The sequence below is a fragment of the Notamacropus eugenii genome, chromosome 5 (assembly GCF_028372415.1).
Source record: "Notamacropus eugenii isolate mMacEug1 chromosome 5, mMacEug1.pri_v2, whole genome shotgun sequence".
Lineage (NCBI taxonomy): Eukaryota > Metazoa > Chordata > Mammalia > Diprotodontia > Macropodidae > Notamacropus > Notamacropus eugenii.
The window spans coordinates 31119139-31241384 of NC_092876.1; the positions used below are offsets into that span (position 1 = coordinate 31119139).

Genomic DNA, 122246 nt, shown 5'->3' on the forward strand with positions numbered 1-122246 from the left:
GCAAGTGAGTGTATATTCTTGGTGTTCTGGAGAACTGGTTGTTAAACATTTACCATCACTGCCCTGCCTCCACCCCACTGACCCCTGGCAAACTTAGGCCCTCAGAATTCGAGCTTGATAAAAGTCTGGCATTATAGGATCCATAATTGGAAGACAGTACATATTCCTAGCTCCCCCTCATTTTACAGAGAAGGAAACTGAGGCCTATAAGCAGAAGGACATGTCCAAGACCACAAGTTAATAATAATAAAATTCTATAGTATATTAAGGTCTGCAAAGGTCTTTACACATAGTAAAGGCAGCACAGTGTTATGAACAGTTAGCCTTAAAGTCAGGGAGTAAGGAGAGGGAAGGGAATAAACATTTACTAAGCACTCAACTGATTGACAAATATTTGTTTCTCACAACCCTAGGAAGTAAGTGCTATTACTATCTGCATTTGACAGTTGAATAAACTGAGGCAGACAGGGGTTAAGTGATCTGACCTGGGTCACACCACTAGTTAAGTGACTGAGGCTAGATATGAACTCAGGTCTTCCTGACTCCAGGTCCAGTGTCTCCTATCCACTACAGTATCACCTTGTTGCCTCAGGAAGACTTGTGTTCAAATCCTGTCTCTGAATGGGTGACCCTGGCAAGTCACTGCCTCTCTGTGCTCTAGGTAGGCAAGTCTTTAAGACTATGGGTGCCAGAGATGGAATTTCCTCCTTTGGGACTTACATTACCAATGAACTCACAAGTGCAGACTTTCCCATTCCACCGTGGCAGACGGTGTTATTCCCATTATACAGATGAGGAAACTGAGGCTCAGATTCTTACTATACATGCCCAGGGTCACACAGCTAGTAAGTTTATGAGGAAGGATTCAAACTCATCTTCTTAATCCAGGTCCACCAAGTTCCCCAGCTAACAGTGCCCAAACTCAAACACAGGACTTCTGAAGCCAAGCCCAGAGCCTTTTGTAGCAGCCTTCCCTTGCAAAGAGTAGAGAGATAGAAGGCTAGACATGGGGGTGGGGGGTTGAGCAGGGGGCAGGGAAATCCACCCCTCCCCCATCCCCAGCCCTCTGGTGACATCTGCCAATGAGCTGAGTCTTCCCACCATCCCCACCCCCTGCCCTCCCAGCCGAGTTCCTTATCCCCCTGGCCTGTGCAGTGCAGGCAGGGCATCCAGAGCCAGCCATCGGTCCAGGCGGACGGTAAGAGAGCTCCTCTATTTGTACAGCTGTGGGGCCAGGATACCTGAATCCTAGAGAAGAGCTCCAGGGCTCAGGATGCCTAGGCCATGGGAAGAGAGGCTTGAGAGGCTCTTGGGACCTGGGGGGAGAGGAGATGGAGGCTAGAGGCCAAGATGCCTAAATTCTGGAAGAGAAACTTGGGGACAGAATGCCTGAGACTTTGGAGGAAAAGACCAAAGGCAAGACACCTGTATTCTGGGGAAGGCTGGGGACTAGAAGCCAGGAGGGCAGAGTCCTAGAAAGATAAGTGGGGGGGTCAGGGATGAGGTTGTCTTAAGTCCTAGGATGGGACAAAAGGGTGACGGGTGGCTAAGTGGAAGCAGCCAGGGTGGGGACAAGGGGAAGGGAGTGAAGCCTTGGCCACTGGGCTGGGTCCCTTGTTGGCATCCCTGATTTCCCCAAATCCCCACCTTAGAACCTCCAGTGGGGCAGCCCTTCCACTGTCCCCCTTGCCCACTGCTGCCTCTTGGGTCACCAGTGACTCCTGAAGGAAGATTGCTAACCTTAACCAGGGTGGGACCAAGTTGAACCCAGCAGCCCCCAGGCAATTAAATGCCTGAAGAGACCTTAGCCATTTGGCCAGTCTGACCCCAAGAGACCCCCAGAGACCAAGTGACTTTTGTAAAGAGCAGAACAAGGACTTGAACTGGGGTCTTCGGACCTGAAATCAGCATTCTTCCCATTACCCTAGACTTCAAAGCATCTTTCCCACTTTGCTTAGGTAGCATCAGAGCAGGGATACCAAGTTTTTTAGATGAGATCTTCCATGTCAGCTAATTCAGAGCCCTGCTTTACAGATGAGGAAAAGGAGACCTAGGGGTGGTCTTTTGCCTAAGGTCAAACAGCCTCCATTCCAATCCAGGTCTGACTCCAAGTTGGCAGCTTTTACCATTGAACCACATTGCCACACATTAGGGATCGGGGAGAGATGGGCTTCTGCCCCATTCATCCTCTTCTGCAGAGTCAGAGAGTCTCAGGGATCTAAGTTTTACAACTCATCCCTAGGGCACCATCTGAGCATGGCAGAGGTGTATGATCTTGTGTTTGAGGCAGCCCTACTGAGAACACTGGGACCCTGGGCTGGGCCAGGGAACCTGGGTTTGGGCCAGGCAGCATGATACTGTGGAAAGGCTGCTGGGACTGGAGGCAGAGAACCTGGGTTCAAATTCAAATTCTGCTTCCGATACTTACTGCCTGTGGACGAATCACTTAACTTTCTGGGCCTCAGTTTCCCCACCCCTGTAAACTGAGGGTGTTTGAACTGGGTCATCTCTAAGGTTCCTTCCAGCTCTAGAGTTTTGGTCCTAAATCACTTAGCCTCCTAAGGCAGAGTTGGAGGTCCCCTTCCAAGTGTAGACAGTGAGTCTATTGACTGTGTGACCCCAACAATTCCTCTATATGCCTTTATAAGGGAGAGGGATAGACTCCATGACCTCAAATGTCCCTCCCACCTCTGTTACTCTAGGATTCTTTAAAGCAATTCATATTACTTATGCTCAGAATTAAAAATAATATGAATAATTAAAATAAGCACAGTTATAGCTATGACTGGCTTGCTCTGGGACTTTAGGTGAGTCCAAGGGTCCCAGGACCTGAGTTCAATTTCTGGGCAGTGTGGGCACCCACCTGACTTTGCCTCTTATTTGCTGTGGGAGCCATTCCACCTCTCTGGATGTCAGTCTCTTCTGTGAAGGAAAGGGCTGAATTCAAGCAAGAATCTTAACCTATGTTGTGTCCTGGCCCTGTTGCTAGCTGGGCTGGTGATGCCTATGGATTACTTCTCAGAATCATGGTTTTAAATGCATAAGAAAAAAAACCATGGAATTACCATGGAAACCAATTCTATTGCAATGTAATTACCAATTAAAAAAATTAACCAATGGCCCCAGGTTGAGAATCCCTGGATTACAAAGACTTTTCCAGTTCTAAGGCCCATAATCTTATGATTCTTTCCTGCTCCTGGCCTCAGTTTCCCTATAAGTACAAGTAGAAGTACTGAGCTGGATCTGGGCTAAGTCAAAGGCAGGGAGAGACAGGATTTGGGGCCAAGGTGAGCTTCCGGTCCCCTAAATTTTCTCTTTGTAAGAACTAAACACAGGGACACAGAGAGGGTGTGGCCAGGCTAAGTGGGAGGGGAAGGCCAGAAGAAAAGGGGATGTCCTGTCCCACCCACCTATGCTAAGGAAAGAGCTCATTTTCTGCTCTCCACCCTGCCCCGCCTAGGCCCTGCTGGCCTTCCAGTCCCAGCTCCCAGATCCTGCCTGATGAGGACCCTCCCAATCAGCCCAGGGTCCGCAAACTCCCAAGGCTCCCAGGAGATGTCCTAGCTCTCACTCTGGGGAGGGAGCACTGGGACCTGCGGGGAAACAGGTGGGGAGAGAAGCAGATAAGCTCAGAGTGACATAAGGGAGAGAGGGAGAGAGATTGAGGTATGTGGGGACAGATGGACAGACATAACTAGAGAGAGATGGAGAGTAATGCTTGGGGAGGGCAGGTCCCAGCATTGGGTCTCTTGAAAGATCAGATATCAGAGTGGAGAGATGCTAAGTGAACTTAGCCTCCCCTAGGCCTGGCTTCACTTACAAGCTCTGTGACCCATGACCATTACTTCCTCTATGCCTCAGTTTCCTTATCTGTAAAACAGGGATAATCACAATCTCCTTTGGTTGCTGAGGTTACAGAGAGGGGAGGGAGCTCATCAGGTCCTAGGATAACAGATCTGCAGCTAGAAGAGCCTTCAGAGCAATCTAGCCCAACTCCATTGTTTTACATATGAGGAAACCGAGGCCCACGAAGGTGAAGTAACTTCCACCCCTCTAGGAAGAGACAAAGAAAGGCAGGACTGACTCCCAAGTCTGCCTACCCCCGGGTCAATGCTCTTTCCACTGTACCAGTGAGCAAATTTTACAAATGGGGAAACTGAGACCCAGAGAGGAGCAAACACTTGCTGTAGATCCCATTTCTAGTCAAAGGCAGAGTCAAGACTTGAGACTAGGTCTCCTGCGGCCCAGGCAACTGGTTTCTTGGTTGATTCTTGAGTTTGGAAGGAAGGGAAGGGGAGGGGAGGTTGGACCTGAGCCTCTGTGCTGGCAGAGAGGCCCTCGGCGGGGGAGGAGGGTCCTGGGTCACCTCAATGCTCCCAGGGATCCATCTGCCTGCTGGGGGTGGGTTCTTAAGGGGCTTTGTGTAGTTGGGAGGGGGAGAGGGGGCAGGGGGTGGGAATGTAACCAACAGGGAGGGATGGGGATGGGCCCTATTGTTCCTGAAAATGTGCCTTGTGAAAGCTGACCTTTCAGCCAGAGTGGGGGCGAAGTCAAGATGCCAACCCCACTGAGGGATGGACTTGCCAGGGAGAAGGGGTGGACCTCAGGTGGGGGGCAAGGGAGTGGCTAGAGAAGCCAAGTCATAGAGGAGAGCAGATGGTTCCTGGATGGCATCTCGGGGCCCTGATGGGGTGAGTCACCCAGCTTTGCAGGGTTTGCAGGGGAGATAAACTCATAGGATCTGGAGCAAGAAGGGCCTTCAGACACCATGTAGTCCACTTCACTTTACAGATAAGGAAACTGAGGCTGGGAGGTTGAAGTCTTTTCCAAGATCCCACAGGCAAGCAGGATGAAATTTACCCTTCTCCTAAATACAAATCAGCTTAAATAACCACACAAACAAGAAATCAACCACTTTCTCCTTGAATATCCCCAGGGATGGGGACGTCACTACTTTTAGAACAACCCCATTTGATTTTGGGGCTGCTCTAATTTTTCAGAAATCTATTCCTTGACTTAAATCTTCCCACCTCTGATGCTTCCTACCTGTGTGACCTTGGGCAAGGCACTTTAACTTCCCAGCCTCAGTTTCTCCTTTCATAAAATGAAGAGGGTTGTACTCTATGAATATTGAGAGCCTTTTCAGCTCTGGATCTATGATCCTATGTCATCTAACCTCCCTGTGCCTCAGTTTTCTCACCCACAAAAGGGGGTTGAACTACCTGGCCTCTGAGGTTCCTTCTGGCCCAGATCCCTCATATTCTTTGCCCCTTCTACTTATTGTTCCTAGTCTTGTCCTCTGGGGTCAAGCAGAGCTAGACCTCAACCACTATTTGGTGGGTGTCAGGTGGCCTCTACATTCTTGATCTCTCTACCCAGTCCCCAGCACCTTTCCCTGTTTCTTCCCCACTCTCAGTCTTTGCCTGCCTCCCTATCCATGTGTCTCAATTTCTATCTCATCCAGGGGGCCATCAGTTGGAAAATGGGAAAAGCCCCCTTGTCTGCCCCCATGAGCAGCTGTGTGACTCTGGGCAAACATCCTTCCCTCTCTGACTCCTCTATCCAATGAGGACTTGACGGAGCTCCCACCGGATAGTATTCAAGGATCTTGCAGGCCCAGGCCAGCCAGGAGACCTCCTCATCCTCCTCTCTCTTTCCAGGGTCCCCCAGGCAGTCTCAGACCAAGAACATTTCCAGGGTAGGAGTTGGCACTGAGGTGAGTAGTGGAGGACCCAAGACATGGCTCAGCCAATTGGATGGAAACTCCCTGAGAGCAGGCACTGCTTCTTTGTGGTTTTAATCTATTGCTCCCTCCTCTTCCTCAGTCCCTGGCTTCTTCCCCACAGGTAGGTGCCCAAGAAGAGAAGGGGAAAGCGGCAGAGAACCCCCAGGCACCCTGGGCTCAGCGCCCCCCAGGAGCTGGACACTGTGCGGAGAGGACGGTGAGGATTGCCCTAGATTCCCATCCCTCAGTGCTCTGGCCCCCACTGGAGGCAGAGCCCTGGGCAGATTACTTCCTTTCCCTGTGCCTCAGTTTCTTCATCTGTAATAACCCTGTGAGGGAGATAGGACAAATGTTAGCCCTGTTTTACAGATGACTCAGAAAGCTCAAGTGACTTTTCCAACATCACAGTTTTAAAACTGGCATGGGGAAGGAGGAAAGCATCACAGTCCAGGTTAAACACCTAGAAGCCACCGGGTCAGGAGGGGCTTATCCCCTCCCAATGGGCTTGCAGTCAGAAGGCTGGGTTTTATTTTCTCCTGTGCCCAGGGCTGCGTGATCTTGGGCACGTCCCTGGACTCCTCCAGCCCCTGCATTCCCTGCTGTGCTAAAGGAAAAGCTGATCTTGGATAATGTCTAAGGTCTCATCCTGCTCTGAGTCCTGTAGCCTTAGGCACTAGTGTGATGGTGCCTGGCTCAGCTCCTGTTCTCTAGGACCCTTCTTTCTTAGCAGCTGCATCCTCCTCTTCCTCAATCCACCTCTTTCTCCTACCTACTGCAGGCCCAGAAGCTCCTGCTCCATGCAGAGCTGAAGCAAGTTTTGCAGAAGAAAGGAGAGAAGCAGGCTGCATCCGAGTCTTCAGCCTCAGCCTCTGGACGCACCATGGAGGCCAGAAGTAGGAGTGCTGAGGTATGGCTATGTGGCTGTAGAGTTGAGGCAGGGGAGCAGCATGTCAGGTAGAGGATCCTCTAGGGGCTCAGGCCTGGCTCCCGGGAAGCCAAGATAGCCAAGGACCCTGGACTAGCCTGCCTTCTCCAATGGCTGTGGGCCCCTGAGAGTTCATGGATAGAGCCTTAGATGGGGAGTGTGAGCTTCTGCTGTGTCTCTCCCCTTCTTCCTCTGTGAGATGAGAAGATGGCATGGCCTCCCAGCCCCCCTACACCCCCACAAACGTCCTCCTCTGCCCCCAGGAGCTCAGAAAGGCAGAGTTGGTGGAAATCATCGTGGAGACCGAGGCTGAGACAGGGGTCAGTGGCATCAATGTGGCGGGTGGGGGCAAGGAAGGAATCTTCATCAAGGAATTGCTCAAAGATTCGCCAGCAGCCAAGACCCTCAGTTTGCAGGAAGGTACGTGGGGCCTGGGGGTGGGGTGGGTCAGGGGATGGTCTGTTAAGCCTTAGCAGGTAAAACTTTCATACAGAAGAACCATGTGGTGGCAATGCAGCTAAACTGTAGAGATGTGAAGTCAGAGATCTTGGGTTTCACCTCCACCTGGGGCCAGCTACTTGACCTCTCTTGCCTCAGTTTCCCCATCTGTAAAAGGAGGGAGTTGGACTAACTGGCCTCTGAAGGCCTTTCTTGCTCTAGATTCTATGAGACAACGTGCAGGGCGGCACAGACCAAGACAGATAAGATGGAGTCAAACTAAGAATATTAATCCAGATCTCAGGACAGCTGGGGCATTGATGGGCGCAGGAAGAGGGGAGGGGGGCAGTAGGTCACGTTGTTGCCATGGTTTAGTCCTTTTCCAGTCATGTCTGACTTTTCATGACCCATTTGGGGTTTTCTTGGCAAAGATCCTGGAGGGGTTTCCCATTTCCTTCTCCAGCATTTTACAGATAAGGAAATGACTTGCCCAGGGCCACACAGCTGGGAAGTGTCTGAGGTCAGCAGGTCATAGGCTAACCAATTTAGAGCTGAAATGGACCTTAAAGGACAGATGGGTCCAACTCTCTCATTTTACAGATGGAGAAACTGAGGCATGAAAGGTGGTATGACCTGTCTAGGCACACACAGCTAGTATCAGAGACAGGATTGCATTTATCCTGTACCATTACTGGTTTCCTTTAAGTCTCAACTGAACACCCATATCCTGCTGGAAGCCTTTCTGGACCCTTCTTAATTCTAGAGTGGTTGATCATTTTCAGTTCCCTGGGCCTACAGCTTATCTGTAGATGGTTGTTCATATGTTATCTCCCTGTTAAGCTAGAAATTCCTTAAGAATCTGGCCCATTTAGTGTCGGGTGCTAAACATCTAATAAACACTTATTGACTGAGTGGGGAGCATGGGGGTGGGAGGGTGGGGGGAGGGTGGGAGAGGTGGAGACTCACCCCATAAGTTGGGGTCCCAGGGGCAAAACAACCACCCCTCAGACCTTGTTACTCCTTAGAGGAGCTTACAGCTTAATGGGAGACATGTCCTGAAAGAGTTAGGCTAAGTGAGGGCAAAGGACAGGATTCAGGAGAAATCCGAATGAGATCTTTGGCTGGGGGGGAGGCGATGTGTGGGCATAGAACAGAAACTTCTTGAGGACAAGGGGTGTCTCCCCTCAGTGCTGGCAGGGTGCCTGGCAGCACATGGTAAGAAGGGGGAATGGGCCTGCAGTTTTGGTGGTATAAGGCAGCAGTTTGGGGACCCTGGGAGCCTCGGAGACCCTTTCAGGAGTCCTCAAAGTCAAAGCTACTTTCATAACAATACTGAGATACTTTCATTTCTAATACGATAAATACCAACAGATCTAACCCTTATCAATAAAAGCTCTTGGGGGAGATCCTCAGTAATTAAGAGTTCTAAGGCCAAAGACTGAGAACTGCCCCACCCCGATTAATAGTCTTAGAGAGTTACCTAGAACAGATTGATTTGCCTAGAGTCCCACATTCAGTATAATAACTACCATGTAGAACCTACTATGTGCCAGGCACTGTGCTAAGTGACTTACAAATATTATCTCATTTTATCCTTACAATAACCCTGGGAGGTAGGTGCTATTATTATCTCCATTTTACAGATGAGGAAAACTGAGGCAAATGGGTGAAATGACTTGCCCAGGGTCACACAGCTAGGAAGTGTCCAAGGCTAGATTTGAACTCAGTACTTCCTGACTGGGCCCCCTTATGTATGTGTTTCAGAGGCAGAAGGTGAACCCAGGTCTTTATGGTTTTGAGGATGGCCCTCAACATGTAGTTGGGGCTTAATAATTGCTGATTAAAGGTTCCTCGAAAGTCAGGCATAATGAAGGCTCTGGGTCGCCTTGTTGTTGTCCTCTGCACTCCCAACAGTGCCTTGAACTTAGGCATTGAAGGTTGCATTGAATGAGAGGACTTCAGCAGCCAGAAAGGGGAGATGAGAAGGTGGCTGGGGGCACAGCCGGAATGGATGGCTGGGGCTGGTGAGGTCTACCTGTCTCATTTAGCTGGAGAAGAATGGAAGGAAGGGTAAATACGGTTGTCAGCATAGCCTGGATTATGACTGGAGCCACGACTTGGGTTGGAATTCTGGCTGTTACTTCCTAGTTTATGACCGTGGAGAAAAGCATCATGGGGAAGAGACCAGGGGGCTGCGCTTAGAGCCAAGAAGCTCTAGGTTCAGGATCCAGGAAAAGTTACTTGGTCTCTCTGTGCCTCAGTTCCTTCACCTGTAAAATAAGGGGGATGGGACTCGATTGCCTCAAAATTCCCTTTCAGTTCTGAATCTGTATGCCACCTAAGCCCTTAGTGCCTCAGTTTCCTCAACTGTAAAAGGAGGATGTTGGTTGAGCTAGAGGGTACCAACTGTCCCATCCACAGCAGGCAATCATGTTCTCAGGACACTATTAAAATAATTTAGCCAGCACTGAGCTTAGCAAAACATCAAGCTTAGAACCAGAAGTTATGTGAAAGTAAGAGTTCAATCATCTTGAGTCATCAGAAGGGTATCCAGGACAAAGTGGGGGAGGCTGCCAGCGCCCTGGGATTCCCAACCACCCTGCTAGGCCAAAGCCCCTACCTATCCCTTAGTGGGATCTTAATTTACATTGGAAAAGAAAGTGCCCGGAGCAACTGGGTGGCACAACGCATAGAACCTTGACCCTGGAGTCAGGAGACCCAAGTTCAAATGTGACCTCAGACAGTTACTAGCTGTGTGACCCTGGACAAGTCACTTAACCCCAGTTGTCTAAAAAGAAAAGAAAAAAGAAAATGCCCAGAACCAAGGAGGGGGACAGTCTATCTTCTGCCCTGGTCAGATAACATTTGAATCCTTGTGCTAGCCATAGACACCACCATCTTTTAGGATGAAAAGAGAGGCTGAAACCCAGAGTCAGGAAACCTGGGTGGTAGGGGGATTGGGGAAAGAACAGGAGATGTCTAACCCAGAGAAAACAAGACTTTGGCCAGGTAGCATGGTGGCTATCTTTCAAGAATTTGCAAGGCTGCTGTGTGGGGGAAGAAGTCGGCCTCGTACTGTTGGTCGCCATAGGGTGCCACCAGAAACAATGTGTGTGGGCATGTGTAGGGGTGCGGTGCAGGGAGGAGGAACTGGGGAGAATTCCAGGTCCCTGTAATGAAACGTATTCTGATAATGGGAGCTGTCCCTCGTGGGGCAGGACACCTTGGGAGGGAGGGAGGGAGTGCCACCTCACTGGAGTTCTCCAAGTGGACTATACTCGCTGACCTGTCAGTAATACTGTGGAGGAGTTTTCTGCTCAGGGAGGAATCAGGCAAAAGAACCTCTGAGGTCCTGGTGTCTAAAATTTAGTTCCACTAGGCTCATATTGATTGTAAGAGGAGCCCTGGGAGGAGGAAAGCTGGCCTTGAATCCAGAAAGACCTGAGTTCAAATCTCACCTTCAACACATATGGGCAACTTCTCTGTTCTAGGAGACTCTGAGGTGACAGGATTCAGAGAAGGTGGACTGATGGCATGGATAGAGGGAGTGCTCTTATCCAGAACTTTCTGTATTAGTCTTGTCCCCTAAAATCCTATGTAGAGCACACAGGGCACCTGGAATTGGGGGAGGCAGATTTCAGCTTGAAAAGTTACAGGGAAACTTCCTATCCATCAGAGCCTCAACAGGTAGTGTGTTCCCTACCACTGGAAGTATTCAAGCAGAAGCTGAATGATCATTTTAGGGGATTACTATATACATTAGGGCTGGACCCTGCCCGTCCCTTCCAGCTCTGAGATTCTGTGACTCCCACAGGAGACCAGCTGCTCAGTGCCCGGGTCTTTTTCGACAACTTCAAGTATGAAGATGCACTGCGCCTGCTGCAGTGTGCAGAACCCTATAAGGTCTCCTTCTGCCTCAAGCGGACAGTGCCCACCGGGGACCTGGCGCTGCGCCCAGGCACCGCAGCCGGCTACGAGGTCAAGGGCCCCCGGGCCAAGGTGGCCAAGCTGGTACGAGTGCTGCTCCCTGGCCCTGCCATGGAGGGCCCAGGAGCCCCAAATTCGGCCCCAGGTACCCTGCGGGGAGCTTCCCACGCTGCTCCTGTTGCCCCAGGCTCTGCCTCCTGAGCCTCCCCAGCTGTCTGGCCAGATGAGGACTAACCGAGCTGTTAACCTTCCTGAGGCCCCTCCTACTGTCCCTGCCCCAGGCCTGCCTAACCCAGCATCAGCCCCAAACTTCTTCAAATCCTCCCATGGCCCACAAGTCCTGATGGCAGGTCCTGGGCACAGCTCCGCCTCTTGGCCTTTCCTGCCCTTAGTCTACCCCCTCTATACCTCCTGAATGTCTGTCCATTCAGGATTCACAAGCCGATTCAAACTCTTATCTCCTCAAAGCAGTGGTTCTCAAACTTTTTTGGTCTCAAGGCCTCTTTGTACTCTTAAAAATTAGAGAGGACTCCCCAAACAGCTTTTATTGAGAGGAGAGTTATATCTATCAATATTTACTGCGTTAGAAATTAAAACATGCTAGTGCTCTGACAATCGTTTGGACATGGGGACCCTCCAGGGTTCCTGGAACCTCTTTGAGAACCACAGCCTTAAGGTACTGGCACTTGGAGACTGTAAATGAGGGACAGTCCTTTAGAACCCAGAGGAATGATACTCGTAGGAGGAAAGCCCGACGGGACAGGCCTTCTTCAGCCTCCCCCCAAGCTGCTGGCCCTCCCTATTATTCCACCGCCTCCCGCCTCTCTCCTCTCTCCCCAGAACATCCAGAGCCTGTCCCCAGTGAAGAAGAAGAAGGTCCTAGCTGTGTCGGGGGCCCCGGGAATCCCCTCAGACCTCGCCCCTGTTGATGTTGAGTTCTCCTTCCCCAAGTTTTCCAGGCTGCGACGGGCAAAGGCTGAGGTGGCCCCGGGGCCCACGCTGCCTGCCCCTGTCCGCCGACGCTTACGTCTCCCCCGGCTGCGGGTGAGGGAAGTGGCCGGTCCCGTTCCAACCACTGAGCCAGTGGTCCAGATGTCTCACCTGGCCACCATCCCTTTCCTTGGGAGCAGGAAGGCTAAGGTGGAGGGTGCCCTGGCTGCAGAGGAGCCATCCTTTGGGGCCCACTTTGTGACCCCACAGTTAGAGCTGGTTGGGCCTCAGAGGGCAGGTGCTGAGGTGGTGGCTGAAGTTTCAGAGCCTGTGGGCACTGGATTTAGCCTCCATCTGCCCACCTTTGGCCTTACAACCCCAGCAGCACCTGTGCCTGAGGTAGCTGCAGCAGGGATCCAGGTGCCCCAGGTGGAGCTGCCTTCTCTCACCAAATTGCCTTGCCTAGAAGCCAGAGAAGGTGGGGCCGTGGCAGTGCCCGCCCTAGATGTGTCTGTGCCATCCATGGAGGTGGACCTGGCTCTGCCTGGAGCCGAGGCTGAAGTCCAGGAGGAAGTCCGAAGAGAAGGGCCTGAGGTCGCTTTAAAGGTGCCCTGGCTCACATTTCCCCGTTTTGGGGCACGGGGGAAGGGAGGAGTAGGGCTTGAGGGTGAGGGGAAAGCTGGCAAAGGAATAAGGGCCAGCCCTGAGACCAGGGCCAAGGGGCCCAAGCTGCGGATGCCCACCTTTGGGCTTTCCCTGCTGGAGTCCCGGCCAGCTGCACCAGAACCCACTGTGGAAGGCAAGCTAAAACTTCCCACAATCAAGATGCCTTCTTTTGGCATTGGGGTGTCTGGTGCTGACGTGAAGCTGCCCAAGGCACCAGAGGTGAAGCTGCCCAAAGGGCCCGAAGTTTCCATCCCAGAGGTGCGTCTTCCAGATGTGCAGCTCCCAAAGGTGCCAGAGATGAAGCTGCCCAAGGCCCCAGACATGTCTATCCCAGATGTGCATCTTCCAGATGTGCAGCTCCCAAAGGTGCCAGAGGTGAAGCTGCCCAAAGGGCCCGAAGTTTCCATCCCAGAAGTGCATCTTCCAGATGTGCAGCTCCCAAAGGTGCCAGAGATGAAGCTGCCCAAGGTCCCAGACATGTCTATCCCAGATGTGCATCTTCCAGATGTGCAGCTCCCAAAGGTGCCAGAGATGAAGCTTCCAGAGATGAAGCTGCCCAAGGTTCCAGACATGTCTATCCCAGATGTGCACCTTCCAGATGTGCAGCTTCCAAAAGTACCAGAGATGAAGCTTCCAGAGATGAAGCTGCCCAAGGTTCCAGATATGTCTATCCCAGATGTGCACCTTCCAGATGTGCAGCTCCCAAAGGTGCCAGAGATGAAGCTTCCAGAGATGAAGCTGCCCAAGGTTCCAGACATGTCTATCCCAGATGTGCACCTTCCAGATGTGCAGCTCCCAAAGGTGCCGGAGATGAAGATGCCCAAGGGACCTGAGGTGTCCATTCCAGGTGTGCACCTTCCAGATGTGCAGCTCCCAAAGGTGCCGGAGATGAAGATGCCCAAGGGACCTGAGGTGTCCATTCCAGGTGTGCACCTTCCAGATGTGCAGCTCCCAAAGGTGCCGGAGATGAAGATGCCCAAGGGACCTGAGGTGTCCATTCCAGGTGTGCACCTTCCAGATGTGCAGCTCCCAAAGGTGCCGGAGATGAAGATGCCCAAGGGACCTGAGGTGTCCATCCCAGATGTGCACCTTCCAGATGTACAGCTCCCAAAGGTGCCAGAGATGAAGCTGCCAGAGATGAAGATGCCCAAGGGACCTGAGGTGTCCATCCCAGAGGTACATATTCCAGAGGTGCAGCTCCCAAAGGTGCCAGAGATGAAGATGCCCAAAGTTCCAAGTGTGCGGCTTCCTCAAGAACCCATGGCAACCCGTGGGATTGAGAGGGGGGAGGGACTGGAGTTTGGTTTCAAATTGCCCAAGATGTCCATACCCAAGTTGGGACGGGTGGGATCTCCTCCACAGGCCAAAGCTGAGGTGGTGAGCCCTGAGGTCTCTGGGCGTGGGGAACCGCTGCCTGTTCTTGAGCCAGTGACCAAGGGGCCTGAGGCCCGGCTCAGCTTCCCATCGGTTACACTGCCCTCAGTGGAGCTGGAGCTGCCTAGGGCTGGGCTCCCAGGACCCACTACGAGTGAGGCAGGCCCCCCAAAGGGAGCTGCCCCCACCTCTAAGCTTCCTACAGAGCATTCTGGGATCTCTCTTGGTACAGTGGAGGTAGGCGAGGCAGGGTTCAAGATGCCCAGCCTGGTGCTACCTGCTGTTGAGATAGTGACCCCCAAGCTTCCTGAAGGAGAGGCAGAGGGGAAGCTGGAAGTGTCTGAGCCCAAACTCAAATCTCCCAAGTTTTCCCTGCCTAAGTTTGGGCTTTCAGGTCCCAAGGTGGGAAAGGGGGAAGGGGACAGTGGGGCCAAGATGAAAACATCCAAGTTTGGCATCGCCTTCCCCAAGGTCCGGACAGGTGTTGAGACTGAAACCAAGGAATCTGGGGAGGCCCCTCTGCTGTCTGCCCTGGGTGTGTCTGTTCCCCAACTCAGCCTGGATGTCCAGTTGCCCACAGGGAAGGTGGAGGTACCTGGTGAGCTGCCTGACATCAAACTCAAGGGCTCCAAGTTTGCTTTGCCCAGGTTTGGGGCCAAGGGCAAGGATATGGAAGCTGGAGAGGTGGTGCTGGGAGAGGGGGAAGTAGAAAGCAAAGGCCGGGGGTGGGAGGCTAAAGTAAAGATGCCCAAGTTTAAGATGCCCTCATTTGGGTTGGCAAGGGGAAGGGAAGTGGAAGATGGGGACCAGGGCAGCCATGAGGACAAGCTACACATGGAGCACACTGCCTTAAAATTACCCCAAGTGGAGCTGCCTCCTTTGGTGGCACAGGGAGAGGAGAGAGGGGAGGTGGAGGTGGTGAGGGCAGAGGTCAAGCTGCCAGTGCTACAGATCTCAGTACCTAGGCTGGCAGGTGGGACAGAGCAGCGGGACATGGAGGCCTCTGAGAAGGATGTCAGGGGCTACAAGGGAGAGGTGACAGTGCCCACACTGGGACTCACAGTGCCCCAGGTAGAACTAACTGGTTTTGGTGGAGTTGGCGAAGGGACAGGGTCTGATGTAAAAGATTCCCAAAGGCAGCAGGAAGGGATGGCCACAACAGAGGGGGGAGTGGGGGTTGCAGGCTTCCGGGTACAGCTGCCCCAAGTGGATCTTTCTCTCCCTGGGGCCCAATTAGAGGGAGGGGAGCTGCTTGTGGGAGAGGGGGTGTTCAAGATGCCTGGTGTGACTGTACCCCAGCTGGAGTTGGACATGGAGCTCAGGCACAAGGCAGAGGGGACCAAGGATGCTCTGGTGGGGGGTGAGGGGCAGGCAGAAGCTGAAGGCACAGCAGAGGGGAGATTCCGGTTGAAGATGCCCACCTTCAAGGGCAGTGGGGAAGGAGACAGTCAGCATCCGGGCACACCTGGGGCTGCCCCTGACCATATCTTCCACCTCTCCCTTCCAGATGTGGGCTTCACAGTGGAGCCAGGAGCTGCACAGGTGGGCACACCCCCAGAAGGGGGCAAGCAACGCTCCTGGATGCCCGAGGTGGAACTCTCCCCACCCCCCATGGGCAGCCATGCTGAATACCAGGTGTCTGGGGAGGGGCTGGAAGGTGAGGTTGGGCGCAGGCCCAAAATCAAACTGCCCCGGTTTGGGCTCTTGCTAGGGAAAGAAGAGGGAGATGATGGGGAAAAGGCCAAGGGAAAGAAATTGGCAAAGGTGGTAGGCAAGGAGGATGCTGGCATCTCTGGGGAGGGAGGGACAAAAATCTCCCCAGGGTCAGGGAAATCTACCCTCCTGTTGTCTTGGGGTGGTTCTGGAGAGGGGGCTGGGGAGGCTGGCAGCCGAGTCCGGAGTCCTAAGCTAAGACTGCCTAAAGTAGGTTTTGCCAAGGGCGAAGTGCCCAGCACTAATGGGACCAGCTCCCCAGGGGAGGAGGCAGGAGCTGCTGTAACCCTGCACAATGGGGCATCCACAGGCCGCCTTGGTCGTGTGTGTCTGCCACAAGTGGAACTCGCCTCCCCCTACAAAGGCCCAGAACAGGAGCCTGAGCTGAGCCGGGGCCTGGTGGGGGTGGACAGAGGCCCATTCGCTGCCTTGCGGGCGACCCGTTTCCGCTCCCCCTTCTCCAGCCACTCTAAAGAAGAAGGGGAGTCTGGTGGAACTGAGGGATCCCAGAGGTCCCCCGGAGACAAGTCCCCCAAATTCCACTTCCCCAAGGTGTCACTGAGCCCCAAGGCACAGGTCAAGGGAGCCCCAAGTGAGGAGGAGGGAACATTCAGGGTACGGCTGCCTAAGGTGGGCTTCTCTGAAACAGAAACTGATGGTGAGCCAACCCTGGTGGGCACTGCCAAGATGGAGGGGGCCCAAACAGCAGCCATCTAAGTTCTTTTCGAGAGGTAGTGGCCTTCCCTGTTCTCCCTTTACAACCCTGTGTGTTAGATACTAGCACTAACCCAATGAGGCCTGACAGGTGGGGGCAACCCAGGAATGACTGGCTGCCAGCTACTACTCAGGCTACACACTACTCGGAGGAGACATCTGTGTAATGACCAAGAGCCGATTGGTGTGAATAAAGTAACCCTAAGTCTGCCACTTTGTCTGGTCACATACAGAAAGATGCCCTGAGGTTTCGGTTTGGAGCTCACTGGGCCCCTGGTCTTTACTCTTGGGTAGAAAGGTATCAGGAGAAACCAGAGATTGGGTGAGAGCTCTATGGTTGTCCTTCATGGGGGTTGGATGGCATATGAGCACCCCTCTACCTGGGGGCATCCCTGACTTGAGGTGAGATACATGGTCCCTGGCCTTGGGGAGCCCCAGTAGAGAGCGATATGTGATGGGGAAACATGGTGCCTGCTCTTGAGAGAGTGACATGGAGTCCCTGCCCTCTTGCAGTACCCTGTGGCCCAAAGCCCTTGGGAGCTCATTCTCCTAGAGGTGGGAGGGATCATGTCATCTGCTGTTAGGGGGAGACCCCTTGGTCTACAGTGGGAGGGAGGAGAACTGCAGTCCCTCCAGAGAAGGGAGTCCTGCCCTTTCTACGAACAGAGCTAGAGTTGGGGGCAACATAGGGGTTTGTTTTGGGAAGCCACCAATCTGTGGCCTCAGAATCGCAGGCCAGAGGAACGAGTGGCATGATCCCAACTCTGGTCACCAACATGGCTAAGAGGGGGTGGAGGGCACCAAGTAGAATATGGGGAGAGGTATGTGGGTGAGCCCATAATGGCTCTTTGTTGACTCTTGTATTTATAGCTGGGAGGGAAGAAAGGGGGCATTTGGTTGCTGGGTGTTTGTGCTGAAGCGCATCCATATTCATGTCCAGTGATTGTGGGGCAGGGCAGGGCAGGGCAGGGCAGGGCGGGGCTGAGGCCTTGTAAGCAGGGGCAGCAGGAGCTCAGTTGGTATGGTGGGGTGGGGTGGGGCAGGGCAGGGACCGATGGCAGAGCTGGCTCAGCAGGGACCACCCTCCAGGAGCCTCCTTTCCTGGTGTTCTGGTCCAACTAGTTTGCCCGGGCTGGCAGGGCCTAGAGGGCAGGCAGGAGGCCTAGAGGGCCCATATTCTCGAGCAAGGCCTCAACACTGCTGGCCAAGGGCAGTGCTACTCTAGAAGGGGGTTCAGCTCTTTCTCCCCCAATCCCTCCTCTCAGGCCTAGCTCAGGGTGGACCACATGAATCACAAAATCTCAGAGATGGATGAGCCCTCAGAGGGCAGCGATTCTAACCTGTGTCTGAGGAGTCCCTCAACAGCATCCCTGCCTATAAGAATCACCCCCACGAATAGAGAATTCTAGGCCTGGGTTTAGCACGGACACCTTCCCAATGGTGACTTCTTCAAATGGGGAGGGGAAACGGATTCCCATCACCGGATTCTACCATCCAGAGGAAGGCTAAGTGCCCTGAGCCCTCAGGAGCTGCCCACTGCCCACCCTGGGTTCTGCCATCAATCGGGGGAGGGGAGAGGCCTTTCTTGGAACGTGACAGTCCATTCTGCATCAGGATCCACAGGAGGGTCTCCGACAACAGAACCCATCCCGCTCAGCAACCCCGGAACCGATCAGGGTCCGGGGGGGGGCTCATCCCGAGCCCGGGGTGGGGGGGAGGGGCGAAGGCCCCAGCAGTTTCGCACTCCAGAGAGGGGGGGGGCGGGGCGGCGGAGAGGGCGCTGTCCCTGGGCGGTACGAGTGCGGTTCTCTTTCCCCCGCTCGGGCCCCGGGGCCGGCGGCGGGGCGGACGCCCTCGGCGGAGGAGGGTCGAGGGCAGTGGCCGGGCCATGGCCACCATCCAGTCTGAAACTGACTGCTATGACATCATCGAGGTCCTAGGTAAGGGGACATTTGGTGAGGTGGCCAAGGGCTGGCGAAGGAGCACAGGCGAGATGGTGGCCATCAAGATCCTGAAGAACGATGCGTACCGGAATCGCATCATTAAGAATGAGCTGAAGCTCCTTCGCTGCATGCGGGGCCTGGACCCAGATGAGGCCCACATCATCCGCTTTCTCGAGTTCTTCCATGATGCCCTCAAGTTTTACCTGGTTTTTGAGCTGCTGGAGCAGAACCTTTTTGAGTTCCAAAAGGAGAACAATTTTGCTCCCCTTGCGGCCCGTCACATCCGCACGGTGACGTTGCAGGTGCTTCGGGCCTTGGCCCGGCTCAAGGAACTGGCCATCATCCACGCTGACCTCAAACCGGAGAATATCATGCTGGTCGACCAGACACGTTGTCCCTTCAGGGTCAAGGTTTGGGAACAGGGGTCCAAAAGAGAGGGAGGGGGCGGGAAATCCTCTCTTTCCAGGGCACCCTCACCTTTCTAAAGATACCCCCAAACCTACTCCCACTCTTCTGTTACCCATGGCCTAAACCCCTAGAACATCTAAGGGGGGACCCCTCTGTTTCTTGGCTCCCCCTTCCATACTCATCTACTGTATTCCCCTCATGCTGACTCCCACTGCTGACTTGCACCCCTCCATCCTAACACCCCATTGAAGAGGCTCCTCCCCCACCCTGCCTCCTGACCTTACCCCATTAGAGAGAGGGGTCGGTGGGGGCCTCTGGGCTGGAGGAATCCACCTGGCTAAGGGCGCTGGGGATGTGCTCACAGGTGATTGACTTTGGCTCAGCCAGCATCTTCAGTGAGGTGCGCTATGTCAAAGAACCGTACATCCAGTCCCGTTTTTACCGGGCTCCAGAGATCCTCCTGGGATTGCCCTTTTGTGAGAAGGTGGATGTCTGGTCGCTCGGGTGCGTGATGGCAGAGCTCCACCTGGGCTGGCCACTCTATCCGGGCAACAATGAATATGACCAGATCCGCTACATCTGTGAGACCCAGGGCCTACCGAAGGCCCACCTCCTCCACGCTGCCCGCAAAGCACACCATTTCTTCAAACGGAACCCCCATCCAGAGGCCTCTAACCCTTGGCAGCTTAAGTCTTCAGCCGACTATCTGGCAGAGACCAAGGTAATGGGTGACTTGCTTGGGTCTGGCCACAGTGTCCTCCTCCAGGCTGTTCGGCCTGGGTTCCCATGGGCAGAGCTTGGGGTTGAGCCTTGACTGGTTCCTGACCACCAGGTCCGCCCCCTGGAGAGGCGTAAATACATGCTCAAGTCTCTGGATCAGATTGAGACCGTGAATGGTGGTGGGGCAGCCGGAAAGCTGGCATTTCCAGACCGCGAGACGCTGGCTGAATACGCAGACCTCAAGAGCATGGTGGAGCTTATCAAGCGGATGCTGACCTGGGAATCCCATGAGCGAATCAGCCCCAGTGCTGCTCTCCGTCATCCTTTTGTGTCCATGCAGCAGCTGCGCAGTGCCCATGAGGGCACCCGCTACTACCAGTTGTCCCTGCGTGGCTGCCGCCTTTCACTGCAGCTGGAGGGTCGGGCACCCACAGATGATGGGCCACCCTACTACCGCCTGGCGGAGGAGGAGGAAGGCAGTGGTGGTGGTGGCGGCAGTGGTGGCAGCACCTACTACCGGGAGGAGAAGGCCCCCGGTGTGCAGAGAGCCATTGACCAGCTGGATGACCTGAGCCTGCAAGAGCCAGGAAGGCTGTGGGGAGAAGGCCGGGCTGGGGCCTACGGTGCCAGTGAGCCAACCACCGACACCCTAGTGCTGCCCAAGGGGGTTAGCCGGAGAGGCCGTGAGCCCGGGCCCGAGCCTATCCTAGCCTTCTATGGCAGCCGACTCACTGGGCGTCACAAGTCTCGCAAGCACCCTGCTGGCTCTAAGTCCGACCCTAACTTTGGCAACCTTATCCGGCTGGGCCAGCCCTCACCCGATGAGGGTGGGCCTGGCCGGGGCGGCGGCTGGGAGGAGGGGGGAGCGACGCGGGGCCTCAGCGGATCCCCCAGCTGTCCCGCAGCTAGATGGGGATGGGCCTGATGAGCGGCCTGGGGCCAAGGAGCTGACATTAGCCGCTGAGGTACCAGGGACTGGGGGAGGGCCAACAGCAAAGGGTCAACAAGGGCGAGGGGTGAGGGGTGAGGGCCAAGGATGGGCAGAGGAGGTGATATGGGGCCAACTTGGGAAAAAGTGGGTGGGAGGAGGGAAAGAGAGCACCAGGTAAAGGGCACACCTGCCATTAGCACTGAGTCCCTGGTGGGCAATGACAGGCCTGGTGGTTGGGCCCGCACAAAGGGAGGCAGATGAAAGGATGCTGAGGGACCTGCAGGACTCCCTCCTGTCTCTGCAGAGGGCCGGCCCGGAGCTGTATGACGCAGGCGCACCCCCCTTACCCCCCTGTCCAGGGGAGTGGCTAAGCGACCCTGACTGGAGCTTGGAGGGCGGTGGGGGGGCTCGGGGCCAGGCCCCCCAACCCCGCCACCCCCACCCCCATGGGCCTCCCCGGGTTACTGGCTTCCTCCAGCACGTCGGCGGGCATCACTGAAGGACCCCCCCTTCCCTGGGCCGTGCCAGCCACGACCTGGTGCCTGCTTCATTTGACTCATCCCTCGCCCTGAGATGCGCTTACCTAGAAATCCAGATTATAGTTACAGAAAAAAATAAATACAGAGATTCCCCCATCCTCACTTCCACCCCCCCTCCATCCCCAGCTATTGTGCACCTGAGAGGGCCCTGCCAGGCCAGCCTGCGGGACCCCCCTGTGCCAGGAGGGGAGCCCAGGGAAGGGGTGGCTGCCGGGGCCCGGCTCCATGACCTCTCCCATCCCCTCCAGCTCTGCCTGTTTCCATAAAGGACTGTTCAGCTGCTCTGGCCTCCTGCTTCTTTGACTGGCTAGGGTCTGGACAGTGGAGACAGGACCCTTGAGAAGAACCCTAACTGAGAGCCACACCTGAGATAGGTGAACCTTGCTCCCAAGTACCCCTGCTCATGCTAAAAGACACACATTCGGCTCAAGCTGCCTCCCTCCTTCCTCCCCTCTTTATCTCACCCTCCCCCCATTCATCCTAACATGTTCTAACATGTTTCAACATGCCCTACTCATGTTCATGAGCATACAGACAAACATTGCTACCTCTCTTGGCCTTGGGACAGATGACCTTTGACCTGGCTTATGCTCATGCCCTCCAATACCCCCCAGCTGGCACCAATGTAAAACATACCGTGCCCGTACTGACACATCTTGTTCATGCTAACTCATACTTCACCCCCAGGTGAAAATCTGGAAATCCCCAGCCTGGCGGCCGCATGTCCCCACATACTCATCATCTCTTCTGCCCAAGGGCAGTCTGATGCCATGGCATACTGTCCCCCCAGAACTCTCAGCAGACACAAGGCTTGCCTCATCGACACTTTATTCTTGTTGGGATTCCTGGCTGCAGATGCAGCACGAGTGCTCATGGGGTGCAGGCAGGGGGCAGCCCCCAGGAGGCCCTTGTCCAAAGCCCTGTTTCTTCCCTTCATCATGAGATGAGGATTCCACCCCAGAGAGGGCCCATCTGCCTGCCCCTCGATTCCACAGCCTCAAGGAGAGCCTCTGGCTGCACCTGGCCAGGTTCTGCCAGCTCGGCTCTGCCCAGGCTCATGCCCTTCACTGGCAGGAACAACTGGTCAAACAGCCTGCCTAGATTTCAGAGGCAGAGACAGAGATGGGAGGGAGACACAGGAGAGACACACAGGGGAAAAGATGGAAACCAGAGAAATCCACACAAAGCTGGACAGAAGCCTCAAAAGACAGGAAGCCACAAAGAATAATCAACAGACAGAGTAAGAGACAGGCAGAGACCAAAGTGCAGGGGAAGAGAGAGATGCAGGAGCAAGAGGGCAACAAAGAGACAGCAGGTCGGAAGAGACATCGCATAAGCTGGGCTGGAGGCCCAGAGCCCCAGGGCAACACATGCTGAGGGGCAGGGCTCTCACAACAGGCGGCAGGAGCGTGCCTCGAACGAGCCAGGGCTGTCCAGCTCGTGGCTGTACTGGGAGGCCCAGTCCCGAAGGAAAACAGCTTCGAGCTGCGTGCGGAGGCCGGGGGCCTCGCTCTGATTCACCACCAGGGCCGAGCCTGCGGTCTGTGTGAAGTAGTTGCCAGACCAGTTGGACGTGCCTGAGGGTGGGGAGTGAGAGGGTCAGGAGGCCAGCTCCCAGCCCTGGTGTCCAGGAGGGAGGGGCATGGCATTCACTCACCCACATAGGCTGCTCGGTCCGTCACCATGTACTTGTTGTGGTTGACGCGGGCGTAAGGGATCCGGGCCTGGGCCTCATTGGAGGGGACCACGAAGAGCCTCTAAGGATGGAGAAAGTCCCAGGCTCAGCAAAGCCTGGCTGGGATGGGAAAGGAGGTGAAGATGGGGTCAAGGGATGGCATATGGTGGGGAGGAGGGCCAGGGACACAGAACAGGATCAGAGAAAGGGCAGGGCAGGCCAGAGGAGGAGGAGGTGGCAGCTGACCACAGGTATCAGGAATGGTCTCCTTACCACTTGCACATCATAGTGGGTGTGGTTGTCCTGGAGGGCAGCCAGGGATAGTAGGAAGGGACGCAAGGCGGGATCTGAGTGGCCCCAGCAACTGACCAGAAGTCTCACCCGAACCCCCCGCTCAAAGGCTGCTCGCCGAAGGGCATCGTCAATGGCTGGCCAAAACCTGGGGAGGAAGGGGGGTCCTCATGCTGAGCCTTCCCTCACACCCACACCCCATCCCCAAATGGCCTCTCCATCCTACTCCTTGTGTCCCTGACACAAGCTTCCCCTTCACCCTCAATATGCGGGCCATACACACCTTCGTGGGTGGGAATATTCCATGATGGGGAGGTAGTTCATAACAGCAACATAGACAAAGTCTCGGGCATCATTCACCAGGCTGAGCAGGGCACGCAGGTCTGGGGTGCGGCCCCCTGGACACAATGATGGGGGAGCACTCTGGGGGGCCGGAGAGAGAATATTGCTACATCTCCCTGCCCCAAATCTTAGACTGGGGCATGAAAAGGAGGGCACAGGCACATCTTGGCATAGGAGCAGGGACTATGGCAGGGTGGGCTCCTTACCGAGAGGAAAGCCTGGGAAGGGGTGCCATTGAGATGCAGCTGCATGGGGGTCTCCAGGTTGTAGCGCGTGGTGTAATTGTCTGGCCAGGGGGAGGGGATGCTGCTGTCTGGCCGGCCCAGATACCAGTACATCTCGAACACTTTGGCCAGGTCCTGGGCCAGGCAGCTGCAGTTGTAGGCAACCACTCCCAGCTCCTTCACCTGCAAGGGGGGATACAGAGAGTTCTGGGCCCCATCCTGTGCTCACCCCCTCTCACCCAACCCATCAGGGCTTTAGGCAACCAGGGTCAGCATCAGCCATAGGCTGTGTGCCTACAGGAGTGCCCAGTGAGCAAACAGCCGAGCACAGAGCTGTCTGGCACTGAACCTCAGGCTCCCAGGTGTAAAGTCGGGTGCTATTTGTGGTGCCCACTCCAGAGGGTCCAGAGACTCCTTGGGTCACACATCTGGAGAGAAAAGGGACCACAAAGGTTACTGAGTCCAACCCCCTTATTTTACAGATGAGGAAACTGAGGCCCTGGATCACTGACGCGGTCACATTGAGGCTGAGCCCCTTTCCAGAGGAGAGCCTCAACCCCTTTGCCCCATCACCATGCCAAAACAGAGGGCATTCAACAGTTATCTCTATGTGGGTAGGGCAGAGCACCCCCTTCCCTGGTCCTCACCCCAACTTTTTGTTTTAATCATTTGCACCAGCCAGGGGAGGCCTGAGAGGTGGGGAGTGCCCAGAGCAGGTCTAACGGGTACAGAAATCCTTGTCCATCCTCACTGCCCACAAGGGGCCAAGGCTTCTCTTTGGAGAAGCCAGGATGGAGAGAGGACTGGAAGGGAGGGGGGTGAGGCTGAAGGATGGGTGGCCAGAATGCCAAAGTTGAAGACCTGGCTTCATCTGAACAGCTGAGCAAAAGCAGGATCTGGGCTGGATCATGCCCACCCATTCCTGGTACACTGGGTGAGGAAGGGAGAGCTGGGCTTGGAGTCTCAGACACTGACTGGTTAGATGTGTGACCCTGGGCAAGTCACTTAACCACGATGTGCCTCAGTTTCCTCATCTGTAAAATAGGGATAATAATAACTCCTACTTCCCAGGGTTATTGTGAGGATCAAATGAGATAATGATTGCAAAGCTCTTAACACAGTGCCAGGAACACAGTGATGCCACTTAAATGTTAGCTATTACTAGTAGCTATTATTTTTAAGAGCAGTTTGTGGGCAACACGAGCAGGATGGACCACAGGGAGAGAAAGCTTGGTCTTGTCGGAGAGGTAGGAATGTGTAGTATGTGGTGGGGGGCTGTACATGTATGTGTATGTGTGTGTGTGTGTGGTACGCATGTATATGTATGTGTGTGTATGTGGTATGTGTCTATGGAGTGTGGGGTGTGTGTGTGGGTTAGGTGTGTGAGGGTGTGTATGTGGTGTGTGTGTGGGGGGGATGGGGTGTATGTATGTCTGTGTGAGTGTCTAGAGGGGCTCCTCTAGGGAGAGTTTACCCAAGGCTTCTATTTTCAGCCTGGGAGACAGGTGGTGCCAGGGGCAGAAATCTGCCGACTTGTACCAGGATGGCTGTCCTGGAAACTTCACCATCTCCTGCAATGGTGCTGTGTCTTGGATCCAGAACTCTGATATGCATGCACTTCTCCCAAGTCCTCCTGGGATGCAGCCTGCGCTCCCCGACCTCCATCCTCTAAGAGGTGGCTCAGGGTCTCCCCCTCTAGCATGAGGCCTTCCCTGACCTCCTCAAGCCTTTGCTTCCAAACCACTGGGATTGGTACACGACTGTGCACAGACTGCATTTACCCACTCTGCCTTTCTGGCCTCCATACTCAAATGCCTAACGGCCAGGGTGTGACCTCTTGGCCAGTTATAGCTTTACTCCTTGGACTTGTATCCCCAGAGCCTCGTGTACCCCCTAGCACACAGTAAGGGCTAACTGGTTGTGTTCCAACTTTGAGTAACTGTTTCTCCACTAGGACACTGAGTACTCCAATGACTGCTCCCTACTTGGTCTCTATGCTGGATGAACCACCATTTCCCAGGCTCCCCGGGCCTTTCCAGGCCCTCTTTTCACTCCTTTTCCATACTCTGTGTCTCAGGGATCTCATATCTCAGGGATCTCATTAGTTTCCTATCACCTTCATGTAGAGGATCCAACTTAACAAACCTCAAAGCACCTACTATGTCCTGGTGCTAGGGTAGGCACTAGGTCAGAGGTGGGGAACCTGCGGCCTTGAGGTCACATATGGTCCTCTAGGTCCTCAAGTATGGCACAGATCTGTTCTGTGAAGTTTGAATTCAAAGGACTGTCTGTCCCCCAAGGCCCTGTCCTGGGACCTCTTTACTCTTCCTTTCTCTTTCTGTACTTGGTGACCTCATCAGCTCCCATAGTCTGGTTGTCATTCCCTAGGGAGACAGCCCCAGAGCCAGGCATCTGAAACTCAACACCCCCAAACGGAATCCCTCGACTTTCCCTTCAAACTCACACCCCTTCCACTGTTCACAGTCTGCTTCTCTGCTGGTTACCAAAGCTGGCCACCTCGGGGGCACACTCAACTTCTCACCCTCATTCCATGCGTCCAATACCCTGCCACATCGTGCTGTTTCTATGTTCACAATGCCTCTGTCTACACCCCTTTCTCTCCACTCACGCCCAGCACCCCAGCTTAGGATTTCATCAATTCCCTCTTACCAGAACAACTGCACGTAGAACTAGACATTGTGTCTCCTGTTAGAGCACGTGATCCTTGAGGGCAGAGATCGTTTCCAGATTTTTCTAGCAGTCAGCAAACCCTTACTGATTTCGGATGGATGAACCCAGCCCTCCTCCGAGCTTCCCCATTTCCCATCATCCTCCCAGGCCCCCAGGTTCACAGCCTCTGAGGCCTTCTTGTCTCCTCCCTTGCTCCCAGATCCAATCAAATGCTAAGTCTTAGCTTAGACCAGTGCCTGGCACACAGTAGATGCCTAATAAATGTTTATTGAATAGCAACTGAAGCCTGGTTGACTCTACCTCCATTCCATCTCAAAGCTACCCTGTTCTCTTCACTCACTCAGCCACCATCTTAGTTCAACTGCCTCACCCCTCCATGAGCTCCTCCCCTATGCAGCCTCCACACAGCAGCCAAGACAAAGTCCCTGCACGTTACCCCCTCAAACACCAAGGCAGTAATTCCCCACAGCTTCTGCTAACCTAGGCCTCAAGGGTCTCCACCATGTGGCTCTAATTTAGCTTTCTACACTCATTTCCTAGTTCATAAATTCCCTGCATGAACTCTCCTGTTGTAGCCCCAAAGGTCTAGGAGTCCTTCTTTGAACCTGAGGTATTTTCTCATCCTCATGCATTTATCCAGGTACCTGACCCATGCCAGTGAAACCCACCCTCCCTTCTTCCTCTGTGGCTCTGGGAATCCTTTATACCTCCACCCCAGCCCTAGAAGCCCTGCTGGATCTCAGCAGTGGCTACACTTCTCTCTCCCTCCTCAGACTATCTTGTATTAATCTAGACATAAACGTGGCATCTCCCTCCAGAAGAATGTAAGCCCTCCTACTGTGCTTCTGAACCCAGGTTGCTAGGGCCTTCCTCGTTATGGCACTTAATAAAATGACTGAATTAGGAATAAGGGAACTGGTTGAGAGGGAGTAGGGGGATGGAGGGAGGATACCCTCATGTCCCCTGGTTCCCTGGGGCCTCTCCAGGGGAGGCAGCATTCTTAGCTCCATACCTGGGTCAGAGAGCGCCAGTCCATGTTGGCACTGCCAATGTAGATATGGGTTTGATCCACCACCCAGAACTTGGTATGCAGGACACCATGGGTCAGTTTCTGCATGTCCACCATCCGAACCTGGGCCCCTGGAGGAAAGGGAGGAAAGAGGCTGGGTCTTTGTTCCCTGGCCCACTCCAGCTTCTTCACCCCAGGCTCCCAACACTCACCACTCTTTAGAAGGCTCTGCAGGTCAGCCTGGGGTTGGGGACCCCTAGGCTTGCTGACAGCCACACGCACGGACACACCCCTTGGGGCCAGACCCTGCAACTGCCTGAGAATCTCCTCACCCTAGGAGAGAGGAACAAGCAAAATGCCCAGGTGCCTTCTCTGGGCCGCACCTCTCTGTCTACCCAATAAAGGGGAGGGGGAGATGCCGCCCCAAATCTCCTTCAGCTATAACATTCCTTGATATGAGATGTACCAGAGGGGCTGTCCTGCTGGTCTCAGCTTGTCCCCCCTTTCCTGGTCCCATTCCCCACACCAGCCCCCTTCTCGCCTACTTTCGCCCCCAAGCTGGGTCCAGGCAGAAGTAGGGGGACACCTGTTGAGCAGAAGGCTCCTGGGTCTGGGTGTCATTGTTGGTGAGAGTCCAGTAGAAAGAGGCGATGTCAAGGCTGCGCTGGGCACCAGCCATCAGATCTAGCCAGGCCTGACTGATGGAAGGGTGGACAGGGCCCTTGGGGAAGGTAAGGCCCTCAGGGATGCTCTCTACCAAGACAATCCTGGAGGGAAATAAGAAGGGGAAGGATAAGGCTGTGCAACAACACAGAGTCTCTCTCTTCACAGGCTGAAGTCCTCTGGAAAGGATCCAATGGGGATGGGCGGGAACTCCTGGGTTTTCATTGCTTCCTGCCTAAGTCTCCCTCCTGGTGGACACCATACAGGTACACACGTGTGTGCGTACGCACACATACATGAGTGCACACACAGCATGAGTATATACCCACTCCTGGCACCAAGCTGGAAGCCTCGCCCCTAAGCCCATCCCCTTCCCATGGGGTACTCACTGGCAGGGATCCTCACAGATGGAGTTGGGAGGTAGCTGGGTCCTCTCTTGGGGGGTCCTGAGCCGGGGCCACAGCAGCAGCTGGGTGAGTAGGGCACCCAGGCCCATGGCTGTCAATGTCATGATCAGCAGGACCCATCGGACTTTCTGGAGGAAGGCAAGGAAAGAACAGCTTGGGGAGGCCAAGCCAGGTACGATCTCCTACCCCCCACTTCCCCATGGTGTCTGGGGATATCATCAGTACCCAGGGTGAAAGGGCTTCCCTCACACATCAGAGGACAATGTGCCTAGAACAAGGAGTTGTGTGTGTATGGGGTGGTTCACAAAGAAAGTGGACAGAGGCTGGGGAGGGGTATGGTGGAACTGTTCTACCTTGTCTCCTGGTTTCCAGGACACTGCAGGTGAGGGAAGCTGCTCCTCAGGGCGCGGCTTCAACTATGGGAGAAGAAACAATGAAGGACCTCTTTCCAGACCCCAGGGTGTGTGTGTGGACTGTGGTCTGCTCCCTGGGAGCCCCAGCAACATGTCCTTTGTAACAGAAGCTTGGGCTGGGGGGCTGCCCTCCCCGAGCTCCCTCGGCTCCCCTCAGCCCTCACCTGTTGGTATACCGTGTGCAGTTTCATCTTCCTTGGCAGCACCGTCAGGGCCAGGCAGGGGGATGAAGGACAAGCTCTCTCTCCAAACTGGGAGGAAGATGAGAAGAATTTCAGCCTGGTCCACCCTGGGAAGGACGTTGGTAGCCACGGGGCAGGTCACAGGGTCTGCTGGCAGCATGCCTTTCCCTCTTCCCCTCAAAAGGGGAAACAAGTTGGCCACGAACAGGCCTTATGCAATTCCTGAGGTCTATGGTCTTCCTCCTTGCCTCAAAGGAATGCCCTCTGGGAGCCATGAGGCACTTTTCTCCCACTGTGCCCATTTTACAGATAGCTGAGAGAAGCAGTAATTTCCCCAGTGACCCACAGCTGGCAGGAACCAGATGTGCTGATCCGAGGCTGGGTTTTTGGCCCAGGCACTGCTGGTAAGCACAGTTCTCTAGGGTGCTAGGATCTTCTAGGCAGCCTGATTCCCTGCCCCTGCCCCCAAGGTTGGTACGGTGACCGTCACACACCATTGTTTCCTTAGAGGGACCTCTGATAGAAGATGGGGGGAGGCAGCATGAGTGACAGCAAAGGCCCAGCTCCCCCCCCCAGTGCAGGAATGGGGGGGCAAGTCTGGCGGCAGTGCAGGCTGGCTGAGACTGAGAACCCAGGTGTCTTCCCTGGAAACCATCTACAAAGGCTTTGTTGGAGCTAACCTTACCCTACGTCACTGAGTACAGCTCAGAGAAAGGAAAGGAGGGGTGGATCAGAGGACCCTAGCCCTTGGGCAATGGGGAGTCATAAGGGCTGGGGATGGGGGGTCCAGACTCCCAGGGCCAGCCCCTTTCTATAAGCCAGCTCCAGGTCCCCAGGCAATCCCCAGCTCTCCCCAGAGGCCTGTGTTTGGGCCCATCTCTATCTTACCTGGAAGGAGCGTCCTCCCAAAGGCCCCCGATGCCTTTCTTCTCCCAAATGGGGAGACAGGCCGGGCTGTAGGCTTCAGAGACAGCCAAGGGGCTGGATCAGTCAGTGGCTGGCCCCACCTCCCAGGAGCAGCAGTGGCAGAGGCAGCAGCCACTGAGGGCGGTATCTAGGCCTGGCCACACCTCCCTCTCAACACCACTGCAGACCTCAGCTGGGCCTGCAAAGACGGTGGCGGTGGCGAGCTCAGGGGAGTCCCCACCCCCGAGCCATCTCTGCTCTGGGAACAAAGCAGTCTCCCCCCCACTTAGGCCAGCCAGTCTGGAGATCCCAGACACTGGCTCTCTCCCACTCCTAAGCTGAGTGGGTGGATGGGCACATGGCTGAGTCACTGTGTGTGTGTGTGTGTGTGTGTGTGTGTGTGTGTGTGTGTGTATGTGCATGTGTGTGTATGTGTGTGTGATACAAGGGGCTGGCAGACCAAGTGCTGGGGGATCGTGTGTGTGTGTGTGTGTGTGTGTGATACAAGGGGCTGGCAGACCGAGTGCTGGGGGATCGTGTGTGTGTGTGTATGTGTGTGTGATACAAGGGGCTGGTGACGGGCAGGCAGACCAAGTGCTGGGCTTAGCCAGCTGCCTGTGTTCATGGGAAGGATTTGCAGTCTCATGGATAGATCCCCCTTTCTCCAGAGAACGTTGCCCAAGTCCTCTGCACTCTGGGGCCCTCCATCTCTTCATTTGGTTATCCTGTGCAGATCATGTTGGTACCTATCTGTTTGTTTCTTGTCTCCTTCCCATCAGACTAATAGCTCCCTGAGAGTCTCTCTTTGTATACACAATGCCTGGCACACAGTAGGTGCTTAATCAATACATACTGACTGACTGCCAGACTGCCTGTGTAATCTTAGGCCCTCCCTCCTCTCTGGGCCTCAGTTTCCTCATATGTCAAATGAAGTAGTTGGTCCAGATGATCCCAAAGGCTCTTTTCAGCTGGAAATCTTGTGAAATCTCCTTAGCCTCTGAGCCCCTGGCCTGGGGGTCTCTTCTTCCTTCTGCCTCCCCTGCTCTCCCAGGATCGCCTTTGGGTCGGGCAGTCTGGTGAGGCCTCCTTCACCTTATCTGCCTATCTTCATAATAAGGAAATGCTAAACTCCAATTAGCAGTCAGTGAAAATAGAGATGCCATACCCCCTCCTTGACCCCTACCCCAGATCATGGACCCTGAGAAATCTATCCATGTATGCTCCATTAGCAGATATGCAGGGCTAGGGATGGAGGTTTTCCCAAGGCAAACAGAAGTGGTTTAGCAGGGCTAAGGTGAAAGCTGCCTCTTCCTTCTCTTTGGATCACAAGACCCCAGCTTCAGGGCTGGAAGGACCTTCAAAGTCACTGAATCCATCTCCATCATTTTACCAGTGAGGACACAGAGGTCAAGAGGTGGTGATTTTTCCAAGATCACACAGACAAGAAGAAATACAGCCAAGATTTCACCTCCAGGATCCCCATGTTTGCCACCATGTCCCCTCCTGTTTAATGTCTAGCTGGCTCACTGCACCCTGCTATCGCCTCTTTCCCTGGCTGCCTTTGGCCCCCACAGAACTGCATACACGTAAGTGAGAACTGGGCCAGGAGGGAATGCCCCTTGTGTGGCCAGCCACAGTGCCAGAGGGTTACAAGAATCAAAATGACACAACGTATGTGACAACAAATGCTCTGGAAACCGCAAAGCTTTCTGTCTGCTGCTGTTAATGGAAGGGCAGCTCGAGTGCTAGGTGGCACCATAGTGCACAGCCTGGAGTTAAGACTCACCTTCCCAAGTTCAAATCCAGCCTCAGACACTTACTAGTGACCCTGGGCAAGTCATTTCACCCTTCCTGCCTCAGTGTGTAAAATGAGTTGGAGAAGGAAATGGTAAACCACTCCAGTATCTTTACCAAGAAAATCCCAAATGGAATCACAAGAAAAATGACTGAACAAGCTGTTACAGGAGTAGAGAACATACTTCCCCACATTGTGCACCCTCTGGGCCCTGGGACTCCACCTGAAGAAGCACCAGGACTTGCTACACATCTCCTCTCCCCCATTAGGATATGAACCCTTTGAGTCCTGAGATTGGCCCCTGTTTCTACTTTCTACCCTCAGTCTTTGGCACATAGCAAGTGCTTAATAAATGCTTTCCCCTTCCTTCATGAATCCAGCACGATGTGGCAGCCAGAAGAGCTAGTTCACTTTTGGGTCATGTTAGTTTCTAGGAGAAGGAGGAGGCAGGTCTTACCCCACGATAAGACACACATGGAGTGTGAGCAACATTTTAGGAAGTGATTTGAGAACCTGAAGTTCTATTGACTTGGAGACTTTGTCTATTTGGTTTGGTGGGGGCAAAAGTGGCAAAGGGCAAAGTCAGGCTCGAGGCCCCCGAGCTTTCTGACAGCCAGAGCTAGTGCCACTAATTGCCTTGGCATCACTGGAGGCCTTGGAGCAGAGGTTGGCTGACCATCTGTTGAGTGGGTTTTGGAGGGAATTCTTCCAATAGGGGTTGGGCTAGAAGCACACCTGAAATTTTGGGGTTGTGGCCTTGATTACTCTTGTTCTTAGTTCCCAGGAGAAGTGCTGTGATAGGGATAGCCAGGCCCAGAGCCAGAGCTGCTTCTGCTACTCGCCTGGCCTGTGCCCTGGGAGTCCTTCCTGACTTTTCACTTGCTGTCACATCCAGGTCATTGCCCAATCTTGGCAATCAATCTCTTCAGCCTTCCCACCAGCTCTGCCAGAGCCTCCTAAGTCATGTGACCCAAGTAAAGCCACCAACTCCAGTCTCAGTTAACTTGCGTGCAAAATGAAGGGAAGCAAGACCTGCTCTACCTGATTTTCCAGATGGCTGTGATGCTCATATGAGAAAGAGCAATGGGTAAATGCTGGCCAAGCCTGCGGCCTGTGCCATTGTGGGGTGCCAAAGAGGTTGGGAGGTCTGGCCCTGAGATTTTGGAAAAACGAGATCACCTCCTCAGCCTCTGCTTCCTTCTATGTAAAACAGGGCTAATGATCCCTATCTGGTGGAATGATCAGACAGGGAAAAAGAGGACAGGAAAGATCCCCAGCTGCCTCCTGAGCACCATTCCCTTTGGTTGGGAGTTAGACACCCTCCACAGGGATGTCTGCAGGCAGCTTATATTCCACTCCTCCAAAACAGAACTCATCATCTGTCCCCAAACCCACCTTCCTGCTGACTTCCTTAATTGTCCAGGGCCACCACCATCCTTCCACCCACAGGCTGAGTCCTGGGAAGTTTTCTTCACTTCCCAACATCTCTCATACTCAAAGCATTGCCAAGTCTTGTCAATCCCACCTCCATGGCACTCTGTGCCCCCTTGCCACTGGCCCTGGCACCACCTTGGTTAGTTCAGACATGCATCCCCTCTCCTAGACCTAATGGGTTCCCTGCCTCCAGGCTCTTTCCATTTCACTCCAACTTCACAGCTGCCTTATCTGACCCTGCGCTCCCCAGCCCCCTCCCCTAAAATATGACTCCTGGTTTTTTAAGCCCTTCACCATCCGGGTGTCATCTAGCCTACCAGACTGACTTCACTTGACTGTACCTCTTCCTTCTACTCAGACTGTTCTGCTTATTCCCCCCCACCCAAGTGCTTTAGAACAGGCTTACTCTGCTCCCTGATCCCTTACCCCAGGACTGCAAAGCTCTCTTCTCATCTCTGCTTTTTGGAATCTCTAGATTCTTTCAGGGCAGCTGGGTGGCGCTGTTCACCCTGTTTACCTCAGTTTCCTCATCTATAAAATGAGCTGGAGAAGGAAATGGCAAACCAGACCAGTATCTCTGCCAAGAAATCCAAATGGGGTCACAGAGTCAGACACACCTGAAAATGACTGAACAACGAAAATGGTTTCCACTCCCTTACAACGGGAGCTTCTTGAAGAGGGGCTGTCTTCCTTTTCTGGTTGAATCCCCAGCTCTTAAGTACACATTGCGTGTGTTAAAAATGTTTTCTTCAGTCATTTGTATCTCCAGCAGTGAGCCTAGCACACAGTAGGTACTTGAACTTGAATGAACTTTTGATCAATGTTGTTCAGTTGTTTCGGTCATGTCCAACTCTCTGTGACCCCACTTGGGGCTTTTTTGGCAGAAATACTAGAGGGATTGGACATTTCCTTTTCCAGCACATTTTACAGATGAGGACTAAGGCAGAGAGGGTGGAGTGACTTGCCCAGGGTTACCCAGCTAGGCAATATCTGAGGCAGCATTTGAACTCAGGAACATGAGTCTTCCTGACTCTGAGCCTGGAGCTCTGTGCACTATGGCACCCTCTAGCTGTATTGCTGTACCATGAACCAATAAAAGCAAGCAATTATTATTACCTCTCCTAAAATCTGTAAGTCAGCATAGCTGGGGCCTGTTCTAAACTGGGAGCTGGACACTCTCAGAACCACTACTGGCAGAGGGCACAGCCCACCCCCAAAATCTCTCCTAGACCCCCAAGCCTTAGAGGACAAACACTCATGAGCTGATGTGGCTGAAAAAACTCTCTCTGCGTCTAACTTCCTCCTGAGTGTGTCCAGACTCACACTGCCCTGGCACAGCCTGTGTCACCTGAGGGTTACTTCCATGTCATAATGAGGTGCTAGACAGAGCAGATCTTAGGGGAGAATTGTATACCGGGAGCCTAAGGAGAAGCAGGACAGAACATCCTGACTTGGACAGACCTGGGATGTTAGGAGTCATTTCTACAATGTAGCAGATCAGGATGTAGCAACACCTTTACATACACAAATTGTTACTGTAGAAAAATACAAATATCAGCATTGCTACTCTTCTACTTTGTTTCCAGCTACGTGACCTTGGCACGTCTGCTGGCTTCTTAGGATTCAGAGACCTTACCAATTTTACAGAGGAGGAAACTGAGGTACTGAAAGGTTAAGTGACATGCCCAAGGCCACACAACTAATAAGAGGCAGCAAAGTGGCTCAGTGGATAGAGAGCCCTGGGCCTGGAGTCAGGAGGACCTGAGTTCAAATCTAGCCTCAGACACTTATTAGCTGTGTAACCTTGGGCAAGTCACTTAACCTTTGTTTAACCTCAGCTTCCTCAACTATAAAATGGGCATAATGATAGAACCTAATTTCCAGGGTTGTTGTGAGGATCAAATGAAAGAGTATTTGCAAAGGGTTTAGCACAGTGCCTGACCCATAACAATGTCTGATTGTCAGAGCTTTTTGGACAATCAGAGTTAAATAACTTGCCCAGGGTCACACAGCTAGCAAGTGTCTGAGGCCAGATTTGAATCTGGTCCTCCTGACTCCAGACTGGGCGCCTCCTTGACCTCTTCTCCCTTTTAGAGAAGGTCTAGGTCTTTTCTCATTAGATAGTGAGCTCTCTGAGGGCAGGATTGGCAGTCTTTTTCTGTATTTGTACCCTCCAGCCTCAAGCACACAGAAATCACTTAATAAATGCTTGTTCATTTGATTAGACAAAGTACGCTCTTCACAACTCCCACAAAGGCAAGGTAGGTTTTATTCTCTCTATTTTATAGAAGAGGCAGGTGAAGGTGAGGGACACAATGATCTAGCAGTGGTTATCTGGTAGGATACAGCCAACCCACTGTCCTCTAATCCACAGAATGTCAGAGCTGGAAGGGACTTTAGAGAACATCTAGCCTAGTCAGTCTCCTCTTATCAATTAGGTATCTGGGGCTACAGTGTAGGAGAATACAAGTACTCTGATACCAAATCCAACACCAGTGCCTGGCAAGGGCTTAATGCTGACTCAATGAACTCTCTTCAGAGAGGGAGATCGAGGACCAAAAGGGGGGGGCAGGGTGAGGCAGAGAGGAGGAGGAAAAAAAGATGCTGAACTTGGTCTCATGGGCCAGGATTCCTATCTCAGAGCTTCCACGTGCTACCTTGATGCCTTTGGACAGATGATTTTCTCACTTTAAGGGACTACATGAGTTCTAAGGTCCCTCCCAGCTCTAAATCCAGGGGCAATATGAGTAAGAACACTTGGGTCTGAACGCTGATTCTGTCATTCCAACAACTCATTTATTCCTCAAATGAACATTTATAAATCTATGAGACCCCTGTTACATGTGCAAGACATTTGCTAAGAACTGAGGATCCAAAAGGGAAAAAAAAAAAGAATGGTCCCTGACCTCAAGGAACTTACATTTTACAGGAAAGGAATAGGAGTTCTACCAAGGCAAAATACGGGGCAAGGTCCTAAGGGATGGATCGAAGGAAGGAGGCAGAGGTAGTACATAAGGCAGGATAAGGCAGTACCTAAGCTGACCTCCCCCTCAGGCTTCCTTGGGTTTCCTTCCCATCCCAGCTAACTTTGCCTATTCTAGGAAGCCTTTCCAGACCTGCCCTCGCTGGGCTGATTATCTTCAATTGATCCTGTGGACAGCTTGTGTGCATGTAGTCTTTCCATCATTAGACAGTGAGCCATCAATAACCAATCAATCAATGTTTGTTAAGCACCCACAACATGTCAGACACCGGGATAAGCGCCAGGGATACAAAAAGAGGCAAAGGAGTCTCCGCCCCCGAGGACACTGCCACCTAAAGGGGAGACAACATGCAAACAAATATACACCAAGCAAGCTAGATACAAGATACACAGGAAATGATTAAAAGAGGGAAGGCCCCCGGGGAAGACTTCCTGGAGGTGGGATTTCAATGCGGACTTAAAGAAGCCAGGGAGGCGGCGGAGTCCTCCTCTTGGGAGGACGGGTCCTGCAGGGCAGGGACTGTCTCTGTCCTCTTTTCGTAGCTTAGGCTGGTGCCTGGCACACAGTAGGCGCTATATAAATGCTTATTCCCCCCCCCCCCCCATTTAATTATCTCCCATTTATCTACTGTATAGCTGTGTGCATGCTGGCTCTTAATGGATGTGCACGGGATCGAGGTGGTAATCCCCGCAGGCGCTCCACCTCCGCGCGCGGACCCCGCCGAAGGCCCCGGGCCCCCTGGGCTGCGCCTGGGGGGTCCCTGGGCGAGGAAAGCTCCCGGTCGTCCGCGAGCTCGGGCCATAAGGCCCTTTGCACCTCCGTCACTCTCCGAGCCTCAGACTTACCCGGGGTCGGGAGCCTGGGGCTGGTGACGGAGATCCAGACGGCCTAGTTCCCGGTGCCGCCCCCGGGAGGAGAGGCCGCCTGAGCCCGGCCTACGGAGGGGCGGAGGGATCAGTCGGGGACGCTCAAGGTACGCATGCGCGCTCTTCTCTCTCGCTCAAACTCCGCAACGAAAACTTCCTCTGGAGCGCGTGCGCGCAGCCTCAACTGCCTGGGGGCGGTCTGGGCAGAGCATCTCTGGGCGGGGCCTTACCTCATCCGGGGGCCACAGCCCTGAGGGTGGGAGTGAGGATGGGGGGTGGAGCCTGTTGCTCGGCCGGCGCCCACGCTTTGGATCACGTGGTCTGAGGGACGGTGGGGGCGGAGGGAGCCGGCTTGCTCTATGGTCGCGGTCGCGGCTAGAGCGTCCTCCCCCTCCCCTCCTGGGGAGGGCTTCTTCCGGCGCGCGCCGAGCGGCGTTTCCGGTCCAGACGGGACTGAGGCGGGTGGGGGGGGTCCGTTGGCTCTGGGCAGAGGGCGGGAGCCTGAGACCCGTGACAGGTGAGGGGGGAACGGGCCCCGGCCCGACGAGCTAGAGAAGGCGGGCGGGTGGGCGCCGGAAGTCGCCGCGTGACTCCGGGAATCGTGACCCGGCCCCTCTGGGCCTCAGTTTCCCTCCTCTGTGCAGTGGCAGGGGGCGGAGGACCCCAGCCCCGGAGACGTTTGCTGAGTGTCGGGATGCTTCTGGGCCCCCGAGATCTTGCCCCCGGGGGGCTTCCAGTCTGGAGGGAGGCGGGGTCGGGAGGGCAGGCTCGAGGCTGATCCTGGCCCACGGAGCCCCGTCCTAATCCTCTCCCCTCCCCCAGCCGAGGGGGTGCACCCCTCGGGCACAGTCAGACCGGCAGAGCCTAGAGATCCCCCCAAACCTCGCAGTCATGCCTTTGAAATTCAGAAAATCCGATACACAGGACTGCAGAAGAACCCGAATCCAGACCCAGCCCTTCCGCATGTGGGACGCCCCCCCCAAAGCCGGCGCCTTCCCCTCGGGCTGTGGGAGGGTAGAATGAGGGGACGTCCGGGGAACGCTGTGGAGTATTGCAATGCGGGAGTCCCAGCATCGAGGAAAGCCAGGTTCTGGGAGTCCTGCTGGAACCCGGCCACTTCCCCACTCTGGCCTCCCCCCTCCCGCTGGGGGAGAAATGAGGAGCCGAGGAAGAGGAAGGAGCTTCCCATAAAATAAAACCAGAGCGGGTGGTGGGTGAGCAAGAAAGGGGGAGGTAGCCAGGTGAGGAAGGGGAGAGACCCCGACAGGAGAGCGAGTCAGGAGATGTGAGCAGAATGTTCTAATCTGTGTTCCCCACTTTTGTGTCTTTGTCTTAATAATGATACCTAGCATTCATATAGCTCTCTAAGGTTGTCAAGGGTCAACTCGTTTGACCCTTACAACCACCCTGGGAGGTAGGTGCTATTATTATCATCCCCATCTTACAGTTGAGGAAACTGAGGCAGAAGAAATTAAGCGATTTGCCCAGGAGCACCCAGCTAATAAGTGTCTGGGGTAGGATTTGAATTTAGATTTTCCTGAGGCCAAGTGCAGCCTACCTGCTTTATTTCACTTGTGGGACTCTAAGCTTTTTGAGGACAGATTTTTATTTTATATTTTTATTTTCCTTAGTACCAAGCAAGGGTCTTGGGCATAGTAGAGACTTAGTAAATGTTTGTTAAATTTGCTGGAAAAGGAGTGGAGGTTAGTGAGAGAGGAAGGAAGATGGGATGTCTTGCTCATAATAGAGAATACAATGTCAAATTTGTAGGAAAAGGAGTGGAGGTTAGTGAGAGGAAGATGGGATGATTTTGAATGGGGTAGAGGAGAAGAGGTAAGAGGAAGCAGAAGAAAAGGCAAGGGGAGGAGTAGGAAGTTAAAAGGGGATTGGGGGATAGCCTGAGTGATAGAAATACCACTCACCCCTCTGAGACAATTTCAGGTCATCCTGCACTCTCTTCTGCCCCCTCCCCACCTTAAAAAAAGGGCCTTTCCTGAAAGTGTCTGGGAATCAGAGTGTGTGGGGAATGAGCCCTCTGAATGTCCATTTGGGTCTCAGGGTTGGGGGAGGGGGGGATTATTGCAGTGGCAATGAAGGCCTCTGGGTGACTTCCTGACAGCTGCTCACCAGCTATTCCTGAGCTCTGAACCTTAGCTCAGGAATGCCAGCCCGGGTGAGGCCCTGGCCAGCCTACTCACAAGCCTTTCCTTTCTCCTCCTTGTAGTCTACTTTGGAAAACGCCGACTTGGTCAGTCGTGCCTGGGGAGAAGATGGTGTCTGTGACAATGGGTGAGTCTTTAAGGGCCTCCTTGACCCTTTTCACTTGATGAAGCCAGTGGAGGTTGGGTTAACTGTCCTGGCAGCAAACCTTGTACGTTGTAGTGACAGTGACAGCTGTTGGCGTGTGGAATGCAGGCTGAGGACTCTAACCCAGAAACCATTAGGACTGTGCATAGGGCTCCTTTCCCCCATCTTCCTGCCTTTGTCGCAGCTGCAGCTTTGGTGAGAATATTACACTCTGCTCCCTCTGAGGTTCAGAGGACCAAGGCATACCAGGCTCAGGCATGTTCTGTGGGTCTTACCAGGTAGCCTTGGAAAGTTCCAGCATTGGGGATTGCTTGTCTCTCAGCTTGGCTGTTCTTTCCTGAGAGTTCTCCCCATGGATTCTGATCAGTTTCTTCTTGGGCCTGGCAAGTTCTGTTGAGAATATTAGAAGGGACTGCAGCCTCCTTCCCTGCCTTTTCACTCCTAGCTTTATGTAATGGGGCTCCTGGGTCTGCGTACGCAGGGGGGGAAGTGTGAGGATCACAGCCCCCTCCTCCCACCTCGTGAGCTGGCAACGGGACACTGGTCAGGAACTTGATCAGGGGAGCTTCCTGCTGAACTGTACATCCATATGGCCCTCCTCTAAGTACCCTTCCAGTTCTGACCTGCTCTTCCTTCAACAAGTACTTATTAAGTGCCTGCTGTGTGCCAGGCACCAAAACCAGTGTCCCTACCCTCAAGGGGCTCACATTCAGATGGGGGAAGAGAAATTGTAAATAATGATGTATGTACAGGATTGACACAGAGGTGATGAAAGGAGACATCAGAGATAAGATCCTCTAGCAGATGCCAGGAAGGGGGTGTGTGCGTGTGTGTGTGTGTGTGTGTGTGTGTGTATGTGTACATGTGTACAATAAACATGAATGAAGCACCGACTGTATGCTAGGCATCACACTAGGCAGTAGTCCTGGCCCTCAAGCACTCTTAGAATAAATATGAAGTCAATACAAGGTACTTTGGGGAGGGAAAGGGTAGTAAGAGTTGGAAGATTACCACAGGTTTCCTGTAGGAAATGGTGCTTGAGAGTGAGGGGTCTTAGGACAGGGAGGGGGAGATGGAGGTGAGAGGGAGTAGATTCCAGGCCTGGCGGGGAGATATACAGATTTAGGGAAGGGGAGTGATGTGAGATTAGGCTAGAAAGGTCACTTGGGGGCCAGGCTGGAAAAGGATGAAAAGTCTAACAAAGAAAATTCTATTTGGTCCCAGAGGCAGTAGGGAGACCCTGGAGTTTGTTGATTGGGGAGTCTGACTTGGGCTCTAGGAAAATCACTAGCAATGAGTGAGAACACAGTGGAGAGGGAGACACTTAGAAGTGTCCATGTGTAGCTCTGGGAGTCTTCTGATGGTCTTCTGAGCATTTGGACTTGAAGACAAGCATGTGTACAGTTCCTAGGTGTTGTTGGGAAGCAGTTGTGTGGGCACAAGTCAGTTTGCCCAAACAGGGATGCAGTGGCATCCTCAGCCTGCTTCCTGGGGCTTCTGCTGCAGAAGTAAGCTCTTAAAGCCAGAAGCAAAGAAAGAGACCATTGACTGAAAGGATTTGGCTTGAGATCTACATTCCTCTTTCCTCTAGAGGTTGGGACTTCATTCTCCCTCTTTCTTCTTAACAAAGTAGCCAAACCTTAGCTTTATGGAATCCTCCCCTAACCTGGAACATTTGGCAGTCTAATGGGATGTGTTAGTATCTGTGTCCAATTAGTTAACATAGGTAAAGCATCTTGTAATTGGGGATGGGGAAAGGAATGTGTGTTCATCCTTTGTGCCAAAGAAGACCACGTCATCAGAGAAATAATGACATGACTTGCACTTGACTTGGTCTTCAGTGAGGGAGGGCTGTGCAGGTCACCAGCCTCACTTCTCCTCCAGAGCCATCTGAATCCAGTGACCAGATATTCATCAGGATGACTGGAGATGACCCAGGATGAGGCAGTTGGGGTTAAGTGACTTGCCCAAGGTCACACAGCTAGTGAGTGTCAAGTGTCTGAGGTGAGATTTGAACTCAGGTCCTCCTGGCTGCTACACTGGTACTCTATCCACTGCACCACTTATAGAGCCCCTACTAGGTGCCAGGTGCTGTGTTAAGTGCTTTTTAAAAAGAAATTTTATAGAGATCATCTCATTTGATCTCCCAGCAACCTTGGGAGGTAGGTGCTAGAATTATCCCTATTTTCAAGGATACTGAATTGATACTGAAACAGGCAAAGGTGTAGTGATCAGCCCAGGTTCACACAGCTAGTTAATTGTCTGAGCCTGGATTTGAACTCAAGTCTTCTTGACTTGAGGTCCAATGCTGAATCCACTGTGCTGCCAGCTGCCTCCCTGCGATTCATTCTTGCTAACTGAATGGTAGCTGTTAACTACTATGTGTTATACATGTAGGTATGTCCAATAATTATAGTCTCCTGAGTGCTCTTTAGAATCTCATTTTTATCCTGAACTTAATCAAATAAAGTGAGCATTTATACACATATATGTGTGTCTGTATACCTATATGTATATTCATATATATATATATCATAGAACAGAAAAAGAGGATTGTTCATGAAACTATCACTCATATGTACAGCTTGCTTTTCTTTTTAAATATGGAATAAATTCAACATGTAACTTTCAAAGCTGTGTTTCTTGTCTGATTCTTTCTGGCCTTCCTTTCGTTGTCTTTTTTTTTAAAAATTCTTCCATGATTTTTTCTTTCTTTTCTTTTTCTTGCTACCCTATCCCTAACTCCACCTCCTTCCCCCCCCCCCCCCCCCGAAAAAACAAAACAAATCCAGAACTCTTGTAACAAATAGGCAGAGATGGTTACATGTTTCCTCATCAGTCCTCAGGAATTGTAGCTGGTCTTTGTACTGCTCAGGCGTTCTTGAATCTTTCCTCGTTGATTTCCTCACAGTGTTATTGTTGCACATCAATTGTTTTCCTTCACTGATTTCTCTGAAACCATCTCCTTCATCGTTTCTTAGGGTGAAATAATATTCCATTGCATTTATATATGATAATTTGTTTAGCCATTCCTTAGTAGATTGGCATTTTCCCCCGGATCCTCTTCTGAGGGTCTGCAAAATATTGAAGGACCCCAAGATGGTGACCTGTGAGGGTCAGCTGCAGGGTCTGGGGAAGTTGTGCCTTAGAAGGGAATACTTAAGAGGAAGGTTGGAAGTTTTGCTTGGCTCTCGAACACCCCCCCAACGAGGAGCAATGAGTAGAACTTAGAAAGAGGAAAGTTTAGTATTGGAGTAAGGAAAAACTTACCGATGACTAGATCTGCCCTAAAGTGAAGTGGGTTGTGTCTGGGGGTGCCAGGCTCTGCTCCCAGGAGGGCTTCTCAGATAAACGGGGCCCTTTTGGGGAGGGCATCTTTGCGGAGTTCCACATCAGAGGAGATGGCTTCTGAGGTATTGTCCAACTTGGATGTTCTGTGACATACTCTCAGTGACCCAGGAATGAGGGGTGGGCATTGAGCCTGGATTCAGCTAAACCAGAAGCACTTCTATGACCAGAAGAGTGGGTTTTATTGTGAAGAAGAAGGCTTGGTAGCTTAGGAGCCAGGGTGCAACATTGTTTGGGGTTGACAAGATGTATCATTGGTTCTTTGACTTCCTTCCTGTCTCTCCATAGCTACATCAGAATGGATCCAGTTCTTCAAGGAAGCTGGGATCCCCCCAGGGCCTGCTGTCAACTATGCAGTCATGTTTGTAGATAATCGGTAAGGGTAAGACAGTTCCGGTGGGGAAGGAGGGTAGGTTAGTGCCCAGCATGTGTTCCACTGCTCACTGTCCAGTGTTCCCCACAGGATCCAGAAGAACATGCTACTAGACCTGAATAAGGAGATCATGAATGAACTTGGCGTGACTGTGGTAGGTGACATCATTGCCATCCTCAAGCATGCCAAGGTGGTGTATCGCCAGGTAGGTGAGGCTAGTCGTTCAGTCCAACTTGGGCAGAATGGTTCCCCAAGGGAGAGCAGCCCCCTGACTCAGACCATCCTTGAGGGGGATGGGAACCCCCCCATTAGGTAATCCAAGAGGCTGGTGTATCGTTGGGGCAGAAGTATGCTTGGCCCTGTTCCCTACTTTGTAGCCTTCCAAAGTCAAGGAACTAGAGGAGTGAGTGGGCATTTCCTTTTTACCTGTCATACTAAGAGGCTTCCTTAGACTCTTTGCTGGGGAGACAGGCAGACCCCATGATGCTCTACTTAGTCTCAGCCCTTTTGCTGGATTACATGGTGCCCAACATCAAATGAAATGGCCTTGGATTGAGGCCCTGCCCCCTCCCCCAGCAGCAGCACTGTCTGGGACAGACATTGGAGGTGATGTAATCATCGCCATTGGGAAGCACCTGCTAGGTGCCCTCTGTCTGGGCTTCAGGCTGCCTAATGAGATTAGCGCCCCAGAAGGAAGATCTGCATTTTAGCAGGAGGCCAGGCTGACGAGAGCTTCCTTGAGGCCCACATGCTCACGCAAGCTAGGAAGCAGCAGAGGCCAGAGTCCCACTCAGGTCTTTCTGACCACCTCCATGGTGCCACACTGGTGCATGAGACAACTCCAGGTCCCACACAGCCAGGACCTGAACCTCCATCCCTGAAGGAGCCAGGCTGCCCCAGTTCTGTCACTGTTAGTGACAGAAGCATCCTTTGGATCATTTAGAGCTGGCCAGGCCTCCCGAGCACTAAGAGTTGTCCAGGTCATCAGAGACACTTGTCTTGGCGTTGTTCTTAACCCATCTTGTCTTTGACAGGATGTGTGCAAAGCAGCTGCTGAGTCCTTGGCTTCGAGCCCCAGCCACCTACAAGCAGAGCTCAGGCGCAGTGCTACCAGTGGTGAGTTTGTCTGTCGGGGTTCCCTGCTCAGCTCTTCTCTTGGACACTCAAAAGATGAAAGGTGGACCCCTGGCAGTGACCTACGGTGCACTGCCCGAGAATGCAGTCACTGTGGGCACTAGGGCAGCACTGTGGCATGGTGGGGGGTGCCTGGTTCTGCCACTACAGCAAGGCTCTGGCAGAGCTGCAATTTCTTCACCTGGTAAAAGAGCAATGAATTCTCCCACTACATACTCCAAGAGTATTAGGAGAGTCATAGGAACTAATGCACAGAAACCACATCTGGAAGGGTGCTAGAAATGTCAGTCCTATTTTACTTAAGAACGATAGTGGAGGTGAACTGAAAGCTAAGCCTCAGCCCATTTCCCCTTCCTTTGTGTCTTCTCTGATTTCTCTGTGGCTTGGCCTTAGCTCTTCAGAGCTTTGAGGGGTCGTCTGGGTCACTTCTTCTGATGGGTTAGAACCCAGTGGCGGCCATCCTCCCACCCCACTCTTCAAGCTTTTATGGTCTAAACCCTGCTTGTGAGTCTCGTTTCCCCTTTGTCACTTCTCCAGCTGCCTCTCGGATGATTGCTAATAGCCTGAGTCGGGATTCCCCCCCCAGCACCCCTGCCAGGCGTCCTGACACCAGTGCCTCCAAGATCTCGGTCACTGTCTCCAACAAGATGGCCGCTAAGCATGCCAAAGCTGCTGGTATGGGGAGCACAGTGGTGGGGCACCTGTGACAATGAGGGATGGAGGTAGAGGGGTGACCCAAGTGCCTCTGGGGGGCTTCTACCTCCTTGGGAACCCTCTCACTGATTGCATCTTCCTGGGAAAGCTTTGGTGACAGTTGTTGAAACATTCTCTAGAAAGAAATTCCAAGGCTTTTAGTCCTATGAGTGAAATGAGCTAGAAGGTAGGAAGGGGGCAGTTTTCTGCTTGTGTTCCCCACTGTTTGGAGTTTGGAGTGAGGGAGCCCTTCCTTCCTCCATTCTGGAATGGCCCATTATCCCACATTTGGCCCCTCCTAGCTCTGGACCAGCTTGAAGAGGAGAATGCTGCCGTGCCGGTAAAGCGCAGGCGCAGAGTGACTGCGGAGATGGAAGGGAAATACATCATCACCATGCCCAAGGGGACTACACCTCGGACACGGAAGATCCTGGAGCAGCAGCAGGCAGCCAAAGGTGAGGGCAGGGGGCAGGGCTGCCGCTGCATCTCCAGAGGGAGCCCTTTTTGGGGGGGCCCAGCTCAGGAGGCAGGCAGGAGATCTGGTCCCCATCCTAGTCCTCTCTGTTCTAGACCTGGGAGGCTCCTCATCAGCCACTTCCTGAGCTTTACATGTGTTAGTGTTGAGAGGATCACGTAGTTTGGTTTCTCAGTGACATGTCCCTCCAGCTTAGTTCAGCCATTTCATTATGTCCTGGATCCCATCTCTTTCCTTTGTTTCACATGCCCTTGCCCCATTCCCACCCTTCAAGATCTCCTGAGGATTACCATGGCTCTTCCATCAGCCTAGTTGTTTCTTAGGGCAAGGACTGTGTCTTCTCCTTCCTTGATACCTTCCACAGTACCGAGCATAGGGCTGTGCCCATCAGGAGCACTCAGCACGAGCTGTTTGACTGACTGACTTCCCTCCCAGGTGTCCAGAGAACATCTGTATTTGACCGGCTTGGAGCTGAGACCAAGGCAGATACAACAACTGGGAATAAGGTGAGGTAGGGGGAAGGGAAATGTGTGGAAAACTCTTGTTTGTCCTCTCCCCCTTTTTTGTAACTGACAACCCCTCTCATTCCAATGTAGCCCACGGGTGTCTTCAGCCGATTGGGTGATGCCCTGGAGATGGACGAGGAGCAGGCAGGAGACAGTGATGACGACAGCTCCGTCCTACAGTATGCTGGGGTCCTGAAGAGGATGGGCAAGTCCTTTATCAAGGACAGCAACCCCCTGGGGGTGACCATCAAGGCCAAAGCCACCAGCTCAGAGCCTAAGCCAGTCCCAGCCACCCTTCGGCGTGTAGGGGGCAGCCAGGGCCCCTCTGCTGAGAGAAAGCCAGAAGTGTTGCCCAAAGTCAGCGTCATCCAGAGACTTGGCAAAGCCACTCTTCCACCAGAGGCTCAGGACAGCCAAATCACCAGCACAAAGAGTAAGTCCCCAGCTGAATTCAAGGTTACCATAAAGAGGACCTTGGCAGGCCCAAGGGTGAGCAGCTCAAGTGAGGGCCATAGTGCGCAGATGGACAACACGGGCACTATTAGTGTGTTTAAAAGACTGGGGCGGAAGACCGACTGACATTGCTGCTAGGGCTAGGAGAGCCATCTTGGAGCATCTCTGTACTGTGTTTGCCTTAACTCACACACCTGCCTGGCCTGGCCTGGTCTGGCCTGGTCTGGCCTGGCCCTGCCGCTCCTTGGCCCACCGCTGGCCTTCCTCTGGGGCCCTCCATTGCTCGTGTCTGCTTCCGCTACCTTAGACACCCCTCCTAGCTCCCCTTATTCAAATTGTATCAAGTCCTCTCATGAGAACATGAAATCTGGCCAGTGATGTATGCTGAAGGTGGGGCACAGCAAAGAGATCCTGCTTCAGGCCAGGAATCTGGCACCATCCAGAACTGCTTCTGCCACTGGGGATGTGTGTGTTTGTGTGTGTTATGGGAGGCAGAGTTGACAATGGTGAGTGGAGTGGAATTGGGAGCCCTTGGGGGAACCAGTGGTGTTGAGTTCTGGATAAAGGGTTTGGGAAATTCAGTGCTTTCTCTGCAGGACCCTTGGCTACCCCCTTCTCTCATTTTCCCTCTGTGACATCATTCCCCTTTTCTGCTGTCCTCGGGGTTCCTTCCTTCCAGGGAAGGGGATGCCCCTTCCCCACTGGCTTTTACTTGCCCTCCAGGTAAATGTGAGAGTGCCCTATGGCCCAGATGGACATGCCTTTCCCCTCAGCCCCTGTTCTCCAATACAGCACCTGAACAGACCCTGCTAGAAGACCAGCTCTGGGGTCCTTTGCAGAGATATGTCAATCCAGGCCCCTCATCTCCTTGGTGTGCCCCACAACCAGGAGGGAGGACCTCTTGCTTTTCCTGCTGTCTCCCTCCCTTCCCCTCTCCTGCTTGCTGCAACTAGGTGATTGCTTTCATTAGTTTCCTCCTTCACACTTTTCGTTTCTCTTCTGTTTTCTGCCCCGGTGGGAAGGCCAGACTGCCCGCTGTCCTCTGCCTGAAGTGCGTCTATCCTCGCCCTCCCTGCGCCCTCCCCGCCGCCCATGGCGTCGTGCTGTTAGGAACTCTTAGGAGGCCAGGGCGCTTCCGGGGAGGGCTCTCCACCTTGGTGCCTGCTAGCCAGAGGAGCTTCACCTGGGCGTGTCGACAGATGTGATAATAAGAGGCCGCAAAGGGGAAAGCAAACGGGTTTTCGTATATTTTTTGTGATTTTTTCCCCCCTACTGTTTTGCTCATATGGGCAAAGAGAAGTGTTCTTTACTCTATTTTTAGACTGAAAGTGAAATGCCTGGAGTTAGGTAGAGGGAAGGGGAGGCAGGGACTGGGGAAAACTGGGATTTCTCTGAAGATGACACTGTCTGCCTATGAGCTGGATTCCTTCTGGACTTGTTTCAAGAACAGAGTGGAGGTTCTTGATGTGACCCTTGGTTAATAAAGCTGGGGTCACCTCTGACTTAGAAGCCCTTGAAACCAATACTGCAGTCCCCTCTTGTGCTGAATGTTTTGTTTTCTTGGCTAACACTTGGGGTGGGCATTTCTGGGCAATGCTTTGCTCAGCCCTGGTGATGGCCATGTGGCACCAGGAGACTGAGCTGGAGCCTGGAGAGGGGGTGGTCTTCCTCCACCCTGTTTTGAGAGGGCCAGGGCTAGGGTCAGCTAAGCCTCTTCCTAGTGAGCTCTTTCCTTTTTTCCCCTCTCCTGCACCATTCTGGAGAAGCCAAGGTGCATTCTGAGAAAGCGTGCTAGACTTTGGTCTGTGTTGGACCTCTGCCTGAGGACTGTTGCAGAGAGCCTGAGGAGGGGGCAAGGTGCTAGTCTTGCACCTTCTGGGTGGGCAGTGGAAGCGGCACCCTCCGCAGGATCCAGGGCATGCTGATTGAGCTGAAGGGGACCTCTCCAGACCCCAACCCCTTCAATTTACAGATGGGGAAACCGAGGCCCAGGGACAGGAAAGGACTTTTCCCGAGGTCACACGGATAGTAACTGGCAGATGTCATTGAACCAGGCTGGAGGACCGGATCCAGTGCCCGCCCACCGCCTGGCAAGAGATGGCCTAGGATGGACGAAGGGGCTTTTAGAGAAGGTGCAGTGGCCTCCCGTGGGGCCTGCGCAGTAATGGGTGGGGAGGGTGGCCCGTGGGCCCCCCGCACTGGCGTGCAGACCTGCACGTGGGGGCTTGAGACCCCTGTGACTGCCCCCATGTTTAAAGGGCCCCTGCCGACAAGGGCTGCCAAGTTCCTCATGGCCGCCCCCTCCTAGGCTGTCCTCGCACCCGGCGAGAGACGAGGTCCTGTGGCTGGCCTGCAAGCCAGGGGGCTGCTGGGAGATGGCACTTCGCCGCCCTTTCACTTAAGCGAAGTGACGCTTCCCCCTCCTTTTTTCCAACCTGCGCGCCTGCGCAGTCCCTTCGAGAGACCACACTCTAGGCGTAGGCTCCCACCCGTTTCGTACCTAATCGCCCCCGCTTTCTGGAGCTGCGGCGGCGCAGCAACTCTGACGGCTTCCCAGAGTCCTTCAGCTGGGAGTCTGCGCGCTTGCAGCTTTCCAGATAGCCCCGCCTCCCCTCCCTTCCCCGGCTCCGAGTGCCTCGGTCGTCATCCCTCACGTCAGTTCCTGTTTGTGGCAGGAGGGGGCGGTCCTTCCGGCCAGGGGGCGGGCGGGGGAGGCGAGCCGCGGGCCGGGGAGGGAGGGCCGGGAGGGAGGGAGGGGAGCAGTACGGCGGGAGGGGGCCGCGCGCTCCGGAGCTGCTGCGCGAGCCGTTGGGGCCTGACGCGGAGGACGATCCACGGCCTCCCGGGAACTGCGGAGGGGCCGCAGGGGGCCGTCTTCGGATGGCGATGGGCGGGAGCTGGCGCCCGCCGAGGACCCGCAGCGGCCGCCGGTGACAGGTGAGGGGGGGGCTGCCAGGGGGCGGGGGCGGCAGGGCCCCTCCCCTCGGGGAGCCCGGGCGGGGGCGGGGGAGCCCCCGACCTGGAGGAGGGGGCGCAGGCTGGACCGGGGCAGGGGTCACCAACCAGAGGTGGGGGGGGCGGGCCGACCCTGACCTTGGCCGGGGGTCCTGCTTCCCTCGCGCCCCCGGCCCCGGCCCTCGCGTGTCCCCGCGCCTGGGCTCCGCGGAATCGCAGGCCGGCACGCGCCCCTGCCCGGGGGAGGCATTCCCCGCAAGGGTCTGTTTGGGGGTGAATCCCCCCGATTGTTTCCCCGCCACCGCCGTCAGAGTTTGTTTTCCTCCTTTGGCAGCTCCTCATGGAAGCGGGCTAGGGTGCGGGGGCAGTCAGCTGGGGGGCCATGGGCCCGGGAATCAGCTGGGGGGCAGTGGGGGGACCCCGGAGGATAGCTGGGGCACATGGGTCCCGAGGCAGCTGGGGGGCAGTCGGCTGGGGGGTTACTGACCCCTGGGGAAGCTGGAGGCCGCAGACGGTGGTGAGGGGCAGTCAGCTGAGGGGCCGGCCCGCCTGCCACATAGTGGGTGCTGCCTGGGGTCCCCCCACGCCGGCAGCCTGTGCCCTGCTGTGCTCGCTGGGTGACCGGGCAGCCAGCGTGTTTGAGCTGCCTCTGCGGTCCGAGGGGAAGCGTTGTTTCCTCCAGTGTAAGTGCCCCTTGTCTTGGCAGTGCCTCAGAGCCGCCACTTCCGTGGAGGCTATCTATCTCACTGAGAGATTTCCCCATGTGTCACTGAGCTTGGGAGAGTTTCCCCTGGAGGATGTTGGTGGTGATGAGCTGCCCCACCGAGGCAGGAGGAGGAGGCACTTTCCTCCAGGGAGGGAGGTGGCAAGTGTGCAAACAGCTGGTTCCTCAGTGTGGTCTACTGGAAAGAATCCAGAAGTCTTGGATTCAAATCCTGATTCACTGTTACTGACAACCTTGGTGACCTTGGACAAAAAATAGCCTTAACAACCGACTACATTTATCATTTTGACAATGATCATGATGGTCTCTGGTTTTATGTCACATTTCAAGATTTGCAAAGGTCTTTCCTATTGGAGGCACGCTGCATCCCTCAGGTGAAGGCTACTGGTATTATGATTGCCATTTAACCGTGGTGGAAACTGACTGAGTAACCTGCCCAAGATTTGTGCTGCGTGAGGCACGCGTGAGGCACACGTGAGACAGGAGCTGAACTCAGGGCTTTCTGAACCCATAATTGGCACTTGAGCCACTGAGCCTTGGGTTCCTCATCTGTAAAATGAGGAGGCTGAATAGGATGATCTCCAAAGACCTTTCTAGCCCTAAACCCTACATTAGTCTTGTTTCGAGGTACGTCTGAGTCTCTCTTGACCCTCAAGGGACAACCATCTCACCAGGCCTCTCTGACCCACAGGCAGGCTTATGCAACTGGTAATCAGAGCTAATTCTGGGTCATCAGTCAGGGCTGCTGCTTCTTTCTTCTCCCATGAAGCTGCTTAGGCCTGTTGGTGAGCAGGTCCTTGGTGCTAGGAAACTCCTTGTCACTGAACCATGAAGAAGCCCTTCCAGGGGTCGGAGCACCCGCCTTTTGTTTCTCCATCTTCATTGGTTGTAAAGGAGTCCAACAAGAGTTGTCTTGGGTTTGTCCTTACCCCTAAAAAGGGTCCATTTGGGGCTTGAGCACTGTTGGTGGTCTAAGTTAGCTCGCTCTTAGGAGCCAGCCTATTCATTTCTCTGTCTACTGAGAGACTTCATTAGCTACAGCTTCATCCTCCTTCCTCACCTGGCCCAGTGCTTTGGCTCCCGAGCCCTTTTCTCTTTCCTGCTTTGACTTCCAAGCACTTCTACATCACTAGCTGCTCAGCAGGTCCAGTTCTGTCTGTGTGTGTGTGTGTGTGTGTGTGTGTGTGTGTGTGTGTGTGTGTGTGTGAAGATAGGAGAATAATCCCTATCCCCCATGAGTTTCTAGGCCATTTGAGGAGACACCCCCATCCCCACTCATTCAACAAACATTTCTGGATCACCTGCTTGGCTTGGGGTCCTACGGGGGAGGGACTGTGCCCTCCCTGAACTCCTAGACAATTAAAGGCAATAAGACCTCCCCAAATAAAGACTATCGTAGAGTTTGCTAAGTGTATATGGAGAGGCATAGAGGAAATTCCATGGGGGTCCCAAGGAGGGAGAGCAAAGAGCAACCAACGTTTATGTAGCACTGAAGTTTTCAAAGTGCTCCCCATCCATTCTTTCCTTTGATCCTCACAACGTCCCCAAAGAGGCAGATACTACTGATACTCTCATCCAATCTTGACAGAGAGGAGTCTTGGTTTGCCCACTCTGCCCCTGCTCAGGGACCAAGGTGGGGAGGTGGGAGTGGGCCTCTCCTGACTCCATGCTCAGCTCTCTTGGGCAGTGGCCTGGGTGAGGACCAGAGAAGGTGTTCTTCCTGTCATTACGCCTCTGGTGTAGGCAGGAGAGGGAAAGTAGCAGAGAAAAGCTTCTTTTGGATAATTGTAATTGCTAATATGTGAAGTACTTTCAGGTCTGCGAAGTCCTTTACATGGGTTCGCTCAACTGATCCTGGGAGTGAGGTGTTATTATCCCTGTTTTACAGATGAGGAAACTGAGGAGGACAGATTAAATGACCTACCTAGGGTCACACTTCAAGTTGGGTGACTGAGTTAAGATCTGAACTTGGGTCTTCCTCATTCCAAGTTCAGCGTTCTGTCTGTTGTGCTTTCAGATATTTGAATGGTCTCATGTGGAAGAGGTATTAGCTTGATTGTTCTGGGTCTTAGAGAGTAGAAGGAGGAGCTAGGCTGCCAATGGGAGGCCCTTAGAACTCTTTAAAAGGTCAATGGTTTCCCCAGGGTTGGGGTGAGCTCCACATCTCTGGAGCTCTTTGAGCAGAGCCAGACTGGCCTCTCATTGGAAGTGTTGTGGAGGGTTTGGGGGCGTGCTGTAGCTGACCAAGATGATCTCCACAGTCACTTCTGGGTCTTATGTTCTGGGAGTCTGTTCAAAAAGACCCATGTAGACACATTTGAAGCTGAGCAGTAGGACAGACTGTATGGACGGACTGAGTGAAGTTGGGGTGGGAAGGAAATGAGAAGGGATTAATGATCCACCTGCTGGGGGGCGGTCACAATCTGTCTGGCCCAGGAAGGCCACACAGGACACTGAATCTCTGCCTTGCGGTCCTCTTGAACTTCTGATCTAGGTCCTCCTCACCCAACCTGATGGTGGCTCAGCTTATTTCTTTCCCTCTATGAGTGAGCTCTCTAGGCCTTTGCACAGGCTGGGGAGCCTTCAAACTGGCCAGGGACCCTTTGGGCAGACTAGGGACCCTTTGCACACACCAGAGACTCTTTGGGCTCTGCCTCTCCCTGTCTCTGCCCCAGCCCTGTTCAGCTCTCAGTACTTTGCTGTTTAATATTACATATTAACCTTAGCCTTCTTCTTCAGAAGGAATTTGCCTCTTCCTGAACACCTTCCCTGGAAATTGTACCCAGGAGTTAGCAGAAGCTCCATTTCTCTCTCTCTCCCTCATTCAAAGCCTGTCATGTGGGCTTTTCAGTTAAAAAGGGGTCTCAGCGGCCCAGGCTTCTAGTCCACCTGCCTCTGCTTGACGACCACCCACCCGCCCGGAAACTGATCCCCGCTTCTCTCCAGACCACTCCTCCCTGTTTTGTATTGCTCTCAGTTGGAGGAAGTCCTTCCGTCCCAAAGCCTAACTTGGCCTGCTCTCAGCTGACCCCTCTTGCTCCTGGCTTGGCATCCGTTGTGCCCCTCAGTTCCCAGCCAATGGTGGGGTCCCTGGTGGCATCTTAGCTTTCTGTACTTGTCTTCTTCCTGCCCCCTCTCTCCTCTTCTCCTCACCGTCCCTTGGTCTCTTCTTTGCCCTTCTGCATTGGTCTCTACCCTTCTGGTGTTTCCTTTGTTTTGGACCATGGCTGCTCCTGGGTGTCTCTCCCCTGCCTTTCTGCCTTCTACCACAGATAGCAGCTTTTTATCTTTATCTGCAGTGAAGCCTGGCCAGGCTCAGCTTTCATCTGGAGGACAGTCTGTCACCCAGGCTTGGTGGCCTTTCCCTGCTTGTTTGGCCCAGTTATCGTCACAGAGCCCTTCGGGAGACCCTACCCCTGACCCCCTTTTTTCAGGAAGAGACTTGGAGACAAGCTTCCCAGGGAAAGGACTTGTTCTGGGGCATGGAGAGAGTCATGGGCAGATCCAAGCTGGGCACCTGGAACATGTGTTGGGCACCTGGAACATGTCATGGGCAGAACCAGCTGGGCACCCTAGGCACCTAGAGTAAGTCATGGGCTGAGCCTAGTCTTGCAAACTGGGCACCAGATGAAGCCTCCTTTTGGGTGGGGTTGAGAAGTGAGATGTGTACCCATGGGAATGTAGGCTCTTGTTTTAGCCCTATGACCTCAGATCAAATTGTTTGGAGTTGAAGGACCTGGATTCAGATTCTGGCTCTGTCACCTACTGTGGCAGCATTACTTAATGTCCTTGGACTTCACTTTCCCCACGTGTACAATGCGGGGTTGGCCTGAAGTTCTTTAAGGCCCTTCTCCTTTAACTGCGGGACCAGTCATTATCTTTTGGAGCTGTGTGATTGCCTAGATCATCAGGGATTTGCTAAAGTCCTGCTGGGTGCTGGGAATACAAGAACCAAAGAATCCCCATCCTCAAGGAGCTAGTGTTCTGGTGGGGAGGGAGGGATCTGGTGGTCCTGGAAATAGTCTGTTAGATGTGGAGTTCACAGAAGAGGGGAGTGGGAGCCTGGAGGGCTGGGCAGGCTGGGGAAGTGGATTGGCTTCCAGGAAAGGTACTGGAGGCTCTGTCTCAGCCTCAGACTCTGCGACTGGATTTGGTTGGGGTTTCAGAGCTTCTTGGGGCTCTCCTTGGGAAGGACCCTAGGTGACTGCTGCCTTCGCCAGAGAGGCCGGAGCGGGGGTGGGATTGGCCGTGGAAGCCTCCTCCAGATGAAAGACCAGGGAGGAGGAGGCCCCAATTGGGGGAAGCAGACCCGGGCACAAGCTGGGCCTTTGGGGAAGAGGAGGAAGGGAGCTTGCTGAGGATCGCCTTTCCCATTGTCCCTGGGGAGGGCCCAACAGGAGCCTTGTGCCCCAGCGTGGCAAGGTGGAGGAGAAGTAGCAATCATTAGAGAGGTCACAGGCCGCTGTGGGCTGCAGGTTGTTCCCCCCTCCCCCAGCCTGCCCTTGAAAGCCCCCCCACTGATGGCATTTTGAGGGAAGGGAGATGTCCAGGGGGTTTATTTCCTGCCTTGGGCCTGTTACTTAGACTCAGTGCAGAAGCTGTCCCTCTAGAAGACCAAGCTCCCTGAAATCTTTGGTTCTCTGCCTTCTCTCTTCCCTTCTTGCTCCCCAGGGCCAGGTGCACGGTAGGTGTGTGTGTGTGCACGTGTGTGTGTGGCAATGTGTGTGTGTGTGCACGTGTGTGTGTGGCAATGTGTGTGCATGTGTGCGTGTCGTGTATATCTGTGTGTATGCATGTGTGTGCATGTGCGTGTGGCATGTGTGTGGAGTATGTGGCGTGTGCCTGTGTGCACACATGTGTGCACATGTGTGTGGCATGTGTATGCTTATGTGTATATGGTGTGTGTGTGTGTGTGTGTGTGTGTGTGTGTGTGGCGCATCTCTCCCAGCAGGAATACTGGCTTGACAGAGCCCATCCTGCTGCCGCTCTTTCCTCCCCCTCCCCTAGTCTTGTGCAGCCTGGGATGTGGGGGACCTTCTGGGGTCCTGCCATTCTCTTGCCTCATTTTAAAAAATGTCTCCTATGTATTCTGTTGCCAGGCTCTGTTTTCATGGGCCCTAGCCGCATCCCCACTTCACCCCATAACAAAAGACAGGCCAAGCTGAAGTGGATATGTGGCTTGCAGCCCCCTAGGGCCCTGGCCTGAGGTCCGATGGCCACTCTCTGGGATGGTTCTTGGCCGTCAATTTCTTCCTTTCTTTTGTGTTGTCCAGCCTGTATCAGCCCCCATAAGCCCACATTCCTTTGGATTCCTCCCACGTGCCGTCTCTCCCTACACCTTCTGATGTCACAAGATGTCCAGCCATTCCCTAGTCTATGGGCCCCCACTTTCTTTGAAGTTTTTTGCTAGGGATCCTTTGGTAAATCTGGAAACTTCAGTCCTGCCTTCAATCTCCTGGAAGTATATACCTCAAACATACCCCCCACCCCAGGTTCTAGCTCGAGGTCTGAGAGCTCTGCACGTCAAGCAGAAAGAGAAATGTGCTCCTGGGAGATACATGGGCTGGTGTTCTAGTTGGAGGCCAACAATGGGGATGTCATTTGGGGGCTTTTTGTTCTTGCGAAGTTTCTCAGCATCCCCTGTCCCTCCCAAACCTGGCTCCAAACTGGGTCCCAGCACATCCTGGATGCATGGTCAGGGTGGTAGGGATGGTAGCCTGGGCTCTGCCTGTTTTTGGTTTTCTGAAGGTTAACTTGCATCTCTGGAAAGGTCACTGGTGGCAGGGAGTGGCCAGGTGGGCTGCTGTTTGCTTAGCCCTCCAGGCGATATGCTTTCCAGTGTCTCCTGCCTCCCCAACCCTGCCATAGACTTATCAGAATGCCTTCATGTGGTCTCCAAGATTTGGCTTGCCTCGGGGAGTAAGGTCTGTCCCAAATCTGGGCTCTAGTCACCTGCAGCTCTGCAGAAGGTCCCTTCTGTAGGGCACTGTATTGATGAGGGTCATGGAGTAATTGGAGGGTGGCAAAGGCCCTGATATCTTGGGTCTCATTTGATGCTCCTAAGGCTGAGCATCACAAGAGGAACAGCTGATGCTTACATAGTGCTTCCTCTGTGCCAGGCCCTGGGCTAAGGCTTTTCATTGAATCTCATTGGATCCTCCCAGCAACCCTGGGACAGCTCAATTATGGGACCACAAGCCTAGTCATGACCCATGGTGGGATTTATAGCCAGACCCTCTTTCTTGACTCCCAAATCCAACCCTCTGTGCCCTCTTCAGTGCTGCCACCATCTCTTGCCAGAGTCTCTTTCTGAGCTTTTATTTACTACTGAGTGGCAGCATGGGGGACTTGGAGTAAGGAGAGGGAGGCAGGGAGGAGCCAGTCCAGGGAATGGGCAGTTTAGCTTCAGGGAATCAGGAAGTTAATCCATAAATCCTAAGCACCTGTAATAAATATTGTTGGGCACTAGGACTGCAGATGGAAAGGTGAGACATGGCCAGTGTGTCCACAGATAAGTAAATCTAGGTGATATACCAGATCTGTACACAGTGACCAGAGCAGGGCTGGGAGAGGCACTGAGGGAGCTGGGAATGGCCCCTTGGAGGGGCCTAAAAGGCAGCTGACAGGAGTGGAGCAGTTGTGAGAGGTAGAGACAAGGCAGACAGGGGCTGAGGCCTGAGCAAAGATGTGGAAGCCAGAGATAGAGAATGTTGTGTCTGGAAAGCAGCGTGGAAGCCATCCAGGAAGGTAAAGGAATACCTGGGCACCAAGAGCTCTGTGTCTGGGGGTGTCTGCAGGGCCCAAGACGATTTAGTTTGCCAGTCCTATCTTGAGTTCAGTTCAGCAAACTTCATTGGTGCTAGGCACTCTGCAGGGCACTGAGCATACCAGAATAAGTGAGAGGCCCTGCCCACCCGGGTTTACATTCTACTTGGGGGGTAGACCTCAGAGGCCATCGGTGTATGCCACGAGGCCTGTACCACAGATCATCGGGTGGCCAGTGGTGCTCAGGGTCCTGGTCTGGGCCTTGGAGAGGAGGCCAGGAGACAGGAACAACAGGGAAGTTGTGATAAATGCTTCAGGAGAGACCGGCGTGGAAGGAGGGCTGGGTTCAAGTCCTGCCTTTTTCAGCCTTGTTATACCCATTTCTCCCACGTGTGCACTCTTCTCCAGTCAGTTGATTTTGTGCTGTTCTCCATCCACAGCACTCCCATCTCCCATATCTGGGCCTTCGTAACGGCTGTGCCTTCCACCTCCTGACCCCACCTTCTTCAAATTTCTCATCTTCAAAGTTCAACTGAAATGTCCCTTTCCATGGGGAGGGCTTTGCTGATTCTCCTCAGCTGCACCACCCCCAACGACTTTGTGCCTACTTAACGTCTTCTCGTCAGTGTACGTGTTGTCTCCCTAAAAAGTTCCTTGCAGGGAGGGATTGTTTCATTCTTTGTCTTTGTATCCCCAGTGCCTAGCACATAATAGGTGTTTTTGACATGTTTGTGATTGAGCCCCAGCACTTAACACGTAGTGGGTACCTGCCAAGTGCTTGTTAGCGATGGAGCCCTAGTGCTCAGTGGGGTAATAATGGGGAAGTCCCTTCACTCCTCAGAACTTCAGGTTCTAGATGAGAAATGGGGCTGTTGGTATGGCTTGGAAGGCTGAGCGTGGGAGGCCTGGCAGTGTCTGCTGTTGCTGCACCTTGAGGGCAGGACCTGGCACATAGTAGGCCTCTAAGGAAGATGCTTGTGGCTAGAGTGAGCTGGACCAGAGGGACCTTGGGGGCCTCCCATGCCAGGGTCTTCTTTGGTAGATGAAGCAAGTAGGGATTGAAGAAGCAGGCTTTGGACAGAGCCCATGCTCTGCCCTATGCACTAAGCCCCAGTGGCGCTCAGATCTGGTTAAGGGGACATTGTTGAGGCATCAGCATAGAGCAGAAGGATGTGAGCAAAGGTGGAGAGGTGGGAAAGGTAGCAAAAAGGGACAGAGGCTGAGCAGGGAGCACCCCAGAGGCCCTCAGATTCAGCCCATTTATCTCCTGGATGAAGGAAGGTGATGCGTGTTGTCTGTCACAGACAGGATTCTGACTTGGGTCTGTGACTTCAGAGCCAGGCCCTTTCCACCATACTCTGCTGTCTCCTAAAACTCAGCATCTGCTTAAGGACACAGTGTGGGGTTCAGCTTACTAGACTAGTGGGAGAATGAGACTAGAAGAAAGGTATGTTGAGGCTAGACTGTGCAGGGCCCATGGTTTCTGGCTTAGGTCATTTAAGCCTCTTAGAGACTTCTGAGGGATGTGAGGAGAGCCCTCTTTGAAACCTCGAGGACCACAGAGATTGGAGAGGAGCACCTGAGAGCAGGGAGCCCTGTCAGGAGGCAGGAGTAGTGAGTGGAAGGTGGTGCTCGGATTGGAGCTGAGGGTGACCAGAGGAAGGAATGGGGTGCTATCTGATGGGCAGAGAAGGAGACTCTAGTGTGTACACCTGGGCCTTTGGGCTGGAGCTTTTTCATGGCTGATGGTTGGAGGTGCAGAGGGAGGAGGGCCTATTCCACGTATCAGGATGCCCCTTCAGCCATAGCTGGGTTGAAAAGATTCTTCCCTGTGGGAAGCTGCCTTCTGGCTTGAACTGTCAAGCCTTGGGAGCCTCAGCATTGGCAGGGGGAAGGGATAGGATGGAGAGTTTAGCTGGGGGGGAGTGGGGCTTCATTTATTTCCAGCCACACTTTTCCTAACAGCGAGTCATCTTGTACCAGCACCCCCCACCCCTGGGGGGACCAGGAAGATAGTCCCCAGGAGGCCCCCTGCCTCTGATGGTGGCCCCCCCACCCAGGCCGGAGACACCGTGGTCCTCGTGGTGAAGCCACTGGGCTGATGGCAGGATGTGGTCAGCTCAGTAACTCCTTGGCTCAGCTGTCAACAAGCTGGTTTCTCACCTCTCCATGGAGGGAGCCTGCCTGCAGCAAGCTGGGGGGCCCAGTCTTGTTTGGGGGGGTTGGCTCCCCACAGGACCATGTCAGCGTTCCTCTTGGCTCTAGCTGGGCTGACCAGAGCAGACTCCATTAGTTGGGGCTGACGAGGCAGCACTGCCTGCATCCCTCAGGCTTTGGGAGGGCTTGCTGAAGGCCTGGCCCATACCCTCCTCCCCCCCCAAGCCTAGCACAAATGCCTTCCAGAAGGTGCATGAGGCCAAGGTGAGGGGAACAACGGACTTGTGATTGAGCTGCTGCTAATGTTGGAGGTAGGGGCTACAAGATGGGTTTGAAGCCCAGATCTCTGGGACCTTCAAAGGAGAGGCCTTTGTCAGGGTCACCTTGGCAGACCTCTAACCCGAAGGTCCCCTGACCTTGTCCTCTGACCTTGTCAGCCACTGCCAGGAGTGGCTGGAGTGTGGAGCGAGGGTGAGATCCCTGCGGCTGTGATCCCTGCGGCTGTGTGGCCTTGAACAGAGCATTGCCCATTCTTGGCCTTCAGTTTCCCACTTGATAAAACGAAGGGTGTGGAATTGCTGCCTTCTGAGGATTCTCCCAGCCTTTACCTTGAAGTTACTCTGTTTAAAGGAAGGACTTCATAAGACTCTCCCACTCCTGTGAGCTCCCTGTGGGTTACAGATCACTTTTCTTGTGACCCTAGGAGGGAACAGACTCATTTGTTCTTCTCTCCTTTGTACAGTTGGGTAAACCAAGACCCTGAGCAGTTCAGTGATTTCACCAGGGTATTTAACCAGCTACTAAGTAGCAGAGTTAAGATTTGAACTCAGACCCCTCCAGACTCAGACCCTAGCATACTTCTTCTTCCACTGGCCTGGACCAAGTTACTGAACATTATTGATGTTTCCTGTAACCTAGAGCACTCACTTTGGAGTTGAAGGACTCAGCACTGCCCAGGACATGCCATTTAAACAGACCCTCAGTTTTCTTCTCTGTAAAATGGGAATCACAGTCCTTGTCCTAAGCTCCCTGGATGGGGCTGATAACCAGGAGCTACATCATTCCTCTGACCACCCTCTCCCTTGTATTTAGGGGACTCCCACCAAACGCCCCTTGTGCCCAGGGACTTCAATCAATGAACTTTTAGTAAGCACCTCTTTTATTATGTGCCAGGCCCTGTGCTAAGTGCTGGGGGGTATGCCCTCAAGGAGTTTCCAATCCGATTGTTATTTAGAGCAGTACTCCAGGTGATTGGTCTGGGTTGGCAGGGGCCCGGAGGACCTGAGCCTCTGCAGTTTGTGATCAGCTGAGTCCTTCTTTGTGATAGATTGGTAGGTCGGGGTTAGTTTGAACCTTCATTCCTGACTTACCTCTCCACAGAAACATGGCAGTTTGTTGGGGGTTTTTTGAAGACTTCATCCCAAACCCAGGAGTCTAGAAAGTCTCTTAGTCTCTAAGACAAGTAAACACTCATTTCGGAACTATGACTAATTAAAGGATCGGGCACGTCGAGCAGTGGCTCTTGGGTGTTATGCTGCTGCTCCTGTTGTGGGTGGTTTGTTTTAACCCTGTCATTTCTCCTTGCCTCCCCCATGCTCTTCGGCTACCTGCCTGCCTGCTGTCCTCCGCCCTTTCCAATAGTCATGGCTGATGTTGGGAGCCCTGGCGGCTTGGCCCTTGCAATTTGGTGTCTGTCCAGAGGAGAAGACCCGCCTTCTCACATGACCCCAGGCCTCAGTGAAGCCTCAGGGCTTTCCTGGCTCTCTCGGTTAGAGGGAGGCCTAAGGAGACCCTCTCCTGCCTTGTCATTAGGGAGATGTCAGAGGTAGGGAGGTCATGGGATCTCCTTGGAGTACTTCACTCTGCCAGTTGTATCTTCCCCAGAGTATAAGCTCTGTAAGGGTAGGGACTTTTTCCTTTTCTCTTTGTATCCCTGGCACATGAGACTTAATAAATGCTTGGAGTAGCCACATGGCTCAGCGGATAGAGTACCAGGCCTGGAGTCAGGAAGACTCATCTTCCTGAGTTCAAATGTAGCCTCAGACACTTCCTATCTGTATGACCCTGGGCAAGTCACTTTACCCTGTTTGCCTCCATTTCCTCATCTGTAAAATGAGCTGGAGAAGGAAATGGCAAACCCCTTCAGTATCTCGCCAAAAGAACCCCAAATGGGTTCACAGAGAGTTGGACACAACTCACCACCAATAAATGCTTGCTAGATTGGTTTGGATGTAAAAGTTCAGGCTTGTTCTTGCTGGGCACCTCTCATTAGACCTGGAGGGATATATCTTTTGGTGTCTTTTGAAAGAGGATCCTGGACTGCAGGGGCTCAGTTGTTGGTTTAGCACATAGTAGGCATTCAGAAAGCAGTTAGTGATTAAGTTTGTAAACTTAAAATCAGGTTCCCACACTGGGAGATTGATGGGCTGGTACAGACGGCAGTCCTGTGGTCTCGAGGCCCTCAGAGAGCAGGCACTGACAGCACAGTCTCAGCCTCAATCAGTGAAAACTGGCCTATGGCAGGGCGGAAAACTCCCCAGACTGCAGCCATCTGGCAAGTCTTTAGGGGTGCTTGTGCTGGGGGGGAGCCATTTATGGCCTTCTGAGATTGGGCTGTTGAGGCAGTGCTAGGTATAATGTAACATCTGTTCTCTTCATAGGTAGAAGTAATAGTGTGCTAAGTAACTGTATGTTATGAGGAGGCTTTGTTGGCCTTCTCCTACTCCAGGTGGGCCTTTTGGGGGCCAGCCTCCACTCTCTTACTCAGCTCACTTCTGCTCTAAGAGAGGGATGCCAGGTTAGGGCTGAGGCTGGTACTAGTATTCTTCAGCTGGACAGAAGAGAAGCCTTTCTGATCATCAGAACTGTCCCACCATGGACTCAATTGCTCAGAGAGGTAATGAGTTTCCCATCGCCAGAGGCCCCCAAACAGAGACTGAACTGACCAAGCCCTGAGCATGAGAGCATTTTTGTCTGGAGGTCGGATGCTGGTCTAGGTCATGGGGAAGGGCCTGGGGACTAGAAAGGGACCTAAGGTCATAGAGCCTCAGACATCATGGAGTCACAGCCTTTAGTACTTTAGTAAGTACCTGCTCTGTGGCAGGAAACTGAGACCAGAGAGGTGAGTCCCCTTGTCACATTCTCTCATGCTTTCTATGGGTGCAGTACTGAAGCCCAGACAGTTGAAGTGGTTGTGCCCAGTAACAAATTCAAATCCAGATTCTCTAAGCCTAGATCCAGATTACGCAGCTTTTACTTGGAGCGCCATGAGGCCAAGGATGCTTTGCGTTTTGTCTTCTGACCAGCACTGAGGCATGGGCAGGGTCTCGAAGCCTCCTTTCCTCCCCTGGGAGGCTGGTGGAAGGCCTCATGAGGGTCTGCAACAGATGAAGACTAGCTTGCATCTGGCAGAACCTCTCAACTTAATTTACTCTGTGTGTTGGGTTTTTTCCCCTCTGGCCTTATTTATTTGCTTTTCTAGTAAATGCCCTGATCCCAGACAAAAGACAAGAGCAGGCCTTTTCCAGGAAATTAGATCGACGTTCTCGGGTGGCCTGTTTCACACTCAGTAGAAGCCCGACTGGGAGTTGACGCAGGTGGTGGGGCACAGGTGGGCCTCAGGAACACGATGTGCTGGCGAGAGGGCCCGAGATGCCAGCGGTGCCTGCTTCTTGGTCCCCAATGGGTTCATTTCAGGTGGACAGTCTGAGTTGGGACTCATCGGCCTGCCATCTTTCCTCTGCCTTCTTGTTGCCATCCCCATGGCACCTCTGAGGGATGTGGGCTGGAATGGAGGGAGAGAAGAGGAAAACAGATGAGACCTTGAGAGCGAAGCTCCAGCTAGGCTTGGTTGTGGTGACTCTGCACTGCTGGTTATCTGATTTGGGGAGCTTGGTGTGATGGCATGAGCGATGGACTAAAAGTTAGGAGGCTAGGCTTCCAAGCCCCATCTGGCCCTGACTGGCCATGGGGCTTGTGACAGAGGCTCTGTTCTTCATCAGTATGATGTGAAGAAGCAGTCTGGTGTTTTCTGTTTCCCGAGACATGTTGGGGAGATGGGGGGAGAGGGGGGAGGGGGTCAAAAGTCAGTCACTGGCAGGAAGTGCCTCTAATGTGTTTGATGCTGCCCATGGAGTCTTTACAAGGTCAGAAGCTTCTGTTCCATTGGGGGGATATACAAGATAATCCCAAGGGCCGGTGAAGCATCTTATCTGACTCAAAACATCTTCCTGGCAGTGATAGCAGGTCATGGGAGCCCCCTTTCCTGTTGAGCTTAAGGGTTCACCAAATGCTTCCCTGGCATCCTCATTTGAGCAGGATTCGAACCCAGGTCTTTCCAAGCCCAGGTCCAACACTCTGCCCAACAGTACACTCCTCCCAAAGGAACTAATGCATTGACGATGCTCTGTGTTTCTAAAATACTCTGAATCTGGGATATTGTTCTCCAGGGGTGAGAGTACGGTGTTAAAATGTCAGGCGTGAGGTTGTGCTGGCATTGAGCTAGGCAGCCTTACTGTCCCTTGGGTACAGATTACACCAGCTGTCTCACCAGGTCCTGAGTTGTGGGAGAAGGTAGATGACGATGTGGGGGGAACCAGCCCCCACTGACTCTGGGTAAGGAGAGGCCTGTGTCTGGCAGCCTCACCTCTTCCATCACCATCTGGTGGGAGGAGAGAACTTTCCAGCCAGAAACTTCTGATTGTTGAGGCGAGGCTCTTCCAGCAGAAGCCCCAGTGCAGCCCCTCTTGCCACCCCGTAGCACTTTCGTCCCTCCTTCCCTCCAGCTGTCACCTCCTCTGCTGACCAGCAACCTGCTGGAAAGCAGCCAGAGGTCCCCACCTCGAGCAGAGGTCCCATATCAGGTCCTGGGGGCGGTTCAGAGTGGTCATTATTTTACTGTATTTAGTGTCTTATTGTCTCTCTGCTGGATCACAGAATGTCAAGTGTGAGAGGTCCTCCAGGCCAAGCCATTTATTTGCTTGGGAAGGAAACGGAGGCCCAGATAGGGACAGTGTTCTTTCCACTGCGCCCCAGGTCCCTGTGTGTAGGATGACGGCAGATCCTTGCAAAGGCCAAGCCTGTTAGAGTTTGGGCAATGACTGCCAGGCAGGGGAGTTCAGGTTTCAGAATTTCTCAACTGGGCTGCTGTCCAAGAGGAGTGTGTGTGTTTCATTTCTGAACTGGAAAGAGCAGATCCACCTACCCAGAGTGCATTGCCAGGCTAGGGTGGCAGAAACTTTCTGGGGTCTGGAGAACAAACAAGCTTTGGAGTTTCTCTTAGGACTGTGGGGAGACAGAGCAGCTGAAACCATCCTGGGGGAAAGCCTGCCAATTAAGGGGGAGCCAGACCATTTCTCAAATGTTACATGGGTCCCTCGGGGGAGGGGAGAAGTCTTGAGGTCTGGGGGACTCCAAATATGGATGGAATAAGGATGTCCTTTCCTACTCCCAACCCCGACCGTGACAGGCCCCTGGCGAAGGCATCTGGGTGGGTCATGGGGCAGCATGTCACTGTCGGGCTCTGGCCCCTTGCCCTGGAGTCCCTACATGAACAGGAGAAACATGATGCCCAGAAGGCTTCCAGCCTCTGAGGCTGATCACTGCCTCTCACGGGCCCTCCCTTGGCTCCTGGCTGGCGGACCAGAGAGGCTGTCCTCAGGCGAACTGGGAAAATGCCCTTTCCTTGGCCTGGATAACGGAACGGCTTGTGATAACGCCATTGCTTCCTGCTCCCTAAGCCCTGGAAGAGGGTGCATGTGCATGTGCTTGTGTGCTTGTGTATGTGTGTGCGCGTGCGTGCCTCTGTGTGTGCGCGTGCACGTGCGCATGCACCCGAGGGCACATGTATGTGCTTGAAGGGGATGGGGCCAGTTGAGGGCGGGGGCAGAGGCTGAGGGAAGGGGACAGTAAGACCCACAGCTGTCCCCAGCACCCTGGTGAAGCCCATTCTGAGCTTATGGGAGAGATGGAAGGTGGGAGGCGTTTCTTCTCTGCTCCAGGAATTAGAGAAGAAGCCGATGGCATCAGCTGCTCTTTGAGGAGGGGTGGGAGAGGGAAGGGACCTTGGCTTCTATCTTGAGCCCCTGGCGTGGGTCCCTGGGTTGTGGCCTCCCAGGGGTCCAGGCTGCAGCCTCTCCCAGAACAGCTCCGGGCAGGTGTGGGGAAGGCAGCTGACCCTGACTCGCTTTCTCCCTCCAGAGGCCTGCTAGCTGTATACACAGGAACTACTAAAGGCTAGTCATCTGTGCAGTTACCCTGGCTCCTCCCAGCATGGTCGGGGTGGGGGACATGCTGCTGAAGCCCCCAGCTCAGGCCCAGGGTGGAGGACAGGGAGGGTGTTGGGACCTCATGGTGAAAGCCTCTGTGCTCCAGGGGATGGATGAGGCCTTCGTGAGGGCAGCTGAGAGTGTCCCTAAAGCCAGCCTCTCTAAGGCCCTCTCCAGAGAGGTCCTGCCTGGGTTGGGGCCGCCTGGGGCTGTCTGATTCACCCACTTACCTCAGCCTGTTGGCATGTGAGTGACGCGGAGTCTAGGCCCCATTGGGGGCCGGCCTTCTGCTGGCCACCTTGAGATCCTTCTCTTAGGGCAGCCGAAGCGAAGTGTCTTCCCGCCCCCCAGCCCCTTGTCAGACCAGGGACTCCCCCAGGGCACAAACTGTTTGTTGCCTTCCCATTCAGGCTGATTTTGCCTCCCCATCTACCTGGGGACTCCCTGAAGAGCCCCATTCAGATTTGTTTTCATCCTGTCCCTAGAGTGCTTCTGCCCAGAAAAGTGGCGTTCCCCTCTCAGGGGGCCCAGCTATGTGGGTCTGCGTTTGCCCCCTGCACTCTCACTGCTGAGAAGCTGGCCTCCCAGACGTGACTTATCCTGGCTTTGGGGATGAGAGTTGGCGATCATTGGCACTGAATTACATGGGATGGGGTCCTAAATTTCCTTCCAGAGACCCCCCAGGCAGCCCTAAGGGGGGAAATATTTGAATCTTGGAGCTAATCCAAATTAGCTTTGTATTATGGGTGTGAGTGTGGGTGTAGGTATTCGTGTTTGTCTCGTGGTATGGTATAGGGGGTATGTGTGTGATGTGTGGTGTGTAGATGTGGGTGTGGTATGGTATGGTATACTGAACGTGGGGTGGAGGGGTGCGTGTATTATGGTGTGTTTGGCATGGATATGTATACGGTATAAGTATGTATATAGTCTGATGTAGTGGCATGGGTGTGTGGTACAGTGTGTGTGTGTGTGTGTGTGTGTGTGTGTGTGTGTGTGTGTGTGTGTGTGTGTGTGTGTGTGTGTGTGTTTGCGTGTGTCGTGAAAAATGAAAGAGTGCCCTGGGCAGGCAGAGGGAGGCCTCGCTGGGAACAGTAGTACCTTGGTGGAAATATGCCTCTCTCTCCACAGCAGACCGTGCTCATTAAGGCTCCCCAGGCGCTCTTTCACCTGACCCATCCCTGGCGAGGCGGTGGCAAGGCCAGGAGCTACCATGAACGAGGTGTCCGTCATCAAGGAAGGCTGGCTCCACAAGAGAGGTGAGGAAGAGCCTGGATGGGATCTCCCCAGGATACAAGGGCCAGAGTCAGGCCCAAGTTCAGATCTGTCTCCAGTCCCAGCTATATGACCCTGGACAAGTCACTGAATCTTGCTGAGCACCCGTTTCTTCATCTGGAAAATGAGACATGGGCCTCGGTGACCTTTGAGGGGCCTTCTCCTGCTCCAGCCCTAATTGCTCAGCTCCTGTGTGGTCCCACAGGCAGAGCTGAAAGCTGGATAGCATTGGAAGGCTGGCCAACTACTTGGTCCTCCCAGCACCCTGAGGACTTGGAGGGGCCAGCTGGGTGGCGGGACTCGGTCACCTTTCTGAACCTCAGTTTCCTTATCTGCCAAATGGAAATGCTGTTTGTCCTGGCTCCTTCCTAGGACTGTTGTGGAAAGAGGCCCATGCAAGCATTAGGGTACCAGAGAAACATGGTTGGGAGGCGGTTCTGGGTGGTGCTGTTAGCCCACTCATGCTTCTGGGTGGACACATCTGGCATTGGCTTCCTTGGGCCCCTTGGAGAGCCCTGCTGTGGATCTGGGAGCTCCTGGGAGCTGCGGCTGCCCCAGGCAGGGAGGAGGAGGTGGGTGGGTAGCAGCAGCAGCAGGACCAGTGTCTTCTGCACATGGGTCAGATGGACATCATCTGCCAGAGCCACATGGCCTCTCCTTGGGTGGGGAGCCATTGGGGAATGAGCTGACCAGCTGGGCCATGGGGTACACAGGGACTGAGTAGGGAGATAGGCCTTGGGAAGGCTATTCATTTCCTCAGTGGCTTTCCCAGAGTAGCTGCTGCTTCTGCATTTCATCCTGAGTCCTGGCAGGCCTGTTCTTCTGGGTCCTTAGGGGGCTGGTGAGAGCCCCAGGCTGATGCAGAGTGATGAGGGATCCCATGGAGATAAGAGCTGTGCTTAGACCAGCCAAGAGGGCCTCAGTCCTCAGGGGTCACTGTCCTCACTCCTTACCTGAAGCCTCTGTGCCCTCTTCCTTGTCTTTCCCCCTCCCCAGGGGCCACCTTCTCCAGGTACCAGGAGAGCAGCAGCTGGTGTGTGTTTGGGGGAGGCACTAATTGAGTGCCATTTGGACAGAGCTCCAGGGGCTAGGGCCAGCTTCTCTCCCTCATTCTCTCCAAGGCTGTCCAGCATTTCAGCTCCCACTGTACCTCCTGGGTTTTCTCAGTGGAAAGAGCCTATCCCCCCAAGGGCAGGCTGGCATCAGTGTTTCACAGTAGATCTCTTTGGGGTGAAAGGGACTCTGCCCAGTCCCAGAACATAGCTCTACCTCATCCCCAAGAGACCAGAACAGGAGAAGAGTTGGGGTGAGGAGAGGGGCTGAGCAGCAGGCCCCCAGTTAGGGCCAGAGGCCATGGAGCAGCCGCAGTCAGTTCTGGGGTTGCTGCCCCAGGGGCATTGTAGTAGGGAGCCCGGCAGCCCGCGACCTCTGCCATACTTGGGTCCTACCCAGCTCCTTGCCCTGTCAGCCAGAGGCCCCTTCCCTCCCTCTCTTCCCAGACCTGCCGCCGCCATAGGATTTCTCTCCCAGAAGTGGGCATGTTCTCTTGCCCTTTCTCCTCTCCTCCCCCCCTCCTGCCTTTGCTCTCTCCCTCTCCCCCTTCGCATCTCCTCTCCTTTCTATCCCGCCCCTTCCCCCAGTCTCCCTCCCAGTCCCTGTTGTTGCTGGCTCTCTGATGAGTCACTCCCCAGGCATCTACAGCCTGGAATGTAACTGAGCTGGAGAGGGAGACAGGATCTGCCTGTGGGCTCCACAAAGCCCACCCTCTGGGCCCTGGACCCACCACACTCTATCAGCCCTCTCCTGGGATTAGCTTGGGGATGCAGGGCCCCGATTCACTCTGACCTCTCCTCTCTTCTTTTCAGGTGAATACATCAAGACCTGGAGACCTCGTTACTTCCTATTAAAAAGCGATGGTTCATTCATTGGCTACAAAGAGAGGCCAGAGGTCCCTGACCAGAGTTTGCCCCCTTTAAATAACTTTTCTGTAGCAGGTTTGTTGAATAAAGTTTTGAGGGGAGTTTGATTAAAATAGCCCCTTCTTTGGAGAGCATAGATCCCTTTGTCCAGACCTGGGTCTATCTCCAGGGCAGCCCTTGGGCCCTAACTGTCCTAGGCAGGGAGCCTCACTGTCCTTTGGGTTATCAATACCAGGGTTTAGGTTTATTTCACTTATTTAGCATGTACTTTCCCCACAATGACACGGAAAGGTGGGAGCCCACAGACAAGTGTTAGCTTGCCTCCAGACACACTGACCCTCAGTGGCAGGGCTGTAGCCGCAGCCACGTGGACTGACCAGGTGGAGCACAGGTGCAGCATGGGCTTGCCCAAGGCCAGTGGGTGAGGTGGGTACCTTGGTGAGGTAGTGAAAGGCCTGGGACCTGGGACTCATTTTACAGAAGATGATTCAGGGTAATTCCCTTAACTTACTTCACTGGTCCTCAGTTTCTTCATCTGTAAAATGAGGCTCTCTGAGGCCCCTTCTGGTGCAGTCAGTTTGTCTATAAGTAGAACAGCCAAGACCATAAGGATTCTACTGCTCAGTTAATGCAGAGGGTGAAATCTAGGCCTCCGAAGGCTTATCCAAGAGGTTAATGGCAGAGTGGGGCTTCGAACTCCAGTCTCCTGTCATCCTCCATGGACTTTGCTCTGGGGCTCTCTCTGTCCCTGCTTTCTGCCTGGCACTGGGATCCAGAGGCAAGAGCCGAGCCAGTTGAGCTCCTGAGCATCGCAGCCACCTCCGAGCAGCATGTGGAAGGACCAAAGCCAGTCTAACAGGGGCCGCTAGCCATCCCAGCAGGGCCCTCCATAGGACAGCTCCCCTCTATATGGCTAGACAGGGGAATAGAGCCTCATGCTGGTTTGCGTACCAAGCAGCAGCAAGTTGGGGCCCATGAGTGACTGCTGTGCTTCCAGCCTGAGAGAAATGGGAAGAGCTAGTGTCAAAAAAAGTACAGAAAGTCAATTTGCAGTCATTTCAAGAGGGGAAGGAGTGGGGGCATTGGGAAGAGCCATGTGGAGAAGGTGGCTCCTGATTTCCCCTACCTCTCCCTTTCCCTCTAGAATGCCAGTTGATGAAGACAGAGCGACCTCGGGCCAACACCTTCGTCATCCGCTGCTTGCAGTGGACAACGGTTATTGAAAGGACGTTTCATGTGGATTCTCCGGATGAGAGGTATGTCTTCCTTCCCTGGGAGAGCTCAGGTCTTAGCCAGCCCCTGGTCCCGGCTGCTTCTTGCCTATTTGGCCCCCTCATAATTTTTCTTGGCAGCAGTTTGAAGATAAGGCCTTTTAAACTGGAAACAGTAACTGTTACCCTTCTTAGTTCACTTTGGGAAAACTGAGCCAGAGAGATGGTGGAGTGGGAGGGCAAGCTCTAGGAGGTCATCTCCAGCGAGACCAGGGTGGGCCCCGAGGCTCTCAGAATTGCTCAGGGCCTTGGAATACAGGGATGGTTCCGAATGACACCCACAGATGTCATTTGCCCTTTTCTCTGAAGCGCTTTAGAATGCTCAGAGCCCTCTTGCCCTCCATGGACACTGAGCATGAGGGGAAGGTTCATGCAGCCACGTCTTCCTGACTCCACGTGTAGCATTCCTCTCCCTGGGATATACTGCCTTCCCAGTGGATGTTTTCCTGATGCCCTCTCCCCACAAGGGGCTTCTTGATTGCTTGCTGCTGGAGCCAGTGGGAGAGGGGTCTTCCTGTTTCAGAGCAGGAAGTGAGAGGATGGGCATTCCAGATGGGGACGGATAGAGGAAGGCTGGGGTCTGAGTCCAAGCACCTGCCTTCCCATCCTAGCCCTCTGGACCTCTTATCTTCTGTGTGGCGTTGACCAAATGATCCCATGTCCTGCACCAGAAAACAGTCTGGAAGGAACCTGGGGAGTGGGGTGGGGGAAGCGGGGATGAAGGGGCCTGGCTCTAGTCTAGTACATCTCTTCTCCTGTGTCTGGCACCTGAGGTATGCATAGCCCCATGACAGGGGTAGCCATTGGGAGCATGGTGTACTTGGTCCATCTGAATGTAGTGTGGGGGGGGAGCACTGGATTGGGAGCATGGAATCCCAGGTCTCCTCCTCTTCAGGAAGTACCTTTGCGATCGTGGGCAAGTGACTTTACCTCTCTGGGCCTCAACTTCCTCATTTGTAAAATTGAGAGGGGGAGGGTAAACATGATGATCTCTCAAGCCCTTTCCAATCTCCTTTCCATCCCCTTAAAACTTGAAGGATGAATCAAAGAGACTCAGGTGGGGAAGGGCTGGGCATGGAGACTCAGGGTTTCAGGGTGTCTCTGGCTTGACCTAACCATTACCTAAGGGAACTTTGGAGTGCTTGAGGCCCAGTTATGGGCTTGTGATGTTTTGAAGAGTGACCATGGCTTCCTGAGCCATGCCTTGGTGGCTCCATCAGCATCTCCTTCCATCTCCGCCAGGAGACTCCTGTCCTGTCTGTCCTTCACCCACTACTCCTTTGAAGCTCCTCTGTCATTTATTGCCCTCCATAAGACAGCTCCCATCTGTATGGTTAGACTTACCTCATGGTGCTCCTCTCACACCTTCTTGCTCTGACTCAACTACCTCCTCGTTTTTTCCATACCTGACATTCATTCTCCACAGAGACTGTCTGAGTAAAGTGCTGTGGAAACCTTAGATATTATTGTTCCTGTTATTATCGCCATCTCCTCCCTCCATGTGTTTGTATGGTGTGGCCAGCCTTCATGCCTACCATGTTCTCTCTCCCTGCTTTGGTTTCCTCCAAGGCTCAGCCCAAGCAGCACCTTTGAGATGAGAGCCAGGCCCTGACCCCACCCCCACCCCAGCCTGGAATTCCTTTGTCTTCATGTGGGCTCTAGCACACAATGATTTCCTGGACTCCGAAGAGGACAAGGGCCATTTCATTTCTGTCTTTGTATTGTCAGTGCCCACAGCAGTGCCCAACGATGGGTCAGTCCTTGTTGAACTGAATCCCAAAGCTAGGATATTAGCCTAGATGGAGGCTAGATCATAGGACCATAAATTTAGAACTAGGAGGGACCTTAGAGGCCATTGATTGAAATCCCCTCATCTTATAGACAAGGAGATTGAGATCTACTCCCTGAGGTGATGCGAGCTAGGAAGTGGCAGAGACAGAATTTGAACCCAGATCTTGGTGCCATCAAGGCTGCTTCTTGGTTGGAACCATCGTGTCTAGGCTGCAGTCAAATGCTGAACTGCTCTTGGTCCCACATGGGATGCCAACCAGTTGGCCATCTTTCACCACTTTCTCTGCCCTATTCTCTTGGTCCTGCCAAAGCCACAGAGCTTTTCCTGGGAGATTTTGAGCCCCATGAGCTCTCTGCCCCTGATCTAGTTGGAACTCAGCCTGCAGTGCAGTGCTTTTGACCCAGTGCAGTGCTTTTGACCTGTGTTCTTCCTTTCCTGGGACACATGTTCCTCTGCAGTCTTGTGTGGGCATTTATGGAGCTCTGGTTGGGGGAAGGGCCCTTCAGACCTTCTACAGCTGACCACAGGCCTCCCGGCAGACTGATGATGGGCTCCTGTGGGAAGCCTGGTGCACGTGCCCAGACTTAGGGCAGAAAGGAATGAAAGAGATCACCTTGTTCATGTCCCAGGTCCAGGCTGGGATCACACTCATGACCCTGGCTCCAGGACCTGCTGACTCTCCCTCAAGTCAGAGAGGCCTCCCCCATGTTGGCTTCCTCATCTGAAGCCAGAATGCCTCAAAGCCAGGAATGGCGTCCCACTACATGGATGATGCCCAGACTTCCTTTTCTCTCTTGCCCCATGTGGAGTGGAGTGGGCAGCATCTCCTTTATCCAGAATGTATGTGGCTAGCTGGGGTAGAGAGAGACCATGGGATGAGAAGTCAACAGAACTAGGTGTCATCAGAGGCTTCTCCATGGATGAGCTGTCGCTGGATCTAGAACAAACCTCTTCCCCTCTCTGGGGGTCTGGCAGAGACCAAAGAAAATGGGCTTGTTGAGCCTAGAGCCTGGAGAAGGTTCTAGAGTCATGGGCTCTCTGAAGGGCTCCTCTGGGGCTCTTCTCAACTCTGGAGCAGAGGGAAATTGGGGTAGGAGCGGGAGGGAATGAGGCAACATGTTGGCTGGGAGGATTGGGCAGGGTGGCGAAAGGGCTCAGGGAAAGTCTTTGCCCTTGACCAGTGGAGTGGAGGACAAAGGGGAGAGGAGGAGTGTGGGTGGGGAGAGAGCCTCTCCACAGCACCCCCAAAGGGGGTGCTGCCTCGCAGGGCATAATTCCCAGGGTTGCCGTGATATCTGAGCTCCGTGTCACTGCCTCCACAGTGGCTGCAAAATCCATTCAGCCCACTGCTCAGGGTGCAGGCAATCTGCTCCTTGGCCCATTGTGGCCTGGGGCCCTTCTTGGGACCAGTGGTACCCATCAGCTTAGTCTGTTTTAATTCAGCAAGTATTCATGGGGGCTGCAGGGTTAGCAAGTCTTACATGTTCCTGGTGCCCAGAATGTGACTCAGAATAAACAGGCTCCTGGGTCCCCAGACGTGCCAGCTCATATCAGCGGACCTTTGTCCAGTCCCTGCTCCACACCTAGTGAACACAGAGACTTGATGAGGGGCTTTGGAACACAGTAGCAGTTAGCCCGGTTCCCTTGAAGGATGAATTCCCTGCTCCCAGCAAAAGCATCAATGCCCCCCAGAGCACAAAGGGCCTCAAGAGGTCTAGGCCTCAGTCACAGGACACTCACATGCACTTTTAGGGAGGTTACACAGTCATATGTCCCAGGAGCATTTATGGGACAGCCCCTGTGGAGGTGCCCCGAAGCAAGGGGGTAAAGTCATTTCTAGCCCTAAAAAGTCATGGCTCTTTTGGTGTTTCTCTTGGCATCAATGGAAGTACTTGAGATGACCTATGATGTCATTTGGTTGGGTGCTCCCCCCAGCCACATGCATAAAGTGTTGTGGCCCCCCCCATCATGGTCTCTTGACCAGTCTTCAGGCAGTGGCGTTGGATGATAACCTTTGGCCTGTGACCAGGCCAGGCCCTGTCAGAGCTGGGGCGTTCTGAGAGCGAGGGTCATTTCTGCACTGCAAGGACACAAGTGTTAAGTCCCCTGGCAACCTGAGCCAAAAAGTCACAGATGGTGGAAGAAACAAGACTGTGGTCCGAGGGTTAATCATTCGGGTTTATGCTGAGAAACATCATGTAGGAGAGGGGCCAGCTCTGTTAGGATCCCACGTGACCTGAATTGACAGAAAAGTCAGGGCGTTAGTTGTCAGAGGACGCCATAGAGCCCCAACGAGGACAAGGCTTGGGGTGGGAGTTGGCAGTGCAGTCAGAATGACTCCTTTGACAGGTTCACTCCCCAGAGAGGCTGCCATCTTAGGCATCCTTGGGAATGGCTCAGTTGGAGCTGCGGAGACCCCCAGAGCTTTTGTGGGATCAGGTTCTGTCTGAGCATCATTGACAGACTACAGCCCATCTAGAGGGGGCCCATTACAAAGTGACCTCAGGAGGGAGATGATGCACACCCTCTGGGGACCTGGGAATGCTCACGTGTTGGAGGGGCAACCCAGACCGGCTCTCCCTGCTAGAGGAGAGGCAGGGAGCCTTATAGGCATGCGGGACAGCCGATGGCCAGTCAGCAGGCTCATTTGACTGGAATGAAGGGGATATAACTTGGAGATTGGAAGGGCCCCCTCTGAGCCTGGGAGGACCTCACCGGGAGCGTTGGGGATAGCTGGGGACACCTGGGTGGGTCTTGTCTCAGCTGTAGGATGTACTTTGTTGGCTGACAGCCCTGCTGTGGTTTGTGTCTGTTTCTTAGGGAGGAGTGGATGAGGGCCATCCAGATGGTGGCCAATAGCCTCAAAAATCAGGGGCCTGTGGAAGACTCAATGGACTACAAATGCGGCTCCCCCAGTGACTCCTCGGTGGCTGAGGATATGGAAGTAGCTGTCAGCAAAACTCGGACAAAGGCAGTGAGTGCTTGGGCGGAGTTGGGCTGGGGGAGGCTAGCCCCTGGCTGGTCAGTGCCCACACTTCTCTGTGTTTTTGAATGAAGCAGTTGACTGCTCCAAGGTGACACCCGCAGTGATTGTGAGGGAACTTCTCAGCTGTCACTTCCATTGGGGGTGGGGCAGGAGCCACTTAAGGGGAAACAGTTATCTGTCCAAGCCCCTCTGAGCCCCTCCTACCGTGCATGGCCTGATGCAGAACACCTAGCATCCTCCCCCACCCCACAGACCATGAACGACTTTGACTATCTCAAGCTTCTGGGCAAAGGCACCTTCGGCAAAGTCATCCTGGTGCGGGAGAAGGCCACGGGCCGCTACTATGCCATGAAGATCCTGCGGAAAGAGGTCATCATCGCCAAGGTGGGCCACCATGCTGTGGGCAGGGCAAGGCACCCCTTCGAGGGTCAGCTGCAGGCCTTGTTGGTCAGTCGGGTATGACTCTCCGTGGCCCCATTTGGGGCTTTCTTGGCAGAGATCCTGGAGGGGTTTGCCATTCCCTTCTCCAGCTCATTTTATAGAAGAGGAAACTGAGGCAAGCACGGTTAAGTGACTTGCCCAGGGTCACCTAGCATGTGTGAGAGGCAGGATTTGAACTCAGGCAGAGGAGTCTTCCTGACTCCAGGCATGACTCTATTGGCTGAGCCGCCAGACTGCCCACTGTAGATGCAGACATACTGCCCCCTCCTGGTTGTGCAGGTAGGCCAGCCTAGCAGATGTGTTTAGGCTCCATGTTAGATGGGAGCCCATGGCATCCCCTTGTGTGGGCCAGCCTGGAAGTACACTTGTACTCAGGCTGAAGGAAAGAAAACTAAGGCCCTGTGGAGGTCAAGGAGGGGGCATCCAGACAGATGCACATAGACAGAAGGACTGGGTGCCCTCTTATGGGGCAGAGGGCAGGGTTAGCTGGGCAGATGCAGGCCAATGGCACATTAGGTAGCCCCTTGTGGTTCCAAGGGAAGGACAACCCAGTGTGTGTCTTCATGTAGCAAGTTAGAAAGCCCATGCCAAGCAGGGGCCACAGAAAAGAGGACCTCTTGGGTGGTCAAGAGAAATACTGCTGTCTTCCCTGGGCAATTCCTGCTCCTAGGGCAACCAAGGCCAATGAGTGGCTTGGATTCTGTAGGCCTGAGTGGCAGGGGGTGGTGTCTGTCCTATTGAGGAGCAGGGGGCCGCAAGGCAGCCTAGGAGGGGCAGGCTGGGCCTGGTGGAGAAAAGGGAACAGGCAAACACTCCTGTGATGCTCAAGAGTGGGATTAGGTTGGCCGTTGCCCTGCTACCCAAAACTACCCCTATTCCTCTCACAGCCATCCTGGGAGGTGAGGAGCCCAGGTTATGACCCCCTCTGACAAAGCAAGCTCCTGAGGCCTCATCTAGTATGAGTTGGTTGAGGCTGAGGCTGGGTGCAAACAGCATGTAAGTCACTGCCTGCCCTGGATGGTTAGACTGGGAAGCTGTGAGGGTCCTGCCGAATTTGAGGATGCCTTGTTATGTATTAGCTGTGTAAGCACCTGGTGAATATGGGACTTCTCTGTAATGGGAGCAGGTGACTGCAACTGTCCCTGTCTGGGTAGTACCTACAGAAGGGGCCCAGACTGTAAGGCCAAGCCATTGATGTATTTCCAATGCCTGTCTGTCTGTCTCCAGGATGAAGTTGCCCACACAGTCACTGAGAGTCGAGTCCTCCAGAATACCAGGCACCCATTTCTCACAGTAAGTAGGTCAGGCCTGGCCATTTCAGGGCAGCCCAGTGCAAGCCCCAGGGAAGGGGCCTGGCTTTCTGGGCAGCAGCTTTCAGCACTGGATCCCTGGCTGGGACTCACCTCCTGGGCAGATGGGCCAAAGGAGGCCGCCCTGTTGGTGGGGCTCCAAAGGGCATCTCTTTTTCTATTGGTGCCATTTTTAATGTCACTGTCACTTCCCAGTAACCCAGAAGCACGTTGGCCAGGAGATGGGCTCACTCACTGCTTGTGGTCCTTCACTAGTCTGCTGAAGCAGGAAGCCCCTTGGACACTGCAGAGGAGAAAGGCCCATCCTTGGCAGCAGCATCTTCTGGTGCCTCTCCAGCCCTGGGTGTCATGCTTTCTGAGGCAGCTTGCACAGAAGTGTTTGGAAAAGCCAGAGGTTTTATCGCGATGACAAAGTAGCCCTTTGGGTGGCCAGCTCTTTAGGCAAGGCTGGCAGGACTTTTCCTCTTTTTGAGATCTTGAAGATCAGGTCTCCACATGTTAGAACTGTCACCTACAGAGACTTCTCTGGGTCTACTCCTGCTGACCTTTCCCACTTTGGTCACCTTCCTCCTGAGAGAACAGAGTGTCTGCCACGAGGCTCACAGAGCTCCACACTCAGAACTGCTGTCCCATCTGCTCCATCGTCTCCAGTGATGCTCTTGCTTGGTTGAGGTTCATGTGAGGGATCCTACAGATACCTTTCCCTTCACTGCCTTTGGTTCTTTTGTGGGGCAATGTTGCCCACAATCCTCCCAGCATCCGCCCCCGAACACTGCACACATGACTTTGCCTTCTAGCCCAGCCCTACCTTGTGTTTCTCTGTCTTAGTAAGGAGAGTCAGGGTTTGCTGACTATGGGTTTATAGACCCTTGGGGCCTCCTCTTTGTCTCTTGCTTTCTGAGGTTGTAGCTCCGTGCTGTGGATGGATGGATGTGAGTTTTCCTCCAATGGTAAAGATCACAGACCATCCCAATGTTCTTGCCTGTTTCCTGTCCTTGGTTCATGCCCTTCAGGTCTCCTTTGAATCTCCTGCATTCTGGGCAGCCCAGGGGCTGGTCACTTGCTATCTCTTGTGCTCTTACCTCCTTTTCTCATCTAGAGCCAGGGTCACCATTGATAATGGGCTACAGTCTGCTTAGACACCCCACCCCCAATTTGTTTCTTCACTGCCTTTTGAGTTACCTGCCATTTTGATTTCTTTGGAGATGGTGGTGTTCTGTTCTTCTAATGCTAGAGCATCACTAAGAGGACCTTAATGTTCAGGGAGCATCTTGGGGATCACTGAAGGCCCAGCACCTTCCTGGCCAGTCCTCTTCTCCCCATTCACTTTGGAGTCTGTCTGGGGTGCAAACTGTGGGTACCAACGGATGAGGTCCAAGGACCGCATCCTGCACAGTCCCTGTTCTCACCCAATTGCTTTTTCCTGTGTGCACTGTTGTATAGTCTCTGGAGTGACTGTGGGTCTCTAAAGTGGTTCTTTAGTCTTCTGGGGTTGGATGTAATCAATGCAATGTTATTTGCACCTGAACTTTACCACAATAGAGAATCCCTTGTGCATATGGATTCTGCCCAAGGTCTTCTCCTTGGCAGAAGGGATGCTTTTACTAGTATACATCTCCCTCCTTTGTGCATTTCTGCTTCTCTAGTACTGAGTGTTCCTTCTCTCACAGACTCTGAGCCCAGAGGAAGAGCAGACACAAACCTTGATTCTCAGGGCTGCTTCTTAACCACCTTAAGGCTGCCACCTCCTCATCTGAAGTTCTCCTGAGCTGGCGGCCCCTGCAGAGCGGGGTCCTTCCTCAAAGACTTTGGTGCTTGGCTTCTCCTCTTCCTCTGTTTGCCATTCCTTGCCCTCATATTGAGACTTCACCATACACAGATGTCTTCTCCAACAACCTTGCCTTCCCTTGCATCGAGTGCCCCAATCCCCATGACATGTTCTTCCCCTTCTGTACCTGGCACTGAGCAGAACCAGTCTGATTCTTCTCTGGCTCTTCCTGGTCCTTCCAGGCCGTCTTCAGATGGCCCCCGGATTTTCTCCAGTTCATCAGTCTCCTCTCATAAGATGGAGTGAAGGCCTGCCATAGCATGTGTGTGGCACCTTCCTGCCTGGATGTCCCATCAGTTACTCAGACATCTCATGCCCATCCCTGTCTCAGCCACTCCATACCATGTTCCCAGAGGCTTTGCCCTGGGCTCCCTGTCTCTCATTGATATCACCAGCTTTTATGGGTCACTTAGCTTTCTGAGTTGATTAAAGGCTCAAAGAGCAGCCCTGAATGCTTCACTTATCATCTCTATATTTGATAAATATCCAAAGATACACATTTAGTGGTTTCTGTCTGGTCTCCCTTGTCTGCCTTTCTGGAGTAATGGTACCATCTGTGATTTCCCTCTCCCCCCGCCCCTCTCCCCATCTTTAGTATCTTTTTTTTTTTTTAACTGAGCATTTCTTATCTCTCCCTCCCGCATCTCCCACCAATAGGATGATGAAAAACAAAGCCGTCTGACAGCTTCTGTTATGCCTGCACTGGCCGTGTCCACGGTATCTGCGGGCCTGTGACCCTGTCTGTCTGGGGCAGGGGCCGAGCGTGCCTCCTCCTCTGTCCTCTGCGCTCAGCTCTTACTCTCCTGATCAGTTCTCGGGGCCTTCTAGACTATTTTCTTTTGTCACATTGTTGTTGTCTAAGTGGCTCTCCCCGTTCTGCTTGCTTCAACCTGCATCAGGACCTTGAGGTCCTCTCAGATTCTCCATTATATTCATAAAACACCCTCTTTTCTAGCCACTGCTGACGAGTCTGATGCTGTTACAGGAAGGTCTACTATAAACATTTTTGTCCATGCAGCTCCTCTTCCTCTTTCTGAGATCTCTGTGGGATGAAGACCTGGTGGTGCTGTGACTGGATTGGAGGGCGTGGAAAACTCAGTAACAGCCACCCAGTCCTCAGCGTTATCAATCTGGTGGTGGTGAGCTGGTGCCCCAGAGATGCTTTCATTCAAATATCTCTGATATATGGTGATTAGAAGCTTTTTTTCATGGATTACTTCCTTTCAAAACTGCTTTGACCTTTCAGACAACTTCATAGTCAGAGATTTTGAAGAAACTGGGAGGATACTTTCTACTGGGACCAGTTGGGGAAAGCTTCCTGGAAAGCTAAGTAACCTTAGCTGAACCTCAAAGGAATGGGAAAATGTTAACTCTTTTTTTTTTTCATTTCTATCAATTACCCAACTTCTCCCTGCCCTTACCCACACCACTTGGGTGGTAGTCTGCCTCTTGTGATGGGGTGCCAGTGTGGATGGGAGCTCCAACTCCTGGCAATATTGAAAGCCTGGATGACCCGCAGACCAGAAGGGCTTCCTCTTGCACACTTTCCCACCTTCACCTGTGTCCACCTTTGTAGTGAGGTCACCAGGGACCAAAGTGTGCGTTGACTTGGCCTGGAGGATCTTCATTGAGACGGGATGCCCCCACCTCCCACAGGGTGATGTTTCTGGTTACCTCAGCAGACACCGTAGCCCCCACTCTATTCACACTTTCTTTCACTGATGTCCTCAGTGTGGTCTGAACTGACAGTGTCACTGTGAACATGGCTTGGTTTCTCTAAGATTGTGTCAAAAACCTAGAGCTGGTGGGCTGGACCCTTAGAGGTCATTGAGTCCAAGCCGTCAGTGATGATGGAGCCTTTGACCATTCCCTTGAGTGCTGATGCTTCTCTTAGTATGTCAGCTTATGATCCTAGGCCAGAGGATCACAGAGAGCCCGAAGTTAGACTCATGTCTCACTGGTCTCTAGAGCTGGGATGGGGTGGTCAGGCCCTGTTTGGTCCTGGCCTCAGCTTCCTGGGATCCTGCCATTGGCTCCTTCCTGTCCAGAGGAAATCTTTCATGCCTATCTGCTTCTTCACTCCCATGGTGGAGTGGAGGGGGCTGCATGGGCCTCTGCAACACCTTGTGGATTTCTGTGTTGCTAATGAGCCAGCCTGGCATCACCAGGATGACGCCTAGAAGGGCACAAGGAACTCAAGGTCTGGGTGCGTGTGTATTGAGGCTAAAGGACCATTTGACAAAGTAGAGGAAAATGACTTTGAAGGCCCTACCCCCACTGGCCCCCATGGCAGATGGCAGCTGTGGACATGGCATGGTGTTACAGGAGGCCTCAGGCTGAGAGCTTCGAGGATTTGACACCCAGCAAAGAGGCCACTCAGAAGAGCAGCTGACCTGGTGTCCCTCGCTGTGGACAACACAGGGAAGCCTCAGGCCTCAGGACACTGTGGGGCCTCCTTAGGTATATGTGGCTCCACTGGCCCCTCTAGGAGGAGAAGCACCTGGTCTGGTCCATGCCCCAGAGCGGAGCAGCTGGTTCAGTAGATTGGGGCATGTGACCATAGCTCCTGGGGACCTCCATGGTGCCATCTGAGGCATGGGGCCTCAGCTGTTGCTCTTTTATAGAAGAGCCTGTTGGTCACAGTGGAGTCACACTGGTCTTCAGTGCTTCCCTCTTGGGCATTTCTTGTCACAAAATTTCTTCATAGTGGTGGGTGTCTTTGGTCTGCCCCATCTCCAGCCTCAGTTCCTGATGTGAAACTCTTTGCTGATGGGACTATGCCCTTTGCCCTCTGCTCCTGCATGAGATGGTCAGGCCCTATTTGGCCCTGACCTTGATTTCCTGGACACCTGCCACTGGCCTCCACCTCTCCTGGTGTGTCTGTTCAGAGTGCTGGCAGACTTCACTGTCCCTGTTTGGGGAGCTGCAGGCTGGGCACACTTTCAAGTTTATGTTCCCCCAGGGCAAGCCTCTGCCCCTCCAGGCATACCCAGTGGTGGCCCTGATGTGGTCTTCTGACCTCATTCTAGCTCCCTTGGAAGGATCCTTCTTCCAGTATCCACCACATCTTTCTTTGTGCAATCTTGGCCTAGGGGAAAGAGCTCACTGTTGCTTCTCTTTGGTTTTCTTGGCCATTACTGGACCGGGCACCCTTTGGATCATTGCTAGAATGAACACAGGAGAGCTGAGGCCTCTTGTGTCCTTTGTGCCGCTGTCTTATCCCCTCCTTTTAACACTGGTGTTTTCCTGGTGTGAGTATATGCCAGCACAAGGGTATGCCCAGCTTGAGGAGAAATGAACTAGTGGGTAGCCCCAGGACCATGGAACAGCACAAAGGCCCTCCTCCCTGGCTCTCCAAGAGAGGGGCATCTATGGATTCTCTAGAAGCTGTGCACTGACTGGGTGCCTGTGGAGAGCTGAGTCAGGGGGAAGACCTCTGTGAGAGTCCTGAGAATTAAAAGAATCTCATTGGCTGAGAAAATCCATAGGGGCCACCCCTGCCCCACGGGCAATAACCCCTTTGGGGAGATCCCAATCCAATCAAGTGGTGAGGAGTGTTCACAGAGTGCCCTTACGCTGAGCAGCCCTTGGAAGTGGGTGATGTTGGTGTTACTGTGCCCAACTTACAGATACGGAAACTGAGAGTGATTGTCATGGCTGATATTGAACATCTTAAATGTTTGGTTTGCGAAGTGCTTTATATCTAATTATCTCATTTGAGAAGTTATGTGGCTGATCCAGGGTCATGAAGTTAGTAAGCATCTCTCTCCTCCCTCTCCCCTTTCCCCTCCTTCTCTCTTCTGTCTCTTTCTCTCCTTCCCTCCTTCCCTCTCTCTCCCTCTTTCTTCTCTCTCTGTCTCCTCTGTTTCTCTGTCTCCCTCCCTCTTCCCCTTCTTCTCTCTCCCTCTCCTCTCTCTCTTTCCTCTGTTTCTCTCTCTGTCTCTCTCTCTATCTCCCTCCCTTTCTAGGCACTAAAGTATGCCTTTCAGACGAACGACCGCCTCTGTTTTGTGATGGAATATGCCAACGGTGGGGAGGTAAGTAGTGGCATCTCTGGGTGATCATTTGACTTGGGAAAGGGATAAAGGAGCCTGTGGGCAGAGGGGTAGATGGGAGTTTAGAAGATAAAAGAGAACCAGAGTGAATGGGAGCAGGAATGGGAGTAGGTCACATCGCATCATGTCATGTCGCAAACCATTTCAGAAAAATGAAAACATGCTTCCTGCAGATCACCAGTGCTTCCCCTTCTCCATGCCCTTCTTCCCACATCCCCATGGCCTTGTAAGCTGGGAGCCCAGGTCCCCGCCTCACTGGGTAACCTGTGTCTCTGAACCCTAATACCTGGTTTTCCTGAAGCTGTATTTCTGGAGCTACGCCCAAGGGAGTGAGGGAGCAAACATGCATGTTTGTGTGCACAGGTGACTTGGGCCAGCACAGGCCCTGCTCACTCAGTCGGCCTCCTCTTCTACCACCAGCTCTTTTTCCACCTGTCAAGAGAGCGTGTCTTCACGGAGGACAGAGCCCGGTTCTATGGGGCCGAGATCGTCTCTGCCTTGGAGTACTTGCACTCCCGGGATGTGGTCTACCGAGACATCAAGGTGAGCCTGAGGAGTGCCCCCTCCTGCCCTCCGTGACTCTCCCACTTCTTCCCGTATTGCTGATTTGAAGGCCTGGAGCATCCTTGGTGCCCACGGCAAGGGCTGCCTGTGTGCCACTGCTGCCTCAACTGAGACTCCAGGAGAACCTCTTGAGATCCACAGATGTTTTTTTATTAGTATACACTGAATCAAATATACAGCTGTGATCATGGCATGGGTGGTGAGGTCACCAGTGGAGGCTGCATGACTCAGCCTGAACCAGAGGCACCTGCCTTCACAGGTACCTGTCCCTGCCCTGTTAGCTGTGGAGCGGGTGGGCTGGAGCCTTGCGCTTGGACTCAGGAAAATCTAAATTCAGATCCTGCCTCAGATACTGCTCTCTGGGTGACTTAGCTTCTCTGTACCTCAGTTTCCTCATCTGTACAGTGAAGAAGGTAGACCCAGTGACCTCTGAAGTCCCTTTCAACTCTAAATCTCCGGTCCATTGGTATAAGGTCATAGGACACTGGGGTAATATTTATTATCATTATCAGTACCTGCCATTTACGTAGAGCTTTGAAGTCCACAAAGCAGTGTGTCTACGTACTCTCCTTACAGTGCCATGAGGCAGAGGCTACAAGCAGGCCTGTTTCCATTTTACAGATGAGAGAGCTAAGCTCTAGTATCTGAGGTGACTTGCTCATTGTCTCATATGGGGATTTGAGCCCAAGTCTTCATGACTCCCAGTCCACCTCTCTCTGCTGATGCTGGGCAATCCCTCTGAGCACTGCTGTGTGTAGAGCACCATGTTGGACATGGGTGCTCGCACAGAGTTTGCGCCTGTGAGCCTAGCAATGGCCGTCTGCCCGACTTCCTGGAAGAGCTGGCAGCAAGGGAGGGTGATTCCCCCCTTGGGCGCTAGCCTCTGCCCTGTGCTCAGCTCAGCCCTGTCTGGACCAGCACTTCAGGCTGGAGGAGAATGTGGAGACTGTCCCCTCTGAGGTGTGTGTGGGGAAGGCTGGAGGTCATAGTTAGCCTGTGGAAGGCTTGGGCCCACATGGTGGCTGACTTCAAGTATTTGAAAGTCTCTTGCATGAAGAAGAATCCACTGTGTTCTGTTTGTCTCCAGAGGTCTGAAGAAGGCTTGTCTCCAGAGGAGCAGTGGGGTCATGTTAGGCTGGATGTTTGGGAACTGTCCCAGCATGGAGGGGACTGAGGAAAGCCTGTCAATAGAATGTGTCTCAGGGGAGGGGAGGGGCAGGAGGGAGTCCCTGGCCCAGCCATCCCTGCTCTACCAGTTGCTGGATGGCCAAAGGCAGGTCACTTAAGCTCTCTGGGCCAGAGAACTGGAGTGTAGCCAACAACAGGGATGGGGCATTGGTTCATCTGGAAGCATTCCTCCAGCCACACTGAGATGGGCCGCTGCTCCCACAAACGTTGGCTGCCTTGGAGGACTCTCAGTCTTGTCCTAGGGGGAGGGACCCCTCCTATGTCTGGCACCAGGGGCCAGGGTTGGCTGCTGTGTTGACCAAGGTCTTAGAGTAACAGAACATCAGAGCTGGAGAAGGTTGTAGAGAGTGTTGGATGAGCTCAACCTCATCACTATACAGCTAGGGAAACTGAGGCCCAGAGGCACATAGGACCCCACTGGCCTTCACTCCCACCCCTCTTCTTTTGGTGCCTCTACAGAGTAGGGTAGTGCAGCCAGGAGGCTGAAGTCACGAGTGTGAATCCTGCCCTCAACCTCAACTGGCTGTGTGACCCTGGCCAAGTCACTTGTCTTCTCTTGCCTCATCTATACAGAGAAGATAATGAAGCACCTCTCTGTGGGGTTTTGGGGATCACACAGGATCATGTAGAAGGTGCTTTGCCAACCTGAAAATGCTAGATAAAACTTACCCCTGTGTGGGTCCCTGAAAATGGCACAAGCAGCATGGCCTCAGGCTTCTCGCCTGGCCTTGACTGCCTCCAGTGCTCCTGAGCAGTGTGGCAGCTCTTCCTGGCTTTGCCCAGGGCCATCTCTAGGCTGCTGACCCCACCAGGCCCTCACATCCCTGCCTTCCTTCCAGCTGGAGAACCTCATGCTGGACAAAGATGGGCACATCAAGATCACCGACTTCGGCCTGTGCAAAGAGGGCATCAGCGATGGGGCCACCATGAAGACCTTCTGCGGCACCCCAGAGTACCTGGCCCCGGAGGTAGCCTGACAGCATGGGCCATGGGAGGCAGGGCGGGGCAGGAGTTTCAAGAGCAGGGCCCATCCCACTCCCCTCTGACCAGGGGCCCTGAATGCTCGAGGCTAGGGCTACAGGGAGACCTGATGGCCTCATCCTCTCCTCTCCTCTCTGCCTCAGGTGCTGGAGGACAATGACTATGGGCGGGCAGTGGACTGGTGGGGGCTAGGCGTGGTCATGTATGAGATGACGTGCGGCCGGCTGCCCTTCTACAACCAGGACCACGAGCGCCTCTTTGAGCTGATCCTCATGGAGGATATCCGCTTCCCCCGCACACTCAGCCCTGAGGCCAAGTCTTTGCTGGCCGGGCTCCTGAAGAAGGACCCCAAGCAGAGGTGAGGCACGGCCTGTCTGTGGGGGATGGGGGTGGGGACAGAGGGGAGCCGCCACACACTGAGGCTCTGCGTGTCCTTGCAGGCTGGGAGGGGGCCCCCGGGATGCTGGGGAGGTCATGGAGCACCGCTTCTTCTCCTCCATCAATTGGCACGATGTCTTGCAGAAGAAGGTAACTTTCCCAGAATTTCATGGGCTCCTGCTCTGACCTGGCCCCAGGTAGCAGCCCCTCTGCCACCTCTGTGGAGGGACTTGCCCCTTCCTCATCCCCCAGCTTCTCCTTTCCCAGGATGCTCTTGGGGAAGACCTTCACCTGCTTCTCATAAGAGGTCTTTGGTGCCCCCTCTGGGGGTCTGATCTCCAGAGGCCACTCCAGTGAACCAGGGATGAGGAGTCCCTTGGGAGAAGAGGGTGGGGGTGAACAAACAGGTGGTCCTGTGCTCTCTGGTGACCTTTTCCTCCCACTCTCCCCCAGCTCCTGCCCCCATTTAAGCCCCAGGTCACATCAGAGATTGACACACGGTACTTTGATGATGAATTCACAGCACAGTCCATCACCATCACCCCTCCAGACCGATGTAAGTAAGACTCCTTTCTCCTAGCAGCACAGAATAGTCAGGGCTCCTGGACCGCTCCTGGGAGGCTCAGAACAATCCCCAAGGGGGATAGGCTTTGTTAGGTCACAGAGGATCAAGGTTGGGGCCTCAGGCCCTGGGGCCCCCCTTCTCTGTGTTGCCCAGCTCCTCAAGCCTTTTCTCCTCTAGGAAATGCCTCTTTTTCCAGCTGCAGGCCCCTGGCCTTGGGGAGCTGGCAGCTTTTTGTCCTGGTCCTGGGCTCGCTGGAGGGGGCCGCCCTCCATCAGCAGCTTCTGTTGTCTTTTTGCAGATGACAGCATGGGCTCCCTTGAGCCTGACCAGCGCACCCATTTTCCACAGTTCTCTTACTCGGCCAGCATTCGGGAGTGACTTGACCATTGGAGCAGAACCCATGCAGGATGGACAGGCGGCTGCTGAGGCCACAGGCTGCCTCCCTTCTGGGTCACTTTGCCTCTGGTCCCATCCCCACCCTCACCCACATGCTTTTGTTCACCTCCCCAACCTTGCCTCTGAAGGATTTGGCCCTTCCTTTATCCCTCCTTGCCTGGCGCTCCCTTGCTAGCTTCCCCCTGACTGTGTCCCTGTGGCCCTGGGGGCTCTGATGGGGAGAGGCTGGAGGTACTGACTTGACCCAGGGAGACTATTTAACCAGGCCACATGCCCCCCAAGGTATTAAGGACTCAGTGAAACCCAGCTTGCTGCTGGCCTCATGGGCTGGACAACTCTCCCATTCCTAAGAGGAGCATTGAAGGCCTCCCAGGGCCCTCCCTGAACAGGAGGCTGCTGGGCTCCCAGGTCTCCTGTGCCGAGCTCTTTTCTCAAAGGTCGCATGGTGGATGTGGCCAGCCTTGTCCCTCTGACTGGGTACCGAGGTCTCTGCCGATCCTCAGAGGGAGCCCAGGATCCCTTCTTCCTCTACTGGCTCTGACTGGCTGGGCCTAGGGAGAGCAGCGGTGCTTTATCCTGGACTGTGTCAGCCGTCAGCCCCTCTCCTTAGGCCTTGACTTCATGTGCGAATCAGAATGCTCACACTGCCGCCCTTGCCAGCATTGGGCAGGCGCAGCTACTAAAGCAATAATGTCTCATACCCAAGCAGCCTTAAAGCCAGATGCCCCAGAGCCGATTGGTTCCTCCTCCGGCCTGCCTTCCTTTTGGCCCTCTGGCATTTCAGGAGCTTCCTGGGCTAGTGTAAGGGCAGGGTTCTAGGGGCTTGCAGACCCCTCCTTACCAGATGAGATTCACTAGGAGCGCCAGAGCCAGGGGGCGGCCCTGTTATCACCCCTGTTGGGGTCAGCTGTACACATCTCAGGCTGGCCAGAAAGGGAGCAAGCCCCTTTTTCTCTTAAGGAGATGCTGGCTATGGGGGCAAGCCTGGGTGAGCTTAGGTAGGACCCCAGAGCTGTGGCTCCCCTGTTGGGGCAGGGAGGTGTGGGGACCTGCCTTACCATGCATACAGGGAAGCAGGGGACAGCACTCTTGTCTCTCTGCCCCTTTTCTCCATCCTGGAGTCAGCCTCCTGTCCACTGTGGCACGTGGCTACCCCACTGGGAACTTGGGACCTTCTCTCCCAGTGCCTTATCTGGATAGCATGACAGCCTCCCCAGAGTGAAAGGTTAGGGCCAGGGAACATCAGGGATTGGAGGCCTGGGGGGACCTTGGCTTCTGTTTGCAGGGGAGGGGTGATGGAGGCTCTGCTAAGGTCTGTCATATCTTCCTCCCCCAGTTTTAGCCTGCTTTCTCTCAGTTTCTTCATCTCTTCCTCCAGGGACTTGTATGTGGTCCTGGGTATCTTCTGATCCTGTCAGCCCCAGGCCCCTGTCCCTATTCCTCAGCCTCCCCTAAAGCTGCTGGCTGGGCCAGGGCTTCCAATGATTGGGCTGACCCAGGGCGGGCCTCCTGGGTGTTCTCCCCTCAGCCCTCACTAAAGGCTTTGGGTCACAGCTATAAGCGAAGCCTGGGCCCAGAAGCTTTTTGTACAAGGTGGCTGCACCCCAAGTCCAGATCTGAGGCTAAAAGGGTCAGGTCAAGAAGGCGTTGTGAACTGAGGCCCCTGCTGTGGTTTAGGCTCGAGGGTACATTCACCACCCCCTACATTCCCAAGGACTGGGGTGGGGGGGGTTCAGAACTGTTACAGATTCCTTAATGCAACAGTGTTCAGTCCCCCAGCTCCCTGGGCAAGGGGGCGATGGGGGTCCCTGCTTTGCGTTAGGCTCTAGGGTACATTTACCACCCCCACATCCCCAAGGACTGGGGTAGGGGGTTCAGAACTGTTACAGATTTCTTAACACAACAGTGTTCATTCCCCCAGCTCCCTGGGCAAAGGGGCAATGGGGGAGTTAGGTCAAAGTTCTCGGTCCAGTGCTCTCTGACAGGGGTGCACATGGACTGGGCATCTGCTCATAGGGGCTAGAGCTGATCCCATTTCCCTTCCTGTATCTCCTGAGGCCTGTTGCCCATGCGATACCAGGACAGCCTTAAGATTAGAGAGGATGGGTTGGGGCCATGCTGCCACAGAGCTCGTTGGCAGCCCCAGAGTCTTGAGGGGTGGGTGCAGCCCTGCATCTCCCCCAGACGTTTCCTTCTGCTCATAACAGATTGATTCGGGGGGAATGTCACCGTCTTCTCCCAAACCCATCTGCCATGTTCTGGGGTTAGAAACAGGGAGGACCAAGTGAAAGCAGCTCATAGCAGCTGCAGCATCTCGGGCTTAGGGCCCGTGTGTGTGTATATACATATACATACATATATGTCTCTATGTTAGGAATGGGTCCTTCCCTAGGACCCTGAGGGTGGGCAGAGTAGGCCAGAGACATTAAGGGCTCCTCAAGGCTCAGGGCCTCTCTCCTGCCCCACCCAAGGACACCTCCCTGGAGCTGCTGGAGCTCATGGTGGGGGGGGGGGGGGCAGGGGGGTGCCTCCTGGCTGCCTCCTTGGGGGTGGGGGGGATGTTTTCAGTTTGGGGCCTAAGGTTTTCCTCACGATGCAGGGGAGGGGACTGGAGGCCAGGGATAGCAAAAGCTTTGTGTGGGGATTTTTTTTGTGTTTCTGTAAATCATTTTAGCTACTTTCTTTCTTTGAATTTATACGGTACCAACAATTAAAAAAAAATTTCTGACAAATTGAGCATGATTTGGTCTCAGCCCAGGCGGGGCCCCTGCCAGCTGACCCTTCTTGAACCCCTGAGGCACAAATTGGGAAGGCTTTGCTTGAGCCGATCCCTCAGGGGGCAGCTGCTCCAGAGTCTGACTGAGGAAGAGATTGAGGGCATCGAACTCTGCCAGCTCAAAGTGGCTGAGTATCAGGATGTGTTTATTCAGCAGACTTGCCAGTGCCAGGATTGGGGAGTGCAGGAGATACTGGAAGACCGGCTGGCAGGGCCCAGTGTCTGTGTTCAGAGGGTCTTGGGGGATGAAGGTGTCCACTGGCCCATGGAGTCGAGAGCTTCATGTGAGATGTGATGAGATGAGATGCTGGAGTTGGGTTTAAAGGCTAGTGCAGAATCATTTCAGAGAGGAAAGACATTCCAGGCATACGGGAATGGCACAACCCAATTCACAGAGGTAAGAAAGGCCAGTTTGGCCTGGGCTAAAGTGTGGTGCAGGGCCTCAAATGCCAGGCTGAGGAGTTAGCACTACAGATGAGCATAGTTCTCTACAATCCTCCATGGACAGATGGGGGAAGGAGGTTAGGGTAACAGAGTTTTGAAGGGATGCTGGAGGCCATCTCAGGCCTTTCTGTCCCCTTCTGCGATATCCTTGGCAGGTACCATTCAGCAGTTACTCTGAGGCATCGGGCAAGGGTTCAGGGAGCCTGCTGCCTTCCCAGATGGTGCAGTATTCTCTTATGGGACAGTTGTAGTTGGTAGAAAGTTTTTCCTGACTTCAGGCCTCAGTTTGCCTCTTGAGAGGAGGGGGCCATCCCCTCCCTGCCACATTTGAATCCGCAGTATTTTTCACGGTTCTCAGCACGTAGGGAAGCAATAACATAGGAGTTGTGTTTCTATAGTGCTTACTGGTGCTAAGTACTGTGCTGAGTACTTTTGATAAACACTTGACACAACAATGCTGCTTCCCATTTTATAATTGGAGAAATGAGGCAAATAAGTGACTTACCCAGGATCACATAGCTAGTAAGTGTCTGAGACCCTGAATTTGAACTTGGGTCTTCCTGACTTCAAGCCCCCCCCTCTACACTGCCCCACCTAGCTGTCTTAATAACACTTCGAGGCTTCTTGCCTAGATGCTAAACCCGTTAGGCTCAGTTCAGCTCAAATCAATCCCATTTGCTTTCTTTGGTTCTGTAACATAGTGACTTAATCCACTCAAATCCCTGAATCTTTTCAGACAAATTGCTGTCTTACTATTGCCTCCCCCATCGTATACTTGGGAAGTTTGCTTTTTGAACCAATGTGTGACTTTACATTGACGTTTACTGAATTTCCCTGTGTTTGATTTTGGCCAACATTCTAACCTGTCAAGATCTCCGGACCCTGACCGCTGCTACACAGTGTGTTTGCTTTCCCAACCCAGCAGACAGAAGCATTGTACTCAGACCTTTATCCAAATCACTTATCGGAACATTATAAGAATGTTTCTGAGCATGAGGCCAAGCCAATTTCTGGGGCACTCTACTAAACACGAAGCCGTTGGATGGCATGATGCCGAGATCCAGTCACCTATGAACACCAGATTTCAGCCTTCTCATTAGCTTCCCCCAATCTGAAACTCCTCTTTCCAAGAGAAAACAGGCCCAGAAGAGGGGCAAAGTAGTTGAGCCTTCTCACTGCAGGCCATCATCCCAGATCATCCAGTCAGAACAGAGATCTGGTCCTGGACCTTCTTCTTTGGAACTGGCCTGTCTGGCTCCCAACCAGATCCCTAGGGCCGGTGGGGGTGGGGGTGGGGGGCACATACACCTAGAGCTATGAAGCTGGAGTTTGAGGATCTGAGCTGAATCCCAGTTGTGTGACGCTGGGCAAGTCACAGCTTAGAGAGGTAGTCTCAATTCTTCAAAATGAGGGCGTTGGAGCACATGGACCACCCAAGGCCACTTCCAGATCTGAATCCTACAACCCCAAAGAGAAAGAGGCTTGGGCTAATCCCAGACCGATAGGGACTGAGCACTTGTTCTGTATCGTTCTAGTCGAGTGCAAAGACTTGGGATCATGGAGACCTGGCTCTGAATGCAAGAACTCCCATCTTGGCCTCTTTCCTGTACACAGAAGGAATTTCCAAATATTTGCTCAGTCTCCCTCCCAAGAGTTTTGTATACCTTCAATTGGTGGGCCCTATTCCTCTTAGGATTTCTACCTGGAGGTGGCCTTTCTGCCAGTCCCAGCTGTTGTTTCTTAGGAGAGAGGCCTTGGGAAGGAAATGTTTGGAGAGACACTCAAGTAGGTCTCTGGAGCCTTCTTCTACTTCTGGCCCTTCCTGAACCCCCTCCTTGCCCCCAGCTGGGAGCATCATCACTCTCCTAAATTTATTAAACCCCTACTGTGTGCCAAGCACCATACCAGGTGCTGGGGAGACATTAACTGGTCTCTGCCCTCAAATAGCTTTATTTCTACGGAAGGAGACATGCATATTTAGGCATATGTAGACTAACTACAAAATAAAACAAGGCAGTAAGAGACTACAAGAGTTACAAGGACACCAGCAGCTGGAGGGTCAGGGAACTCTTCTGGGCGTGAAGGAAGAGAAGAAATCTGTGCTGCAGGGGGAGGGCAGGAGAAAATTCCAGAAACCCAGGAGGATCAATACAAGAGCAGCAGGGGTGCCCGTGGGGCTGGAGAGATCTGGGAAGGGTGGGCATGAGGAACCATGCTGACAAGGTAGGCTGGGGCCAGGGGGTGAAGTACTTTAAACAGAGGGGCCACTGGTTTATTTGGCAAGGGAGTGACTCGGTCAGATCTGCACATATGGAACACCCTTTTGGCAGCTCCCTGGAAGCAATCAGTGTAGAGAGGGGAGGCTGGCAAACCCAATGAGCCACTGGAATACTCATTGTGAGCAGAGCCAAGGACCTGAACTGTGAGCAGAGAACATAGCTACTCATTTCTCTGTATTTGCTCAAGAAAAGGGACCATGTGACTTGTCTTCACATTCCCAAGGGGTCACTTAACCTTCATTTTACAGTTGAATCTGAGACATAAGAGTTTGCAGGTACATCAAAGATAAAACCCTAAGCTCGAGTCAGAAGTGGAATGAGGACTAGGCATCTCCTTATCTCCAGTGCTTTACACTTTCCTTCACAATGGGATCCAGCTGGAGTGCATAGACTCGAAGTCAGGAAGACCCGAGTTCAAATCTTGCCTCAGATACTAGCTATGTGACTCTGGTCAAGTCATTGAACTTATCTGCCTCAGTTTCCTCATTTGTAAAATGAAGAAAATAATGGCACTTATCTCCCAGAACTGTTGTGAGGCTAAAATGAAATTGTGTTTGGAAAACGCTTAAAAGGATATATAAATAAGTAGTTGTCCAGTTTTGTCCGTGTGACCTTGTTTTGAGGTTTCGTGGCAAAGATACCTGGCACAGTAAAGAGAATGCTGGGCCTGGAATCAGGAAGACTGGTCTTCTGAAATTCAAATCTGACCTCAGACACTTACTAGCAGTGTGACCCTAGGCAAGTTGCTTGACGCTGTTTGCCTCAGTTTCTTCATCTGTAAAATGAGCTGGAGAAGGAAACAGCAAGGAAACTGCTGCATCTTTGCCAAGAAAACCTCAAATGGGGTCATGGAAGAGTTGGGTACGACTGAAAAACGACTCAACAATAGCAAAAATGGCATTTTACAGATAAGAAAACAGGCAAACAGGATGAAGTGACTTGCCCAGGGTGTACCGAGGATCTGAGGCTGGATTTGAAGTCACTACTGACTCCAGGACCAGTGCTCTGTGCACTATGGCGCCACCTAGCTGCCCTATTTAATACAAATAAACTTTAAATTCTAGCTAGAGGTCTGGCCATTGTGTTGTGTTAGTCCTTCGTTCTCGAAGATGATGACATGACTTGCATTGACTTTGAGTGAGGGAGAGCTGTGCAAGGTCACCAACCTCACTTTCTACTCCTGAGTCACTGGGTCCAGTGGCCTGATATTATTCATCAGGATGACTGGAGATAGCCCAGGACGCAATGTGAGACCTTTTCAGGCTAAGGTCTTATCACATTTTCACTTTGAGTGATATACTTCTATTCAATGAATAGGCTTCTTTAAATTACCCAAGGGATGGCCCCTTTAGTAAAAAAAAAAAAAAATCAAACTGGGAGGGGTAGACCCTCAGGGTTCCTGGGTAAAAAAGAAACAATTACTATTTAATTATTAGAAATCAAAGAGACAGGGCAGCAACTTAGTTACATTGTAACCAACGGCAAAGACTCCACCTGAAAACTCGAGGTCTCCCCCAGGCAGGCTGACACCAGCCTGAATCCGGGACGACCAATCAGGACCGCGCTCTACAGAGGAGCCAGTCATGGCCACACCTTTCGGATCACGTGAGTGCTAAATCGAGCAAGCCCTTGCCTCCCGCTATGAGGTAGCCAATTGGGGCGGGGCGGATTGCATTAGGACCAATGGCCCGGCTTCCCGGGAATTTCAAGGGGACTAACTAGAAGGTGGGAAGAGACACGTCCCCGCACGCATTAAGAAGACCCAGACCAAAGCCCCGCCCCATCTTGCGGCTCTGTGCTTGGCTGGGATGTTGGTTGAGCCCCGCTGCTCGGGAGGAGCTGCGCTTCTGCTTCTCCTCCTTCCCCTCCCCTCCCGTCCAGGCCAGGCGCCTCGCCTTTCTTCCAGCTGTGCTGACTGTGCTTCTCTCTCTTTGCAGAGCCTCGCCAAATCAACGCCCCTAGAAAAGCCCGTCTTCACTGCCCTTGCAGGTATGGCTCCTGCCGGTAGGAGCCCCCAGGTCGGTAGCTCGCGGATGGGCCGGCCCGTCTTAGTAGTGGACCACATGGCCATCATCGCCTTCCTTCGCAGGCCTTTCGGAGAGGACGGAGCAGCCGTGGCCTCCCCCCGGGCTCGCCGAGGCACTGACCATGCTGAGGCTGAATTGGGAGAGCGAGTATGCGGGAGATATCTTCGTCAGTGTCTCGGTGAGGTGGGAAGGAGGTGGGCGCTGATTGGACCCGATGGCCTCCATCTGTGAGACGGCCTGTTACGATTGGCTAGAACTCGATCCTGTTGTCAGCTGGCGGTCGTCATTGGGGCGCCTAGGGCCGGAGTTGATTGACCCTAGCTCTGTACGAACCCTGGCTACCTCCACCCCCACCCCGAGACTGTAGGTGAAAACGGGCTTCTTTGTCTTTCTTGCTTTCCAGCAGCCGACTCAAAGCTTCTAATTCGATGGAGCTGGTGTCTGCCCACTTATTGGCTCCTCCCGGAGGCGTCAGCGTTTGGTCCAAAGCTTGAAGCATTTCTTTTTAGTAAATTAACATTTATTAAGCGCCTACTGTATGCCAGGCACCGTGCTAAACCCTGGAGAAAGACAAAAGACAGTCCCTTCTCCCAAGGAGCTCATTCTGATGGGGGAGACAGCATGAAAACGATATTTCTCCTCTTTCTCGGGTTTGCCCTTGTGCTTAGGCCTTGGGGAGTGGGTCCTGGGCCAAATTCTCCCTACTGCCCCCACCCCAGGCAGGCCAGGCTCTCCCCAAGACAGAATTGCCTCGTACAGTAGCGGCGGAAATGCGTGCCCTCCTGGTGGACTGGCTGGTGTAGGTGCATGTAGGTAGCTGGGGGCTGGGCCTGGGTGGGTTCCCGGGGCGGGACCCACCCCTGCGGCCGGCCTCAGGTCCCGCCCTTCCGCTGCCTAGGAATACCTGGGCCTCGCCGGGGACACACTCTATCTGGCCGTGCACCTGCTGGATTCGTACTTGCGAATGACACCTGTACGGCTGCACCGCCTGCAGCTGCTGGGGTCGCCTGATTCTTCGTGTTGTTCAAGGTGAAGGAGAGTATCTGCCCCAAGGTAGGACGGAGTGAAGGGAAGGGAGGGGCAGGAGGGAGGGAGTGCGGAGGGGTGTGCGGCCCCAGGGGCAGGGCTGGCTGGCCTCCATCCACCCATTGCTGCCATCTCCCTACCGCTTTCCTCTCCGTTTCCCTAGCCGCGTCCCGGCCAGCTTCCCTGTGCCTCCTGGGCACCGGCTCCTTCTGGGCTCAGCTGCTCCACACTGAACCGCGCCTCCACAGCCACCTGAACTTCGAACTCTACTACTCGGGCCCCCTTCTCTGCCTGTGCCTGCTGGCTGCCCTGGCCCGGAGCCGTAGTGGGGCTGGGCGGACGGGTGCGTGGGGAGCCGGAGCCTCCCCCTGAGTCCCAGGCCCCTCTTAGGTCGTGCTCTTAGCCACCTACTTCTTGGAGCTCTGTCCTGGAGGCCGAGGCCGCAAGCTGGGAGCCAGGCCGTCGGGCTGCTGCAGCCCTAACACTGGCCCAGCGCATGCTGTTACACAAAGCTGGAGAGGCCCCCGAACTTTGTCTCTACAGGTACTGCTTCTTCCCCTAGCTCCACTAGAACGCTCTTAGAGATCCTTAAAGATGAGAGAGCGCCTAGAGATCCTCCCAGGGCAGAAGGGGAAAGCGGGGTTTCCCCAGAGGGGAGGGAACCGGGCCTAGGCCCTCAGGGAAGGGCCCTTTCCACCATAGCCTCCCTCACATCTCACCTTTCTCTCATCCTTGCCCTCCTCTTGCAGCAAGGCGGAGCTGGGCCCCATCGAGCCGTGCATGGCCCAAGCAGCGCTGCGGGGTCCCGCCCCCGGTGGGCCGCTGCCTTTCTGAAGTAAGCCGGACTCCAGAGGCAATGCATCAACCTCATCTCAGCCCTTCTACTGTCCAGGACCTGCCCCGCGCCCGCATGAGCGAAGGGAGGAGGGCATCTTGTAAAAAAGAGTTCTACATCTATGTATCTGCAATTCTAATAAACACTTTCAAATTCCGGCCTTTTCCTTACTCTCCTTATCCACGTGCTTCCTTCCCTCCCCTCTTCTCTGACTCCGTAATTCTCGACCTTAGACTCCTCCGGCAAGAAACAACTCGAGAGACCGACAGCTCCCTGGGGCAAGGGGAACGGAGTGTAGCCTCCCTGGGGCTTTTACAGTTTTTCCTAACCTCCTCCCATTGCATCCCTCTCTACTTGGGAGTCTGGTAGGGAGACAGGGTCCGGTTACAAGGATGCTTGGGGACTAGGAATAGGCCCGAAAGACAAAGGGCCTGGCTGAAAATCTGCTGCTCCTTTCAGTCTTCCAATAGCCGAGTTCCAAAACTCAGTGCTGCTAAGTTTGCCTTTCCTTCCGGAGGGGAAGGGGGCAGGGAAGCGAGGAAATCGGGTCTTCGGTCTTAATTGGGAGTGGTGCATTTGAGGTAGAGGAAGGAGTTGGGAAATGACTCCCCAGCCCCTCAGGAGTGGTTGGAGCCCGTGACGGCGGCGTCTAGGGTGGGGATGGGCGCCCCACGGTTGGTGATGCGGCGGCTGTAGTGCCACGAGTTTCCCACAATGCAGTGCGGTGCGCTGTCCCCGGTGCTGATGCTGAGCGCAGCCCCTGAGCCACCGCCTCGTCCTCCACCCTCCCGTTCCCCACCAGGCCCGGGCCCCCGTCATGGCCCGGGCCTGGAGGCCTCGGGAGGCCCAGGCGGGGGAGCCCTGGAAAGCAGCCTGCGGGCCGCTGTGGCATTCAAGGCCGAGGGCCAGCGCTGTTACCGAGAGAAGAAGTTCCGCGAGGCTATTGGCAAGTATCACCGGGCACTGCTGCAGCTGAAAGCGGCACAGGGGGCCCGCCAGCCCGGACCGGGCCCCAGCCCCGCGCCCCCGCGGCTCAGTGAGGAGCAGCGGCGCCTCATGGACAGCACGGAGGTGGAGTGCTATGACAGCCTCACTGGTATGGCCGGGGCCCAGGGAAGGGACACGAGCCCCCCCGGGGCTGGGGAAACACACGGGCAGAGGGAGGGATGACCAAGGAGAAGCAGAGGCCAGGGGCGCCCGACCTTGGGGTGTCTGGGGTCAGGAAAGTTCGAAGTAGGGGCAGGAGACATCCGACGGAGAAGAAGCCTTCTGGGCTTCCCCAAGGCTAGAGTCCACCCCGCTCCCCCCAACCCCCACCCCGACTGCTCTCAACCCTGCCTACTTCGCCCGAGTTATCCCGGTTCAGCCTAGCGTGGTGGGTGGGGAGTGAGGAGACAGCTCTCAGAGGTAGCGGGAGGATCCGAAGATACCAGAGCCACACACCTCAAGGGACCTGGCTGAGGCCGTCCAGTCTGGGCAGACAGGCTGGACCTTTCTCTCCAGCTCCCTCTAGCGGCAACACGAATTGATTCTGGTGCCATGTGGCAGTTGTTTGACTCCTCAAGGTCCAGTGCCCTCGGACCATTTTACGCTTTGATTCCCCTTCAGGCTGCTCTGATTGTCTCTAATCTCATCCGGCCCCATTTGCCCTGTGCCCGTGGGGCTCCCTCTAGCGGCTGCCCGAGTTTTTGTTCTAAAGATCCCATTTCGCCCCACCCCACTCCGCCCACCCCCAGCAACCCCTCTCCCCGTCCAGATCCTTTATTTTCGGATTCCCTCTAGTCGTCTCACCAGTGCTCACCAAATAGGTTTCCCAAGCACTATGTGCCCCGGGTTGCGTATTCCGATGGGTGCATTTATGGATTAGAAGGGTATGGGGAGGGATTGGGCTCAAGGCTGAGCCGAGGGCCACTGTGACCGTCCCGCCTCAGCGTGTCTGCTGCAGTCGGAACTGGTGAACTACGAGAGGGTGCGGGAGTACTGCTTCAAGGTGCTGGAGAAGCAGCAAGACAACTTCAAGGCCACTTACCGAGCGGGCATCGCCTTCTACCATCTGGGCGACTACAGCTGCGCCCTGCGATACCTGCAGGAGGCTCGGAGCCGGGAGCCCACAGGTGAGAGCCGCCAAGGAAGGGTTGGGATGAAGAGAGCAGGGGACTGGGAGTCTGGAAGACTTGGGTTCGAATCCCACTTCCAGCGCCTGCCAGCCGTATGGCCCTGGCTCCGTCACTTATCTTCTCCGAGACTCAGTTTCATCATTTGTAAAATGGGATCGATAATAGCACGGACAGAATTGTCGTGAGGAGATGAAACTCAAGGAGATAATGTGAGGAAAGGGCTTAAAGCTCCATATGAACGCGAGCTGCTGTTACAGTATTCTGACTAGTGAAAATCAGGAGGAGGCCAATCAGGCCTCAGTCAGATATAACGAGACTGGCATTCCCCCTCCCAAGGCAGAGACCCCCACCCATGTTGAGGGTGGCCTACACACACCCAGACGCAGATGCTCTCTGTGTGCGGACCGAGATTTGAACATACGGACACCCACACACACCGAGAGAGAGAAAGAGGGAGAGATCTCACCCCACACCCAGATCTAGACGCCTTCCCACAAACTCAGGCAGTCACAGAGCCTAGCTAACTAAATATAGCAGAGACAGTCACGTGGGGAGATTCCGCCCATCAACCCAGAACCGTACTCAGGTGGTTCTCCAAAACACGGACCCCCGTCCCTCGCCACGAAGGCGCACTCACCTAGGCATGGAAACGCTGACCCACCCACGACTCCCCAAAGCACCCACACTCAGACCTCACCCTTCCTCCCGCTCCCACATACCAAGTGCCCCACATCCCCCACCCCCACGACCAGAGAGCCACGACAGCCACGCACCTGGGCTAGCCCCGCCTGCCGGCCAGCCCCGCAACTTACCCTTCCCGTCCGCAGACACCAACGTTCTTCGATACATCCAACTGACCCAGTTGCGGATGAGCCGTTGCAGCCGAGAACGAGAAGGTGGGAGCGGCGAGGGTCCCGCCCGAGCTCGAGATGTGATTGGCTGATCCACGGGCCACACCCCTGGGGCCCCCCTCCCCAAGCCCGTGTCGCGTGCTTTGTGTGAGACTTCGGACTCCAGCCCCGGGAGCAGCAAGGGGAAAGGATGGGGAGGCTCTTGCCCACTGACTCCAGCTTCCGGTTTTGCCTCTGCCTTGTTGGAGGCTTCTATTTATCTATGACTACAATGTGGGTGATCGCCCCTGGCTGGACCCACCACAGCGGGCTATTATGAGGGTCCCAAGAAAATAAATGTGAAAAAGTAAACGGTGAACTAAAATTGTGAGGTGGTGGTGTTGTGGTCCCTCCCCCCTCCCACTGGAGAGAAAGATTTGGCAATGAGAGGTGGCCCCCTCTCTGACCCAAGTCCCATCAGCAGACAGCAGAGTACAAGACAAGGAACTTCTATTAGCCAGACTTTCCCCTCCCAACCCCCCTCCCCAATAAATACATAGTATCAGTCCCTGTGTGGGTGTCTCTCTGCCCCATGGGGGCAGCGCCCGAAGGCCAGGGATGTACATTCAGTGGGACACATCAGCCTCAGGGTCAGAGAAGGTGGGCACAGCCCCACACAGGGGTATGGTACTGTCCTGGCTCTGCCCTTCTGTGTCCATGTCAAGCAGGCTAGGCTGGAGCCCCGGGGTGCCTGGTGTCCCGGGTGCAGGAGGGGAGGAGCCGCTGAATGTTCTGTTGAAGGAGACCAGCTTCCAAGGGTCAAGCCGGGGCCGGCTGGCAGCTGGCCTTGGCCGAGGGGCAAAGGTCAGAGTGGTGGGCCGCCCTGGGGGCTCCCTAGGAGGCCGACGTCGAGGGGGAAACAATGTCTGAGGGTCAGGCAGTCGGGGGAAGTCCAGTGGGTCCGTGGGGCCTGGAAAGAAGAGAAGATTGGTGGGGGGGAGGTGGCACCAGCCTCTGTACCCCCCTCTCCAGGAGTGGGGTTGGGGGCAGCCCAGTGCAGGCTACTTCCCTTCCTGGCCAGGGCTGTACAATCATGTCCTGGAGACCAGAAAAACAGAACTAAAAGCCTGGATTGGATTCTAGGTCTGGCTTCCCCACCTACTCTGGCTATGACCTTGAGTACAGCCCATCCCCTCTCTGGACCTAGCTTCTGGGAAATTAAAGGATTGCTCCCACTGGGTTGATAGTCTCAGTTTGAATTATCTTATTTCTGATTTCTGGATGCCCTCTCTGCCATCATCCGGGATTTCTGCATTGGCCTGGGCCAAAGTGCGGAGGGGAAGAGGATGAGGGCCGAGATAGGGGCCCTACCCACTCTGTTCTCTGAGCTTGGGGGGAGGGGCCTCCTCAGGCCTGGGGACCTGGTACTGGGTCCGGACAATCCCATCTTGTTATGGTCAAGGCAAGCTCAGACAATGGACAGTGAGGGATGAGAAGGGAGGTTCTGTGTCCAGGCAAAGGACAGAGGAGCAAACCAAGGTCCCTGGCCTGAGCCTGAGCCCCCACCCACCCCCTTCCACTTGGCTGAGCTATGGCTCCCCCCAAAGCAGATCCTCAACCTGCTCAGAAGTAGGCCCCTGGCCCATCTGGCCATGAGCAAGAGTTCTTCAGAAAAGATCCTCTGTGAGGGGCTGCCCACTCTCCCCTCCAGCACCTAAGAACCCTGTAGCAAAGCAGCCCTTTACGCTTGGAGAATCTCAGAGGGAAGTTCTTCCTTTTCTGGTAGGAGTGAGGGTATTTTGCTGCTCATGGAACCCTGGGTTTCAGTTTCCTCCCCTGACACCCCAGGCCCCCTGGAAGCCAGCCTGGCCCCTAGTCCCTGACACCCCAGGCCCCTTGGAAGTCAGCCTGGCCCCTAGCCCCTGACACCCCAGACTCCCTGGAATTCAGCTTGGCCCCTGGCCCCCAGGCCCTCACCGTCTGGTCCTGCTCGTTGGTGGTTTTGCACCAGGTGCCTCAGGGCCCCATCTGATGGGGTGCGGCGGTGCCCCCGGCTCACAGCTCGGGCAGCTGTGACATGGGTGGGGGTTAGCGACTGTCGAGGGTCCTTCTTGAAGCTCTCCACCTCCAGGTCCACTAGGGGGTTGGTGGCAGGTGTGCTTGGGGGGGAGGTCCCTACGCCCAAGGCTGGGGACCCTTCATCACTGTCTGAGCGAATCAGGGATCGAGTGGAATTGCAGTCAGAAAGGGAGGACAGGGAGAGAATAGTGGCTGAGGGCACCAGGCCAGGGGCAGGGGGTTGAGGGGCCTCTTCCCCTGACCCTCTCCCATGGCAGCGGGCCCTCTGTCCAGGGGGGCTGGGTCCTCGGGGGAAACGAGCAGTCCTGGGAAAGAGTCCATCCCTCCACCAGCGAGGCTCATCATCTCCATCAGCCACGTGGACCTCTGCCACATCGCTTCCCAAAGCCACAGCCCCCAGGATGGTCGCACATCTCAGCAGCGCCAGTTCACTCCGCTTCCGGGGGACCCCACCCCGTCCTGGAGGGGCTGTTGCCAAGGGAGGTGGCTCCCAGGGGCTGGTGGGAGCCTCGGCAGGCAGAGGTAAGGTGAGGTAGGATGGGGGAGTGTAGGGGGAGGGGGGCACGCTGGTCCCGTCAGCTTCTGCAAACTCTTCTGTTGGGGTGGGAGCCCCAATAAAAGAGAAGAGGTAAATGAAGGCCACTCCTTCCTCTGCTGGACTTCCTCCCATTCCCACCCCCAAGGCCCCTCCCAATTCCCATCCCTCCCCACTGTGCCCTTGCCCTGGCTCTCACCCATCTCTGTGAGGCTGGAGAAGCCGGGGGCCATGGGCATATGTTTGGGAGACTTGCCCAGGTTGGGGGCACTGGATGACCACTGCTTGCTACCCTCCCCCAGGGCCTTCAGCCTGCAGGGGCAGAAATCAGAAAGCTAAGGAACCTGGCCTGGGAAAAAGGGCCTTCCCACCCCCAGCCCTTCACACCCAGAGTGACAGCTAGGCTCTCCTGGCTCTGCCCTGAGCCCACATGACCTTGGACAAGTCACTGCCCACTTTGTGCAGTGAGGAGTCTGAGATCTCTGGGGTCTCTCACAGCTTTAGTGGTCTGAGAGCCTGTAAAATGTCATCCCTAGGTCTGATAGGATAAAGAGAGTGGAACAACTGGGGCGCAATGGAAGAGTCGAGAGGCCTGGGTTTAAATCCAGCTCAGCCACATCCAAGGGCCACCGGGCTGCTCTCTGTAAACTGGAGGGGCTGGACTAAGGGACCTCTCCTAAGAGCTGCTGAGTGTCCTCTCCTCTGCCACCTCCCTACCCCCTGGTCCATCCTCACCTCTCTTCCCCTCCAAGCCTCTCTTTCTGCAGGGTGGAGCTTGGACCCCAAGTCCGACCCTTCTTCTTCCCGGTGACAAGCTCCTCCTTCTTGAGGGCCCCACTGCGGCTGTTGGTGCTCTCTACGGGTGTCACTGGGCCAGTGAAGAGCCACCCCCCAAACCCCAAGAGGAAGGTGAGCAGGCAGGGCAGAGGACTGACCTGGCCCACCTCCATGGTCCTGTCTCTTTCCCTTCCTCCCCCTTCCCCCATCCACACCAGATGCAGAAGCACTGTGTGGATGGCACTCACAGCGGATGGCCCGGAGCCGAGGGATGATGCTGGGGCTGGCAGGGGGGCTGACTCCCTCAGGTGCCAGACCTTTCCGCTTGTCCAGTGTTGTTGGAGAGGCTTGGACGGTGATCTTGTGCTCAAAGCCTGGGAGGGGGCAAGGGTTTAGTACCATCTCCCTGGCCCAAAGGCCCAGCCAGCTGCCCCAGACTCCAAGTCACAGGATCTGATTTGGAAGGGCCCTCAGTGGCTCACTAGTCTGACCCATAGCTCCGGATGACTCCACATTACCAGATATGAAACAAACAGGGTTGAAGGCCTCCAGTGAGGGTTCGGGGGGCTACTTACACCAAAGTCCAGTCTATTCAGGGACAGCTGTCATGCTTAGGAGGCTCTTTGGCATCAAGCCTACCCAGCTATGTCCCCATCAGGGCAAATAATGAATTACCTAAAGCATCTACATTTTCCACATTGCCACTGCACCTTTCCATTGGGCTAGAAACCATGACCATATTTTACAGAATTATACCTTTATGGAGTGAGAACCTGAATACATGTGATGGTTTCATGAGAGTTACTATTCTCATGAATGACCTTAGCAGTTCTGCTCCTAACCACTTCCACCCAAAATAAGGCTGATCCCTCTTCTCTAGGACAACCCTTCAGATTACATGAAGATGCCCATGGGGTTGCCCCTTGACTCTGTCTTTTCCAGGCTAAACCTGGACTGCCTATGGAGAGGGAGAGAGGGTATGCAGGTCCTCCCCAGGTCACCACTGCAAGGGGAAGGTCATGGGTAATGGATCCCAGGAAGATCTCTGCAGGAGGTGGTACCCCAGGAAGTAGACCCAGGGGCTCCTGGGAGTGAGAGGCTAGGATGGAGATCCCAAAGATTGCAGGGTGGGGATCCGAAGACTTGGGACCTAGTGCCAGCTAGGCTCAGGGTTCCCAGAGTGAACCTGGGGAGTCAGCACCCACTCTTCAGGGCCTGTTCCCTGTCTGGAAAATGAGAGGCCTACACACAAGGGGCTCTACCATGCCCAGCTCTCACATTGCATGTTCTAAGGCAGAGGGTTCAAACACGAACAAAACCTAAGGGCCCCGAAATGAGATTGAAATGGAATTAGGAAATATTTAACAAAACAAATAAAAATACAATAGAACAGATGATCTTAACACTAGGTGTTCTAAGTTCATAGGTGGCCTACAGGGATTCTTACGCATGGTTTATTAGCTTGAGTTTGATAGGCAGGTCAAAGGCCCCATCCCAGCCCTGACCCCCCTGTGCTAGGGCCCTCCCAGCCCTGACGCCCCCTGTGCTAGGACCCTCCCAGCCCTGACCCCCCTGTGCTAGGCCCCCCCCAGCCCTGACGCCCCCTGTGCTAGGGCCCTCCCAGCCCTGACGCCCCCTGTGCTAAGGCCCTCCAGCTGGGACAAGGCTGTGGCTCTAGGCTGTCGGAGGCTGGCATTCCAGGGGCGGCAGCTACCTGAGGGCAGGCTGATGTTGTTGCTGTCTCTCAAACGGAGGCGGCTCCGCCGGAAATGGCCCCGACGCTTCTTGACTCGCGGCCTCTCTTGGCTTAGCTGGTCCATGAGCAGGTGCAGCTCCCGGCCCACGATGTCCATCTCCCGCTCAGCCAGCTCCTGCTCCCGCCGCCGCAGCTGCTCCTCCTGCCACTTCTGCTCCTGGGCTGCTCTCAGGAGCTCTTCCTCCCGGCTCCGGAGCTCCTGGGGCACGGGGAGGTGGGAGGCTGGGGATCTCCCTCCCACCCCACCTGCACACACACACCACACCCCCACCATCACACACCTCACACACACTCCACACCCCCACCATCACACACCTCACACACACTCCACACCCCCACCATCACACACCTCACACACACACCACACCTCCCTCCATCACACGCCTCACACACACACCACACCTCCCACCATCACACACCTCACACACCCCCTCCATCACACACCTCACACACTCCCTCCATCACACACCTCACACACTCCCTCCATCACACGCCTCACACACAGACCACACCTCCCACCATCACACACTCCACACCCCCACCATCACACACATCACACACACACCACACCTCCCTCCATCACACGCCTCACACACACACCACACCTCCCACCATCACCCACCTCACACACCCCCTCCATCACACACCTCACACACTCCCTCCATCACACATTTCACACACTCCCTCCATCACACACCTCACACACCCCCTCCATCACACACCTCACACACAGACCACACCTCCCACCATCACACACACCACACCTCCCACCATCACACACCTCACACACTCCCTCCATCACACACCTCACACACACACCACACCTCCCACCATCACACACCTCACACACTCCCTCCATCACACACCTCACACACTCCACACCCCCACCATCATACACCTCACACACACACCACACCTCCCTCCATCACACGCCTCACACACACACCACACCTCCCACCATCACACACCTCACACACACACCACACCTCCCACCATCACACACCTCACACACACACCACACCTCCCACCATCACACACCTCACACACTCCCTCCATCACACACCTCACACACTCCACACCCCCACCATCACACACCTCACACACACACCACACCTCCCTCCATCACACGCCTCACACACACACCACACCTCCCTCCATCACACGCCTCACACACACACCACACCTCCCACCATCACACACCTCACACACTCCCTCCATCACACACCTCACACACTCCACACCCCCACCATCATACACCTCACACACACACCACACCTCCCTCCATCACACGCCTCACACACACACCACACCTCCCACCATCACACACCTCACACACACACCACACCTCCCTCCATCACACACCTCACACACACACCACACCTCCCACCATCACACACCTCACACACTCCCTCCATCACACACCTCACACACTCCACACCCCCACCATCACACACCTCACACACACACCACACCTCCCACCATCACACACCTCACACACACACCACACCTCCCTCCATCACACGCCTCACACACACATCACACCTCCCACCATCACACACCTCACACACTCCCTCCATCACACACCTCACACACACACCACACCTCCCACCATCACACACCTCACACACCCCCTCCATCACACACCTCACACACTCCCTCCATCACATACCTCACACACCCCCTCCATCACACGCCTCACACACAGACCACACCTCCCACCATCACACACACCACACCTCCCACCATCACACACCTCACACACTCCCTCCATCACACACCTCACACAAACACACCACACCTCCCACCATCACACACCTCACACACTCCCTCCATCACACACCTCACACACCCCCACCATCACACACCTCACACAGCACACACCCCCACCATCACACACTTCACACACTCCCTCCATCACACACCTCACACACCCCCTCCATCACACACCTCACACACAGACCACACCTCCCACCATCACACACACCACACCTCCCACCATCACACACCTCACACACTCCCTCCATCACACACCTCACACACTCCCTCCATCACACACCTCACACACACACACCACACCTCCCACCATCACACACCTCACACACTCCCTCCATCACACACCTCACACACCCCCACCATCACACACCTCACACAGCACACACCCCCACCATCACACACTTCACACACTCCCTCCATCACACACCTCACACACACACACACCACACCTCCCACCATCACACACCTCACACACTCACTCCATCATACACCTCACACACCCCCACCATCACACACCTCACACACCACACATCCCCACCATCACACAGTTCACACACTCCCTCCACCACACACCTCACACACACACCACACCCCCCCACCATCACACACCTCACACATACACCACACACCCCCACCATCACACACCTCACACACACACCACACACCCCCACCATCACACACCTCACACACACATTACACACTCCCACTGTCACACACATTACACACTCCCACCGTCACACACATCACACATACATTATATACTCCCACACACACCATATACACACACCTTCTCCTTGGTCCGAAGGTCATCAAACATGTGTTGAATTTCTTGTTTCCAGTCCTCCTGGAGGGAGTGGAAGGATTCCAGTGGCATCTGGAACAGGGCCGACTGCTCTATGGCCTCCAGGCGGTTCAGGATGCTGCTAAAGTCTGGCCGCTGGTGGGGTTCAGGGTCCCAGCACTCTGAAGGAGCAGATGGCCATGGATATGGCCCTGCTTCCTCCCGGCCCCAAGGAGCATAATCAGTGCTAATGGGGGTGAAGGGTGGGAGAGGAAGGGGGCCCAAGGAGAAGGTGCAGATTTCCATGGGGCTTAAAGAACTCACAGTAAGTACCATGAGTGGGAAGAATGATGAATCTGAGAGTCATGGACTGTGAGTTCAAATCCAGGCTCCACCAGCTGTATGAACTTGGGTAAGTCAATTTCTCTGGGCCTCAGTTTCCTCCAGAGACTCTACCAGCTCGAGGTCTGGTAGTTCTCCCAGGGAGGAAGGGGCCAGCTTGGGGGCAGTGGACTCCTCCTCACTCACAGGTGGGCTCTAGTTAGTGTGAGGCTCATTCCTGCTCAGGAGAACCTAGAAACCTCTCTGAGGATCCCTCCAGTGCTGAGATTCCAAGGTGCCCATCAGAGGTGAAGACGCCTGGGGAACACAGGCTCAGCCCCAAAACTCCAGGTGGTAGGAGTGAGGACCACTCATCAGACCAGTCCAAGGCTATATCCCTGGGACAGAGACTGGAATACTGACCCCAAGAGTGGCCCAAGAGGGCAAGAGAGATAAGCTCAAGGAGAAAAGCAGCTAGGTGGCACAGTGGATAGAGGGCTGGACCTGGAGTCAGGAAGACCTGAGTTCAAATCCAGCCTCATGCACTTAGTAGCTGTGCAACTCTGTCTGGGCAAGTCAATGAACTTCTGTCTGCCTCAGTTTCTGCATCTGTAAAATGAGGGCAATAATAGCACCAACTTCCCAGGGTTATTGTGAGGATCAAAAGGGATAAATGTAAAATGTGTGGCAAATCTTAAAGTGCTATATTACAAATGCTAGCCACAAAAGGTGTAATCAATGCTATTTTTAAAATCCCTTTATATTGATTTACTGATGAATCATGGAACCAGATTATCAGTCAGGGGATGAGGATGGTGCCTGTTCCTGCTGCTGTCAGGAAGAGCCACCCCAGACCTTCCTCAGCTCCCCCTGGAGCCCCTGCAGAGCTCAGTTCCAAGGGGGAGGCTCCAGGCAGCTGGAGGGCATTTCCAGGGACTCAGTGGATCTGCACTGTGCTTGGTGTGATCAGGACCCACCTAGGAGGTCTGAGGAGCACACACAGCTGGTGACAGGGGCTGACACCACACTTCCAACTGTGGCTTTTAAAGAACTATTATCATTATGAACATTTATAATATTACAATAGTTATACATTAATGTGTGATAGATAATTATTATTAGCATAAGAGTGGACACTTATGTAACTAACATTACAAGTTCAGAATGGAGGAGACATGGTAAGAGAGCAGTCTGTCTGGTAAAAGAGCTGAGGGTTTTAGCGGACCACAAGCTCAATATGAGTCACAGTGCTCAATGCTAATGGCTTGGCCTACAGTAAGTGTTTACCATATGCTTGTTGACTGGTTGGGTCTGCAGTGTAATAGGGAGACCAAAAGGAAGCTCATGGGCCTTGGTCTCATTTCCAAGAATAAGAAAGCTCTCCAGGCTGGTCAGAGCACATGTGGAGGGCTATCAACTAAAGAGCACCCAGGGGAGGGTGCCCAGGAGAGTGAAGGGTCTTGAGTCTGTGCCCCATTTAGATGAAAGGAATTGGAGATGCTTGGCCTGGGGAAGACTCAGGGAACATGATGTCCATCTTCAAGTATTTGGAGAGAAGTAATTAGGCTAGTTTTGCTTAGCCCCAGAGGGGATCCAGGAACATTGGTGGGGGGGGAGGGGGGGCAGCAGGGATGGGGAGGATAATGCAAAGAGAGAAACTGAAGCTGGAGGATGGGAAAAACTTCCCAGCAATTACAGTTTGCCCAAAGTGGAGGTAGCTGCCTTGGAAGCTTCCCATCACTGGAGGTATTTAAGCAGATGCTGGGAGGTTGTAGATGGATGCTATGGGCTATGAGCTTTGGGGTCAGACTGAATAAGAGAGGGAGGAAGTCAGCACAGAGAGTAAGACCCAAGGCTTAAAGTGTTCATCCCACTCACCTTCCAGAAGATGCACAAAGGGCTCAGGGCAGGTCGATGGGATGGGCAGCATCAGCTTGTTCATGGCCACCCCATAGGCCACGGCCAGCGCATCAATCTCCCGGTAGGGCACTTCCCCTGTCAGCAGCTCCCAGAGCAGCACCCCAAAGCTAAGGACAGATGGAAGCTGAAGGGACCGCAGCTGGTCCTTTCTGCCCACCCAATGCCCTCCTCCAATGCTGTGCTCTGGCATGGGGGAGGGGAATCAGGCCTGTGTTTCGTCGGCCAGGATGCCTACTGAGGGAGGCACGTTCCAGCTGAATAGAAGAGGGAAACTTCCCAAAACTGGGCTGACCGTGGGAAAGGTTGTCATGACAGGGAGTGAACTCCCCATCCCTGCAGCAATCCGAACAAGATGACTGCTCTTTTGGGTGAGGTTGAAGGGACATTTGTGCTAAGGGGAGGGATCTAATTAGACATACTCTGACCTCCCTTATCTGCAGAAAGAAGGGGTGATAGCAGAGAATCCCTGAGTGCTCTGGTCCTCGATGCATCCCTCATCTCCCCTCTGGCTCTAGCACTTGTATCAACAAGAGCTGGGGAACCTCAGCTGCCCTACACTCATCCTTCAGGGACATGCTTCACCCCTACAGAGTGGAAGGAATGGTCAGCCATTTATTACTCATGTGACCCTGAAAAAAAATCACCTCCCCACTCTGGCTCTCAGTTCCCTTACCTTTGGTTGGGGGCGGACTATGTAGATTTCCAAGTCCTTTACTACTCTGGTATTCTAGGTTCTAAAACTCCCTCCCAGCCCTGACATCCCCTGTTCTAAGGGCCTTCTGCTTTTGACTGTCCTTTGACTGAAGCATCTCATTCAGATTTGACTGATATCCAGGAACCCCCTGGATGGCCAGTTTCTCCACAGTTGCCAGGCACCCTGCCCTCCCTGGTGCCCTGCCAGGCCCATCTCCTTGCCTGCCCATGTCCATGGCCCCCTGCCTCATGTGGCCTGAGTTCTGAGCCTCAGTCCCTCTCCCTCCTTCCTGTCCCTGGCTGTACCTCCAGACATCGCTGCTCTTGGAGAAGAGGGACAGACGGATGACCTCAGGGGCCATCCAGGCATATGTGCCAGCTGCGCTCATCTTGGTGGTCTTGTGCCACTCCCGGGCCAGGCCAAAGTCCGTGATCTTGAGGACAGTGTCTGACAGATCCCCATCCTCAAATGCATCCAAAATGAGGACTGTGGAGGAGGGAGGAAAAGAGAAGAGAAGGCAGCTACAGAGCTGGGGAAGAAACCTTCCTCCCTGCTCCCAGCTTCCTCCTCCTAGCTAAGAAGGCCCAGTCAGCAGCCAGCATCCCTCCACCCACAGACTTCCAAGCCTAGGCTTCAAGGCCTCAGCCAGGCTGGTGGACTGCCTGTCTGCACCCATGCCAGCCAAGTCCCCACCTGGGGCACCATCCCTGCCCTCTCCTATCTCTCAATGCCCATTTCCGTTTTGACATCCCAAGTCTACCTTATTTTTAAGCCTGTTAACTCTTTCAAAGTGCTTTGTGGCACACATGCGGCCCATTTACTGGATGGATTGCAGGGACATCTGTCCCAGTTGCAAGAAAAAGCAGCTCCACCCTCTGTCTACCTCTGCCCAGACAGGATCTGTAGGAGGTGTTGGGTGCACTGGTGGGGAGCCAGGAGGCCAGTGCGTTCTGACGGCCTGGTGCCAGGAGCCTGACATTCTGGGGCCTGGGGCTCCTGGAGGCTCTGATGCTCCTTAGTTCCTTCTGATCTAAGGACCTCAGAATGACAGGGATGGAGAGGCCCCTTAGGGACAACCTTATTCAACACTTTCATTTCATAGGCAGGGAAGAACTTGGAGATCAGAGGACAAGCGAAATGAAGTTTCATGTCTGCAAAGCCCTTTCCATCACACAATCTGATTCCAGTCTCACAAAAGCCTCACAAAGTGGGTAATACAGGTGGTATTGCCTCCATTTTACAGAGGGGGAAACTGAGGCTCCAAGGAGACAAGTGACTTGCCCAGATTCACACAATGAGTAAGTATCACAGGGTTTTCTGACTCAAAACCTAAAGCTCTAGCTAGTTTCTCTACCATCGCTGCTTTTTAATGTCTGGTCTCTCTCCTTAAATTAGAGTCATTCATTCCAATGTTCATCTGTCTAGTCAGCAACCAACTGGGATATATTAAGCACCTACTATGTGCCCGGCACCGTGCTAGTCATTCAGAATAGAGACAAAAATAAAAACAATCCCTATCACTCATGCTCCCAGACCCCAGGTAGGAGGCGGCTTTTGGGTCTTGAAGAAAGCAAGAGATTCTAAGGAAGAGGGAGGGCATTACAGGTAAAGGAGGCAGTCTATGCAAAGATATGGAGGCAGAAGATGCGTGTGTGTGTGTGTGTGTGTGTGTGCATAGATATAGCTAGAGGCAACATAGCACAGAAGAAAGATCTTTGAACCCAGGATCTGAGTTCAAGTTTGAATTTGGCTGTGAAATACTTGGTGGTGGACTAGATGAAAGTTCCTTCTGTGACCCCTTCCTTGAGGTCAGGGATTGTTTCAGTTTTATTTGATACCCTTAGTGCCTGGCACTTTTGGGGGGAATCAGATCAGTGATTTAATCCATTAAAAATTAAAAATAGGGAACTCCACCACAAGTGCTCTGCAAATTAAAGACTTGTCCGGGGTACATAGAGGTACAGGGTTCATGCTCAGGAGCACCCGACCAGGAGGTGCCAGATACTGGAGGAGGTGGAAGCCAGGTCTTCCTGACTCCCAGACCAGCTCTCTACTGCTCACCTGGCACACAGTAGGCACTCCACACGTTCTTGTTGACTGACTAACCCAACAAGACGTGTGACCTTGGACAAATCAATTTACCACTCTTGATCTACATCCACTGAGACTGGGTGGCCTCTCAGGGCCCATCCTGGCCTAGTTTATATACATATCAGTAAAGTGAATTTTGGGGGGGAGGGTGGGGACCCACAACAAGAGTCCCTGTGACCCTCAGAGCCACACTTTCCCCAGACTGGCCCCTCCCAAGGTTATTTCTGGGGAAATGGATGAAAGATGAAACTTCCATTTTCCAAAGCAAAAAACCAACAAGAACCTCCAGACCCTGCTGAATCTGAACCGTCCCTGGGTATCCTGAAAGGCAGCTTGGTGTAGGGGACAGGACATTGGATTTGGAGCCAGGAGAACTGGGCTTCACAGCCTACTTCAGCCACTTACTAACTGTGTGACCTTAGGCAAATCCCATAGCTTCAGTTTCCTTATCTGTAAAAGTAGGGAGATGGACTCTAAGGCCCCTTCTAGCTTTTGGTCTATGATGCTGTAATAGTCAGCAGTTTGCCCATATACATCCCCAAAGGGTATGACTCTGTTAATAGGGTAAGTAGGCTGGGAGGTACTACCGCCAATGCCAGCAACTACACAGGAACACCAGGAGTGGAAGGGCACTGTGTGCAGTGAACAGTGGTGGTCTGGAATCTGAGGCTGTGGGTTGGAATCCTGGCTTTACCTACACAACCTTCTCTGGGTCTCAGTTTCCTCACCAATAAAATGGGAAGGTTGGAGGAGAAGATGGCCCCTTCCAGCCTTAAATCCATGACTGTAGGGAGTGAATACAGGCCTAACTTCAAAGCTTAGGTTCAAATCCAGGTAATGGTACTAATATCTCTGTGACTCTGGACAGATCTTTTCTCTTTTCTTGTCTGCAGTTTCTTTATATGTAACAAGACTAGTTTCTCTTCCAACTCCGAATCCAAGGACTCTGATCCCTTCAGTGATGGTAGGGGAAGCTGAGGCCCAAAGAGAAGGGACTGAGGGGTGGGATGAGGCCCCATGGCTGGGGGGAAAGGGCAGGAGGAAGGAAGCAGCCTCCTACGGAAATGGACAATCAGACTGTCCTTCTCTCCCGCTCTCTCCCACCTACCCCCTATGCAGCCCTGGGCTCCTCCTGACTCTCAGGCCAGGGTATCACCCCAGGAAGAACACTGGGTCTGGGGTCAAGAACCTAGTTTCTATGCAGCTAGGTACTATTTGGGTGACCTTAGGCCAGTGACTTAAACTCTCTGGGCCTTAGCTGGACCAGCTGGTTTCTGAGATCCCTTCTAGCTGGAAATCTAGAGTTCTCTCTGCCCCTTGGGAATATCCTTCCTAGGATCTTCTTCCGCTTCTCCAAGTTCAGGTCTTTGGCCAGCCCTACTGTCCCCATCCTTCCCCACCCCCCCACCTTGGGGCTGGGCCTGGCTTGGAAAGGTACAGCTACTTGAGCTCCAGGACTTGGGGCATGAACATCAGAGTTAGAAGCAGAGATCCTGGGTTCAAATTCTGATTAAGCTGCTCATTACCTGTGATCAATTAGCTTCCCTACCCCCTTCCAGTTGACTTTTCTGTAAAAGATTCAGCTACAAGATGCTCCCTTTGGCTCTAAACCCTAGAAAGAGAGGGAGGGGATGGGGCCACTCACTGTTGATGGACTTGAGGTCCCTGTGGATGATAGGCACCGGTGCCCCACTGTGCAAGTACTCCATGCCCCGAGCCACCTGGACAGCCCAATTGACCAGCACGTGAGGGGGTACTCGGCGGCCAGCTAGGGCCCGGCTCAGAGGCCCTCCTCGGGCATACTCCATGACCAAGCAGAGATGGGGTGGACGCAAGCAGGCACCTCGCAGGGCGATGATGTTAGGGTGGCACAGGGCGCCGAAGAGCCGGGCCTCCCTGGCCACCTGCTCTGCAGTGACCGCCGGGTCCCTCTCGGGGTCTAGCCTGGCAGCCTTCACAGCGACCTCCTCCCCACGCCACCTGGCCCTGTAGACTTTCCCGAAGCCCCCGACGCCAATAATTTCTTCTAGCTGTAGTTCACCAAAGGGGATCTCCCGGGGCAGAGGGAGGCCAGCGGGGGCAGGGGTAGGCACCCCGGGAGCCACCACGTAGTTGCTGGGGAAGACACCCACGCGCCCACCAGGCAGCTGCCCGGTCCACCAGCCCTCATCACCGGACACAGCCCAGTCCTGGGACAGCACCCGCACCTGGTCTCCCCTCCGGAGGGTGAGTTCCTCCTCTCCCGCAGCCTCGTAGTCAAACACCGCAGTCCAGAGGGGCCCGGCAGTCGCCGGGACGTCGGGGCCCAGGCCCCACTCTTCAGGCCCCCGCAGGGCTGGGCCCTCCCCACTGTCTTCCTCCTCCTCCATGGGACACGGGGGAGGCTGGGCTCAGGCGGGCCCCCAGCGGGCTGAGCCCCACGTGCTAGGGTGGGGGGTAGCCCTGGCTGCTCCGGGGGAGCTCCTGGGGCCCATGGCTGGGGGCAGGGGACCGGAGGAGGCGGGCCTAGAAGATGTCATCAGCATCCCCCCCTCTCCGCGCACACCTCGGTGTCTCGGTCTTTCGAAGGGCTGGCCAAGGAGAGTAGGGGAGCCGGGCAAGGTGAAAGCGGTCACCTCTTCCAGGGAGCCCTCCCGGCCTCCGAACATCGGGGAAGGGGGGCCCCCCGCAGGCTAATGGGGGGGATGGGGGATGGATCGGCCCCTCCCCTCCGCCAACCCTCCCCTCCCCCTGCCCAGTCGCTCTTACCCTGCGGCGGCGGCCCCCCGCGCCCCCCGGCTTCCCGGCATCTTGGCGCGCCCCCCCCACCCCCCACCCCCCGGGCCCCGGCCCCAGCCCCGGCCCCGGCCCCGGTCCCGGCCTCCTTCCCGGACCGGCCACCTGCTCTCGCTAGAGGACCTGCCGGCTCGCGGAGAGGCTCCCTTAGCCCGAGGGCGGCGGCTCCATCGCCCGCACCTGCCCCGGCTCCGCCCAGCCCGGTCCGTCAGCCTACCCCGGGGTTGTCAGCAGTGCCCGCCCGGGTGGCCCGAGCTGCCGCCGCCGCCGCTGCCACCGCTGCCACCGCGCTGGCGGATGGGACTTGTAGTCTGCGCGGCCCCGGCGTGATTTCCACCCCTTCCCCGCCCCTCCCCCACGAAGGGAGGGCCAGGGGCTTCCAAGAAAGCGGCCCTCTAAAGCCGACCTTATCCTTTGGAGGGTGGGGAAACTGAGGCGGTCCAGAAAAAGGAGGGGACTTCAGAGATCCTAGCCCTGGGCAACCCGAAGGTCCAGGCTCCTTCAAGAGCGGGTGGGGAAACTGAGGGCAAGGGAATGGCGAGGTGGGGAGGGCAGTGATCCTCCTTCGTGGGGAGCCTCAGGAGGTTTCACCTGCGGCTTGGGTAGAGGGGGTTGGAAAGCGGAGATCACTGGACCATAGATTTAGAGCTGGACGAGAGGGCGAGTCCAACCCGCTCATTTACAGATAAATCGAGGCTCAGAGGGATTCCATGACTGATCAGGGACAGACAACTTCTAAGTGTCTCAGGCAGGATTTGAACCCAAATTTTCCTGACTCCTAATCCCCCATCCTCTTGCTCGGGCTGACTCTCTGGGCATGTATAGGGCCCAGCATTCGGGATTCGATCCAGCCTTCACCTTTGTCGGGGAAGGAACCTGAGGCCCAGGTAGAAGATGGGAAGGAGGAGTGACTGCCCAGTGTCACCTCCCCAAAGCACCCGCTGTATCAGCTCCAGGAAGGAAGAACTGGAGGTCTTTCCCGGAGCCCTCCTCCCACCCTCCAGGGTCAGGACCCAGGCTGCCCCGTCCACTGGACCAGCAGCCTGGGGGCTCTGGTCCTCTCCCCTCTCCTTCCTGCCACAGCGGTACACGGCGGAGCTGGGACCTGGGGGCAGGCGGGGTAGAGCTTGGGGGTGGGAGTGGTGGGGGAGATTCAGTATCAGCTGAGCTGCTGTCCCATCCTCCCCCTCCTTCCCCCTCCTCCAGCTGTCTTCTGGGAAATGTAGTCCTCTCTGTGGGGGTAGGGACCTGACTTGTAGCAGGGGTGTGTTGGTCCTGGGTTAGAGGGAAAACCTTGAGGCTTGGATTACTCTGGTGTGGGGGTGGGATTGGGGTGAGGGCTCAGGCACCAGACAGAGGAGTGTTTAGCAATCACCCCTTCCTTTCCATATGAGAAAACTACGACCCAATCAATTAAAAAAGCATCAATTAAGCACTTACTATTTGACAGGCTCTGACCTAAACATAAGGGATACAAGATCTGGCAAAAAAACAGTCCCTGCGGTCGGAGAGATACCAACCTAGCGTCGGAAACAATATGCAAACAACCAAGTAAGACTAAAGATATGGACAGGATGGGTGGGAGGGCTTTTGAGAGGGAGGGGCATTAGCTGGTAGGGGAATTGGGAAAGACCTCTGGCAGCAGCCTGGCTTTGAGCTGAGGCCCAGAGGAAGCTGGGAAGGCTAGAAGCAGAGATGAGGAAACAGGGCATTCTAGGCATGGGGGTCTGTCTCCTCCCCTTCCACCAATGTGGAATGCCCTTTCTTCCCAGCCCAAGCCCCAACTGGGAGAGAAGAGCTCTCAACCATCTCCTTGGCCCCTACTTTTTAATAATGTTTCTCCTTCACCCTTGTTTCATAATCGTTTGCATGACAGCAGTGGGGTAGTGGGTTTGAAGTCAAGATGATCCAGGTTCAGATTCAAGCTGAGTGGCTGGACAGGCCACTAAACCTCAGTTTTCCCAATTGTAAAATGGGTATGAAAATACATGTATTATTTGTCTAGGAGGTAGGAGAGAGAGAAGAGACTAAGCATTTATTTATTACTATCTGCTTTACAGATATATTTTTGTTGGATCTTCTCAACCACCCTGGGAGGGAGATGCTATTATTATCCTCATTTTGCAGATGAGGAAACTGAGGCAGGCAGTGGTAAGGTGACTTGCCAGCTAGTAAGCATCTGAGGCTGGATTTGAACTCAGGTGTTCCTGACACTCCTGCAAGTGTTCTGACCACTGTATGACCTAGAGATTCATTGGGGCTTCAAGAGAAATATTGTAGATCAAGGACTTAGCAAATCAGCATCTCTGAAGGAGGATGAGGTCTGCTCCAATCCAGGTGCAAATCAAGACTTGATCACCCTGGCAGAGTTATTGGCCTTCTTTGAGAACAAAGAAACAGCAACAGCCTATGTTGGAGTAAGCAAGCAAGCAGACATTAGGCACCGACTGTGTGCAAGGTCCTGGAGATACAGAGATGGAATCAAAGCCATCCCTGGTCTTAGAGAGCTTGTATTCTAATAGGAGAGACAACACATCCATGCCGATAAAACTCTTCTTTGTGTATGTTCCAGACTCCCCGAGGGCACGGTCTCTGCTTTGGCTTTGTCTTTGTCTCTTCCTATACCCATGTTGAAGTAGAGGGCCCTGTAGACACTAAATGTTCAACAACTCACATTTATCTAGGCTTTCAAGTTTCCTGGGTGACGGTCACACATTGCCTCCTCTGAGTTCCTTTCATTCCTCCATTCCCTTCCTTCACAGACCTCCCCTCCATGGAGCACAGAGTGACTGGCTCTAGAATCAGGAAAAACTGAGTTCAAATCCAGCCTCATATATAGTTTCCTCATTTTTAATGGGTAAGAACAGAGATAATACTTGTAAAGCAGTTAGCACAGTGCTCAGCACATATTATTATGAATCATACATTATATATTATATGTTAGTTATACCTTACTAGGTGCTGTACCTATTTACCTCCCTCCCTTCCTTCTGCAACTAGATCAGGGGATAGACTTGAAGCTGGTAAGAACTGACCTCCTACACTTACTAACTGTGTGACCTTGGGTATGTCCTCTGAACCTTAATTTCTCCATCTATTAAATCGGGATTGGTAAATGGTGACTATTGATCAACTGATTCCTCTACTCCATCCCCTCAAGTGCTTAATATTTGTTGATTCAAATAAGAAGAAAATTGGACTAAGACCAAGGAGACCCTCTGGGTTCAGGCCTCACAGATTCATTGACTGTTGGATATGGAAGGGACTTTAGAGAACACCCAAGCTAATCTCCATTATTTTATTTATTTATTTTAACACCTTATGGATGCCTTTTGCTTTTTATCCCTTCCCCAATACCTCACCCTGACTTGCCCCAGCCCCCACATAAAGCCAAGAAAAACTTTGGCCAAACCAACTAATGGAGAGATTGTGTTTGACAGAGTATGCAGCATCCTGCACTAGTAGGCCACCACCTCTCACAGAAGAGAAAGGAGCTGATTCTCTGGAAGCAATCTGGTAATTGCATATTAATATGGTTTCTCATGTCTTTTACAGTTGTTTTCACTTTGGGAATGACATATTTTATTCTCCTGATTCTGCTATCTTCATTTAGCATCAAACTTGTCTTTCATTCCTCTGAAATCTCTTTGTCCATCATTTCTTTTTTTAATTGTATTTTTATTTATTTTATTAAATACTTCTGAACTGAATTTTTTCATTTATTTATTTATAGTTTTCAACATTCATTTCCACAAATTTTAAGTTCCAAATTTTCTCCCCATTTCTCCCCTCCTTCTACCCCAAGACACTGTGCATTCTGATTACTCCTTCCCCCAATCTGCCCTCCCTTCTATCACACCCCTCCCTTCCCCTATCCCCATCTTCTCTCTTTTCTTGTAAGGCAAGATTGATTTCTCCCATTACGTGTATTTCTTATTTCCCAGTTGCATACAAAAACAATTCTCAACATTTGTTCCTAAAACTTCAAGTTCCAACTTTTCTCTCAGGCTGGGGGGGGGGGAGGGAAGGTAAAAAAAAAAAGAGGGGAAGAAAGTTACAAGATAACTTTAATATTTTTTTAAAGGAATAGCAAGTTGTACATAATAGATTTGCAGCTTCCTGTGCAATTTCCTTCTTTGTTTTTCTCCTATGCTATGTTATGGAAACACTTGTTTTATTTCTTAAATTCAGAATAAAATAAATACAAATTTTAACAATACTGGTTCCAACTCCACCAGAGGGCATTCAGGTCCCTGTCCAATGTCCTGATCTCCCAGGGAGAGCGCACTCACCAAGAGCCTGCTATATCCAGAAAACTCTGCCAGGCATAGAGGATATAAGAAATCTCCATATGGCCTAGGCCTGGTCTCCAGGACCTCATAGTCTAGCAGAGAGTCAATCCCTAGCACATATGCCTTAGCTGGCATCAGAGGGCATCAGAGAGATATAGACACAGTAGTAAATGAGGTCCTGGGGACAGGAGCAGGTGAGGAGAGGAAGGATCCAGGGACTCTTCTAGGGGGAAGTGGCAGCTCTAAAGGGTGAATAAAAAGTCAGCAGATGCAGGAAAAAAGAGAGGGCAGCTGGACATGAACAAAGGCATGGTAGATGATGTGCCCAGGACTTTGGGGTAGGGGCTCAGTGGGGGCATGGAGACTTATATAGTTTGACTGGAACACAGAAGGGATGCATGGGGGAAGGGGTTGAGGGTGGCACATTATGGAAGGCATTGAATGCCTGGTAGAGGGATTCAAACTTTAATTAGCAGAGAGTAGAGAGCCACCGAGGGTCTTTGAGCAGAAGAGTGTATGAGGAGAACTATCCTGGCAGCATGGGAAGGACACATTGCTGGAAGGAGTTTTAAGAGGTTATTCAGGATTGCTATCTGCTGCTTGCCTCAGAACTGGGGAAAGGAGAGAGAAGGAAGGAAGGAAGGAAGGAAGGAAGGAAGGAAGGAAGGAAGGAAGGAAGGAAGGAAACAAATATTTATTAAATGCCTACTGTGTGCAGCTAGGTAGCACAATGGATAGGGTACACGGCCTGGAGACAGGAAGACACATCTTTGTGAGTTGAAATCTGGCCTCAGGCACTTACTAATTGTGTGACTCTGGGCAGGTCACTTCATCCTGTCTGCCTCAGTTTCCTCATCTGTAAAATGAGCTGGAGAAGGAAATGGCAAACCACTCCAGTATCTTTGCCAAGAAAAACCCAAGTGGGGTCATGGAGAGTTGGACATGACAGAAAAATGACTGAACTACAAACAATGACAAGGCTATATGCTAAGCACTATGCTAAAACTCTTTACAAATTTTATCTCATTTAATCCTCACAACCACGAGAGGTAGGTGCTATTATTGTCCCCATTTTACAGTTGAGGAAACTGAGGCAAATGGAGCTCAAGTGACTTGCCTAGGGTCACACAGTGTCTGAGGCCAGATTTGAACTCTAATCTTCCTGAGGCCATACCCAGCTCTCTATCCACTGCATCTCCAGCTGCTCCTCAGATATCTCAGATTGAATATCTTAGATATCCAGATATCTTAGACTCACTGTCCAAAACAGAATTCATGATCTTTCCCCCTAAACCCTCCCCACCTCCCACCTTCCCTGGTACTATAAAGGGCAGCACGATCCTCCCATCCCTTAGGCTCACAACCAGAAGCCATCCTGGACTCCCTGATCTCTCTCACCCCCCATGCCCCACATCCAATATAGCACCAAGGCCAGCTGCCATCACCTCTTCAGCATCTCTGGAACATACCCCCTTCTCCCCAGTGATCTGGCCCCCACCCTGATGCAGGTCTTCATCCCCTCACCCCTGGATCACTGCAGTAGCTTCTGGGGCCTCTGCTGGCCTCAAGTCTCTCCCCACTCCAATCCACCCTCATTCAGCCATCAAAGGGATTGTCCTAACATGCAGGTCTGATCATGTCACCCCCTACTCCGTAAACTCCAAGGGCTCCTTATTGTCTCCAGGATCAAGTACAAAATGCTGGTTGTTCCCAATCTTCTCCCACCTCACTGCCAATTACCGGACCCTGGCCTCCCTCTCTCAGTCCAAGACGTTCTTTCTGACTACCCCCCTGGCCTAGGACACTCTCCCTGGCTCTAACTCCTGACCTCCCTGGCTCCCTTTAAGTTCCAACTAAAACCCTACCAGATGCGGGAAGCCTTCCCCACCTCTTCTTCTTTCCTGTGCCTTCTCTCTGCTAATTGGTCCCTGTTTATTCTGTTTGTATGTATGTGTTTGCTCATTGTCTTCCTCATTAAATGGTGAACTTGGGGGCAGAGATTGTCTTTTGGGCTTTCCTGGTATCCCCATGCTTACTATAGTGCCTAGCATTTTGTTGTTGTGTTCATCCTTCGTTTTCAAAGACGACCATGACATCAGAGAAACAATGACATGACTTGCACCTGACTTTGTTTTGAGTGAGGGAGGGCTGTACAAGGTCACCAGCTTCACTTTCTCCTCATGAGCCATCTGGATCCAGTGACCAGATATTCATCAAGATGACTGGAGATGACCCAGGATGCAATGGGAGACCTTGGCCTTTTAGGCTAAGGCCTTCTCAGGTACTCACTTAAAGTGAGGTAATGCTCATTCAGTGAATAGGCCTCTTTAAAAAGAAGTCAGGGGATGGCCGATTTAAACAGAAAGGAAAATAAATAAATCACTCTGGAGGGGCAAGAACCTCAGAGTTGTTGTGCTTTATGCTTTATGCTTTATGCTTTTGTTTCTTGACTGACCGACATAATGACCTCCAAGGAGGAGTTCCTTCTGTGGCATGGAGATCAGCTCCCCAATTTGCCCAGGTTTGACCCCAATACTCAAGGCATGGATCACCCATGAAGTCACATATGAAATAGTGATAGGCCCCCTGAACTGTTCTTTTAAGTCTTTTGCCTCTTCTGGGAATGGCAGCTGTGAGGCTGCTGGTTGACTGTTTAGAAGCTCCAAGTGATGGCTCACATCTGACCCCTCCAACACAGAGCTTTCCTTTCTCTGTTAACAGAGTAGTTTGACCTAAGAAATGAGATATGTCAACCTGGAAGTTTAGTTAAAAGAGACAAATAGGCTAGGTGATATGTAAACAATATGTATATTGCTTATTCCCTTAAGCTAGCAGATGTGAACATGGAGTCAGAGCTTTAATTCTGACTGCCTGATAAAAAGATGAGGTCACTCAAATTCATGATCTCCACATGTGTTTAACCATAGTATGAGAAAGAAATGTTCTTAATTGAATAGGTTGTAAATACAATATGATAAGAGAGGTGAAAAAGTATCTATTGAAATTACAACCCAGGATATCCGTTTCCTTTACCATTAACATGACATAACATGGTATATGTCCATAAAATACTGAGATATGAAAAATCCCATTATTCAAGGTAGTGTCTGGTTGAGGTACCATGTCCTTGGAAGACATTAACAGAGGATGCTCTTGGTCACTTGCAGCTGTTGACACAGGAAGGGGCATTTTGAGTTTCACTCAGAGAGTAAGGTATGTCTGTTATGCCAGAGCATTGCAAAGCATTATGGTAGGTTAAGCTCAGAGTGGACCACAATGCCTCTCCTGATTGGCCTATCCAGGTTTTAGGACTTTTTCAGATCTTGAGGGTTCAAAATGGTTTGGGGAGGGTCACATTCCCACTAGATGTCTGGGGTGGGACATGAAGCCAAGTGTGACGGTTAAAAAGTTCGAGTGTGATATTCATTTAAGATTATTTAAGCCCCAGTAAGGGCCAAAGCCTGAATTAATCAATCAGACGTACTTTCCTTTGCTTTCTGAGTGAACTCCAAATGCCCCTTCTGGTATCAGCAACTATAGGATTGGATGAGGCTGACCAGAGGCATTCTTCATGTTTATTACCACAAAGCACAGGATGTCTGGGACCAGACACTGTCTCGAATAGTGGAACTTTTCTTATCTTGGTATTCTATGGACATATGCTATGTAGGGGAAACACAGATATCCTGGGATTGTAATTTCAATGGACACTTTGTCAATTCTCTTGTCTTATTGTATTTATAACCTGTTCAACTAAGAAACTTCCTTTCTCATGCTATTGTTAAAAACATATGGAGGCACAGACATCCTGAGTTAGGATTGTTGTAAATGTATAAAAGTGACACAGACATCCTGAGTTAGGATTGTTTTAAATGTATAGAAGGTTTTTTTCACCCTGTTTAATCTCTGAGTTGGAATTAAAACTCTGATTCCGTGCACATGTTCACTAGCTTAAGGGAATAAAGAATATGAATTTACATATCATCTAGCCTATGTGCTTCTTTTAACCAAACTTACAGACCAACAAGAGACATAATTTTTAGGTAATCAATCATTTTATTAATAATGGTAGCATATTACCAATAAATTGAGTCAGTGACACTCTCAGATGCCAAAGAGGAATCATGGCAGTGGGCTTTTTATGTCCTTGGAAGAGTGGGTACTCCTGAGAGTGGCACTCA

The 122246-nt window shown here is 53.6% G+C and overlaps 8 protein-coding genes across 21 annotated transcripts; 6 read left to right on the forward strand and 2 right to left on the reverse strand.

Moving 5' to 3' along the window:
• Nucleotides 1–1146: 1146 nt before the first annotated feature.
• On the forward strand, nt 1147–16622 carry PRX (periaxin). 4 transcript variants are annotated; one of them, XM_072608207.1, is made up of 7 exons: nt 1147–1198; nt 5661–5716; nt 5847–5942; nt 6504–6632; nt 6914–7070; nt 10903–11099; nt 11856–16622. In XM_072608207.1, the coding sequence occupies exons 4-7, from the start codon at nt 6606–6608 to the stop codon at nt 16413–16415; spliced, it is 4941 nt and encodes a 1646-aa protein (XP_072464308.1). In that variant the 5' UTR covers nt 1147–1198; nt 5661–5716; nt 5847–5942; nt 6504–6605; the 3' UTR covers nt 16416–16622. The 4 variants fall into 4 exon arrangements, with proteins under 4 accessions (XP_072464308.1, XP_072464310.1, XP_072464309.1 ...); XM_072608209.1 differs by lacking the exons at nt 1147–1198; nt 5661–5716; nt 5847–5942 and having other exon boundaries at nt 6511–6632; nt 11856–14583; nt 15493–16622; XM_072608208.1 differs by lacking the exons at nt 1147–1198; nt 5661–5716; nt 5847–5942 and having other exon boundaries at nt 6511–6632; nt 11856–13787; nt 14457–16622.
• A 1509-nt stretch (nt 16623–18131) lies between these two features.
• On the forward strand, nt 18132–21235 carry HIPK4 (homeodomain interacting protein kinase 4). The gene is given in 5 exon segments (XM_072608213.1): nt 18132–18765; nt 19128–19484; nt 19596–20342; nt 20344–20448; nt 20719–21235. Coding segments are annotated over 5 exon segments (1869 nt in total). The 5' UTR covers nt 18132–18300; the 3' UTR covers nt 20914–21235.
• A 529-nt stretch (nt 21236–21764) lies between these two features.
• On the reverse strand, nt 21765–37147 carry PLD3 (phospholipase D family member 3). Of its 3 annotated transcripts, XM_072608215.1 has the most exons (13): nt 36815–36903; nt 29739–29955; nt 28833–28919; nt 28609–28671; nt 28238–28383; nt 27772–27952; nt 27398–27518; nt 27189–27316; nt 23468–23668; nt 23203–23342; nt 22902–23067; nt 22611–22710; nt 21765–22530 (listed from the first exon to the last, which is right to left on the reverse strand). In XM_072608215.1, exons 3-13 carry the CDS (start codon nt 28857–28859, stop codon nt 22343–22345), a joined length of 1461 nt encoding a protein of 486 aa, XP_072464316.1. In that variant the 5' UTR covers nt 28860–28919; nt 29739–29955; nt 36815–36903; the 3' UTR covers nt 21765–22342. The 3 variants fall into 3 exon arrangements, with proteins under 3 accessions (XP_072464316.1, XP_072464317.1, XP_072464315.1); XM_072608216.1 differs by lacking the exons at nt 29739–29955; nt 36815–36903 and adding an exon at nt 37066–37147; XM_072608214.1 differs by lacking the exon at nt 29739–29955 and having other exon boundaries at nt 36815–36936.
• Nucleotides 36811–48270, forward strand: C5H19orf47 (chromosome 5 C19orf47 homolog). 7 transcript variants are annotated; one of them, XM_072608224.1, is made up of 10 exons: nt 37195–37352; nt 39060–39124; nt 42779–42866; nt 42954–43068; nt 43898–43979; nt 44535–44672; nt 44993–45145; nt 45601–45671; nt 45762–46104; nt 48097–48270. In XM_072608224.1, the coding sequence occupies exons 1-10, from the start codon at nt 37195–37197 to the stop codon at nt 48171–48173; spliced, it is 1290 nt and encodes a 429-aa protein (XP_072464325.1). In that variant the 3' UTR covers nt 48174–48270. The 7 variants fall into 7 exon arrangements, with proteins under 7 accessions (XP_072464328.1, XP_072464325.1, XP_072464323.1 ...); XM_072608222.1 differs by lacking the exon at nt 48097–48270 and adding an exon at nt 47147–47647; XM_072608227.1 differs by lacking the exons at nt 37195–37352; nt 48097–48270 and adding an exon at nt 36811–36942 and having other exon boundaries at nt 45762–47647.
• Nucleotides 48271–48882: 612 nt separating this feature from the next.
• AKT2 (AKT serine/threonine kinase 2) lies at nt 48883–88669 on the forward strand. 3 transcript variants are annotated; one of them, XM_072608217.1, is made up of 14 exons: nt 48883–49061; nt 66120–66247; nt 68129–68257; nt 69327–69438; nt 74066–74219; nt 74484–74615; nt 75900–75965; nt 81779–81847; nt 82286–82408; nt 84457–84585; nt 84742–84956; nt 85039–85126; nt 85430–85532; nt 85840–88669. In XM_072608217.1, the coding sequence occupies exons 2-14, from the start codon at nt 66202–66204 to the stop codon at nt 85917–85919; spliced, it is 1446 nt and encodes a 481-aa protein (XP_072464318.1). In that variant the 5' UTR covers nt 48883–49061; nt 66120–66201; the 3' UTR covers nt 85920–88669. The 3 variants fall into 3 exon arrangements, with proteins under 3 accessions (XP_072464318.1, XP_072464319.1, XP_072464321.1); XM_072608218.1 differs by having other exon boundaries at nt 66123–66247; XM_072608220.1 differs by lacking the exon at nt 48883–49061 and adding an exon at nt 53238–53388.
• Nucleotides 88670–93244: 4575 nt separating this feature from the next.
• Nucleotides 93245–93958, forward strand: CCNP (cyclin P). The gene is made up of 3 exons (XM_072608235.1): nt 93245–93425; nt 93526–93641; nt 93867–93958. The coding sequence occupies exons 1-3, from the start codon at nt 93245–93247 to the stop codon at nt 93885–93887; spliced, it is 318 nt and encodes a 105-aa protein (XP_072464336.1). The 3' UTR covers nt 93888–93958.
• A 2015-nt stretch (nt 93959–95973) lies between these two features.
• TTC9B (tetratricopeptide repeat domain 9B) lies at nt 95974–98656 on the forward strand. Its single transcript, XM_072608229.1, has 3 exons — nt 95974–96420; nt 97256–97438; nt 98269–98656. Exons 1-3 carry the CDS (start codon nt 96039–96041, stop codon nt 98382–98384), a joined length of 681 nt encoding a protein of 226 aa, XP_072464330.1. The 5' UTR covers nt 95974–96038; the 3' UTR covers nt 98385–98656.
• A 113-nt stretch (nt 98657–98769) lies between these two features.
• MAP3K10 (mitogen-activated protein kinase kinase kinase 10) lies at nt 98770–113742 on the reverse strand. The gene is made up of 10 exons (XM_072608212.1): nt 112644–113742; nt 109213–109393; nt 108172–108320; nt 105979–106154; nt 103377–103617; nt 101911–102036; nt 101621–101753; nt 101085–101197; nt 100249–100944; nt 98770–99241 (listed from the first exon to the last, which is right to left on the reverse strand). The coding sequence occupies exons 1-10, from the start codon at nt 113365–113367 to the stop codon at nt 98898–98900; spliced, it is 2883 nt and encodes a 960-aa protein (XP_072464313.1). The 5' UTR covers nt 113368–113742; the 3' UTR covers nt 98770–98897.
• Nucleotides 113743–122246: the final 8504 nt, after the last annotated feature.

What these genes read in the sequence shown, in the direction of transcription:
- PRX (XM_072608207.1), top strand. Translation starts at nt 6,606, where the DNA reads ATGGAGGCCAGAAGTAGGAGTGCTGAG. An exon ending in GACCCTCAGTTTGCAGGAAG is followed by an intron (nt 7,071 to 10,902) that starts GTACGTGGGGCC and finishes TGACTCCCACAG; the next exon opens with GAGACCAGCTGCTCAGTGCC. An exon ending in GGGCCAAGGTGGCCAAGCTG is followed by an intron (nt 11,100 to 11,855) that starts GTACGAGTGCTG and finishes CTCTCTCCCCAG; the next exon opens with AACATCCAGAGCCTGTCCCC.
- PLD3 (XM_072608216.1), bottom strand. Translation starts at nt 28,859, where the DNA reads ATGAAACTGCACACGGTATACCAACAG. An exon ending in CCCACTATGATGTGCAAGTG is followed by an intron (nt 22,711 to 22,901) that starts GTAAGGAGACCA and finishes CTCCATCCTTAG; the next exon opens with AGGCTCTTCGTGGTCCCCTC. An exon ending in GGACCGAGCAGCCTATGTGG is followed by an intron (nt 22,531 to 22,610) that starts GTGAGTGAATGC and finishes CCCCACCCTCAG; the next exon opens with GCACGTCCAACTGGTCTGGC.
- C5H19orf47 (XM_072608221.1), top strand. Translation starts at nt 37,195, where the DNA reads ATGGTCGCGGTCGCGGCTAGAGCGTCCTCCCCCTCCCCTCCTGGGGAG. An exon ending in CCAAGGTGGTGTATCGCCAG is followed by an intron (nt 43,069 to 43,897) that starts GTAGGTGAGGCT and finishes TGTCTTTGACAG; the next exon opens with GATGTGTGCAAAGCAGCTGC. An exon ending in GCAGCAGCAGGCAGCCAAAG is followed by an intron (nt 45,146 to 45,600) that starts GTGAGGGCAGGG and finishes CTTCCCTCCCAG; the next exon opens with GTGTCCAGAGAACATCTGTA.
- AKT2 (XM_072608217.1), top strand. Translation starts at nt 66,202, where the DNA reads ATGAACGAGGTGTCCGTCATCAAGGAAGGCTGGCTCCACAAGAGAG. An exon ending in GCAAAACTCGGACAAAGGCA is followed by an intron (nt 74,220 to 74,483) that starts GTGAGTGCTTGG and finishes CCCACCCCACAG; the next exon opens with ACCATGAACGACTTTGACTA. An exon ending in AATATGCCAACGGTGGGGAG is followed by an intron (nt 81,848 to 82,285) that starts GTAAGTAGTGGC and finishes TTCTACCACCAG; the next exon opens with CTCTTTTTCCACCTGTCAAG.
- CCNP (XM_072608235.1), top strand. Translation starts at nt 93,245, where the DNA reads ATGTTGGTTGAGCCCCGCTGCTCGGGAGGAGCTGCGCTTCTGCTTCTC. An exon ending in CGTCTTCACTGCCCTTGCAG is followed by an intron (nt 93,426 to 93,525) that starts GTATGGCTCCTG and finishes CTTCCTTCGCAG; the next exon opens with GCCTTTCGGAGAGGACGGAG. An exon ending in ATATCTTCGTCAGTGTCTCG is followed by an intron (nt 93,642 to 93,866) that starts GTGAGGTGGGAA and finishes CTTGCTTTCCAG; the next exon opens with CAGCCGACTCAAAGCTTCTA.
- TTC9B (XM_072608229.1), top strand. Translation starts at nt 96,039, where the DNA reads ATGCAGTGCGGTGCGCTGTCCCCGGTGCTGATGCTGAGCGCAGCCCCT. An exon ending in GTGCTATGACAGCCTCACTG is followed by an intron (nt 96,421 to 97,255) that starts GTATGGCCGGGG and finishes GTCCCGCCTCAG; the next exon opens with CGTGTCTGCTGCAGTCGGAA. An exon ending in TCGGAGCCGGGAGCCCACAG is followed by an intron (nt 97,439 to 98,268) that starts GTGAGAGCCGCC and finishes TCCCGTCCGCAG; the next exon opens with ACACCAACGTTCTTCGATAC.
- MAP3K10 (XM_072608212.1), bottom strand. Translation starts at nt 113,367, where the DNA reads ATGGAGGAGGAGGAAGACAGTGGGGAGGGCCCAGCCCTGCGGGGGCCT. An exon ending in GGACCTCAAGTCCATCAACA is followed by an intron (nt 109,394 to 112,643) that starts GTGAGTGGCCCC and finishes CCTCCTCCACAG; the next exon opens with TCCTCATTTTGGATGCATTT. An exon ending in CTCCAGCCTCACAGAGATGG is followed by an intron (nt 100,945 to 101,084) that starts GTGAGAGCCAGG and finishes CCACCCCAACAG; the next exon opens with AAGAGTTTGCAGAAGCTGAC.